The sequence below is a fragment of the Cricetulus griseus genome, chromosome 3 (genome assembly GCF_003668045.3).
Source record: "Cricetulus griseus strain 17A/GY chromosome 3, alternate assembly CriGri-PICRH-1.0, whole genome shotgun sequence".
NCBI lineage: Eukaryota > Metazoa > Chordata > Mammalia > Rodentia > Cricetidae > Cricetulus > Cricetulus griseus.
In genome coordinates this window covers 77339507-77483685 of record NC_048596.1, presented here as the reverse complement: position 1 = coordinate 77483685, position 144179 = coordinate 77339507, and the positions used below count along the sequence as shown (strand labels likewise).

General features: G+C 44.5%; 2 protein-coding genes across 17 annotated transcripts in view; one reads left to right on the top strand and one right to left on the bottom strand.

Moving 5' to 3' along the window:
- Nucleotides 1-41156, top strand: part of Slc5a11 (solute carrier family 5 member 11) — a 45624-nt gene extending 4468 nt beyond the window's left edge. The window contains exons 1-15 of one of the 5 annotated variants that reach the window (XM_035442237.1): nt 1-52; nt 2973-3044; nt 4208-4312; nt 5944-6003; nt 11444-11548; nt 12824-12929; nt 16583-16663; nt 23704-23909; nt 25928-26063; nt 30420-30527; nt 30815-30965; nt 35743-35911; nt 38129-38344; nt 38806-38956; nt 40954-41156. The exon at nt 1-52 is cut by the window's left edge and continues 83 nt beyond it. In XM_035442237.1, the coding sequence (XP_035298128.1) occupies nt 1-52; nt 2973-3044; nt 4208-4312; nt 5944-6003; nt 11444-11548; nt 12824-12929; nt 16583-16663; nt 23704-23909; nt 25928-26063; nt 30420-30527; nt 30815-30965; nt 35743-35911; nt 38129-38344; nt 38806-38956; nt 40954-41156 (1921 nt within the window). The remainder of the gene's footprint in view (nt 53-2972; nt 3045-4207; nt 4313-5943; nt 6004-11443; nt 11549-12823; nt 12930-16582; nt 16664-23703; nt 23910-25927; nt 26064-30419; nt 30528-30814; nt 30966-35742; nt 35912-38128; nt 38345-38805; nt 38957-40953) is intronic. The other 4 variants (XM_035442241.1, XM_035442239.1, XM_035442238.1 and 1 more) reach the window with 4 other exon arrangements.
- An 8497-nt stretch (nt 41157-49653) lies between these two features.
- Nucleotides 49654-134257, bottom strand: Arhgap17 (Rho GTPase activating protein 17). Of its 12 annotated transcripts, none has more exons than XM_027410294.2 (22): nt 134066-134255; nt 97160-97199; nt 93113-93217; nt 89273-89346; nt 87491-87602; nt 87156-87232; nt 85677-85788; nt 82275-82343; nt 82038-82119; nt 78921-79037; nt 76387-76514; nt 74884-74995; nt 74147-74228; nt 71734-71814; nt 69334-69447; nt 67367-67458; nt 65848-66004; nt 64118-64351; nt 61476-61645; nt 56591-57070; nt 55543-55566; nt 49654-50492 (listed from the first exon to the last, which is right to left on the bottom strand). In XM_027410294.2, exons 1-22 carry the CDS (start codon nt 134116-134118, stop codon nt 50362-50364), a joined length of 2646 nt encoding a protein of 881 aa, XP_027266095.1. In that variant the 5' UTR covers nt 134119-134255; the 3' UTR covers nt 49654-50361. The 12 variants fall into 12 exon arrangements, with proteins under 12 accessions (XP_027266095.1, XP_027266103.1, XP_027266099.1 ...); XM_027410300.2 differs by lacking the exon at nt 55543-55566 and adding an exon at nt 53969-54017 and having other exon boundaries at nt 50355-50492; XM_027410297.2 differs by having other exon boundaries at nt 50356-50492; nt 55519-55566.
- Between the last annotated feature and the right edge of the window lie 9922 nt (nt 134258-144179).

The window sequence follows — 144179 nt, the reverse complement described above, 5'->3', positions numbered from 1 at the left end:
CATTGCTGTTCTGGTTTTGTACTTCCTCTTTGTCCTGGCTGTTGGATTATGGGTAAGCCAGGAGATGAGGTGAGAGATGGGGTGAGGAGGGAATATTTGGTAAGCTCTATCCTTTGGTAAAACAAGACACCAAGAGAGGAAGAAATGAACTATAGCAGTTAGGACTTAAAATATGTGGAGGCAAGTGAGTTCCAGGCCAGCCTGGCCTACAAAGCAAGTTCTAGACCAGTCAGGGATTCACAGTGAAATCCTGTCTCAAAGAAAAAAAAATCCCCCCAAAATATGTGGAGTGTCTGGAGCACAAGTCAGTGGTAGAGCACTTGGCTAGAACAGTATGCCCTGTATTTTTTTTTTTTAATGCATTATATGTTGACTGTGTTGGGCAATAAGTTAATGTATGTTCACTTATGTTATTTCATATAATTTTCAAGGAAGCTAGTAGTTTTCTTGCTTTATTTTTGAGTGTGTGTGTGTGTGTGTGTGTGTGTGTGTGTGTGTGTAGATATGTGAGCATGTGTGTGTGTCCCCACAGAAGACAGAAGAGGCCAGAATAAGGTGTGGGGTCCCCTGAGCTGGAGTTACAGATGGTTGTGGGCCACTTGACATGTCCTCTGCAAGAACTGTATGCACTCTTTACCACTTAGCCATCTCTCCTGCCCCTCAAGGAAGATCTTATACCCATTTTACAGATAGAAGAATCCTAGGCCCAAATAATTTAGATTCTTTAATCTATTACTAAATTGTGAGGCTTGAAGCAAGAATCCCCATTTCCTTTACTTTGAAGCCTATGCTCTCATAAATATATGTTGTATATATCTATGTATCCATGTGTGTATGTAGATATGTATGTATATACATATATGTGCATTTTTATGGTAATATAGTTACATGATTCAAAACTAACAATAGCTTAATAAATATCATATAAAATCCCACTGTGACCATTCCCTTTGTAAGTGACCACTATTATTAACTTGTGAGCATTGAACATACTATTTATTAATGTATTCTTCCAGGTTGAAAAGCAAATCAGAACAAATTATATGTATTTTGGAGACAAGGTCTTGCAGTGTAGCCTAGTCTAGCTTCAAACTTGTTATCCTTCTGCCTCAGCCTCTTGAATGTTGGAATTACAGTCATGTTATACCATGCCCAGCCAGAGCAAAAATGTGTGTGTGTGTGTGTGTGTGTATGTATGTGTATATGTGCATTTATATGTGTGTATGTATGTGTGTGTGTGTGTGTGTGTTGCCCCCTTTGTTAAAGAGGAGATAACTGATGCTGTGCTGTTCTAACCTTGCTGTTTCTGCCCAGCCCTGTCCCTTAGACATCTTTTGAATTGGTATGTAGTTTCAGGGCATTCCTTCAGATGCTTCTAGTGTAATTTGTTTTATTTATTTATTTATTTATTTATTTATTTATTTATTTATTTATTTTGGTTTTTCGAGACAGGGTTTCTCTGTAGCTTTGGAGGCTGTCCTGGAACTAGCTCTTGTAGACCAGGTTGGTCTCGAACTCACAGAGATCTGCCTGCCTCTGCCTCCCAAGTGCTGGGATTAAAGGTGTGGCTACCACCTCCTGGCTCTAGTGTAATTTATGTAAGTGACACTGTGCTGAGGGTCATTTGGGCTTTTGTTCTCTCACCTCCTACCATAATGCTGTAACAGGCCAACTCTGCACACTCACCATTTTGGAGTGCTGCTAATGCAGGACACTTTTTCCTATAGTAGATTTGTCATGTTAGAAGATAACACACATTTACAATATGACAGCTGCCATCAGAATGTCTTCCTTGGGCTAGCTTTAGCCTGCACACACAACAGCAACGTATGCCAGTTTGTTCACCACTCTCTGTAACAATGTATTGTTTTCATTTTTTCCAACCTCACATGGGGAAGGGATATCTTAGGGCTTTGTTAATATTCACTTATAACGAATGAGACTGGACACCCTTCCATGGAGTATGTTTAAGAACTACTTATGGGGTAGCTGGGTGGCACACACCTTTAGTTCCAGCACTCAGGAGGCAGAGGCAGGCGGATCTCTGTGAGTTCAAAGTCAACCTGGTCTACAGAGCAAGTTCTAGGACAGCCAGGGCTGTTACATAGAGAAGGCTGCATCTAGAAGGACAGGCCTCTTCAGAGGTTGAGCTTGCTGGCACCTTGACCTGTGACCCCAGCTCTACAGAACTGTGAGAGGGACATTTTGATGTCTCAAACACCAAACAGCAAGGATTAAAAGAAGCTGCTGGGGGCTGGAGAGATGGCTCAGAGGTTAAGAGCACTGACTGCTCTTCCAGAGGTCTTGAGTTCAATTCCCAGAAACCACATGGTGGCTCACAACCATCCGTTATAAGATCTGGTGCCCTCTTCTGGTGTGCAGATATACATGGAAGCAGGATGTTGTATACATAATAAATAAATAAAAGAAGCTGCTGTCAGATGTGCATGGTGCATGCCTTTAATCACAGCACTCAGGAGGCAGAGGCAAGCAAACGTCCGAGTTATGCCTGCCTGTCTACATAGTGAGCTCCAGCCCAGCCAGTGCTGCACTGTGAACTCCCAAAATTTAAAATTAAAAATGTAATTAAAAGCTATAGCTTTTAATTACAGTTGTTCATTAATTAATTTATTGAAAATGTAATTATTTTAAATGTATCTGTGCTGTACTTATGAAATACCTCACAGAAGCAGGTTCTAGAACATTGCAAGCAATGAAATCCATTACGAGCTGTCATTGGCAAGCCACAGGTCTGCAGCCCAGATGTCTACCGGATCATGTAGGTTGTCACAAACATGTGAAGTGGGGACTGGCAGGGAGACACTGGCCAGAGATGACTTTGATAATCACATTAGAGTTTCAGTCACACAAAATGAATCTCAGTTCAAATGTGGCCTCCCAGCTTACAGCCTCGGCCCTCTTCCGATGCTTGAGCACTGGCATCTCCTTACCAGCCCTCTTCTTCCTTGCAGTCCACAGTGAGGACCAAGAGAGACACAGTGAAAGGCTACTTCCTGGCTGGAGGCAACATGGTGTGGTGGCCAGTAAGTGCTCTTGGGTTCAGTTCAGTTAATCACTTCTCAAGCGGGGTGGGGGTGGGAGGGAGTTCTGGGGTAGACGTTTGCCTCGTGTGTGCAAGGCTCTGGTTCCCCCTCCAGCACTGCAAAAAATTATGTTAAGTCATTTTCTCAAAGACTCTTCAAGCTCTGACATTGTTTTGCTCCATGTTGTCTTCAAGTTGGAGTGAAAACTAAAGAAAGCCTTGCTCCAATTTGAATTTATTTACATAAAAAAGAATCTGTCAGTTCACCTATAAGATGGTTGCAGAGGCCCAATTTATCAGTATTACTATGACCTGATAACCTAGTTTCTCAAAATATCCCTCCACCACCTATTGCTCTATCATCTACCTTCATCTGTCTATCAATACTCTGTTAAAAGTAGATTCAGTAATCTACTTTTTTGTTATTCGTGCTACCGTCCATCATGCATCTATTCATCCATCATCTGTTGACTTACCCGGCACTTATCTGCCTCAGCTCTTCTCCTTCTGAAAGATAGCCAAATGCTTTCAACTCCATGGCAACAAGAAGTAAAACACCACTCCAGACTGTTCATCCTCTCCAGGTCCAGGCTAGCATGGAAAGAGCATCTGCTCCCTGGAAAATGTTTTATCTCTGACTGCATCTCAAGCTCATCACTGTACCAGTCACCATGCCTATGGTAGATTGCTGCACTGCCTGAACTCATGCCTCATTGTCATGCTCAACACCTGCCCTGGGGAGTACATGCTGAGCTGTTAAAGTTTGAATGAAAATAAGGAACCAAGTGGACTGGATGTTGAAGGCACAGATAACAAATACAACAGTCCAATGAGCCTTTCCTTTTTAAGGTGATCTACAGACTCTCTCTCTCTCTCTCTCTCTCTCTCTCTCTCTCTCTCTCTCACACACACACACACACACACTTTGTTGAGTTGGAGAGCAGAGCTGGTTTGCATCATTTCCTGTAATCCTGTCCGCCCTGGATGTTACAGACAATTGTTCAAGCTGTGCACTGCACAAATATGGCGTGTAGGATAGAATGGTCCCACATTCTCTATTTCCCTACTTGTCTTGGTCCCTTTGAAGAGTGGTCGGAACTTGGAATAGGGACAATTCTCCAGGCAGGCCTAGCTCCAGGAACCTTCCCATTCATCTCCCCACAGGTGGGTGCATCATTGTTTGCCAGCAATGTTGGAAGCGGACACTTCATTGGCCTAGCAGGGTCCGGTGCTGCTGTGGGCATTTCTGTTGCATCCTATGAGCTTAACGTGAGTTTTGCCATGGTGTAGACACATGTAGACATGGTGTATACTTCTGTTCTGCAGTATATCCTGGGGGGAGGTGAAGGCTTGGCACTTTCAAAGTGAAATGCATTTTTAGTTAAGCAAACAGGCTTCCAAGGTGCTCCTAGACAACTAATTTATTTGGGTATCTGTGTAACTGCTTGGCAGGGACTCATAAGGCCATAACCCCAAACATCAAGAGGGTGGTGGCCCAGGAGGCTTCTTCGTATATGCAGAAAATGGCAGGAGGCAGGTGACAGAAGTCATAGCTGTGTATTTTAAGCATCAGTTGGCCATCACTGAAACAAAATGCTCAGTGGTATGTGTGCTTCATGTCCCTAGAGACACAGAGATGCATTCTTCTCCAAAGTAGGCATCGCAGAGTAGCTTCTCCCATGGGTGGTTGTGTCACCTATGTCACACACACTCCCACGTGATAGGAATTACCTACAGGCTAGAACTGGGTGGCCTCAGCTGTTGTGGGCATTTTCTTGTCCTACCAGGTCCCGCTGTTCTTCTCAGCCCCAAATAAACACACAGATGCTATATTAATTGTAAAACTATTAGCCAATGGCTAGGACTTCTTATCGGCTAGCTCCGTCTTTGTTATTAACCTATAACTATTAATCTATGTATTTATACATGGCCTTATCTTACCGGAGAACACCTGGCACATCCTATCCTCCCGGTCTCCACATGGCATGACTCTTTCTGGCACTTTTCTGCCTACCTTTCCCAGAATTCTCCTATCCCCACCTGTATATCAGCCAAACAGTGTTTTATTCATCAACCAATAAGAGAAACATATATGCAGAAGGACATCCCCCATCACTCAGCATTCATGCTTGCGAGCAGTATGATCTTGGTTAAGTTACTTGACTTTTCTGGAACTCCCATATACATTAGGGGGTGATCATGGTCCCTGCCATTAGCCTCAGTGTGTGAGGATTGATTTAACTCCTAATTGTGAAGGGTGAAGAGGTGAGGCTGGCATGGATTAAATGCTCATTCATTACTATTGGGCTGATTCTCCTCAAGCAATCTAGTGAGGTCCCCTTATGTCTAATTCATAAGGGAGGAAGATGGCTCTTGAGACCTGTGAGAACTCTCCCAGAATCCTCAGCTCCCTGTTGGTATAGCCCACCACTGCAGGGGAAGAGAAGGGGGTGCAGAACTGACCACTGCAGGGCAAGAGGGGTACAGAACTGACCAAAGAGGACAATGTGGCACTTAGGAGACAGAATTAGATGTCCCCAGGTCTTTTATTACCAGTTTCCTCTCTGCTATTTAATCCTCCTCCTCTCTCTGTCTCTCTCTCTCTTTATTTTGGGTTTTTTTGTTTTGTTATGTTTTTTGAGGGTCTCACTATGTTGCACAGACTGGTTTTAAACTCTGTGACTCCATCTCAGCCTCCAAGAAGCTGAACCTCAGGTGCTCTGTCCCACGCTGTTAGTCTCTTATCGTTTTAAACATGGAAGTAGAAAGGCCAGGGAAAGTGAACCACTCAGCAAGGAAGTGACTATTTCAGGGGTGGAGGGCAGGCTAGACTGACTCAAGGTGCAGGGGAATGGCTCCATCGCATGGGCAGACCAGCTCTGACTGTGGTTTTTTGGCAGGGCTTGTTTTCTGTGCTGATGCTAGCCTGGATCTTTCTTCCCATCTACATTGCTGGCCAGGTGAGTGTGAGGTGGGTGGGCACTATGGCATGGGAACACCCTTGGGAAGACCAGCCCACATCCCCTCCCATTTGTGGATCGCCATCAGACAGCCATGAAGTCTCTTAGCACTGGGGACAGATGCTGCACAGGTGAAAAAGAACAAAGGAACCCTATCCCACACAGATCTGACTGGTCCCTAATATATGTGGCACACACGGGGCACTCAGAGGCTGGCCTCAAAAACGTCTTTTCAATGTCAGAACACAAAGATAAGCCTTACAATCCTTTACGTGCATAATCAATAAGCCATAAATGTTGCTTTTAGCTAAAATGTGCATGCGCGCGCGCATACACACACACACACACACACACACACACACACACACACACACACACACACACACATATATATATATATACTCAAATCTACAATTGAACTATTTCTGACTGAGATGGAATGTCAACATAGTGTTGCCCAGACAAGGTATCTACATAAGTTTGTGTGTGTGTGTGTGTGTGTGTGTGTGTGTGTGTGTGTGTGTGTGTCTGCTGAAGATGGAATCCAGGACTGCTAACACCAAGCCACACCTAGCCTAGACTTGGTAGAAAGTGGTTTGCAAAGGCTTTCTAATGCCATTGTCAGCTGCTTGTCACTCATGCTCCTTAGGCCTTTGTCTGTGTCAGATCACATGCCATCATCACCACCCACTGAGCAACAATTGCTTTTAACTTTGTAATGTGTAAATTTAGAAATAGGCAAAGTAGGAGGAGTTTGGGTGTTAGAAATGATGTAAAGTTGAAAAGCAGTAGTGAGGGGACAAAGGGATCCTCTGGGGAGACTGCCAAGAGTCTAGAGGAGGCTTGGATGAGCAAGGGGCCTGGGTCTGCTCATGAACTCTTGCAAAATAGGAAAAATAGGATGCATACGTAAAATATCTCAGGTATCCCAACACAGGATGGGGAGTGATAAGGGTGTGTGTGTGTGTGTGTGTGTGTGTGTGTGTGTGTGATATCATCGATGGAGCTTGGCCTGCACAGGCCAGGGAGTCACTCTATCACTGTTACACCTAACCATTCACTTTAATTACTGGAGTTTCTCCATAAACAGATTTCAATCTTACCATAGTCCCATTATCACTTTTCATTTCAATGTCTTGTTTAAAAATGTCTTTTCCTAGTTAGGTGTGATGATTCATGCCTGTTATATTAGCATTCAGCAGGCTGAGGCAGGAGGATTGCCATGAGTTTGAGGCAAGCCTCAACTACATGAGTTCCAGGCTAGTTTGGTCTATAAAGTATATAAATCTTCTCTCATCTAATAACAACAACAAAAATCTTTACCTACTCCAAGCTCATAAAGATAACTTTTTCTAAATGCTATCTTCTAGAAACTTCCCATTTGCTGTTATCCACCGAGAATTTATTATTTATTTATATACATGCATGCACAAAGCCGTAGGCATTGTTTCTCAGGAGCCAACAGCAACTTATTTTTTAAGAGAAGAACTCTCACTAAGATCTGGGGCTGACCAATTCGACTAGGCTGACTGGCTGGGACCCTCCTGCCTCTGCCTCCTTAGTACTGGGACTACTAAATGTGCTGCACACCCAGTTTTTTACATGGGTTCTGAGAATCTACCTCTGGTCCTCACGCTAGCACAGTGAGACAGACTGCCTGAGACCTCCCCAGCCCTTCAATGCCACTGTATATTTACTGTGTTAGAGGACAGCATCAAATAATTCTGATCCTTAGAGACCAGCTTTGCTCATGAATATGGAGATTGAACTGTAGCCCTCAGGTGCCTACCAGGTAACAGCAGTGCTCTTGGGTCATTTCCTCAGTGCATTCATCCAGTGAAGAGCCATGCAATAAGCTTCATGCAGGTGTCATTGACTTCACAGGAGTAGTGAGGGGTTTCCATGGGCCTGGATGAGGGGCAGACTGGAGAGAGGACACAGTTTTTGGGATCCCCTCCAAAACTTCTACCATCAAGGGAGAGTATGTATACAATGCAGAGCCACTGTTGGCCAGAGCCCTGGGAGCTGGAGTGGTACTCTCTAGTGGGCTGTCTTTTGTTCAATTTATCTTGTTTTAGCTAGCTTTTGGGACGGTCTCATTATGAGGCCCAAGCTAACCTTGAATCTGTGATCTTCCTACCAGGATAATGGGTATGTGCCACCACATTTGGCTGCTGTATTTATTCCTTCTGCTCATTCAGCCGGCACCAACAAGAGGGATAGTCCCTATGCAGTCCCTTGGGCCTTCCTCACTGAAGCCAGCTGTGGTTTGAGTCTGTAGTCAAAGGAGTGGTCTAGTCTTTCTGACTCACTGGACTATTTCCTGAATGGCTTGGACTTTAGAATAAGGGCTACCTTTGAGATTGGAAAGCTCTTTGTGTAGTGTGCTAACGAAGCAAGATCTTCTTTGTTCTCTTCTTCCTCCTCCTCTTCTCCTGTCTTTTAATAACTAGAAACTTCCTGTAGCAGCTATCCTGGATTGACCCCAGGGTTAACTGATAGTTGAAGCCAGTAGCCAATGAGAGGAGTAGTCCAAGAACCAAGCCCAGATGGCCGTTGTCTTGTTGTTCACAGATTAGATAGTAGTTGCCCAGAGTGTCTTTTTTGGCACATTTATCTGAATAGACTGGAGCACCCATTGCACTCTCTGATTAGAGTCCCACAGCATACAACGCTTGCTACAACCCCTCCTTGCATTATTCCTGACGGTGTCAGAGCTCAGTATAAAATACTTCCAGAAACTTCCTGCTGAGCTTACCTTGCAGCAAATCAGAGGACTCAGGCAGGACATCCATGGGAATCAGAATCCCAACTTGCCTTTTGGGAAGAAGAGATGGAAATAGAAACTTTATTAACCCAATTAAAAATATCCATTATTATGTTTATTTTTGCCAATATTTTAATATGAAAAATTCAAGTGTGCATCAACATTTAACTCATCTTTCTTCTCTGAAACACTAGAATATTCAGTCAGATTCTATTAGCTTACTAGTTTAACTTTCTTGAGACAGGTTTTTCCCAGGTATCCCAGGCTGGCTTCAAACTGATAATCTTCCTGCCTCAGTCTCCCAAATGCTGGGATCACTGCAAGGATTTGCTATTCTTGAAGCAGGTTTGGCCACTGAGCCCATGTTAGTCATTTTTCATCACTGCGACATAATCCCTGAGATAAATAAGGGGAGGGGTTCTTTTCCCATTTCCAGAGATTTCAATCTCTTGTCAGCAGGCTCCCTTGCTTTTAGACCCATGGCTGGGCAGAAACATGATGGAGGGGAAAGATGGTGGGGAAGGTGGCTCACTTCATAGCACCCAAGAAGCAGAGAGACAGGATAGGCTGGAGACAAGATCTATTCTTCAAGGCAGGTTTTCAGTGACCTACCTCTCCAGCCAGGCCTTCTTCCTAGCTCCCCCCACCTCCCAAGAACGTCATCAAGTTATGAGTCCATCAACATAATCTATTGTTAGGTCAGAGACCCCAGGATCCAATCACTTCTCTGACTGGATCCATCAATTGGGACCAAGCCTTCCACGTGTGATTTTTGGAACATGCTGTGAGTTCAAACCACAACACAGCCTCTCCAACTGTAGAAATGTACTCCATGAGTATCACCACCCCACCCTTCCCCACCTGACACCTGGGGCCTTGTGGAAGATCACCTGCTGGTCGGAGGTCCCAGAGTGTTTGAAGGAGAACATTCCACATCCTTCAAAAACTGCAACCCAAATCATGGTTCTCAGCAGCATGGCCCAGTCTCTGGAGCATCCCACACAGCAGTGACAGTCTCTGCCTCAGACTCCCATCCCTGCATCCGGACACTGTCAGCATTCAGTGTCTCTGGGATAAAGATGCTCTGTACACTGTCTCTCCCTTCTGCACATTGTTCCCAATATCCCTTGCTTCTCTTCGGAGGATGGGCAGACGGGGATTCTTGCAGTGATTTCAGTACTGGGTATGGGTCCAATTATGCTGTACCATGGCATGAAACTCCTCTTTCCATTGCCTTTCAGGGCTCTGCTTTTTGTTTTTGTTTTTTGGCAACAGGTTCTTAGCACTTCAGCAATGTTCTCTATTGCTCCTCTCTTTTAAAATAAAACCACATTATTCTTTGACAATTTCACATTTCCTCCTCCAATTCACCACTCTGGATTGCCCCAATGTGTCCCCTCACAACTGCATGCTGCTGTTGTCCCCTCCTTCTCCCAATACCCTGCTGTGTCCAGTTAATGCTGCCCATCTATCTGCTCATGGATGGCTCGTCTCTGGCCCTATGAGCAGCTCTCAGCAACAGGAAGCTGCTAAAAGAGAACAGAGGATATACTTCATTGCTCTATTGTTCCTAGATTCACTTTTGGGGGGTTCTCTTTAAATTTGAGACTGATTGGGCCCGGCGTTGGTGGCAAACACCTTTAATCTCAGCACTCAGAAGGCAGAGGCAGGCGGATCTCTGTGAGTCTGAGGCCAACCTGGTCTATAGAGTGAGTTCCAGGACAGCCTCCAAAGCCACAGAGAAACACTGTCTCGAAAAAAACAAAAAAAAAATTGAGACTGATTTTCCACTTACAGTAGTAGTTTAAAGTTTGATTTTCAAGTGTTAGAGTTAGCTCAGGGGAAGAACACTTACTTAACATGCAAGAAGCCCAGAATTCAATTTCCAGAACTGCCTAAAAAAAAAAAAAAAGTATCACCTGGTGATGGTTGTGCGTGCCTTTAGTCCCAGCTCTCATGAGGAAAAGGCAGGTGGATCTCTGTGAGTTCGAGGTCAGCCTGATCTATAGAGTGAGTTCCAGGACAGTCTCTAAAGCTACATAGTGAAACCCTGTCTCGAAAAACAAAACAAAACAAAAAAAGTATCTTTTGGGGGGATAAAGTTATTTAAGTAAAAATGTAAGTTCACTTAAAAAGAAAATACTATGTTAAAGAAATCCAGCATACAGCAAAACTAGGATGGAGAACACTCGGCCTCATGTTTAGAAACACAGTAGTTGGGGTGGGGGGTGAAGCGGCTCAGCTGGGAAAGGTACTTGCTACCAAACCTAACAATCCAAGTTTGAGCCCCAGAGTCACATGGTGGAAGGAGAGTGTCAACTCCTGCAAGCTGTCCTATGACTTCTTCCACACTTGTGCTGTGGTATGCACTTATCACAAACACACACACACACACACACACACACACACACACACACACACACACACAAATAACTAAGCAAGCAAATCTGAAACTATAGTTGGGTGCATAGCCCTGTAGGGAACCCAAATGCCTTCACAGTCCACTCCCTCTTCAAGTCTCCTTTATCCTTGAGTCTCCTGTGGAGAAGCCCAAGATGATGCTCTGTGCTTCTGAGTTTGTGGGGATGGAGGAGGTGGGCAGGGCTGGTGGCCAGGCTGAGGAGACAAATGGCCAAAATCAGTTGGGTTCGATAAAGCTGCTTCATCCTGCAGGTAACCACGATGCCAGAATACCTAAGGAGACGCTTCGGAGGCAGGAGGATCTCCATCACCCTGGCTGTGCTCTATCTGTTCATCTATATCTTCACCAAGATCTCGGTAAGGGGGATACAAGGCCTGGTCACCCTCCCACAGCACAGCGAGAAGCTAACTGGAGTGCACTGGGAGGAGTTTCCTCACGTCTACTTTTCCCCTGGGGCAGGCTTGATGTTAGAGGGAAGTAGAGGAAGGAAGGTAGGATGGGCAGAAGAATGTAGGAAGGGCAGGCAGAGGCAAGGAATCCCTCCCTCTGCCTGCCAAAGCTGGTTTGGTGACATCTCAGCACGATGGTGGGGTCACTGCATAGAGATCCAAGACCACCCGCACTCCCTTGCTCTTGGGTAGGACTGTGACCTTCCTCCAGAAACAAGAGAGTGGTCAGGTATTAATGTTTTGAGGATGGTCTGGCTTGCCTCACCCTGACCTTTGGATGGGCAGGTTCCCAGGAAGGTGACCAAGAACAGATGCACTGTAACCTCCAGCAGGCTTGGCTCAGGGGGTGGCGATGATATTGTCCCACATGGGGCAGGGGTAGAAGAGATTTCATTTAGTACAAACAGCAGCAACTGGCTGTCCTAGCTGCAGACTCAAGGCCATCCTTCTAGGATGCTTACTCAGTCTGGTGGAGGTGAGTGTCATCTTAGGAGGAATCCACCAGTTGGAAATAGGGGCGTTGCCATTCCAGATGACTGGACCACCACCAGCCAAAGCTGGAAGATGCCTGAAAACATAATATGCTGGGAAAGGGACTGTTTCCGAAAGCCCAGAGCCCTAGAAATACAGAGTGAATAAAGAATATGGGGTTAACAGATTGCTAATGTTGAAGGGTCTGGTGAAAGCTCTCACCCAACTCCATTGTGGATGAGGTGAAAGCCACACAAGAGTTTTAATGGGGAGAAGGATGATGTCATCCTGGGAGGAGCATGAAGGTTGCAGTGTGGAGGAGAGAGGGTGGGAAGAGCCCCAGCAGAAGTGGGAAGGAGCGCAGGGTGGGGGTCTCAATCTTAGCTGCCCATGGGCCTTCATTTTGAGCCCCCAGTTTAGGATGAGATGGATGAGGAAATAAATGTGTGTAGCTCTTTTGTATTTGTCAGAGTCGGGGAGAGAGCCTGCTCCTGGGGAGTTGCTGTGAATGCCCGTCATCTATCCACTCCTTCTCAATCCACTCATCCGTTCTTTGGCCCATGCACCCACCCACTCCCTCCTCCTTCCATCAGACACCACTTCATGAGTCTACCTACTCACTCCCGGCTCCATCTGTCCACTCAGTCCCTTGCCCCATCCAGTCTCTAATCCATCCACCCATCCATTCACCCTTGACGTCTCACCCTACAGGTAGACATGTATGCAGGTGCCATCTTCATTCAGCAGTCCCTGCACCTGGATCTGTACCTGGCCATAGTGGGGCTGCTGGCCATCACAGCTCTGTACACTGTTGCAGGTATCATGGGACAAGGGTGATGCTCAGAGAGTTGGTAGGCGGGGCTGTGGGCCACCCACTTTATTCTGGCACACCTTCTGGTGTTCAGTGTGCCAAGGCCATTTATTCACTAGATCTCCTCCCACAACCCTGAAGGATGACATTTTTAAAGCTATTATCCAAAGGAAAGAGGACTACTTAATAAAAAAAGGGATTATTCAAATGCACCACAAATAAGCCAGATGAAGTGGTTCTTGCCCATTATCCCAACACTCAGGAGGCTGAGGCAGGAGGATTTTGTTTGAGACCAGCTTGGGCTATGTAGTGAGACCCTGTTTCAACAAACAAGCAAAGCATCCAGCAGCTACACAATATTTTTCTATTCTAGAAGGACTAGTTGAGAACCTAAGTGCTAAGCATGTGAGTCCACATGCATGATACAAAGCTGGGCAATGAACAGCTGATTCTGAAGCCTAAGTTTAGGCAGCTTTATCTTTTTTCCTCTTTGGTTTATGTCCAAGAAAGTACCTGGCACACAGCAGGCTTTCAAATAGCTGAGTTTTTTAATAGTCACCTGTTTACCCTAGCTTTGGCCTTCTCTGCCTCCTCTTGGTATAATTCATTCCACAAATGTACATTTATATACACATACTCACGTGTGTGGATCACTGACTATGTGCCAGGCACCATAGAAAATGGTAGGAAATTAATCAGAAGGACAAAGTCTATACTGGAAAGCTGGGGTGTTGGCTCATGCCTATAATCCCAGAACTTGGGGGCCTGAGGCAGGAGAATGTTGAGTTCAAGGCCAGTCTGGGCTATACAGAGAGACTCTGTTTCTTATGAATACACCCCCAACAAAAGAAAACCACCAAAACCAAATTGATTTAATCAAATTAATGTAATTTAACCAAATTAAACAAAATCCCAACTCGCATGCACACACACACAAACATAAACACGCCTGTGCACACATTCTAGTGGCTATGAGTAAACAAATGAATAAAGAAATTAATTGGTAACATCAGAATATATTCTTATGCTTAATAAATGTTATCAAGGATGACCACAGAGCTGGGGAACCAATGAAGGGAAGACTGGGCTCTCAAAGGCAATCTTTCAACCAAATTTAAATAAGAAGAGAAGTGTGGAGAGCCCCAAGCAGAGAAAAAGACAACTGTAGAGCCTATGAAATGAAAGTACACTGCCCCCAGCCATGGAATAGCAAGGAGGTCAGTGGTACTGACAATGTGCCTTGTGTCCACTGAACTCCAGGGGGTGCTACTAGAAGGGTTTCCTCAGAACCTAACTGCAGTGGCTCTAAAGAGGAACTAACTAGGAGGCAGGGAAGGGAACAGAGCTCTGGGGACAATAAAAGGAACCTGGAGTTTGCTCCAAGTGTCATGGAACACCACTGGAGGCTCTAATCAGGGAGGAGGCACAATCCCACATACACAGAGGCCCCTAATACAGAAAGCCTACTGGAAGCCTTGTGCTCAGAGCAGGAGGAGAGGAGTAAATTAATTGCCATGGCCAGTCCATCTTCTAGTTCATTGTTTCAAGGAATCTGTCTCCTCTGTGAGGCTGGAGGTTCTATGAGGGCAGGAACATGCCACCTGGTGGGCACACAGAGCCTGGTAGAATGCTTGCTGGATATTCAGTGACCAATTGAACGAAATGTTTAATTGTGCCACAGTGCCTGACAAGTGGGTATTGACAAGTAAGTATTGGTATAGAAATAAGATGGGCTCAGTGTACCAAATCATGGGTTTTTATGACTTCTGGCTCACTTGAGGGAACATTGGAGAACTAGGGTGGGTTGTAAACCAGGTCCCCTATCACTTAAGAGAGGGCTCCATTACTGATGCCCAGGAAGGGGATATTAAGGACATCACACCCTTCTACATGTCTTTTTTCCTTCCTTCCTTCCTTCCTTCCTTCCTTCCTTCCTTCCTTCCTTCCTTTCTTTCCTCCTTCCTTCCTTCCTTTTTTTTTTTTTTTTTTTTTTTTGAGACAGGGTTTCTCTGTATAACTGCCCTGACTGGTCACTTTGTAGACCAGGCTGTCCTGGAACTCACAGAGATCCCCCTGCCTCTGACTCCTGAGTGCTGGTACTAAAGGAGTGCACCACCATGCCCAGCTATACCACACCTGGCTACATGTTTTTCTTAATTGCACAGCAATTGCCCTCATGTAAACATGTTTGCATCAGGTAACAGGTCAATGCTTCTTTTCCCTTACAGAGGGAGACACTGGAGAGGGGCTGGGCCCAGTACTCTGTCCATGTTAATGGACTCGCAAATACCACAAAGGTTTTTTGGGGAGGGCAAATTCAAGGGAATTCTCTTAGGTGGCCATGATGGTGTTAAAGCTGCCTAGGTGGTGTTCTAGAACTCACATTCTTCTTCCAACTTTAAAAGTAAGGGTGTTAGGCCAGAAAGATGGCTCAGGGGGTAGAGGTGCTTGCCACCAAACCTGTCAGAGAGAGTCCAACCCCTGGACCCCACATGGTGGAAGAAGAGACTGAGTCCCTCAAGCTGTCTTCTGACCTCCACGTATGTGCTATGTCACAGGTGTACGGAACACATACAGATAAGTGTAATAAAATATTTTAAAATAAAGTTTAACTCTTGAAAATAATTTTCACAAATGTTGATGGTGTTCATGAAGGGAAAAGGAAAACCTGAAGTAAGGGAGAGGGCAACAGGGCACATGTAGCATGAAAGCAGAAATGAAACTGGCTAAAAGAGGGCCAGGGGGATGTGGGGGAAGAGGGAGAGGAGAGTTAAGAACCAATTCTGTTTGCATATTCCATAATGAAACCTAATATTTGCATGTTAATCTCATTTTTTTTAATAAAAAGGGAAAACAGCCAGAGATAGGCCTGTAGCCCAAGTACCACTTCCTGTATCAGTGAGGAACATCTGTGTAACAAGCAGCCCACGTGGCATGTAACAAGGCATCCACACAGTGAGGGGCTTAAACAATGGCTTGTTAATCCCCATATTCTGTGGGTTGCCTGGATGGATGATTTCATGGTCTCACCTGGCTTTTCGGAACTATAGTTCAGTGGCAGCTGGAACAGCAGCTGGCTGAAACAGATGGCCTCTCTCATGTGGTGGGTGGTGAGCTTAAGCTGTGGGGAGCAGCTTCCTTTCCATTGAGTTAAGTGGGGCTGGGGACTCAACCTAAGACTCGGCAAGTGCTCTACCTCTGGGTTTCTCCCAGCCACCTTAGACATGTTTTAAGACATGGTCTTATGTTTCTTAGTCTGGCTATGAGCAAGCACAGTACTGCCTCTCCTGCCTCCACTATCCACATTCTAGGATTCTAGGCATGTGATAGGTACCACAGTTCCTGTGGCCACTTAAAGCATGCTGTGCCAGAGCTCCTAGAGGGAGCCTCATGCAAGCATGTCCACCCTATTCTTTTGATCACAGCAAGTCACAGGGCCAGGCTCATACCATAGAAGTAGAGAAATCAATGTCAGCTCCCCATGAAGGTGTAGCAAAGCAGTGCTGTGAAATGTTCGTGGTACACAGGAACCAGCTGAGGTAGTCATCTGGGCAACTCCTCAATCCTAAAAGCTCTATGGGATCTCCATCTTCTAGGCTCCCTCCAACCCAGAGTAATCCTCCCATGTGACCTGACCCTAACCTGTGCTCTCCCTCTAGGTGGTCTGGCTGCTGTTATCTACACAGATGCTCTGCAGACTGCCATCATGCTCGTAGGGGCATTCGTCCTGATGGGCTACAGTAAGTGGGGACCTCGGTTTTCATCACTGTGATACAAAAACCCAGGGATCAGGAAACATGCTTAATTACTATCCGGTCCCTCCTATTCCTCTGTGTGTGTGTGTGTGTGTGTGTGTGTGTGTGTGTGTGTGTGTGAAGTGAAAGGGAGGGAAGAAGAGGGAGAGAGAGAGAGAGAGAGAGAGAGAGAGAGAGAGAGAGAGAGAGAGATCATCTGCATGTGCAACATCAGATTTCTTCTTTAGTTGCTCTCCACCTTAATGTTTTGAGACAAAGTGTGTCACTGAGCCTAGAGCTCACTGATTTGCCTACACTGGCTAGTGTGCTCTGGAGCTGCTTGTCTCCACCTCCTCCAAACTCTGGGGTTATAGTTATACCCACAGCCCTGGAATTTACTGATTTTCTTTTTTAAATTTAAATTATAATATAATTACATCACCTCCTCCTTCCCTTTCCTCTGTCCAAACCCTCCTATATGCTCCCCCACTCCTTGTAGACTTATGGTTCCTTTTTATTTGAGTGTTATTGTTACAAATATAAGTATATAAATACAATCTGCTAAGTCTGTTTTTGTTGCTTATGTGTATATGATTTCAGGGATGACCAATTTGTATTGGATAACCAGCGAATTTACTAATTTTCAAAGTGAAATTGATATTTTTTTTCTGACACCGGTATGGATAAATGATGTGTGAAAGGGAGGGTAATTTTAACAGTCAACTGTTATGATAAATCTTTCTGCCAAAAGCCGCCCAAGCCCCACCGCCACATGTGCACTTTATGCCAGCTGCCCGCCTGAGTTAGGCCCAAATTAATACACAGAAACTTGTATTAGGTATAATGCTGCTTGGCCAATGACTAGGATTCTCATCTGTAGCTCAGTCTTAATTATCATAAATCTATATATTTTATAAGACTTATCTTATCGGATGCCTTATTGGCGTCCCTCCTTGCCGGTGGCTCACATCCCACCGCTGGAGGAGGCATGGAGGGGGAAAAGGGGGAACTCCCTCATTCTCCTTGCTCAAATATGAGTCTCCTTGCTATGTCACTTCTGGCCTGGATCACCACTTCTCTACTACATTTCCCAGAATCCTCTTTGACTCCTAGTCCTGTCTAACTTGCTGTTTCATTGGCCAAACAGAACTTTATTTAACAATCAATAAGATAAACATACACAGAAGTACTTTCCCCATCAGTCAATGATGTTTTTGACCTTTTGAGATTGCTTAGACACAGAAGACTATAACAGTGGAACAGTGTTTTCATATACTTTATATCTAGTGTCACCACTGTCTTACCTGACATGTTAAAGCATATGACATTTAGACGCATATCCATGTAAAGCTCGGACAGTGGCATCAGGGATCTTTGGGGGTTTTTTTGGAAATTTTTTTATTTGAATTAGAAACAAGATTGTTTTTCATGTCAATCCCAGTTCCCTCTCCATCCCCTCCTCCCTACCATCCCCCTCCACTGAAACCCTACCTATCACATACCCTTTCTGCTCCCACTGGAGGGTGAGGCCTTCCATAGGGTGTTCATCAGAGTCTATCGTATCCTTTGGGATAGGGCTTAGGCCCACCCTCAGGGATCTTTGTTATTCTCCCTCTCTCTGTTTGTGCATATATATGTGCATATTTGCTTATGTGTAGGCATAATATATGGGGGTGTTTGTACTTGCATGTCGGGGTCCAAGGTTGATATTGGGTATCTTGTGTTTTCATCTCTCCACATGAACTCAGCAATTCTAATATGGCTAGTCAGCTTGCTATGGAGACTCAGTCTCTGCCTCTTCCATGCTGACATTACAAGTGGGTTGTCACATCAACTAGTTCATCCATGGGTTCTGGGCATCCAAGCTCTGGCCCTCATACTTGCATGACAAGTGCCTTAGCTACTGAGCCTTCTCCCTAACTTGTTACTCTTTTAGATTGTAAAACTCAAGGCAGTAACTGCTAAACTACATGGCTGGTAAAGTAAGATGGCAGCCAGCTGTGGTGATGCACACATGCAGCCCATGTACTTGAGAAACTGAAGATGGCTTGCATCAGGCATTCAGGGTCAGCCTGGGCAACACAAAGAGACATAATATTTTAAAACAAACAACAAGCTAGGATTCAAATCTAGGTAAGTGGTTTCATACTTCAAATCTCAACCATCTTGCCACTGGCAGTGAAACTGGTAACATCTGTAGAGATGCCTGGGAATAGGTGCCAAAGACACAGGAAGCATTTTGTTTTTTAACATTGCGCAGGGCACATGTCTGTGTTCTGGATATATGTCACTTTTGACTTTCAAATGAGATTTCAAAGAAATAACCACGGAGTAACTCATTTGTTTTGTGATTCTAACAACAGAAACCACTTGCTAGCTTTTAGCCAGCCTGTTCTGCACTCTTCTGAAGAAGGAAAATAAAATTCTTTGTTTCTGTTTTCTCTTCCTCTTGTAGTGAACTTTTGTCTGTCTGAAAACGTCCCTGTTTATCGGTTACTTTTGAAAACTGTCTTTACTGTATATAATAACCTTGGCTGTGATTTGATTTCCTAGTATGTTAGGAGCCTCTAGTACCTTCTGTATCACAGTGGGGAGGTCTTCGATCTCACTTTCATTGCTGTGTACTTTGAGTCCCACCCCCTACTTTGGTTCCCTCGAAGGAAACATTTCTCTGCCTTTTTAACTTTTTAACTTTTAACACCTTTTGCCTTTTTTTTCTCACAGTGTAGCTGAGGCTATCCCTGAACTTCTGACCCTCCTCCTTTCACACCCCTCTCCTGGTCCCCCTCACCCCCGCTCCACTGCCAGTACAGGGACTATAGGCCTGAGCCTCTGTTCCTCCTTCCTTTACCTTTCATTCCCAGCGTTTCTAATATAATAGATGCAAATGGGGGCTGTGTTTATCCTGAGTGACACCCCTGAGATTGGGGGGAATTGTTATTTAATGGCCATTTTGAGAATAATAATTTCTCACCTCTCCTCTTGTCTCCCTACCTCTCTTCTTCATCTCTACCTCCCATCAGTGTCTTTTACTCTTTTGTTTTGTTTGTTGGTTTTGTTTGTTTGTTTGTTTGTTTTTGAGACAAGGTCTCTCTATATAGTCCTGGCTGTCCTGGGTTTGCTATGTAGACCATGCTGGTTTCCATCTCACAGAGATCCTCCTGCCTCTGTTCCTGAGTGGTAGGATTAGAGGCATGCATCACTGCACCTGGCTAGTATCTTTTATTCTTGGAACTCCAGTGTCACCAAACCATGTATATCACGCCATCTCCAGGTCTCTTTTCTTTTGTATTGCAGTAGGAGTTATTTCTATTCAACCATTTTCCAGCTTGTTCATGGCTTCTTTTGCTGTGTTGTCTGTTGATGGGTTGACTGAGGAGAGATTTGTCATCTCTGTTACCATCTCCATTATATCTTGTTATCTTCTCCTTCCTCCTTCCCTCCCTCCCTCTTCTTCCTCCTCTTTCCTTTTCCAATTACCAGGGAGCAAAACTACCTTCTTATGCTTGCTAAGCACACTCTCTACCACTGCACTCTGCCCCCAGTCCCATTCAGCCCTTTCTCAAGTATCTCTTTGCTGAGACTACCCATCTAGTCATGAATATTTCCCACATTCCCACTACAGCCTATTACCTATTAATCAGTTATTTTTCATTTCCTGTCTGACAGTTGTAACATCTGGGTCACCTATCAGTTTGCCTTTATCACTTTATTTCATAACGGTAGATCATTTTTCTTTCTTTCTTGGGTACCTCATTATTTTCTTCAATGTTGGACATAATATATAAGATAGTAAAAATTGGGGTAAATTGAATTTATTTTTGGATACGAGCATAGTTCTTTGGCCAAGTTGCTAATGGAGGGGCCAGTCTGGTTAGGGGCTAAGCTGGAGTTTAGATTTTTCAGTGATTGCTCTGGTTGCCTTTTGTGCATCCTCAGCTTCTAATGCCTTAGGCACTACCTGCGCTATGATGGGGTCTGCTTTTCCAGAAGTTTTTCTTTTTTTTTTTCTTTAATGTCTGTATTAGCTTCCCTGTGGCTGTATTAGAATACCTGACATGAACAACTTAGAAAAAGGAAAGATTTGTCTCATGAATCTGGCTCACAGTTTCAGAGATGTCAGTCTGTTATTGTGGGAAGGGCCCTGTGGAACACAAGTTCACATCATTACAGCCAGGAAGCAGGCAGATGACAGGAAATAGCCAGGGTGAGAAACAGTCACCATACCTTGCTCATATACAGAGTGATATTCGATTTTGATTCAAGAGAAAGTAGGAAACATTAATAGTCAAATTACTAAAGGAGAAGCCAGAACACTTGACACTAGGAGCTGTCCTAGGAAAAGGAGTGCTTCATTACTTCAAGACATATGAAATATAAGATATATCTACTGAAATCAAAGAGATAAAGTTATTATTTACAGATACTGATATGATTGGCTGTTTAAAGACATAGAAAAATGACCTGGCAAGGAGTTGAATAGATTAAGACTAAAATTCAAAATTTTTATCCTTTATCAAAGTGGAATTTCGTTTGGTACCCTGATAGCGCCTCCACTGTTGCTACTCAGAGTATGGTCCATGGCCTAAAACCTTAGTGTCACCCTGGAGATCATAAAAGGAACCCCAACCCCTATCCAGATCTGCTGAATCAGGGTCCTCACTTCAACAATCAGATGGAATCCCAGGCCCCAACCTTTCATCTGGCTCATGATCTGTACCAAATGACTCATGTTAACGTTAGGAAGCTTGATCTGACTCTTGCTCCAATTCTAGACCAAGCTGTTCTATCTGCTTTGATTTATCTGTTCAAGTTCACTTGCTTCTTAAAAAATTTTAATTTCTTCTAAGTATTTGGGTGTTGTGCCTGTATGTATGCCTGCTCCTGTGTGTGTGTAGTACCTGCTGAGGCCAGAAGAGGGCATTGGATCCCCTGAGACTGGAGTTACAGATGATTGTGAGCCTCTACGTGGGTGCTAGGTATGGAACCCTGGACCCCTTGAAGATGAGCACGTGCTCTTAACTGCTAAGCCATCTCTCCAGTCCTTACTTGCTTTATATATGGCTGTCTTAAGTTACAGACAAAAAACACAGCCCCAACTACTACCACAAAATAGTTTTTCAAGCTGATAATGGTTAGCAATAATACATATTTCAAAATAACTAAGAGAAAGGCTATTGAATAATCCTCAATACAAAGAGATAGCAAATGGTTGCCATGATAGGCATGTTTAATTACCTTGACTTGATCATTATATACTGTGCACATATGTATCAAGATATCATTATTCATATATATATGAATTCATATTCATATATATATATCTCCACTCAGAAATAAAAGTAACTTTCCTTCAGGGTAGTGAAGATGGACAAAAATTTAACATCCAATAGCTAGGTTTTGTTTTTCTCAGTATTCTTTGTGCACCTGTCTTCAGAAATCTTGAAGCTGTGTGTCTTTCCTGTCCATGTGCTTACTTACATCAATGCCTTTTCTCCTATAGAAACTCAAAATGAAAACAAGCCCCCCTCCAAATTCCACCCTCCACAACCAACAGTATTGAATCTTTCCAATAATTGAAGAAGAACAAATGACCTGCAGCTACTAGTAGTTTATTTTTTGCAACAGCTCACTGTATGGCAGACTCAGTGCTAGATGAGGGTTACATCACTTTTCCTTGGCCTGGCCTCAGGAGGCTGCTGCACAGTTCCCATTCACAGCTGAGGAAGCTGCTAGCAAAGCCAGGAAGTGGCTTGCTTAAGGCCACCTCTTGTGATACTAGAAGTGATACCTTGTGATACCTGAGAAGTTCTGAGGCAAAAGGATGCTTTCTTAAGACAGTTTCCTAGCCTCAGGCTGGTGGACCATATCAGGGTGCCTGAGAACGTGGATGGGAAAAAAATAAAATAAAAAACACTTTATCTCTATTTTATCCATCTATTTAACATTTCCCAATTATAAAAGTAGGTCACAAATAACAGTGACATTTGCAGGACTTTGATAGCAAAAGATATCCCAAGTTTCTTTTAATTGCATTAAAGTTCTTTCTGGTGTGTGTGTGTGTGTGTTATGTGCACATGTCTATGGGTGTGCTTGTTCATGAACATGCATGTAGAGACCAGAAGTCGATGTTAGGTATCTTCCTCAATCTCTTTCTACCTTTTTTTTCTTTTGAGACAGGATTTCTCACTGAATGTGGAGCTCAACTATTGACTAGACTAGATGATCAGCAAGCCCTTCTTTTGCCAACCCAGTGGCATGCCTAGCCACCATGCCTAGCTTTTATGTGGGTGCTGGGATTCAAACTCAGGTCTTCATGTTTGTGAAGCAAGCACTTACCCTCTCAGCTATCTCCCCAGCCCACTGCTAACTGGATACCTTTGTATGTATGTTCACAGCTTCACAACCAAACCATTTTAAGATCTACTATTTTATTATTTATCATTAGACCAGTTATTTAATGGAGCAGATAAATTACTGTGTCACATTTTTGTAGCCCTGTGATTGCTTTCTACACACATATACACACATACATTTACATACATACACACAAACTTATACACACATACACACACACACACACTAATACACACACACACACACACACACACACACACACACACACACACACACACAATCCTCTGTGCTTTATATTATGCATTTAGAGTTTGTAGTCAGGCCAGTGAGATGATTCAGTAGGTAAAGACACTTGCTGCCAAGCCTGATGACCTGGACTTGACCCTGGACTTCACACTTACTCCCACAAGTTGCCCTGTGATCTAACTGTGACACACACTGTGGCATGTGCAGATGAATACACCCATACACCCAAGTCTCTGCTTGTAGATAAATAAATATCATAGAAAAATTATTCTGAGACACTATCTGCAGTAGCTATCAAAGACACAAGAGAAAAAGGACCGAGGTTAAGAACCCTTAAAGGGACACTGCTCCTCAATAGTTCTGCTCCAACTAGGCCATCATCTGTCCACCTTGCTGCAGGCCCCAATAGCTCCTAGCAACTTCAGGCTTCCTCTGCATCCTAGGTTTTGCAGCTGTTGGTGGCATGGAAGGCCTGAAGGACCAATACTTCTCAGCCCTGGCTAGTAACCGGAGTGAGAACAGCAGCTGTGGCCTGCCCCGAGAAGATGCCTTCCACATCTTCCGAGACCCAGTGACCTCTGACCTCCCTTGGCCTGGGATCCTGTTTGGAATGTCCATCCCATCTCTCTGGTACTGGTGCACAGATCAGGTAAGGAGCTGGCTAACTGACGCCCTGATGCTTCATTCCGGGGCCGGCAGACTTCAGCGGTGTGTGAATTTGCTGTTTCTCTGTTCCCCCATCTCCTCCATTCCTTCCAGCCTCTCTTCTACTCGGTCTGCTTTTGCTTCTTACTCTTGTAAATGCAAACGGTGAATCTGGACCTGTTAATTTTTTGCAAAAGGGGGTACTTAACATACCCTGCTTGTCTGGGGAGAGCCAGTCATAAGCTCAGTCATATGAAGGAGATGACAAATTTCATTTCATTTCATTTGCAATGCACATCATTTGTTCAGCAGATACCCCAGACATGCCTCTGGGCACTTGAGGAATCTGGAGCCAATATGGAGCTACCCTGCTACTGCCTGGGGGAGACAGAGAGATGACAAATAAGAATTTCCTAGGAGACATTAAAGGTGTCACTTTTAAAAAATAGAGTGAAGCAAAAGAAGTCTGAGAGGGAGGGGAATGCAATTTAAAATAGGGTTGCAAGAAAAAGTGTGGTTGAGGAGGGGCCTGAACAAAATGGCTTTCTGACCTACACACACACACACACACACACACACACACACACAATTAAAAACAAAAAGAAGCACTCAATTGCTACAATTCCGATCATTTTTTAGAATCTGATAGTCATAGACTGATAATGTCCAAGTCATGACCAGGAATTTTTTGAGTTCTGAATGGATGAATTCCTTGGCTCCCAACCCTTGTCCCCTGGCTCAATTTCTGTCACTATTTATGCAGTTTTATCTTTAGGAAGCATTTTGTACTTAACAGCATTCTTGACACTGTGAAACCTCTGGCTGTTGTCTGATGAGGTTCAGTCTCATAGCTTCTTCAGAGAAATAGGTCTCAAAGTGGCATCTCTTTTGCCTCATATTTGTGCACAGTGTACTGTGAAATCTAACAAAACTTAGGGGAATGGTACAGAGGGGATTGAACCCCACCTCTGGACATTCTTCTCTCTAAGGATGTTGATTGAGTGAGGACTCAAGTTAATAATGAAAATAATCATTTTAACACAAAAGGACAGTTTTTTAAAAAGCTTTCATCCCTGGAAAGCTAGAGAGAAATTATGGCAACTACTATCTATGAGAAATTACTATCATTAAATTACCCTATCCTGAGTATTCCAACTGCTCCTACTTCACTAAATTTCAAAACCAGCTGGTATTAGTCCCATTTGGTCAATGAGAATACTAAGGCTACAAGTAACACTGGGTGCTCAGGTTCACACAGCCAGGGAGCGAGGAGATAGAATTTGAACCCAGACTGGCTATCTCCACCTCTAAAGTTCATACTGTAGCCAGAGCTCAATGGAAGGACTCATTCCACACCATTGGAAGCCCTTTCTTTTTCTGAGATCACTTCATTCTCAGAGAGCCAGTCCATGTCACCTCCACAGTTAGCAATCCCACGGGAGGCTATCCTTGCAGCACACTGCTTTACTTTGCCCTTCTAAACATTTATTTGTTTTTATTTTATGCCTATGTTTGCCAGGATGTATGTCTCTGCACCATGTGTGTACCTGTGGGAGTGAGAAGAGGGTGTCAGATTCCCAGGGACCAGAGTTACAGATGGTTGTGAGCCACCATGTGAGTGACAGGAAGCAACCATGATTCCTCTAAAAAAGCAGTCAGCATTCTTAACTGCTAAGCCATCTCTCTAGTCCATATATATATATATATATATATATATATATATATATATATGTCATTCTACTGAGAAATCAAATGAGATCTCTTCAATACATGCTTTTACCTAACTCTGCAGCCAAAGAGGTGGATTAATTCTGGAGTGTACTGTAACTGACAGGGTCTGTATATAATGAGAGATAGGGTGGAGATAGTGATGTCCATCCTAGTTAGAGCAGGGGTAAAGATGAGGAGGAATGCTTTCTTACAAACAAGGCAGGCAGACCCAGACCTCAGGTCTACTGAAAAGCTCCACAGGGCCAGTGAGCAAACTGTCCTCAGCTTCCAACCACCTTCACTCTGCTCCAGGTGATTGTTCAGCGGAGTCTGGCAGCCAAGAACCTGTCTCATGCCAAAGGAGGTTCCCTGATGGCTGCATACCTGAAAGTGCTTCCTCTTTTCCTAATGGTCTTCCCTGGTATGGTCAGCAGAGTCCTCTTTCCAGGTGAGAAGGCTGAAGGGGGAAAGGTTATCTGTCTGTCTGCAAGTCTCAGGCTCTAGAACATGTTCTAAATGTGTCACTCACTGTCCCACAAGAACAGGACAGGAGTCCTGGTCTGGTAACTGGATGGAGGTCTTCCCATTCATCTATTGACTTCATGATGCTGTCCAACACTGATTCAGCAGACAAGACCCACTGGTGTCCCAAGATGAGGGAGTAGACGCTTACTGGGAGTCTTCCACTGTATTCTTCAAACCACAAACTAGTCTAAGGTTCTGTGGGTCCACATGGTTATTCATGAAAGACAAAGTCATGTGCCCATGCTTTAGAGTTCGAGTTCAGTGTTCTGGTAACTTTGGCCTGATGGAACCCCTCCTGTGACAATAAATACTGGGGGACATAAATAACTCTACAGGAACACACACACACACACACACACACACACACACACACACACACACACACACACACAGGATCTTATGCAGCCTAGGCTGGCCTTGAACTTATGATGCTCTCCAGTGCTGGGATTACAGGTGTGCACCAACATGTTTGGCTAGCTTGTTTTCTTTAAGTTCAGCCAAGAGGTTTCTGCATACATATAAACAATCCTTACCAGGATGATGTGACCAGGAGCTGGTGATTTACGCAGAACAAACCTGTTTCTCTGTAACAGTGAGCATTCCTCCGTAAGCACCAAGGCTGTTACTAAGGAGACCATAGAGTAGAAATCATCCTCCCCTGTTCCTCACCCCGACAAATGTTATATCAGTGGTTCTCAACCTGAGGGTCGAGACCCAGGGGTCGAATATTAGGTATTTACATTATAACAAACATACATCATAACATTAGCAAAGTTACAGTTATGAGGTAGAAATGAAATCATTTCATGGTTGGGGATCACCATAACATGAGGAACTGTATTATAAAGGGCCACAGAATTAAGAAGGTTGAGAACCACCCAGTTATAGATGCAAACAAAAAGGATGGCCAGGCAGTGGTGGCACACCTTTCTAGGCAGAGGCAGGCAGATTTCTGTGAGTTCAAGGCCAGTCTGGTCTGCAGAGCAAGTTCCAGGACAGCCAGGGCTACACAGAGAAACCCTGTCTTGGAAAACAAAACAAAACAAAACAAAAAGAATAGGATGAATGACCATTCATTAGCTGGTACAGCTAGGTCTAATCAGGCGGACTTAGGAGGACACCAACCATGGTGTTGAATTCTAGAAGCTTGCCTCTCCAGTTCAGATGGGATCACAGGTCATGCCTCCATGTAGGGGTCATACAGCTTGGGAAAAGCCATGAGTGGGGCCAGACCTGAAATCTTGGCTCCCTGGTGACTTGATGGAAAAGCATAGGGCTGTTGAGTAAAGCCTGACATATAAGAACAGACATGGTTTAAAGCGACCACATTGACTGTGTACCTTCGAAGGGCAACTTTACATGGATAGACAGCTGCTGATGTGTGTGTGTGAGGTCTATTCTACACTGCCTGGGCCTGAGTCTCAGCTCTGACACTCAGGAGCTATGTGGCCTTGGATACATCCCTTACCCTCTCTTTCCTTTGTTTTCTTGTCTGTAAGATGGCTGGGAATGAGGTCTATGTCAAGCAAGCTTATTATATACAAATAGTTGGTTAACAGGTAACAATGTTATTGAAGGGTATGTTAATTATCACAGGGCTGCTGGAGTCAATTAATTTCACCAAGGTGAACAATCTCTCTCTCTCTCTCTCTCTCTCTCTCTCTCTCTCTCTCTCTCTCTCTCTCCCCTCTCCCTTTCTCTCTCCCTCTCCCTCTCCCCCTGCATGTGTAGCAATGGTTGATCTCTAGCACTCTCTCTCTTACTGACCCTGGAGCTCACTGATTCAGCTGGACTAGGGAGGCATCGAGCCCTAGGGATCTTCACCTACTTGGCACTTTGATTACAGACCTGCATTGTGCTCAGCCTTACTTGGGTGCTGGGCACCCAAGCTCAGTCCTCACACTTGTGGAGCAAGCACTTTACCAACAGATCACTTCCCCGGCCCTGAGCATACTGTAGGAAGAACACTTCGTTCTTCACCGAACATCATTTGTAAACTTTGCTCCAGTCACGTGTCCCATGATTGAAGGTTGCATTCTTAGTAGGAAAAGCCCTTTATAGTTAATGATTAAATATCTGTAAGAGGACCCTGCTCCTTCTCAGATTTAGTGGAGAAGGCGAGCTTCCCAGAACAGAATGAGGCACCCAAGTTTGAACTTCAGTAATGGGAGGTTTCAGTGCTCCAGCAGTCAGAATGTTAAGTGTTTTCTTATTTGCTGGTTTCCTCAAAAGCCCTTGATTTTTCTGAGTGGTGGGGTGTGTATGTATGTGGCATATGGGTGCTTGTGGTTTTGAGTGTGTGCAGGCACACGTACATATGTGTGCATGGACATGTGGTGGCCAAAAGTTAATACTGAGTGTCTTCCTCAATTGCTATTTTATTTTTATTAAAGGCAGAGTTTCTCCGTGAACCTGGAGCTCACTGATTTGGCTAGGATGGCTGGCCAGTGAGCTCCAAGGATCCTCCTGTGTGCTTCCCAATCCCTCACTCCTATCCTGGCACCAAGCCAAGCTTTTCACATGAATGCTGGGAGCTCAACTCAGGTTCCCAGGCAGCCAATCTTAACCCCTCCTGAGGGACATCCACAGTGATCTTAGGACTTCCTACTAAGCTCCACCTCTTAAAGGGCCCACCACCTCCCAATATTGCCACACTAAGGACCCCAAACCCCACAACCCATGAACCTAAATAACACCCTTGCCACAGCAGAGGTGAACTGTGGAGACAAATTAGAGAACCAGGATGGGTAGGTGACTTTACACTGGAGAAATCAGAACAACTAGGGAGAGAAAAGAACTAAAAAAAGATGCAGAAAGAGGGAGCTGGAGAGGTGGCTACTAGTGAAGACCTTTTAATACACTTCCAGAGGACCTGAATTCAGTTCCCATCACCCAGTATGGGCAGCTCACAACTGCCTGTAACTCCAGCTCCAGGGGACCCAATGCCCCTTTCTGGCCTCTGTGGACACTGGCATTCATGAGCATAAGCCCACATACAGACACATGCATGGACATATAAGAAATAAAATATTTAAAAAATAAAATATTTTTAAAAGATGGGGAAAAAAGGAAAGACACTCAGGGTTTGAAGCTCACAGTGAGCCTGAATCTAAAATGAGCAGCAGCACCTGAACCCCATGAGCAGCTGAGGGAGGCAGAAGAGGAGGGGTTAAAAGTACTGACGGGGCTGGGGTGCCACTCAGTAGCAGTAGAGTGGGTGCCCAGTGTGTGCAAAGCCCTGAGTTCTAGATCCAACACCAAGAAGAAAAAAGTGAAGCATTTTTTACAAAGTATCATGGAGGGACTTCACTGCGGATGTGTATCACTGTCCCCCTGATGGCAGCTGAGAAGATGCAGTCTGAGGTAGGACGCTACTGGTTATTGGGTGTCACAGCTCTATTTGAGGCCCAATGACAGTGGTGATGTGTTCTTACTATGTCCTGTATGATAATACTTGAGTGTTGAAGTTTTCCTGTGCATTATCTCAGCCAATTGCTATGTTCCTTTTTCTCCATTGACCTATTTTTTAATCATTATTTTAGTCTGCGTATCTGTGTCTGTGCACACATATCCATGCAAGTGTGCCATGTCACCTGTGTGAGGTCAGAGGACAACTTGCAGGAATCAGTTCTCTCCTTCTATATTGTGGCACATTAGGATTGAACTAAGGTCATCAGGCTTGCTGGCCTTTCATTTACTTCTGAACTGTGTATGTGTTGGGGGGTAGAGTGGGAGTGTGTGTGTGTGTCTGTGTGTCAGTGCCTACCAAACTATCTTTCCAGCCTTGTTGTTCTTATCTTATGAAGCAGTTTCTTTTCTTTTCTTTTTTTTAAGATTTTATTTATTTATTTATTTATTTATTTATTTATTATGTATACAGTCTTGTGCCTGCATGCCAGCAGAGGGCACCAGATCTCATTTAAGGTGGCTGTGAGCCACCATGTAGTTGCTGGGAATTGAACTCAGGACCTCTGGAAGAACAGTCAGTGCTCTTAACTGCTGAGCCATCTCTCCAGCCCCATGAAGCAGTTTCTTAGCAGTGTAGTGTCAGACAACAGTCACACTAATGTTATGAGATAGTTATGGCATCCCCCCATTCTACAGACTGGCAGCAGGAGCTCAGGAAACTGAAGGGATATGGAGTTGAGGCTCTTTGCTATTTCTCTCAGCTATAAGCTCACAGACCCTTCTTGTGGTGCCAGTCTGGTTCTGGCACACTGTAGCCAGGTCTGGGCTTAGGGCCTGTCTGCCTCACTCTGAGCTTACATTTCCTCCATAGATCAAGTGGCCTGTGCTCATCCCGACATCTGCCAACAGGTCTGTAGCAATCCCTCTGGCTGTTCAGACATCGCATATCCCAAACTTGTGCTGGAACTTTTGCCCACAGGTAATGTCCCCTCACCCCTATCCTTAGTCCCCTGGACCACTTAGAAAGGAAGATACTGTCTAAGTGCTGATCTGAGGTAGGGACAAGACATAAGAGCTATGGGCACCCCAAAGGTCAGAATTTGGGAAACCCACAAAGTCTTGTCTGGCTACCCCACTACAGGGTCTACCTCAGAGATGAGCCATCAGGATCAGCTAGCTTTAGGCCTGGGGTGACAGGGTCACAAGAGAAGGCAGAAGCTGCCATCAGAAAGCCCAAGGCCTATAGACCTCCCTTCTGTCCCCCAGGACTCCGTGGGCTCATGATGGCTGTGATGGTGGCCGCTCTCATGTCCTCCCTCACCTCCATCTTTAATAGTGCCAGCACCATCTTCACCATGGACTTGTGGACCCACATCCGGCCACGGGCATCTGAAAGGGAGCTCATGATTGTGGGCAGGTAAGGCTGTACAGGGTAGGGACCCTGGGTAGTGAAAAGCTCAGATACCTAGCAAGGAGGGAGCTGAGCTCACAGACAGGCAAAGCCAATGTGCCCAAGCTTGCTCAGCCTCTGCTGCTGACAGTGAGGAGTAGGAACTCTGCATGACTTAAGTCACTGATTCAACAGATGTCCTGTGAACACCTGCTGTGTTCCAGTACTTAAAGCAGTACTTTAAAAATGTCCCAGTATTTGGAAACATTTCTCTGGTACTGAACACAGCACTAAAAGACGTATGTCTATTGGCATGTGGGGAAGAAGTCAAACAGATGGTTAAAGACTTGATGAGTGTTCTGACTGGGAATCACATGACCTAGACATTCAGATGGGAAGCACCAATCTGGGTTGGGATCTGGAGGATGGTAGGAGGTAGCTCATTAAGACAGGGTAGGGTGGAAGTAGAGGCAGTGATTTCTTTTCTTTTCTTTTCTTTTAACTTTTTAAATTTAAATTAGAAACAATCTCATTTTATTTTATTTATTTTTTTTAATTTTTGGTTTTTCGAGCCAGGGTTTCTCTGTGTAGCTTTAGAGCCTATCCTGGCACTAGCTCTGTAGACCAGGCTGGCCTCAAACTCACAGAAATCCACCTGTCTTTGCCCCCTGAGTGTTGGGATTAAAAACCAGCAACGCTCTTATTTTATATATATCAATCCCAGTTGCCTCTCCCTCCTATCCTCCTGTGTCCCCACTGACCCCCATCCCATCCCCTTTCTGTTCCATAGAAAGGGTGAGGCCTTCCATGGGGATCATTAAAGTCTGTCACATCATTTGGGGCAGGGCCTAGGCCCTCCCCCATGTGTCTAGGCTGACAGAGTATCCCTCTAAGTGGAATGGGCTCCCAAAGTCCATTCGTACACTAGGGTTAAATACTGATCCACTACCAGAGGCCCCTTAGACTGGGGCAGTGATTTCTAGTCCAAGACTCCTGCAAAGTCCTAGAGTCTAGTAGGGGAGCAGAAATGAGCGTCATGAAATGTGATGTAAAATTGACACAAATAAGCTGTTCCTTGGGGGCCCTGTCACTCAAAGATTCATGTAGAGGGATGGATGTCTTGGCCATAGTTTAGGGAAAGAGTGCGCAGACATGACCTTGAATGTTAACCCACTGAAGGAAAGTCAGATGCACTGCACTTGATCACTTGAAAAGACACCGTTAAAGAGAGATAAAGATAGCCGATTTGCAGGCCACATTATGTGCTTAAGAACATGTAATCTAAGCTGGGCGTTGGTGGTGCATGCCTTTAATCCCAGCACTCGGGAGGCCAGCCTGGTCTCCAGAGTGAGTGCCAGGATAGGCTCCAAAGATACACAGAGAAACCTTGTCTCGAAAAACCGAAAAAAAAAAAAAGAACATGTAATCTAGAAAATATGATGAACTCTTGGAATGTAGTATGACCGACCATGAAAATACTGAATAGACACTTTACCAATGAAGATGTAGAAATGGCTACCAGCCTGTGACAAGATACTCAACATCATTCATTACATGAGATACCACTCAGCCCACTGAATGCCAGTAGCAGCAGGAATAGTGGCGCAAGCCTGTCACCCCAGCACTTGAAAAGCTGATGCAGCAAGACCTTGAGTGTGCCACCAGTCTGAACCACATAGCAAGTTCTAGGCCGGTCTAAGTTACTTAGTGAGGCTCTGTTTTAAAAATAAAAGTTTCAAACTCAAATATGTGATGAATCCAAGGTGTTTCAGTGAGTGCTCACCTGTGCATGCAAATTTGATTTCATCTTTAGTAAGTAGTAAAAAAAAAAAAAAAAAAAGTGACACACTGGAAGCCAAATGTCACATAATTTCAATTTTATGTGTAACCTAGAAATGATGAACTTATGGGAACAGAGAGCAGAATTGTGGCTATTAGGTTTCCATGTGGGTCTTTTAACAATGGGGAAACGATTGGTTTAAGGATATAAAACTGCAGTTGGACAAGAGGCATGGACTCTCTGAAGTCTTGAGGTCTACTGAGAGCATGATAAATATGGTTGATAACAATATGCTATATTTTAAAAGTTGTGAGATAGTATACTTTAAGTGTTCTCAAAACAAAAATGATGAATATGTGTGATATAACATGTTAATTGGTTTAATTTAGCCATGCCATTGTGAACATACTGTATTCTGTATCATAAGTGTGCATGACTTTATTTATGAGCTAAATAAATGAAAAAAAAGAACGAAAAATAAAAAAATAAAAGTTTCAAACAAAAAAAGACAAGAAAGGGGAGAGACTAGAAGCCCTACACAGTACAGACAGGATAATGAACAATTCTATTTAAAAACAATACTATAGCTTCTCAAATGTTAAGCATGAACTTACTACAGGATTCAACAGTTTGCATTCCTAGAAATGAGAGCATGTCCACAGACCTGCATACAGGTGTTTATACAAGTAGTTTATAGTTGCAAAGAAGGGGGCAGGAATTCTGTCATTAACTGGTAAAAGACAAGCAATGGGAGGAAATGGTATGTTCATGATAGAATACTTTTCAGTCCCAAGAAGCAATTAAATGGTCCGGTGAGACGGCTCAGCAGGTGCTTACTGCCGAACTTGATGGCCTGAGTTTGATACCCAGGCACCACATGGTGGGAGAAGAGAACTAATTCCTGTAAGTTCTCTGACCTCCATGTGAGGGCTATCCACCCTGATGCCTACAAAGTAAGATTTTGTTGTTGTTATTGTTGTTGTTTTTCAAGACAGGGTTTCTCTGTGTAGCCCTGGCTGTCCTCGAACTCACTTTGTAGACAAGGCTGACCTCAAATGCACAGAGATTTCCCTGCCTCTGCCTCCTGAGTGCTGGGATTAAAGTCGTGTGCCACCACTTCCTGGCCCCAAATAAGAATTTTAAACATTTATTTACCGTGTGAGTATGCCTGCATGTATGTCTGTGCACCATTTATGTGCGTGGTGCCCTTGGATGCCAGAAGAGGGCATTGGATCTCCTGGAATTGCAACTACAGACAGTTATGAACTGCTAGGTGGGAGCTGGAACTTGAACCCAGGTCCTCTGGAAAAGCAGTCAGTGCTTTTAACCACTGAGTTATATTCCCGACCCCAATACCAACCCCCCAAGGAGATCAACTAGCATTTATTGAGCATCAACTGTATGCCAGGCTAATCCTTTACTGGTGCTACCTGTTTACAAATGAGATTCTGGTCTTTTGTTCTTGTTTTTGGTTTTTCAATCAGGGTTTCTCTGTAGCTTTGGAGGCTATACTGGAACTAGCTCTTGTAGACCAGGCTGGTCTCGAACTCACAGGGATCCATCTGCCTCAGCCTCTGCCTCCCGAGTACTGGGATTAAAGGCATGCACCACCACCATCCGCAGTTTATGTGTTTTGAAGTCCTGTGAGCTCTTGGGCAGGAAGGTGCCATGTCTGGTAGGGGCTGCGGCTGGCGGAAGTGAGTCCTGGCAAGTATGACCAAGTAGTAGGCAGCTCCGGAGAGGTTTAGTGGCTTGCCAAGGAACACGGTCTTCCAGTTCTGAGGCTGGCACGTGCAGGACAACATGTGCCCACACACCAAGTACCTCACCTGAGCACCGGGCCTGACTCCCAGGCAGCCTTCGGGGATAGCTGGTTGCAGCGACAGGCCTTGCGTGGTCAGACACCACCTTCCACCTTGGCCCAGTGGCTCCACCAGGAACTTGACCTCACGCTGGGGGAAGGGTTCAGGTGGAACACACACAGGAGCACTCCAACTACTCCAGGGGCCTCCAGTAGCAACCCCCCCCACACACACCCAGGAGAGCCTGGGCCATGTTCTCTGAAGGACAGAGGCAGGACTCAGAAACGTTACCATGAATGTCCTCAATCACACCTAAGCCAGAGATATCCTGGGGTCCACAGTCACCCAATGTCCAATTTGCTGTGGGCAGCCGGCGCCTGAACTGCACCTCAGCTGGAACCTCATCGGTAATGTTCTACTAACGTTCCAATCCAGGCGTAACTGCCCGTCTGTACAATACGCCTTGATGTCTCCCAGGGGAGGGCTGAACCTGACTGAGGTTCCATCTGGGTACAGTGGTGGCTTCTCAAAGTTGCAGCTGTCAGCTCTGTAGGAGATACCCAGCTGGCAAAGCAGGAGGATGGTGAAGATGGGCTGGCCGGTCTCCCTCAGCCCTATTAGGTCCATGAAGAGTTGGGAAGCCCCAGGAACTTCTGAACCGTTGAAGGGGCCCAGCCACCCTGTCTTTACCTCAGAACAAGCTGACACTGAGAAAGGAAAGCCCCAATAATTTTTTTTTTTTAATCAATGAAATACCCTGGTGAGTTAGTGCAGACATGTAATCCTTGGGAGGTTGAGGCAGAAAGCTACACAGAAAGTCCCTGTCTCAGGAGAGGGAGTGAGTATGAAATATGGATGTGTGTTACCCTTAAATGGACCCCAAAGACCACCATGCAGCTGAGTGAGCAGCTGAAGGTCGCATTCCATACAGCAGAGAACATTTGTAGGGTGCTCCAGGGAAGGTGAACAGAGGGAACAAGCACATTCGTGACTACTCAGGGGCTGCAGGAATAAACTGTAAGCAGGGAGCATTTTGGCTTGATGGGTGTGCTCAATGTTGATGGTCATTGGAGTTGCATGACTGCAGATTTAGTGAAGGATACGGGATCGTACACTTAGGAGGGATGGCTCTCACGTAGGTTACCAGTCAGTGAAGGTGTATAGTAAAGGGAGGAAAGCAGGTGTTCAGAGGAGACAGATGCATTGCCCTCTCTCCACACAGGGTGTTCGTATTTGTGCTGGTGCTCGTCTCCATCCTCTGGATCCCTGTGGTGCAGGCCAGCCAGGGAGGCCAACTTTTCATCTACATCCAGTCCATCAGCTCTTACCTGCAGCCACCCGTGGCTATAGTCTTCATTATGGGATGTTTCTGGAAGCGTACCAATGAAAAGGTAAATCTGGGGGCTGGAGAGATGGCTCAGCCGATGAGAACAGTGACTGTTCTTCCAGGGGACCTGGGTTCAATTTCCAGTACCCATGTGGCAGCTTAACTGTCTGTAACTCCAGTTAAAGGAGATCTAATACCTTCACACCAATGTACATAAAATAAAGTTAAATAAATTTTAAAAAATAAGAAAAGACAAATCTGGACAAATTATGGCAACATAATACCCAGGTACTGCTCATGAGCACTGGGAGAATTGGTGGGGAATGGTCTGGCAGGGGCCTGACTATGTGGGCTAGACTTGGGTGTTACCAGGGCAAGTGATTTCTGTGTGGGAAGAAACAGGAAGGGGCCATTAGGCCTTTGAAAAAATGAGATGGTGTTCTCAGATGTGTCTTCATGTGTTTCCATTTTCTTTCGTTCTTTTCTTTTTTCTCTTTCTTTCTTTCTTTCTTTTTTTTTTTGAGTCAGGGCCTTAGTATATAGCACATTTCTATTTCTGTATTAAAACATCCTGACAAAAAGCAACTTAGAGGAGAAAGAGTCTACATGTGCTCACAGTTCCAGGTCATGGTCCATTACTACAGTACAGTCAAGGTAGCAAGGACCTGAAGCAGGTAGTCACATCACATCCAGGCAAGAGTAGGGAGTTTCTGAGGATTTGTACTGCTGTCAAGAGACACCATGACCACAGCAACTCTTATAAAGGAAAGCATTTCATTGGGGCTGGCTTACAGTTTTAGAGGCTTAGTCCACAGTCATCATAGTGGGAAGCATGTCTGCACATAGACAGACATGGTGCTGGAGAGATAGCTAAGAGTTCTACATCAAGATCTGAAGGCAGCCAGGCGGTGGTGGTGCATGCCTTTAATCCCAGAACTTGAGAGATAGAGGCAGAGGCAGGCAGATTAATGTGAGTTCAAGGCCAGCCTGGTCTACAGAGCAAGTGCCGAGAAAGACTCCAAAGCTACATAGAGAAACCCTGTCTCAAAAAACAAATCTGAAGGCAGCAGGAAGAGACTGAGACATTGGACCTGGCTTGAGCATTTGAGACTCAAAGCCCACCCGCAGTGACACACTTCCTCCAATGCCACACTTATTCCAACAAGACCATACCTCCCAATAGTGCCAGTCCCCATGAGCCTATGGGGCCATTTTCATTCAAACCACCACAGGGAGGGTGATGCACACAGGCTGAGTGTTCAGGTAGCCCCCTGCTCTAATACAGCCCAGGGCCCTGGACCAGAGAATGGTGCTGCACTTTTAGACTGAGTTTTCCTACATCAAAGACAATCCTTCGACAGGCCCACAGAGAAACCTGGTCAAGACATTCCCTCACTGAGCCTCCCTCAGGTGATTCTAAGTTCCATCAAGTTGACAAAGCTAACCACACTCAGGCTGGCCTCCAGCTCACAATCTTCCTGCCTAGATATGGGTGTCACAAGTTTTAACCACCATACTTGGCTTCATGACACACTCTTGCCATTAACAGAGAAGCCAAATTAGAAGGGAATGAGTGTATCAGATGTAATCAACTCATTATAGTTGGACATCCGAATCTGTGAGCTCAGCCGGACTCACCCAATAGCAGAATGAAAATATTCGGAGGAAAAAAAGCTGTGACCCTACTGAGCACAGCTTTGTTTTTTTTCTGATGTTAACCTCTAAATCAATGGTTTTCAACCTATGGGAGTCCAATGACCCTTTCATGGGGTTTGTCTGAGACCATCAGAATACAAATATTTACATTAAGATTCATCATAATAGCAAAATTACAGTTATGAAGTAGAAATGAAAGTAATTTTATGGTGGGGGTTACCACAACATGAGGAACTGTATTAAAGGGTTGCAGCAGTAGGAAGGTTAAGAAACACTGCTCTAAATCATACAATACACTGACTACTTACATAATACTCACATTGCATTGAGTATTATATGTAATGTATAGGTAATTTAAAGTATGTAAGTGATATGTATAGGCCACATGCAAACACTATGCCATTCTATACAAGGGCCTTGAGCAGCTGTGGACTTTGTTATTATGGGTCCTGGAACTGCTCCTTCAGGATACCAAGGGCTGACTGTATTTGTAGAAGATGAACAGGTACATAGCTCCAAACCTTTGCAATGCAGTGAGGATCATGAGAAAGACAAGTTCTTGAAATGGCTTCTTGAAGTTTTGGTGCCCTTGACATCCCTAAGACGGCTTTGCTCTGGTTTGCAGGGTGCCTTCTCAGGTCTGATCTTGGGCCTGCTGCTAGGATTAGTCAGGCTGGTCCTGGACTTTATCTACGTGCAACCTCGGTGTGACCAGCCCGATGATCGGCCAGCTGTGGTGAAGGATGTCCACTATCTCTACTTCTCCATGATTCTGTCTTCTACCACCCTCATCACTGTGTTCACCGTGAGCTGGTTCACAGAGGCACCCTCCACAGAGATGGTACATTTTGGTTGACAGGCATAGCCTCTGAGAGTCATTAAAAGTGACAGGACAGGGATTCCAGGCTGAAGCAAGATAACTGAAGTCCAGAGTGGGGCCCAGGGGACATGTCTATGCCGTAAGCATTCCCGGTCCTGGTTCTTAGCAGTTTCCATCAGCTCAGGTACAACCTTGTCCTTGAACCAGAAGAAAGGCTGAGTTGAAGGGTCAATCTGTGGCTCACACAGTATCCTAGGGCTAGGACAGTTAGATAGCAGCAAGAGGAGGGCTATCAGAGGACAGAGGAGCAAGATAGAGGTACAGCCATTGGCTCTGAGGAGTGGAGGGAATTGAAGCTGCTTGGAAGAGAAGTCACACTATGAGCAATGTCTAACCTGAAGGCTGAGGTGGATGCTGTGTAGGGAGAAGGGAGGGAAAACAGCAGCTCCCATCTGTGTCTCATAGTTGCCTCTGTTTCTCAGGTCAGCCGCCTGACTTGGTTTACTCGTCACGATCCAGTGCCACTGGCAAGCCCCCTGCCTTCAACCCTCCCTCAGAATGGGACTACAGAGGCCACCAGCACCAGCATCCAGTTGGAGATAGTTCAAGAAAATAAGAACAAAGCCCATAGCCGTGAGTTGCCTCTGGTCTTGGTTATAGTGGAGCTTACGAAGCATTATTTGTTCAGGGGAGATTACGTCAGATCACAATCTGAAAAAGGGGAAGGCTTGGAATCTCAGCATCCCCTGGCTGTGATGGCCTTCCATGCCTACCAGAGGGAACTCACAGAGACACACGAACAGCAGACCCAGAGCCTACCAAGACTTCATGCAAACATACACCATAGGCTGGAACACCATGACAATCTTCACATCACTTATTTAAGTTTAGCTCACTTTATAAAATGTGAGTTATCATTTTAAAATTTGGAGATTTCACATGAGATTCTAAATTTCCATCTCTTGGACAATGGGGAAAATCTGGGTACACCATGCCTCATGTTGGCATGGCAAAGTTATCTCCATGGTATGAAGATTCAGGTTATATTATGTCAACTTAAGGTAAGAAACTCCACAGGCATTTTTTTTTTAACTTTTCTTTTTTTCTTCCAGTGCTAGGGATTGAACTGAGGGCCTTGTGTTTGCTCGGTTACTCAGCCTAGAGAGTGGGGAACTCCAGGTCATATGTTTTAAAACCTGGGGAGAGCATATTTCTTTGTAGAGGTGAAGACACCGTCATCATAGTCAATGTGTAAACTGGCTTCCCCACTCAGGTGGATTAGCTGTCTGGATTCCTGTAAACTGCTGGGCATGCAGCCTGAGCTCCACACACAGAAATAGCATTCTACAACAGTGCCCCAGTCCTTCATCCTACTGCAAGACACTGTGATATAGAGAGGGCACAGAGCTGGGACCTAAGCCCCATCTCACTTATCTTCTATGTGGCTTCACTAAAGTTAGTGTGTGAGCCTTGATTCTTTCATCTGAAGACACTGATAATCTTCCAGACTTAAGGTACTAGTGGACGCCGGGCGTTGGTGGCGCAGGCCTTTAATCCCAGCACTTGGGAGGCAAAGGGAGGTGGATCTCTGTGAGTTAGAGGCCAGCCTGGTCTCAAGAGTGAGTGCCAGGATAGGCTCCAAAGCTACACAGAGAAACCCTGTCTCAAAAAACAAAACAAAAAACAAAAAACAAAAAACAAAAAAAAAGGAGGTACTAGTGGACATACTTGTTCTCAGAGCCTGAGAGAAACTGATCCCAGGACCCACAGGGGTCCTAAATCTCTAGATGTTCTAGTCCCTTGTATAAAATGGCAAAGTAGGGGCTGGGAAGACAGTGGTCAGTAAAGTGCTTGCCTTGGAAGCATGAAGATCTGAATTTGGTCCCCAAAATTCATGGGTTTTTGTTTGTTTGTTTGTTTGTTTGTTTTGTTTTTAATCACTGAGTCTCATCCACTAGTCAGCCTGACCTACTCGGTGAGTTCTAGTCCAGTGAAAGATTGTCTCAAGGAAAAAAAAAAAGAAAGAAAGACAACTCAAGAGAATGACATGAGGTTGTCCTCTGGCTCACATGCAGTAATCCATGTGCACTCACACACATGTGCACCCACAAATGCCACCATATTCACATAGCCTATGGACATCCTGCATACTCGAACTACCTCTATATACCCCATACAATGTCAGCGCTGCTAAGTAGCTGTTATACGGCATTGTTTAGGGAAGAATGATGAGCAAGTCCGGTCTGAATATTCCTTTGGTTTTTTTTTGTTTTGTTTTTTGTTTTGTTTTGTTTTGTTTTTTGCTTTTTCAAGACAGGGTTTCTCTGTGGCTTTGGAGACTGTCCTGGAACTCACTCTTGTAGACCAGGCTAGTCTCGAACTCACAGAGATCCACCTGCCTCTGCCTCCCGAGTGCTGGGATTAAAGGCGTTCACCACCAACGCCGGGCTCCCCTCTGAATATTCCTGATTCATGTTGGGATAAATCTCCAAATATGGAAGGCTGGCTATGCCTTCCAGAAGAAGAACATCGATTCCATATCCCAGTTCATGAACACATGTTGTCAATCTCTTCCTCCTCTTGGGAACAGGCAGTTCCCTTGTGACCTTCCTTTGCTGGGTTCTTTCCAGATGAAATCTCCCCCAAACAGTCCAAGGTGCTGAAGGCTGTCCTGTGGCTCTGTGGGATGGAGAAGGACAAAGAGGAGCCTCCAAGCAAAGCAGAACCCATCATAGTGTCCTTGAAGGAAAATCCCTTGGTGAAAACCCTGCTAGACGTCAACTGTATTGTGTGCATCACCTGTAGCATCTTCCTCTGGGGCTACTTTGCTTAACACAGAGTGGCCCCAGGGATCCAAGCACTCTGTGTATTTTCCAGTGCCTTGTTATTTTTTTAACAATAGAAAACAAAATGATAATAAAGCTTGTGTTTGTTTACCATAAAGCTTCAGAGGTGTTGCTGAAGAGCATTTTCTTCTTGACAGCAATGGCTGGCCTTGGAGCTTTTCTCATTGAGACACTTGCTCCTCTTAGAGTTTGGGAAACATACCTGTATGTGGTGCCCTGAAACCTCACACACTAAAACTCAGGGGCTGCGTGGTGGCACATGCCTGTAATCTGGCCATTTCTGAATTAAGATTCCAAGTTTAAGGCCAGCTTGGGCTGTAGACAGACTTTTCTTTCCCACCCTCCAGTTCCCAAATAACTGACATGGAGACTTGATATTAATTACAAATGCTTGGTAGGTAGCTCAGGCTTATTACTAACTAGCTCTTACAATTTAAATTAACCTATTTCTATTAATCTACATTCTGCCACATGGTGTTACTTTTCTTTTAGCTTGCATCTCCTGTTTCCTCTGGCATCTTCTCTAACTTGGCCCTCCTTTTCCCTAGCATTCTCTCTGTCCCCCAAATCCTGCCTAGCCAAGCCAATAAGCCAATTTTTATTAACAATGAGAGCAATATATATTTACAGTCTTCAAGATTGTTCCACAGCATTGGGCTACATAGCAAGATTCTGTCTCGAAAAGCAGCAACAACAAAAAACCTAAGTAGTGGTATACATCTGTAATCCCAGCACCTGGAAGGTGGAAGCAGGGTCAAGGCCAGCCTGCCTGGGCTACATGAAGCCCTGCCTCAAAATATAAAAAGGAAAAAAATGAGGAAATGAGGTAACTGTGTGTACTTCTTAAATTCTAACTTAGTGTCGGAAGAGGCGGCTCAAAGCTAGGAGTCTTTTGCTGTTCTTGCAGAGGACCAGAGTTTGGTTCCCAGGATCTTGCAGTAACTCCAGCTCCAGGGACCCAACACTCTCTTGTATAGATAAATAAAAATACAATTTTTTTCTAAGATGTTCTGTCTTTGAAAACTTAGCTTCTTAATTCAACACAAAGAGCCTTTACATCAGACAGTTAGAAGGATCCATTTGCACAAAGCCTCTCGAGTGGTTTGGGCCAGTTCTGTCTGGGACCTTGTTCTGTGTGGAGCCCTTCTCTCACAGCTTCTCTCTTCTGGGCCCTGATGGAATGACTCAGATTGGCATTTGCTGTGTGGAGAGCTAAGAGCAATGCCACCTCTGAGGTATCCCAGAACACAAGCTGTGTAGACCTAATATAAGGGGGTAATGGGTGGAGCTACTTACTGGCCCCACCTCACTCTCCTGATACTCCAATTTCCAGGAATTTCAAAGGACAATAGGAGTCCCTTGGCCACCTTCTCATTCAGTGACCTGAGTTCCTAGGTGATAGCCATGGTGACAGGGACCAGCTGATTCAAGGGGAGTTGTTAGCCAGTGTGTACCTTTCCAACCCCAATCCAAACAACAGCTGTGGCCTGAACAAAAGGCACCCTAAGCCCACCCAGAAGAACAAACGTGGGGAGCTTGTTACATAATTCCTAACCAGACCCATGCAATTGGATCCTGACAAGAGTCCAAGATGACTTGGGAGGCAAAAGGGCTCAAGGATCAACTCCACAGAGCAAAGTTAGTCTTCTTCTCCTGGAGCTAGAGAGAATGGGGGATTACAAGGACTTCACAAGAGTCCTGTACTCATTGCAACCCTGACCCCAGAGACTTCTACTGCCTCTGGTTAGAATCAAAAGTAAGTTTCCTGGGGGGAGGGTGTTGTCACAGCTGTCACTCAAGTCACAGACATCTCTCTCCTGAATTGCTGTCACCAGCATTCTGACAGACCACCCCACCTCTCTTTTGTCCACTCTGCTGCCCCAGGCAGAGGTCAAATCTGTTTGACCAGGACTCCTTCCAATTTCAATTCTTATCACTCTCCCTTGGTTGCCGTAAGTCAAGCCACACCCACATTCTCCCCTCTGTATCTACTGTAGACGATGTAAGGGAGCCTCAGGAGAGTGGTCAAATATTGAGTAAACAGGCTTTTGCCCACATCCTTATCACAGCAGCCTCAACTATTCCTCCTTTCTCTTCTAACTAAATCCTACTCTAGGATTTAGACAAGTACAGACATTGCTTCTTCTAGAAAGCCTTCCTCAGTCAGCACCCTCCCAAGGCATGTGCATTCAAAATGTACCGAAGGCCTGGGAAGATATCTCAGTCAGCAAAGCACTTGTGTGCAAAACGTGAGAACCTGAGATCACACCCCCAGCATCTATAATCCAGTGCTAGAGAGGCAGACAGGAGCATTCATGGGGTTTGATGACCAACCAGTCTAGTCAAATTAGTGAGTTCCAGGTTCGGTGAGAGACCCTACCTCAAAACATAACAAGGAAAAGCAATTGAAGAAGACACCTGATACTGGCTTCTGGATGCACACCTACATACATGAATACATGAGCAGCCATACAACACACACACACACACACCTACATACATGAGCAATCATATAACACACACACACACACACACACACACCCCAAATGTTTAACTGCTCAAATGCAGTGAATATTGCATGAAGACAGAGGGTGCCACACTGATATCTGGAATAGTGTCTGGTGGGTGAATGGGTGACAACCTCAAGAACACACATGTAACCTGGCTCCATGCCTTCTAGCTACTACCCATCACCTTTTGCCAGCCCGTCTTCTCACTCTTGCCCAGGTCCCTTGTACCATGAAACACACATTATGCCTGCACCAGTTTAGCAACTTGTCAGAGCTCACAGAAGGGACCTTCCAAGTCCATTATAACTGGAGTGTTCTTACAGTCAGCTCTCAAGTCTGGGAAGGGCTCAGAATCAGCCAGACCATGCTACTTGTGCCTCCCAAGAAAAGTGGCCAAGTGTCCACCACCCACCACCCGAGCTGTCCTTAACTTGGGCCAATGTCAGCACCAGTTCTAAAGGTGTCTCCCTGATTCCAGTCTCACCTCTACCTAGGTCGTTTCTTCTACAACATAGGCTTGTAAAGATCTGAAATACAAATTTTCTCTCCCCAGCTCTTGACTTCACTCTCTTTGGGAAAGCTTATAAACCCAGGTATAGGCCCTACCATGTCCAGCTCCTCCTGACCTCATCAGGCTCCTTCCTTGCCTTTTGCTGCCTCCAGCTGCAGCCCCACCATTCTCTACCCCTTCTCCTTAGCATTTTGCTGTTGTTTTTGAGATGGGCTCTCACTATTTGGCTCTGACTCAACTGGAACTTGCTTTGTAGACCAGGCTGGCCTTGGACTCAGAGAGATTCACTTGCTTCTGCCTCTCAAGCCTAGCACTTTTTAAAGATTTATTTTTTATGTATGGATGTTTTGCCTCATGTATGTATTGTACCACCTGTGGAAACCAAGAGGGCCTCAGAACCACCTCCTCAACCACATACTGGAGTTACAGATGGTAGCCAGCTGTCATGTGAGCACTGGGAACCCAACCCTGGTCCTCTGCAAGAGCAGCAAATGCTCTTAATCTAGCCTCTCCTCCTGCTCTGGTTTTACCTCCTGATTCCATCTTCCTCAGGCCTCATCCTGAAAGGGGAAAATTAATAAAAGTCTAAAACCCAGACTCCAAAGCCCCAAAATAAAACTCTGAGTTCCCAAAAGGCAGCTCAGCAGACAAGGTTAAACAAAGGTCCATAGGACTCAAGCCCTTAGACCAGATATCACACCCTAAAATGGTGTCCACATTCCTCTGGTCCAAAGAGGATCAGATAGTTATCAATTGTATAAGTCCCCAGCCCAGGAGACAATTAACAAACTCATTTCCTCTGCAGCATCCTGCTTAATTGTACCTTGCCTGAAGCATACAATCTTTGTCCTGTCCTGTGTAACCACAGAAGTTTTGTAATCTTAGGGCTTCCGGCCCTACAATTTTCCCTTATAAAAGCACCCCACAGTCAAAAGTGGGTACTCCATTTGTTCCTGAATGGATGGGGTCCTTGCTGCAGCTCATATCCTCGAGTTAATAAAGAAACCTTTGTCCTTGCCTTCAGTGAGTCATCTCCTTGTTGGTGGGTTCTTTTGGGGTTCTGAAAACTGGGCACAACAATCCCTCATTGACTCAGTTTGCTGTCACCACCCCCATTGACTCCATCTCCATCACCCACTGTCTTCACTACCTCTCAGCGGTTCCTTCTCTGGTTGATTCTATCTTCCACTAACTCTAGCTCCACCTGTTACTCTAGCCTCATCTCTCCCCAGTTTCATCTCACAGCCAGTCCTTCTTCATGGGCCATCCACTTGAGCTCTTTTTTATTTTTATTTTTTGCTCTCTCAAGTACAATTTGTGCACAAAGAATGGACTTAGATCTGGATAGAAAGGATGGAAACAAGCTTGATGAAGCACTCCCCTTATCAAATACAGCCTCATGTGTCATTTGTGACCTTTAATGTACGGGTGGATGGAATTGGAGTTCAGTGGTTCTTTTCTGCCTATTCCCTTCCTTTGCATGTAAACCACAGGATGTGGAGATAGCTATAGTATGTCACTGTTGTGTCTTATGTGTAACGATTAGATTATACATGACTGTCTTGGGCTGAGGAGACAGCTTAGTTGGTATAGTGTTTGACCTGAGTTTGAGCCCCAGAACCTGAAGAAAAGGCCAGGCATGGGGCGGACACTTACAATCCTAGTTCTAGGGAGGTGAGACAAGTAGATCCCTGGGGCTCCCTGGCCAGCTAGCCTAGCCTATTCAGAGAGCTTCAGGTCAATGAGAGACCTTGTCTCCAATACATAAGGTGAACTGCTTCTGAGGAATGTCAGAGTTGTCCTCTGGTCTGCATGCCCACTCACCTGCACGCACACCTGCACACACATAAACACACACACACCTGCATACTCACCTGCACATACACCTGCACACTGCACACACACAAAACATTAAATAATGAAAAAACACTGCTGGGATGGAGAGATAGTCAAGCAGTTAAGAACACCTGTGCTTGTAGAAGGTCCAGTTTTGGTTCCCAGAACCCACACAGTGGCTCACATCTGTAACTATAGTTCCAGAGGATCCAAAACCCAATTCTGACCTCTGTGGGCATCAGGCACACATGAAAAATCATGCCGGCAAAACACAAAATACTCTTTAAATAAACTGAAAAAAAAATGAAGACAGTCTTGTTAGCTGGGTCACTATGAAGACTGCTTGGCTTGCCTGATAAAGCGGCCATAGGAACTGCCACCTCCAAATGATGGCCAGAAAGAAGCCAGGCCCTCAGACTTGCGGCCACAAACACAAAAACCTGCCTGGGGGGTGGGGAAATCTTCCTGGACCTTCAGCACAGCCTCCAGATGAAATCACAGCCCCTCCCTGACACTTCCCTGCAACCTTGTGAGACCCCAAGCAGAGGTTAGGTGTGCCTAACCTCTGACCTTCAGCAGCTATGCAATATGTGGTCATCTGTCAGAGAACCATCACTGACAGGCATGTGAAGGTGAAGGCTGGAGCTACAGGGAGTGGAAGGAAGTACACTTGCCAGATGGCTGCATGGGGTGGATGCTGATTAGAAGCAGTCAGCTTCTTCAGACTAGCGAGTAGGAGGCATCTGATTGGCAGCAATAGAAACAAACTCAGCAAACTTTATGCAAAACAGAAAAAAAGAAATAAAGCAATTTATTGTGAGGACATAGTACAATAAAACACAAACAGCCCCAAGGACATGTGGCGACTCTCAGAAACCCCTTCAGTGTTGGTATCTGCCTCCCAGTGCAATTATAGATTGCTTCCCTCACAGGCATGCATGGTTAACTACTGACTGTTACCAACTGATCCTAAGCACTGTGCCAGAGAGACAGTCCTGCCTTCTGGCTAAGAGGCTCATGAATGTCCACAGTTGTGCAAATCCACACTGGCCAGGAGGTACAGTTCTTACTGTTTGGCTGCACCAGGGCCAGTGACTGCCCTGCCACCTCGTTTTTCCTTCTTCCTAGCTCCACCAATGTTACGAAATAAAAGTGGAAGCTGGTGGTCTAGAAGATCTGCTATCGAAGACAGAGTCTGAGAGCCCATGTGGACTCATGGGTAAATGGATAGAGCAGCAGGATCTGGGACAGGGTGGAGGATCTACGGTATGGAAGGAAGGCTGAAAGCAGACCACAGACAAGCAACCAGACACTTTGTCTTAAGACCTTCACATGAGCTCACATTGGGAGGTGGGGCCCCAAGAGGAGGGATCCATTCCCACCCGGGAGCCAGTTCTAGGGAGATCACTAAACACCTCTAACTCTTGAGTGGCTACAAAGTACAACCACGTCTGACATTTGGTGGCCTTCACTGAGCGGGATCAAGAGCAGGTTCCTTCCAGAAGGCCAAGTGGGCACAGGGGAGTGAGAAGAGGAATGGGTTCATGACCATGATGTTATTATGTGTGGCTACAGAGCACTCTCAGCACACAGCCTGAGCTCTTGAGAAACTGTGGAAAAGGGAGAGGAACCGTCTGGAAGGCAGATTCCAGAAGCATCTTTCTGGAGACCACCATTTTTCTAGATGGCCAGAGATGCCACCATGCATCAAGATGAGGCTTCTTCTGGACAGACAGGGGTAAAACACTCTGCCACCTGTAGTATCATGAAGGGGCACAAGCAACTCCCTCTACAGGAGACACCCAAGTCCTTATAATGAAGACAGAAAGAAAACCAGGTGCCATGCTTGGTCCTGCAGCCACAGAGCCTGGCGTGTGACTGCAGCCTGAGTGCTGAGCCACTGGGTGCCTGGCCCTCAGTGAGGATGGATGGTAGCTTTGGTTTGTTTGTTGGTTTTTGACATATGTGGAATCCAATTTTCATTTTTTTTTCTTCTGAGGACTGGGAAGCCAAGATTTAAGACAGGGTACCACAAGCAAATAATGGGTTTGGTATGTTGTAGAACCACGGACAGCAGACATGAGCCACCGGCAGGAGTGACAGCTGCAGCATTACAGTGTGGTTATTGTTGGTATGCTGCAGGCACTGCCGGTGCAGAGCGCTCAACAGAAGAGGGTGCAGTACTAAGCATAGCCTGCAGAGAAATTCCCACAGGCATGGTTGGTTCTGTAGCCAAGTGAAAAACAAGAGGACAGGGAGCCTTCAGCAGACATAAACTTAAAGACTTTTTTTTTACAAGACTTATTTTTATCTTATGTGTGTTTTGTCTGTATTTATGTATGTGCACCACATGTGTGCTTGGTATCCATGGAGGTCAGAAGAGGGCATTGGATTCCCTGGAACTGGAGGTACAGATAGATGGTTGTGAACCCTCGTGTGGGTACTGGGAATTGAACCTGTGTCCTCTGCAAAAGGAACAGTGCTCTTAACTGCTGGGCCATCTCTCTAGCCCCCAGACATAAATTTAAAAGGTGAGGAAAATGTTTCTAAGTGTGTATTTTCAGTGTAATTAACAAATGAAGTACTTTGGAGGTGGAGGGAACTTGGAGGGAAGAGAAATATTTGTTCTTGCTTAGGGGTGTGTGTGTGTGTGTGTGTGTGTGTGTGTGTGTGTGTGTGTGTGTGTGTGTGATGACACTACATACACATATGGGTATATTTTTTGGTTTAAGTTGTGGGATGGTTGGAGCTCAGACTAGCCTGAACTCAGGATGCTCTGGCTTCAGCCTCCTAAGTGCTGGGATTCCAAGCAGGCAGACATTGTGCCCAGTCACAGTGTCTTCTAAGTCAGAGGTCGTCACAGGTATCACAATTAATATGCAGTTCCAGGCATCTGACTTTGGCAGTGCCTGTCCTTCTGTGTTATCAAGAAAGCCACCCTATGTGGGCCATGGGGAGGGGCCACAATAAGAAAAGCTGTCTACACTGTCGGCCCTAGATTCTTCTCTTCCCAGGGTCTTACTCTTAGACAGGGCAGGAGCACACCCAGGTTACTGGAAAAGAGAATTCTCATGGAAGTCAGTCCCTGATGCACACACACAGCCCTGAAACTTACTGGGATTCAGTTTCCCTGAGACCAGTCTGTCTGGACAGACCAGAAAGACACATCAAGACTGTGTGACGACAAAGCAGTCTTAACCATGGAAAAGTTGCTAAGGGACAACCAGGTAGCCAGTGTCACACTTGGCAGTCTTTCCCCCCAATGTGACTGTTGTCTCTATCCTTTCACCTTTTTGAGACTGGGTCTTAGGTAGTACACATTGGCCTACAACTCATTCTGTAGTTGTGCACCTGATCTTGAACACCTGATCTTCTACTCGTATCTCCTGGATGCTGGGATAACAAGGCATGTACCACCATACCTGGTTCCCCACCCTGCCATCCCCAGTCTTGCTATGTAACCCAGGCTGGCCTCAAACTCATAACCCTCCCCTCCCTAGTGTCGAAACTATCATGCTAGTGTCTCTCTATTCTTTTAAATTCCTACAGACACACAGAAGCAACATACACACACAAACACACACATATGTATGCCAGAGTTTGCCTCCAAGAATTAGCAAGTTTTCATATAAACCACAGAATATATTTAATTCAAATTAAACACGAAACTAGAATAACATTCCACCTTTATCAAGTAGCAATTATATTGTTTTGTTTTTTTAAAAAAAGAACAGTATATTTTTCTCCATGTCTGGCAATCTACAAGGCACGACTCACATCCAGTTTGATGAGGCGACAGAGCCAGCAGTCGCCATCAATGCTTGAGGTTCTGGGGGTTGGAGGAGACACAGACTGTATTTAATACAAAATGATTCTGCAGCAAGTCTGAAGGAACAGAAGCTCCCTCTGGTGCAAGACAACCAAAGTCCAAGTAGCAGGAAGTAGGCAACTTGCATAATTAATGTGTTTTATTAAATAGATAGGTGAGTCTCTTAGTCACTCCAAGTTGCTGTCTGTGTTAACAGCATGGGCAAAGACTTCCCACACTTTTTTCAGCAGTAATACTTTTTCCACCGTAGGTGTTTCCTTGTTCTATCATTTTTGGCATGATTTTCGTCCTAGATAAAGCAAGCCAACTTCTTCACGACACAGGTCATTCGGCTTTGAGGACTGGCCCTTTCCCTTCTCTGTGGGCCGTGGGAGTCTAGTCCTGCGTGGTCAGACCTTCCTTCTCCCACTGAAAGCTTCTCACTGTGTGGTCTGCAGGGACAGAGGCTTGCCTGACCCAGTTCTGCTCACCAGGATGGAGGGCCAAAGGCTGGCAAGTGACTTTCTTCACAATGCGGTACTTTCTGTGTCATTGTCTATGTCCAGCAGAATGTGGCCAGGCACTTCTTTGCTTGCCAAGTCTGAATGCATTTCAGGAAAGATGTTGCGAAGTGATTCTGAAACCCTAGAATTGGTGTCTGAACAAAAAACATGAGAAAAAATGGTATCAGTGAGGGTAAGGTCCAAGATGCCACCAAGGGCACTGAGAAGAGAGGCTGGAAGGTCAGCCCATGCTCAAATACAGCCCCTTTCTAGAGGGTTCAGTAGCCACGAGAAGTCAAGCCCTTGAGACCCTTGAGTTGGTTGCCTGCTACAGCCCACTGGTAGTCCTGAGAGCCTGGGCAGCCCACAGAGATGCAACCCTTGAAATATGTCTCTTTGAGTAAAGGAAATCCACTCTCACCCAGACCTTTAATGCACTAACTGCGGGCTCCTGACAACATCTATGTTGCAGGGGAAGAGTGTCCTTGTAAGAACTCACTTCTGTGGCTGCTATAAAACTCATTCCTGGCGATAAAACTGCAACCTCAACCTCTACTGAGTCAAAGCTTGGACTGAGCCATTCTGAGCTGCAGGACTATCCTGTGCACCATAGGATGCTGAGAAGAATCCCTGGCCTTTACACACCAGATGCTGGTGGCATTCAGACTAGTGACCTCCAGAGTGACAACTTGAAATGTCTTCAGGTACCGTTAAGTGTCCCCTATGGGGCACACTCACCCCTGTTGACAACTTAAGTAGACCACCAAATCTCTAAATACTATTTCTTCTAATACTAACACACTGAAATATGTTTAGTCTCCTTATGTTGAATGAGAATTCCTTCAGGACGATGACCAATATCCAGTCCTTAAGCCACTGCCCCTCTCCTTCCATGCTCACAAGGCCCTTTCATTCACCACAGCTCTTTTCCAGACAACCACATGCCAGGTCTGGCTCTGCCTGCTGAGGATATAATAATGAATGAGACAGACATGGCCTTGATGAAACCCATATATAGGTAAGCCAGGAGACTGGTTTCTGCCCCTTCCCTGAAAGCCCCTCCTAGCCTCTGTCCCTATAGTTTTGAGCTATGGTCTACTTTCTCCTGGGGGTATATCCCTTTTCTCTCAATGACTCCTGGATCAAGAGACTTGTGCTCGTACCATAACTGGGGGGGGGGGTCTTCCTAGATTATGGAGGTGGCAAGGAGTTAAAAGGTCCAGGTACTCAGTGCCATTTCAGACAGTTCAGGTTTTATAGTAACTAGAAAAGCAACTGAATAGGTCTGAATCTCACTGTTCAGAGATACATCAAAAGCAGTCTGTGTACAAAGAATTAAGGATGTCACAGACTTGTGGCTCACTCAGAGCAAGGGCATGCCTGTCTTGTTCAGTACTTTACAGTCATGACTGGCACAAAACAGACACTATAAACCTTGTAGCTGGGTAGTTGATGGGCAGATAAACAGTGGGCTAGTGCAAACTTCTTTCTAAACTTCCCTTTCACAGCCTTAGGCAGAGAGGTAGGTAGCCATGACTCAAAGGCAGCAGCAAACAAGAAAATCATCAAATTCAATCTCTCCCCCCATTATCCTTCCATAGATGGCACTGCCAGTCCAGAGTTCACAAAGCCTAAGGGACAGACAAGCTGGTGGAGCATGCAGAATGCAAAGCCATACTAACCAGATTTTTGCTTGTCAGTATCTCTACTCATGTGCCAGCTATTAACCCTTTCTAGAGGACAAACTGACTCTTCTTTTTCTCATCCATCAGATAGAGGGAGGTGCCCAGGGGCACCACTTTATCAAAGTAACAAGCCAGCATGAATCAGACATGAAGCAAAAGCAGCATATCTGGGCTCTCTGGACATTACATTTCTCTACTTCCCCAAGGACTGTGTGACTCCTCCAAGAGGGTCCTGAAGGAGAGAACATTATCTGAGGAGATAATGGTTGAAGTCTTGAACACCCAGTTCATTGCAGCAAAGAAAAGGGTCACTTTAGAAGACACCCACAGCCTTCTCTCCCCCTCTTTTACTGCTTCTACAAATCTCTAGGTATGAATATATGTATGTATGTATGTATGTATGTATGTATGTATGTATGTATGTATTCATTCATTCCAAGAAGGGTTGGTCTACAAGTTTGTTGCTTGGAGCTAAGTTCATATTACAGATAATTTAAAAAATAACTGTAAGAAATCCAGAAGAGAGAGAGCATTAAGTAACAGGCCTTGGTCCCAAGGCTCAGAGAAGACAGCATAATGGACTTGGGGCCCTGAAAAATGGAACCTTTTCTTTGTTGAATGGGTATCTTTATTTGGGAGACAGGCCATTCAAGGGGCAGGACTGGCACTCTACAGTTTATAGTATGGATCTTGAAGAATTCTCATTCCAATAATTTTGATTTGTGCTGTAGGGCATAACTCTTCAAAACTGCTATTTTGATAACGACTCATACAAGTATCACCCCGGAAAAGCAATACAAAAAAGTGAAGCCTCAAACACCAATGCCACTGCCCAGTCTCTCTTTGTTCTCAGATCTGACAGCCCGGAGCCATCTATCCCTTAGCAAGCTCTGGTCTGTGAACAAGAGTTAGCTTCTTGTTACTCCAGCCCAGTGGTTCTCAGCCTTCCTAATGCTGCCACCCTTCAATACCATTCCCATGTTGTAATGACCTCCATGCATAAAATTACTTAGTTGATACTCCATAATTGCAATTTTGCTACTGTCATGGGCTGCAATGTAAAGCTCTGTTTTCTGATGGTTGTTTGGGGGTCACGACTCACAAGTTGAGAACCACTGTTCTAGTCAAAGGGGAGATTATACTGAATCTCACTGAATATCTGACTTCCTGTGAATATGCCATCTACATCTTAAACTGCAACTAGAAGTAGAAGCCCAGCAAATGTTCAGCTACAAGTAAAGACAACATACGTAGTTGAGTACTATGTTACTATGTGGGCAATGGCATGGGATGTAAAGGAAAACCATATTGCTGGAACGAAATCCATATAGGGCAAATGAGATCATAGACCACACACTGCCTTCAGAAGACAAAATGAGACATCCTTTAAAGGCAGGCTATATGCAGAATTTCACAACTGTAATAAATAGAGATCCGAAAACCTCCCAACCTCTGTCTCTCTGGGTCCTAGAAGGCCTAGTCTGGCATGTGACATGACGATAGATAACTATCATTTGCTCACTCACTGCCTATTATGGGCTGGCTTTTAGAGTCTTTCTTATTCCACCGACTTTAATCCCTTTACCACTTGTGCACATTGTTGGCATTTGACACATCAAGCAGGTTGTGCCTTTCCAAGAATGTCTCCAACTCTACAGCACATGCTCTGTCTACTACATCTCAAGCCTGTTGGACAGAGGAAAGAACGCAAGTGAAGGATTAACGAGGCCAGCCCCGTGACTACCTGTTACAAGTCTATGAACACATTTAGTACTTAGAACAATGGACAGCAAGCATGGATAAGGCCAGCCCTCCTTAGTTCATGCACTATTAGTAGGGATGCAGGCAGGCAGGGTTAGGGTGACTGGTTAGTGACAGCCATTAGTGCACAAATATGATCATAAAGTAGCAAAAATGCTTTGGCCAATCAGTTGCCTTTTCCTTACCATTAAACATTCCAATTTCAGTTCTTACTGAATATGGCAGGTCATACATCTAAATTATTTAATAAAATGTTTAAATTAGAATACTCTTTGCTAAAATCCTCCTGCTTTGCAGAATTACAATGAGAGTTTGACATCTGGAATGACTCAGAATCCTTTCCTTCTCCAGAGCTCTGATACCGAACTTTGGAGAGGGGAGTGGACTACCAAGTCAGCTTGGCAGCATGTTCTGCCCACAAGCATTCACCTTAATCCCTTCAGCCTTACTCCAGCTCTTTACAATTAAATAACCCAAATGGGTGAGATATTTTCAGGAATCTTCCCAAAGTTCTCTAAGCTAAAGCATGTCAAAATAAAGACTGTGCTGCTCTTCCTTTTCCTTGAAAACCACAGGCTATATTCAGGAAGAGTCATTAAGCGCATGATCAATGCTAGGGGCTTCCTAAATTCCAAATGCTGGCCTTCTGCACATTTCCAAGGGTAGGAAATAACAGGGACCTTGTAAGTCTTGTGCTAAGAAAATTTATAGTGAAGTTTAAAAAATAGGTAACACCTTAGATCATTTTTAAAGGTAAAATTTCACCTATATTACTATAAAGTATAGTAAATAATAAATCAATTAAAACAATCTTTTGGCATAAACCACCACAGGTGACCATGGTATTACAGAACAGACATATCTGCAAAACATACGTGGTTTGCAGTTTCCTTTCTAGTCCAGATAAAAGGATAGGATTGAGTAGAATTTTGGTGTCATAAGTGTTGCAGTGTTAAAAGGCTCAGCCTTAACTAAAGTTGTCATTCAACTGCTAGAAAGCAGATGGATACATATGCCCTCCTCCATCATTTCAACGTGAACTAAGCTGTGAACACTCACAGTACATAGCCTACAAAAGGCTCGGATTAAAGCAACTGTACCATGGGGGGCCTTCTGCTGGCCTAATATGTGCCCAAAGGTATGTTCAGATGAACCTCATTGTTTTAAATGCCCATATAGCTTAGGAAAGCAAAATGTAAGCACGCTGGAATGCAACGGGGCTTAAAGGTAGTTCAGGGAAGGATTATTTGGGGATGTTTGGAGGGGGCTGAGAATTTTAGATATCAATTAAGAAGCTCCATGCAGTTACCTTGCATTTAAGATACAAAATTAAAAATTAAAGCACGAAACACAGGGATGCACAATTTTCTGTGCTGATGGTATTCTGGTCCTCTTTGTTGGATGCCAGTGACAGATGAAATGGTACTAAGAAGAGCAGAACACTGGGAGAGGCTTACCCAAACAAAAAATGAAACAATATAGCATCTACCGAGGGCTTCAAACTGAGATCTCAGCCTAGGGACAGCCAACTCTTAGACCTGGGGCAAACCCAAAGCTCAAGGTGCTTTTGATGGGACAAAAGGCATAATGACACGCTACAGAATGGATGGCTGACTGATGGCCATGGCATGGGGTCAAATGGCCACCCCGAGCACAAAGTCAAAAAGCACATACACAGAACATGGCTAAGCGGGAGCGTTTGCAGCTGCAGTTGAAGCTGCTGAGGGTTACAGACCTTAGTTCTGGAAACCTTCCCCACCTGTGAGGGCACTGGGAAGGGCATCTAGTGGGAAACAAACAGCAAACAAACCAATGTGGCTTTGTGCTAATCAAATAAACATCCTGCTGTCATAGGAACAGTTATTAACAACTGATGACATATGTTAAACTATGTATTATACTCCTGGAAAAAGATCTTTCTGTAGTTAGTTAACTATTATTTTGGGTACAGTGTTAGGTCATCTTCTGTCAAGAAGACACTTGCGAGGACTGAGGTACAGTTCACAGTGGCTTCTCCTAGTATGCTTCCATATGGGACAACCCACAGCTAGGCTGCTGTAATTAAAGAAATGATGCACAGCCCAAATGACCTTTAAAAACACTAAAAAACCCATTCCCTTTAAAACTAAATAGCAAAGTCCAGTACCCAGAGTAGAAATATTCTTGATATAATTAAATAAAATGATCATGTTTTATAGAATATCTATAAAAACATCCTACGTGGTAGTACTACAATCTACAATCAACCCCATGCCTAGGGCAGATCCAAGGGAGTGGAAAAATCTCCACTCACCCCTGCCAAGTCATTTGGGGCTAGCACAGTGATGTGATCTGCTTCGGAGATCTGCCTTCCCGGAGCATCCGATTTAGCATATATATGACACTTTATACTATACCCGTTTCTGAAATTCTGCACTTAGCATGTGCATCTTTAACTTTTAGAATAGTAAGTCCAGGAGGGCCTGGAACTTGCTTTGTAGATGAGGCTCCCAATCCTCCTGTCTCCCAAGTATGGGCCACTAAGAAGGAATTCATTGTGCTCATGTCCTACAATACCTTCTACCTTGACTTAAAACGCACTAGACTTTCCAGTATGTGAAAGCAGATAATCTTACACCCAGAAGTAAACTGTAGGCTTTATGATCCGTGCCTCAGGTATTCATCTCTGCTGTGTTGGCATAAAAGTAGCTGCAAACAGCTTGAAGGAGCAGGTATGACTGCATTCCCAGCATGTATGACCTGCACCTGGCTTAGGGATGACTCCCCTCAAGGGAAGGCTGAAGGAACACTGGACCCTTACTACTCACCAGTGACGATTCTGGAGGCTGTGGGCGCTGCCGGTGCAAGGCTGTTATCCCCTGCGTGGGCGCCAGGCGGATGCGGGGGTGGCGGCACGCTAGGTCGGTTGCGGGGCTTGGGCACCGGCCGCGGCCTTGGGAGGGTTCCATGCTGCTGTGTGTTCTCGCTTTGCGAGGGATTCTGCTTGGCCAAGGGTGGGGTGCTGGGTGGTGTGGGTGTTTGAGGTGGCGTGGGGCCAGGCTCTGGCCCCTGCTCACCCAGCCGGGGCTGTGTGGGGGGCTGCGGTGGCGGGTGGCTGGGCGCCTGGATGGGGGGCAGGCTGCTGGAGCTGCGGCGCGTGCCCGGGGCCTGTTGCGGGGGTGGCGAAGGGCTGCGTGTGTTTGGCTTTGGGGATGTGCCTGTGCCCGTGCCTGGAGAGCTCTGACCCCCTGGGTGGCCAGGAGGTAGGTTTCCTGGTTTTGGGGGTGCCGGGGCAGGTTTCTTCACAGCTGCACAGAAGAGTGAAAACAGGATCAGTAAGGCAGGGTGCAGCTCAGCAGGACCTCATGCCTCCAGCCTCATGATAAGCCCTAGATTCACATTCACCCCCAAGAACACCTGACAAACAGCTAAGGAACCAAGAAGCCAAGAGAACTCTTGTGCCAAGAAGTCTCTTGGGTGGGAACTGTAATAGAAGATGGCCACTATGAACAAATAGAAAACCTGAACCCAGCATGTAATTAATGACCACTGTCATTGGTTTCTCAATTGTTACAAATGCAAAGTGATACCAGACAGTAATAATGGGGGTAACAGGGCCAAGTGTAAGTGGAAACAAAACTTCTCTGTAAACTTAAACTAGTCCAACATAAGGAATTTATATAAATAGTCAAATGCATGATATACATATAGACCTTTAGTGACCTGTCATTTTACAAGTTCAAAGGAAGAAAACTGAAAGCTTAGCTTAACAGAGGCCACACACTCATATAAAACACCAAACGTGGGCCCCTTAGTTGCCCTTTCTCCAGAATCCCCTTGTGATTTCAGTGTGGGAACAAACCCAGGAGAACAGAACAGAGAGGTGGCCCACCCCACACAGAACTCTGCCCAAGGATCTTCTACAGGGGCCAATGGAGGTGTGGGGAGGGTGGCCACTGAGGACTGAACCCAGGGCCTCCATGCCAGGACATCATTCTACCACTGGGCTACAGCCTCAGTCCCTGACTGTAGTTTTTACTCATGGAAAGTCTACCAATTCCAGACATATTCTAGATGGAATTCATTATAAATAAGCCCACACCTATTTCCCTAACATGAGCGGAGTCAAATCCCTACTCTGAGGCCAGCTGAGATCTGAACAGAATCTGGCGGAAGGACAGGATGTAGGGGCAGAAAAGGGAACCCTGACCATGGCAGGGAGAAGGAATCAGAAGAGAGCAGGTGCCACACATCTGCACACTGGGCCTTTCACACGCATCCCATGTCCACCTCAGTAGCTCACTGTGGGACTGGCCCAGCGTGGAGAATGGAAGCCCAGAGCAAGCTGATTATTTTTAAGCAATCACATGCCTAGTAATGGTGGAACAAATTCAAACCTGTCATGCAGCCTCCTTGGTTTCTTTTTCCTCTTCTTTCCCACACTGCTTCTCTTCCTATTTACAGGACTTGGAATCTAAGTGGTGCCCGCTCTGCTGAACTGGCCTAGAACTCTGAGCCCAGCCACTCAGAAGGCCCTTTACCCATGGAAACAACCAGTTTTCTTACAAAGGGAAGGCTGAGATATCAACCACACTCTGGCTGATGTAAGCATGAGAAGGAGGGAAAAAGTCCTGCTCTAAGCAGTACTAACTGTAAACTCACACTGAAGAAAAGCTCATGCCTGACATTTACAGTGCAGGAGACTCAGGAGAAGAAGCCTGAGAACAGTGCACAAAGTAGGAGGGCCAATGCAGGGCTGGAGTAAAAAGGGTCTTGTCTGGGACCACTGTGGAGGTGCTGGGATGCTGAGGCGCAGGTGTCCTGTGGGGAGGCCTGGGTGCTGTGGAGCCAACTCTCTGAAAGCAGAGCTACAGCTGAGCTGTAGGTAGGACAGAAGGAAAGGACGGCAGTAAGGACAGGGTAGCAGTAAGGATGAAGTGGGGAGCCGTAACAACACCAGCAATACCTCAAAGATGCATTAATGTATATTCACATTTGTGGTGTGCTTTAGAACAAGTATAGAAAGATACACAATGCCACAGGGGAGGAGAGTGGCACAAATCTGTAATCCCAATACTCAGGAGGCTGAGGCTGGAGCACTTTGAGTGTATGAGGCTAGCCTGGGTTACACAGTGAGACCCCGTCTCAATACTTGTAACACTCCTCCACTTTTGACCCTCTTATGTCTTCCCACTCCCATATTTTCATTTTTCCTATATACATGCAGGATACACTAGGAAAGGTCAAGCTAGCCTCCTGTAACCAGTGTGTATCTTTAGGCTAAAGCCAGAACACATATTTTGGAGTCCAGAGCCTTTTTCCTCGTCTACAATGGCCTTGCATTAAGGGTGACAACAAAGACACAGGCCAGACCTCCTGCATTCCTCTCCTATGGCCACTGCCAGCTTCCATGGGTCACTGTAATGGTCTAGCTGGCCTTTCTGATGGATGACACTGCCTGTGAACTTTCTGTCATTTCCCCACCTCACTCCAAGCAGTTCTTCTGTTTAGCTACCCTGCTTCAGAGTTCAACTGGCTTTGTGGTGAAAACATTCTGACCCTTCCCAACCTGTTCTCCTTACTTCTTATCAGAGTCTGGATGCCTCTTACAAGCAGTCAGTCCTGCGTCCCTTGTGATCCCCATTACAGCACGGTGCCAGAGACATGTGCTTACCCTTGCATGTGTGAGTCAAATGACAAGAGCATGGCCAGAAGGAAAGCAAGCAGAGTGGCCTGCCTGCTGTTCCGGGAGCCCCTGCAGCCCACATGCTTGAATGTGAGCATCTCTCATGCTGAACACACACTTAAGTCATCAACTGAAGAACTGAGATCTAGTAAGAGAAGAGGCTCTCACAGTTGTCATGTATTGCTCTAAAGGCCTGCTCCCAGACAAAGTGCTGCAACTTCCTGGAAGCATGGTGTTTCTTCTCTTCTCCTAACCTGCCTTTCCCGGGGGCAATATTGGCAATATGCACACTCCCATGAGCACTTGTGCAAGAAGTCCAGGCAATATTATCACATGCCTAATGCTATGATTTCAATTCCCTGCATACCCACCCCCCCCATCTGTGTTGGGATTTTAACTCTCGGTGGCAATGTTAGGAGGCAAGGCCTAGTGGGAGGCTTGAGGAGGAGCCTCATGAATGGGTTCTTGCCTTTCTGGAAGGAATAGGTGCACTAAGGCAGGAGTCTGGCTCCCTGGCACTCTTCTGCAGCATTCTTTCCTTCTACTTTGCACAAGGCCCTCACTATAAGCTGAGCAGAGACTGGCACCACATCACTTTTGGATTTCTCAGCCTCCAGGACTATAAACTCAAAGAAACCTCTTCTCTTTGTCAGACAGTCTTTGTCCCATCACCCAGTTATCCTGGTGGCCCCTGGGTATGACTTTCCTGCTGTATTATGTCTACACCTTCCTTATCCCTCCTACCTGAAGCTTTTCCAATGGGAAAGGACTGTCTTTCCCTAGTCCTAATTTCAGAGAGATGTAAAAAAAAAAACTCACAAACTCAAAAACATATGCTTCACACTTGTTCCTTGGTATGATAAACTCACTGTTTCTTGGTAACCAGAATTACAAGACACAGAGAAGTAAGCATCTTTCATACTCTGGTAAACATTGTAGGGAACACAGGGAAACCTGGTAAACATGGAATTTAACTAGATTGACCTGGAGTAAGAGGTGTGGTTTCCTAGTGCATGCATGTCTATTGGAATGTGACCCTCTCTAAACTATGGTTTTTCCACTTCAGCACTACTAACAGATGGGCTGCAAATTACTTCAGAATCATGCACACTACAACTGCTTAGTAGCATCCCTAGCCTTTGTCCTCAAAATGGTTGTCACCTCTCTCCAAAATGAAAAACAGCTCAAGACACCAACAAAGGTTCAGAGTCAGGGACTGTGGTTTTTTGAATCAGAAAGGTCCCCACAGGCTCGTATGTCTGACAGCTGAATCATCAGTGGAACTGTTTGAAGGACTGGGAGGTGTGTCATTGGGGGTGGGTTTTGAAGTTTCAAAAGCCCACCCCAGGCCAGTGTCTGTCTCTGTCTCTGTGTCTGTCTCATCTGTAGATCAGGATGCAAAGCTCTCAGCTACTGCTCCAGCACCATGGCCCATCTGCTTTCTGCCATGATGATCATGGACTAACCCTTTGAAACTTAAGCAAGCCCTCAATTTAATGCTTTCTCCTGTAAGAATTGCCTTGATCATGGTGTCTCCTCACAGCAATGATATGTGCATGTGGTAGAGATGGGATTTGGTGACATGGCTTCTTTGTGTTTGAAAGCAATGGCCCTGGCTGCTGGGTTGAGGAGGTTAAAGGAGACAGGTGGGAACTGCTTATATTATGTTATTCCAAAACCAGAAAACCCTGAGCCATGAAGCTCCGGCTCACAAAGTAGCAAAGTAGCATAGAGGCTTCAGTGGTTCCCAAACACAGCAAGGCTTGAAGCACCAAATCCCTAGAAACCCAGGAGTGACTCTGCAGAGCTCTTTCTGCTGTTAAGTTTTATAGCTCCAGCATTTGTTTTCTCTTTTTTTTTCCCCCAGTTTCTTCCAATGTTTTTTCCTCTTTAATGACAGATTTCCCTGCTTATTATTTGGTAACAGTCATGAAAAAGATTACTCAGAGCTTTCACAATGGACTCTTTGCAGTTAACTATAGAAGTTCTTCCACCCTCCCCAAGCACAAGGAGTGCAGGTCACTTACCTCGACGCAGAGTATGAGGGCTGGGACCAGCTGCACTGTGAGGTGTGCCCACCGAGAGCTGATGGGAGCTACCACCTGATGGGGCCTGGCTTGGGCCTGTGGTCACCTGGTTGTTGTTTCTTCCTGGTGCAGGGACAGCTGCACACACAGAATCTTTGGGTTTTGGAGGACTGAGAGGGGTAAAGATGAAGTTAGATGTCAGGCATTCCCTGGTATAAAAGCTAAGCACTCCATAAAATACAACTGTTACTTGGGATGGGATTTGGGGGTGGGAAGTTCCAGGACTTCTTATAGATACCGAAAGTCAAGGATGCTCAAGCCCTGTATGTAAAATGGCATTAAAACCTAACTGTCAACACAGCACCTTTCTGTGTTCCTTCAGTTAACTCTCACAACAACCAATACAGTAGAAGAGCTAAGGGAATGCTGGATAGGCTGTACTGTCTGGAGAATGGCAAACAAAAAGTGTTCCATACAGTGGTTTTTGTTTTTAAGATGTGTGTGTGTGTGTGTGTGTGTGTGTGTGTGCGCGCGCGCGCGCGTGTGTGCGTGTTGCCAAACATGTGCAGGTGCTCAGAGAAGCTAGAAGACTAGAGTTGCAGGTGGTTGCAAGCCTGTGGGTGCTGGGAACTGAACTCTGGTCCTTTGGAAGAGCAACACTAAGCCTTCTTTCCAGACCTATAGAAATAGTTTTTAAAAATTATCTGAACCACAGATAGCTGAATCTGTGGATACCAGAACCCAGGGAGAGAAAGGTTATTTGAAATTTTAAATAGCTTGCATTGGGCTAGTAAGCTGAAATTTACTCAGAGACTAGACATTGAGATTCCCTGCAATAGACTAAGTTTCAGATACTCTGCCAGAGAAATTAAGGCCAGTCATTTCAGAGCATCTCCAGGAAACCTCAAGTTCTGTTTTGCATGTACTTAAACTGGGTGTTATTTTATGAAAATAAGGTTTGGGGATTTTTGCTAGCTATTGTACAAAATGAACATTGCAAAGTAACACTCAATCTAGATAACTCAGTTATCTAGATTGAGAGGAGAGAAATTCTGAGCAGCTGCTTGATGACTCAGTCTAAAGCTGACAGCAGCAGGGGAGGTGCATTGCAATTCAGGTTTCCTACTTCCTTGTTCACAACTTTCTATACCAAATATTACAATCATTTTGTCAAGGCCACCAAAGGGCAGATGTGAAATGTGCACAAAAGTATCTCAAGCACAAAAACCAAAGGGAGACATTCTAAAAGGTTGACATTCCATTCCTCTGTCTGCAGTGAAGGATACTTTCTTAAATATTTAGCTTTGGTTAAGCAAACTGAATGTCATGAGGAAATGAAAATGTGTGCATACTCTCTTTCTGACATAAACAAACAAACAAAAAATATCCACCCTAAAACCAAGCCACATATGGAAGAGTGGTCACTAACAAGCCAGGACAGTACCTATAGCACATGCATAAAGGCTGGCCCTGGCCAAAGGCAAAGCTTGAGATTTCTTGACTGAAGGTGAACTTCCCTAGATTATGGGAATCGAGGAGGGCTCAGGAATGCACTGAAGCACCGAGTCCAGCTATGGTAACAGAATAAGAGTCCTACCTGATATGTCTTCTGCCATCATAGTTAGTGTTCTACCATGAGCTATATCCTAGCCCCGTGTTTTAGTTTTTACTTTGAGACAAGATCTCAATGTTACCCAGACTGGACTTGAACTTGTGATTCTCCCAAGTAACTGGGATTATGGGGTGCACCATCATATTTCTATCTTATCAACAGCTTCACTTCCCTCAACCAAAAAGATACAATGAGAGTTCTCCAAGAAAAATTCATCTGAGTGTGATAAACTATGCCTGGATAAATAGGTTTTGTTTTGTGCACATTTACTTTACCTCATATATGATCATGTGGCACTGTGTGGATGGCCAAAGATGAGGACTAAAATAATGACAATTAAAACTTTAGCACTCTCTGGATGGCTCATCTTCTACAGAGCCATGGGTTCTAAACCAGAAAAAACTATGGCCTCTGCCTGACCAGCATAGAGAACTGGATGACACCAAGAGAATAAAAATCTCCAGTCAGAAGGCATCTCCTCCTAAAGATGACCTATTGTGAAGCCCAACTCCCAGCGGCATGTCAAAAGTTCAAGTGACTGACCCATGTGTCAGCTCCCTGTAAAACTGAAAGCCCTGAGTGGTGGAGGGATCCTTGTCACCATTGCGCTGTTGGCCTGTACAACAGCAGCTACTTGGTGACTCTGGGCCACTGAATGTAGAGCGAATGGATGACAAATGCCAAGAATACTGTGACTCAAATAGCTCAGTGCTTTCAAATGCGTTCTAGCTAGCACACTGAATGACAACACTGACAGTTACACACCGAAAAGGCTGAGCACACCGTTAAGACACCTGTTAGTCTTTACTTCCCAGCATCAAAGCACACAAACAAGTGTTGCTTTCTCCTGAAAACAGAAAAGCAAACAAGCAATTTGTAGTCTTTTCTCCCCACTAACCAAGGCATGAAAGCAAATCTGATTCACTCTCTGCCACTACATTCTTTGGGCATGGCTACCATGCCAAAGACTGCCACTTGGAAGAAGGCAGGGGTGTCTAGCCTTGAATGCCAGCAGAAGTGGGCTCCTTACCTGCTGTCACCCGGGCTCAGCCCCTGCTCCAATATGCCTGCAGAAGAGGGGATAGGCCCACCCCCTGAGCTGCTGTCAGCCCTAGAGCTCTGAGAAGGCAGCTCTGGGCCTGCTGGAGCCAAGGCGTTGCCATCTGTGGGCGGGAGTGGCGGCTGGAAAGCAGGGGATATGTGCTTTCTATTTAGAGTGCCACCCCGCCGGTGGGCCTGGAAGTCCATAAGCTTCACACCAAAGCTACACAGAGAGAAGAAATAGTCAACACACCACACAAGCCAACCAAAGAGACGGAAGCCCGCTGGTTCTCATAGGTTAAAACCACAGCCCACGTGGCCCAGCATGCAGTTAAATGGCAAGGCTGTGTCAGTGGTTGTCCCAGAAACCAAAGTGAGTATTTGGATCTGGCTTTAAACCTTAGCAAAGCCAACACCTCACACTGATCAGGTTGGTGTATGCAGCTGAAAGCAAACAAGCAAGCCTCATGTTAAGCGACATGGTGTTCTGTGTTGGTTTCCCATTACCTGATTCCCATCTCAAACCTGTGTGTGGGGAGGAGAGGGAAGCCAAGCCCAGAAGCACACCAGTGCTGGCATGGGATACAGAAACATTCATGTGTGTACATGAGGATACAGCTGAAAGCTACGTAGGGCTGGAAAAAACAGTTGCTTTTGGGAGGGTGGCATCTGGAGGATGGGGCAGAAGGAAGAAACTCTTCATTCAGACCATTTGTGCACGGACTTCAAAACATTTTTTTTTTTTAAAGTTTGGATAATTAAGATACTGGGCTCCATTAACTGATATTTATTGGAGAACATACAAAGCAGACAGCTGAGAATGGTGTGTCATGGGCTAGTGAGACTTGTAACACCACAAGCTGTAACTTAAATTCAGGGGACTAACTGTTCTAATAGGCCACCAGGGAATAATGGTAAGGACCTGCATGATGCTCAGGTATCAGAACTCAATGATAAAGGATGATGGTGAATTTCAGAGTGAGAGATTAGGGAAATAAAGCTGTCTTGAACAAGAGAAGCCCACTATGAAACTTAGCCTGCCAACCTTGTCACATGTATGAAGACAGTGTGTTGCTTAACACAGCGCTTAGATGTGGAGCTACTATAAGTTGCTAGCATTTTCCTCACACAGGGATAAATTGCCCTCTAAATGCAAGAATCATACATGGTCTAAATTAGCAATGAGTATCTCATAAATTGCCCATACACAATAGGGTGGAAACATGCCTCTAAATTTAAAACATACATTTCCCTTCTCCAGAACTGTCAAATTCTGGGGCTTCTCCAGTAAATCTGGACTCAGCAGTCAGCAAATGTAGCAAGGCCAAAAATATGTTTCTTCACAGCTCACTGGGAAACATGGTTGTCCTTATATGATCCTCAGCCAAAATCCTCATGTGTTAATGATGTTTCGTTTCTTGTTTCCTAACACTCAAATACATTTAGGTGGGTTAGTACATGTGACACCATTCCACTGTGGGACACATAATGGCATCAAGTAAAGCCTGATGCACAAGGCACAGATGTTAACAGACAATCTAACCCCTGCCCATCTTTGTGGTCAGATTAATGTCTGTACAGACTGACAGTGTGGTTTCTGAATTAGCTAGACTCTGTAAGGCAGGGTTACACAGGGGGCCATTAAGCCAGATCCATGGGTCAAATATCCTCCTTCATGATACCTACTAGTCCTGAGGAAGTGACCAACTCTACACGTACCTCTCCTTTTTCACCAAATCCCCTTCCATCACCGCCATGCTGACAGGTCGCTTCCTCTCCAGGGTCCCCGAGTCAGAGTCATTTCCAGTGTGGGATGTGTGATTAGAATTTGGGGTAGCAAGAGGAACAAATGCTTCTGATACATTGAATTCTATCTCTGTCATAAGAGAAATAAATAAATAAATGTGAGACCTGGCACACACACGGGGTGCTCTCCAATACCCCAGTGGAATGAGCACCTCCATAATCCACAAGGGCAGCTCAAGTACTTGCATCTGAAGAATGGACCCTGACCCCAGTGGAGGCAAGCCAAGAAAGGTCAGCTGAGCACACAGCTCTACTGCTCTTAAAAGAAATCTAAGAATTCAGAAAGGGACAAGGAGCATAGAGAACTTACTGAATAATTAAAAAGGTGACAGGAATCAATATTTACATAAAATAGAAATGAAAGGCATCATTAAAGATTCACTGTCTATAGCATTTTTTCCCCCAAGAATCGCTTTCTTGAAGGAATCACAGGTAGTATGTCAATCTTCATTCTCCTACCCACCTTCGCTAAGCATCAGCAATGAATGATTCTCAAGGACAAGAAGACAGAAGAGAAGAACTGAGCCCAACCCTGGCATCGGGAGCTTACACTGCAGTGGACTGGGCAGCTGGGCTGCACTAAGAAAAGCAGGGCTGGGACGTGTGGACTCAACACATATGCAACCAGTTCCTGAAGAGGAAGCTGTGGGAACCTCTGTGGGTCCCAGGATTGCAACAAGAGAAACTGGAAAACACCAGCTACAGAATTAAAACGTAATTCTCTGACTTCGAAAACCAGCTCTAACCAGCCCTAGCCTTGTCTGCTTTATTTGTACCTTTGCACAAAGCAAACAACTATGCAGAGTCAGGAAGAAACCCTGTTATAAGGGATGGCCTCTGTGCAGTCAGCGTCACTCCTGAAAACAGATCCTGGCTCCATTTTCCCAGCACCGAGTTCATCAAACCTTTCTCTCTCCAACATCCTAATTTGCTACAGGTGTTAAGTTTATTTTATCTGTTTATGTGGCTGCCTGCTCAGGGAACACACGTTCTTTCAGAGAAGATATGCAATCATAGCAACTAGTGAGCATTTATTTAATATATACTGTCTGGATATTTTGTTTGTTTGGTTTTGGTTTTTTGAGACAGGGTTTCTCTGTAGCTTTGGAGCCTGTCCTTGAACTCGCTCTGTAGACCAGGCTGGTTTCGAACTCACAGAGATCTGTCTGCCTCTGCCTCCAGAGAGCTGGGATTAAAGGCGTGTGCCACTACTGTCCAGCCCTGAAAATGTTTTAATGACGCTAAGGGAAATGGAAAATAATATTAATTATCATTATATCAAAATATAAATGCACACAAATGAAATCTAAAGTGAAGTTTGAGAAAGCGGAAACCAATTACATAATCATCAACATGTTTTCTTCTTTTAAAAAAATGTGATATATTACTATCGCATAGCTTTAGCAATTGGTGAGCCAGGAACCAGGATTACCTCCAGGGAAGAACCAATCTGCATGCTGGATGATAGGTTCAATCACCGCAACCACGTGGACAGATGTGGCAGCTGCTATTTCAGCCAGTGTTCTGCAAGGAAGTTCACACAATTAAAATGCTCCACCTTGGCAGTCACACATTTTTGCAAGCTGCCAGGGCATCCCAAAGATTACTGATGGATAAAATATTTACATACAGATACAAAAATTAAACCCACGGGCCCTATCCTGTGAGTTTTCCTGTAATGGCCCAAGGGGAAAAATTATCCAACTATCAAACCTTCCCCAGCAGAATGGTAACCACCACCATGTCCATGCATGGGCACCAGGGCAGTGACACAAGGGTTTTAAGCTGATTGAAATAGGGCTTGCATTTCCACACTCAACACCTGGTAGGCAGACCCCAAATCACCCCAAACTACTGATGCCTATGATGCCACCAAGAGCGAGTATTTAAGTGTCCTCAAAGCCCCTGCCTTCTCATGGCAGGCAACATACATATATAAGCTCTGATTCCACGATGACAGTCCAGATGCTGAAAGGGTTTGCTAAAAGGGCTCAAGAAAAACAACAACAAAAACCAATCATTATCACTGCCATCAAACTCACCCTTGAGTCCGACACCGCCAAAGCAAGCAGCTTGCGATGTGCCTGATGGTTACTATGCATCCACAAAGCTTTAGGTTCTCAACAGACCTAAACTGTCCCCAAGTGGAGGATGTTCATATGGAGGCGAACCAGAAGGCAGGAACCAGAGGTCAAGCATCACTTTCAAAGGCAACCCCTAGAGACCTGCCTCCACCAGTTAGGCCCCACTTCTCAATAGCTCTACAACCCCACAAAAAAGTGCCATGAGCTGGGAAACAGATGTTTAAAACATGAGTCCACGAGGGACATTTCAGATTAAAAACACAACAGGAACCTCGACAATCCCCACAGGATCCAGGAAAGCAAGTTCTAAACAAGCCAGCAGCATACACTAGGCCCTTTATATCCCACCTTTGATCTGAGGCATTTTCCAGTTATCCAGACCATGCACACTGTTCTCAAAAGGCAAACACCAAGCTCTGACCGCCTGTGGTGCTTTCTATGGTCTCAGTATCAGGGGCAGGAAAGTATTCCTTCACTAAGGTGAACAAGTGCTGCTCCCTGATGAGAGTGCTTGCCAGTCTCCCCAGTTTGTCACCATCCTCTGATCTACACTGCCAGCATTGAGAGGGTAGAACAGTATACCCCAATGTGTGCCCCTGTGGTATAATGCTATTCTGAGGTGAAAACAGCAGATGCCAGAGGGAGCTCTGGCTGTCTTTTTCCTTCCTGAGGGCCAGAGATAACCTAGTGAAAGACACCTTCCCACAATTCAGAAAAGAAACATTCTTGCCATCCATGACAGGGTGACAGGGTCAATCTGTACAAATAAACTGTTGGACCAATTCTCATTGCCCTAGTGTGTCTCTATACTCAACTGTCCAGCCTAAGTCCATCTTGCCACATGTTCACAAAATACTACACTGCCCAGCTAGAGCAGCATTTCCTATGTACATGCAAAAACCTGTAGGTTTTTCTCCTGTCAATTTGTTTTGTCAGTTAAACTGTCAGGCACAGCTATAGACACTTACAGGCTTGAAGCATGGGTTTGTCTCCCTTGTGCTGCACACACACACACACACACACACACACACACACCCCTAGCTTTTTACCATACAGGGGTTGCTAAGCTGTCTGACTGCTCAGGAGTGGAGGTTCTCTTAGGACAGGGACAATGTCTCCTCTGTCACTTTGTCTTCTGCACCAAGATAACACTGAGTCCACAGCTGTGTCCTCAAAGTATCAGCTGGATGGAAAGGCAACTTCAGAACACCCTGAAGTCACCTGCACACTCACCGTGTCTGTTGAACTCCATTGCGACCCATGCTGATCGGCAGCAAGGAGAAGCTTAAGCATGAGGTGGAGAAGAATCACTTACCCTTCTTGTTTGGCCCACAACAGGTTAGGGCCCAGCACAATGGCAATGTTGCTAGGAGTCATTTTATTAATGTCACTGGTCTGGGCAAGCTTTGCAAGGAACTTGATTAAATACCTAGATACAAAACAGAAGGGTAGGAGCATCACTGAGAGTGTCCCTGCCCTGCCTTGTGCTTGGCACAGTGGCTCAGGCACTCACTATAGGCCATCGCCGAACTGGGAACCAGCTCACAGAGAGGGCTGCTCACACTTCTCATGCACTTTATTCAAAACAGATTATTGAGGGCTTAGAAGGAGAAAACAGGTCCAATATCATCACACCAATTTAACCAATTTCTAATTTACTTTTCCTTTATAATCTATTTCCTTTACCTCTACATTAATTACATGGTGATTAATAGTAAGATTAATATGTGTTTAATAAAGTAGTTTTTAAAAAATGAAACTGTATTTGAGAACTCCCATTTTAATTATGAAAATAATTTACTGCATATGCTGCTATATGTTAGGTCGTATAAAAGTGAAACATTATGAACAACCAAGCTACTTATAAACAAGGAACAGGTTGATCTATAGTAGAATACTATAAAAACCACATAAAATCACGTAGTGATACTGAAAAATCTCCAAGATGTATTCAGCAAAGATATGGAGTAAAGCAGGCAAAGGAGAGATGACGAACACAATGTACACTATCATCCACGCTAAAAATAAAAAGTGGGTTCAAGTGACGATGGAGGTGGGAATGAGGTAGGTATAACCACAATTCATTGTATACATATATGAAATTCTCAAATATGAAAATGTTATTTTTAAAAAGCGTGCAACGGGAGAGAAATATGTATCATGAATGTACTTGAACATGGGCACACACATACATAGCACACACACACACATGCACACACAGAGGCTCTTGCAGAGTTTACAGATACTGAAGAAAACTAGATTTTTATCTCAGAAGAACTAGGTGTCTAGGGACAAGAGAATTTTCAATGTATAGCTTTTGAACTTGGGACCACTGGAATTTCTGTCCTTCATTATTTAAAAAAGAAAATTACTAAAGGTTACAGAGAAAAAGAAGCAAACCAAAAGGTCAAATCCCAACACACTAAGGATTGTAACTGAGTTCCCACATCACACCGAATAGACTTCCATTATCTGCCATTCTGAGCCAGGTGTGTTACACATTATCAAGGAGAAATGTTATAGATCCTAGAAGCTCACAAGGCAAAGCCAATCTTTCAGATGTGGAGATGGAGTATCGGACATAGCTGAGACAAAGACCAAAACCAAGCTTAAGTCAGGTAATGTTTCACAAATAACCTGTAAAGTGGATTTCAAACAAATCTCTTAAGAAAAACAAATATCTGATTTAAAGGTTTATTTTTAAATTTTAATTACATTTATTCCTCTGTGTGTATATATTACAGAGAAAGATAAGTGGGGAGAGAGAGGGAGACAATAGAAGGACACAACTTGCAGGAGCCAATTCTCTCTTTCTTGTGGGTCCCAGGAACTCAACTCAGCTTGTCAGGCTCAGCAGCAAGGGCCTTTGCCCACTGAGCCATCTTGCTGGACCCTTAACTGACAATTCCCTGGGGCTACTTTTCCTCTACACATCTTCCAGGTTACAGGTTTTCCAAAGGAAAAACAACAGTCCCAGAAGGTTGTCCCATGGGAAGTTTTCTTAGAGACATTATTTAATAACATAATGAAATATAATCTCCACACTATTTTATATGAAAGGATACAGAAAGTGTAATTACGGATTAACTGTCCATTTATATAAGGGGCAGCCCAGTCTCCAAACACAACATACAGTCACCAAAGCTTCTCACAGCAAGGTCTTTGCTAACAGCTGCACTGTGCAAATGATCAGATCATCTATATATATCAACATCACCTACAGACTAGTGTACAGTAGTGCATGCACACCCGCCCCATCCCAGCAGCTCCATATTATTCTGCAGGCATACTGGAGGTGGGGTCATCTCGGAAGAAACATATCCACTCCAGGATCACTGCAGCTTCTGTTATACAATCATATACACTCTGATGGCTAATTTGATGTCAACTTGACAAACGGGGAAGAAGTAACAACTGAGGAAAAGCATCTATCGGACTAGCATGTGGGCATAACTGTAGTGCTTTTTCTTGATTAATAACTGATGCAGGAGGGACCAGCCTACTGCCATCCTTGGGTAGGTTAGCCCAGGCTGTGTGACAGCTAAGCAATAAGGCTGGGAGTAAGCATAAAACAGTCTCTCCTTCAGTCTGTGCCTCCAGGTTCCTGCCCTGAGTCTCTCCCTCTATGATGGACCATAACCTTAAAGACAAACCCCAAGGAGCTTTTGATTATGATGTTTATCACAGCAACAGAAATGCAAATGCAAACACATACCTAAAGTTAACAAAATTTTGTGGTGGCAACTTCTGACATGTTGTCCATAAATATTGAAGTTTTTTGTCTTGATCCTGCACACTAGGAAAGAAATATATACAAGAATTTATAAAAGCACACATTGTTAAAACCCATATTAATGTGCTTATATAGCACCCGTTTGTCAGAGGCACCTGTGCTAAAGTCTTGATTGACAGTCTGTGGTGCTAATAGGAGATGCTGGAACCTTCCTGAGGCAGGGTGCAGTTGGAAGACTCGGTTCCTAGAGGGAGGTGTTAGGACCCCAGTTCCTACCTGTGTTCTACTTGCCAGCATGAGGCAAATATGCTTCTACCACCATGATGTACCATAATGTATGGCATAGCCACAAGTCTGAAGCATCAGGAAATGAACTTCTGAATCGAATAACCACAATAAACCTGCCCTCCTTTAAGCCGATTATGTCACATATTTCATATAGCAGAAATCTAATGCATGTTCTTTTCCAAGTGAAGCTTGTCTATTTTCAAAACTGCAAGAGAGCACTGATTTGGAAAATAAACAGATATGGAGTCAAATCCCAATTCTACACTATCTGACTGCAAGCAGGTACTTCATCTCATCAAGCTTTGCAGGACAGGGGAAGAATGTCGATTCTGTTGAATGATCTTAAAGCTAGAGGCAGAATCCTGTGAAACCACCATGCCCCAACCTTGGCAAAAGCAGACACTATTGAAAATTCTGTCTAGGAATGTGTATATTAATTAGCAGCATTATAAAGCCTAGCTTTTCTTAACATAAAGGCAGGCTGGTCACAGATCTACTGCCAAACTCCCAGGAGCCCAGACCTCAGGTCTCTCTTGCTGTCAATTCTGCTCCAAAGCTCCAGTCTGGCGCTAATTCCCGTGTGGAACAGTTACAAGAGCTCTGGTTCTACACAGCTTTGATTTACAAACTTCCATAAACACAAGATAGGAAGAAAAGAACCCACAGAGCAACAACTCTGTCCTCTACAAAGAGTGTAGTGGGTACCCATGATGCTGATGAGTTGCAGAACAGAGGGTCATCTGATTACACTTTAGAGGCCAGCCACCAAGTTAACAGAATGGCTTTTTTCAACATTTCTCAACTACAGTATCTATCTGCCAGCAGACAGATGCCTTCTCCTTCAGGAAGAATTTTAGTCTAGGAGCCTAGAGGAGAGTTGAGGTGAGGAGACTAATGATACAAGAAACCCCAATGATGCCAACTGTTGTCAATTCATTTAACTCAGTCCCAAGACAGACTGAGAACTTGTTTTTGAACTTAAAACCTCACCACCTACCAGGGAGAAAGTCCACAGTGACTGCAGATCCCCGAGAAGCAACACAGTGATCACCACAAATATCTCTAGCTAATTGTGGTCAGCTCAGTAGGAGAGTGACAGAGTAAGCTCATGGGGGAGGGGCAGGAGTAAAGGTGAGACTAGTTCTTCCTCAGGACTGAAGAATTCGGCAATTAAGGGTGAAGTGAAAGGTAACAAGGAGATCACCTTTGCTGGCCAAGGACAAGCTAATAACATTTGAAATACACTGTCCTGTTACTAGACAGAGTGAAGCTGAGGGTGAAGGACAAGATCAAAGAATGGGCGGAGCCTTTGGGGCAGATAGGTCTCCATGTGGATGCCAGTTCTGACAATTCCTTGGCCCAACTCCTTCCCAAGCCCCAGTTCCTGTATCTGTACAATGAAGATAACATGAACACAAGCCTATTCTGGATGCTCAATGCTTATTAAGAATGGCAAGAGGCAAAACAAACAAACAAACAAAAGCCCACCAAAACCAACAACAACAAATAAACAACAACAAAACAGTGCCAGGTGATGGTGGTGGACACTATTAATCCCAGCATGCAGGAGGCAGAGGCAGGAGGATCTCTGTAAGTTCGAGGCCAGCCTGTCTACAGAGCAAGTTCTAGGAAAGCCAGGGCTGTTAGATAAATCTTGTCTCAGAAAACAAAACAAAACAAAAAAGCATATCAGGAGAGAGTGGGGCAAAGCTTAGCACACAGTGGACACTGAGAAAACACCCAATCCTGCAAATAAGACTCCTCCTAGTCTATTTCTGAATGGCTGAGCCTACAAGCAGCCAGCAGCACAGTTACCCTACAATGCATGCCCCCAGCTGCAGAACTGTTTTCACTATAAAGGGGTTTGAGACCAGCCAATTCATTAATGTGGGTGAAGCCATAGCAGTTCTAACAAAAGCACAATCCGTGAGCATTTTTTATTCTAGCAATACTGAGCATGTTCACTTTGGATGCAGGTAGAACAGGGGTATCCTCATGCATAATATGTCAGTGTCCCATGATTCCTGAGAGTGCAAGGACTCACAAATGTGCCATAGTACTTCATCACTGCTTTGAACTTTTCAAACTCTAAACACTTTAAACTTACCTTGCAACTTGTGTCCATTCTTCATACAGACTGAAAGTCATCAAGGGCTCAGGCAATTCCCGCAAATAAGACTTCAAAGCACCTGAAACCATGAACACATCCTGAGTATGCACTGGGGGCCAAAGGTGCATCGTTCTGCAAATGAAAGTATCTCATGCAGTCTGCCAAGTGCACAAAACAAACCACAGTTTGGCAGCAATGCTTAGATGATGAAACCTTATAAAAGAAATTCAGTTTCTTGCAGAAATACACCATATACATCAAGAGAACAATGGAAAATAAAATTTGCTTTAAGGTAATTCTATTAACGTAACAAAATTTCTCCAGGCAAACGCAGGTCATGGGTGTGACAGGAAGGAAGAAATACACCCTCAGAATAAATACAAGCTACATCTGAGCACACTGTCTTCACTGAAAAGAAACTTACTCTAGCCATGCAATGCAGTGCTGGCCTTGTGGGTAGAGGACAAGAAAGGAGGACAATCCTTGGTATTCCAAACAGGGTGCCATGTTTGTCACCTTTGCTTAAAAACAGGGCAGGAGGGGAGAAGAAAACCCAGAAAGAAGAGAAAGATGTACACTATGTGCACACACATAGTGCATGCTAGGAGATCTGACCAGGGGGCCTCTCATTTGACCACTCACCCCCTAAATGACAACTGCTCTTTCAGCTGGTTATCTGAGAAGGACTTGCCAGCCACTGAGAACAGCTAGGCTTGCAAGTCCTTGGACCTCACCTGCTACAGCATGGGGGTCTGAATAGAATTCATCCAGATGAGATGTGGAGCAATCTAAAGCAGCTTTCAACTTCTTTAATTTGGAGGCTCCAGCCCCAATCCGAAAAAGGCCCTAAAGACAATAAAAAGCCAGTAGCATCAAGTCAGAGCTGAGTCTCAGCCTGGGGATCTTCGGCTTGCTTATGAGAGCAGTCACACTGCCCATCTTACACCATTCCAAGGACTGAAGAGTGCTGTGTGTGTCTAGCACATGTGACAGGAAGAACACAGACCTTAATGCTAGTAGTTCTTAATCTATGGAAAAGCCTTTTTATTTCATAGCACTGACTATTGACTTCTATATTATCTTACAAATTAATTTTTTTAAAAATGACATTTCAGTGAAAACAGACCAGACTTCATGTCACTTTCACTGACCTAAATGTGGCTGGTTTTTGTTTTTTGTTTGTTTTTTTTTAAGGAAAACACATAGGGACTCAACCAATAAAGGCAGGTTTTATAAAAGACAGTGGACCAGGATTTAGGAGACTTGGGCTTAAGTAATAAATCAGCAAGCTTCTCAACACTTTATACACCCAGTGATTCTTCACTGGGAATGAGTGGGTAGTATTGATGACAATCAAGTATTGCTGCTCTCCTGGAGAGCAAAAGCAGGTCAAATTGAGAAGCATGGATAGGGGCTTTTAAAAGTTGAGGTTAGGTACCAGGAGCCATGAGAGCTTCCATGATGCTCTTGATTTGGGCTGGATTAGACGACAAAGTCGTATCTGTGAAAACTCACTGTGTTGTTCACCTACAGAGCCTCTGTTCTTCTGTATGCATGTGAAACAAAAGATTCTTTTTTTTTTTTCAAGACAGGGTTTCTCTATGTACCCCTGGCTGTCTGGAAGACCAGGCTGGCCTCGAATGAACAGAGATCTGTCTGCCTCTGCCTTCTGAGTGCTAGGATTAAAGGCGTGTGCCATACCACCTGCCTAACAAAATATTCTTTAAAGGACAGAGAACCATGCATTTTGAATGTAGCTCTGCCCTGGCATGAACTCATTGTGTGTTTACCTCTATGTAAGAGGACAAATAGGAGCTGCCTTGCTTGGTTCATGCAGATATTTTTGGTCTGGATCATATAAAATACAATATATACATGTACCTTTTAAAAACCACTGCACAACACACACAAATGTAAGACTATCATAAACAAGAGCTCATGGACGTTCTCAGCTACCAGAGCATTGTCCCAAATCATAAACAGATTGAAAGAGACAGGATGGTGAAATGTCAGAGTGCACTGCAAGCAGAACAAGTGCACACTGTTCTGGAGGTCCACTTTATTTACTAAATAAAGGTCCATGGACTCATTGGAAAATATGGATCATGGGGACAAAGGTCTGAAAGCCAATGGTCTATACCTCCACAGTGGCTGTAGAATAAAAGTGTATGGGGGGGGTCATCTGGACAGAGGAAGGGTCAAATGATTTGGCAGGTGGGAACTGGGGTGCCCCTCACCTCCTCCTTCATGCCAGTCTCCAGCAACAACATGACGCAGGCCTCAATGGGGAGAGCAATCTCACGCCCACTCCTCTTCAGGTGTTCCTCCAAGGGTGTACCAAAGGCTGGTTTCTCTGCCCACTTATCTAGAGCATGAAATAGTTGGTAAGACTGTTGGCCATGAATCCCTGGGAATTTTCTTTCCATAGCACCAAAGGGCTCCCTTACAGACTGGTAGCTGGGGCTTGGGTAGAGGAGAAACACCCAGACATTTGGTAAGCTTTTGTCATTTACCAACTACAGGAGCACAGACCATGCATCAGGCCAGAACTGGGGGACAGAGGATCCTAGCATGCCCAATGGCATGACTTGCCTAGGGGAGATACTGATAGTGGGTGGCCCTGGACCTGCACCACATACCATCAACACATGTGGAGCCAGAGGCCTTGCATTAAAATTCAGGCTACATCAGGGCACACTGTCTTTACTGAAAAGAAATTTACTCTAGCTATGGAAAGTAGTGCTGGTCTCTTGGGTAGAGGACAAGAAAGAAACTCCACGTAAAAGGACAATCCTCAGCATTCTAAATGGGTGCCATGTTTATCACAGACCAAAAAAGGTCAAGGTGAACTCAAAGTAGCTAACACACTGCAACATGCAATACTATTCACCAATCTATATCCAAATTAAAAACCTCTGAGGAGAAAAGCTTTGGTGTATGCAGTTCCCAAGTGTTTTATGACTTTTGGGTCACAGGCCCTATTTCATACACCACAGATCTGAGGCAGCTCAGCAGACACGTGCACAATGAAGCAGTTTAGAAGAATTGGGAACATGGACATACTGAATTAGAGTATGAGGTGCCTGGTTGGTCTGGCTTCCTGTGGGCACCACAGAGATCTAGTGCTGCTTGGAAAGCACACAGAAACCAAAGAAGGAACCAGCACATGATCCTGTGCAGCCAAGGAAGAGAGTACATCCTCCCAGCCTCTGATGGATGCCCTCCCACCACCATCCCGCTATTGGAGGGCTGGATTTGGGCTGTCCCTCGCCTCCATGTGGGGGATGAGGCCCCTCCACCCACCCATACAGAGAGGAAGGGAGAAAAACAAAATGCTACAGATACACAGGCCTAAAATGATTAAAAGTTTAAAATGACAGCAGGGGGAAATGAGGAAAGATGAGAGAAAGTGGTGGAGACAGAACACAGTGGATAAAAACACAGACCAAGGTATATGCCACTCTCAGCTCCTCCCTTCTGCCCAGGTCCTAGCACCGGCCTAGGGAACTTTCTAATAGAAAAAGTATCTGGAAAGCCTGTCCTGTCCCACAAGACAGAGGTCTGTGATAGATCTCTAGAAGCATATATCTTACCTAGACTATTTTGTCCCTTTTACCTAAAGCAATGATGGTCAACCAGGCTCAAAATGGTCATGTGACCATTCTCTTAGTGGATATATAAGAGGCACTTGGGAGTTTTGTATATGACACCTGTAATTGCCTCTATAACATGTCCAACCCTGGATGTTGATGTCAAACAGAAGATAAACATAAGCTGGGAGGAAGGAGCCCAACACCCTGCCCAAGTCCTGTTTCCTATCTGTATAGTCTATTGTAAAACCATGGTCCTGGCTCTCACACTAAAAATCTCTATTTTTAAAATAACAAACTGTCTTAACTGGCAGTCATGAGTTCAATCATGGGCGCTGAACAATCTCAGAAGGAATTAGGTACAACGTAGCCAAGAGAACCGCAGCAGCATCTTGGTGGCTGTGTCTCCCGTCAGTCAGAATGCCCTGTGATGAAGTGTCTTTGAGGCTGCACATGGGCCCTTACTGCATGTAGAGCACTAGAAGGAGGACATTTTCCTATACACATGTACCTCTGCCCCATTGTGAACTTGTCTAGAGGATCACACAATGAACCCTAAAAGAGAGATCCAATCCACCATGATTTGGGATGAGAGAGGGCAACCTTAGCCCACACACATGCCATCTACCTTATAAACATTTATAAAAATTTTGAAACCAATGACATGGGGCCCACTGTGTTGCTTCCTGCCTTTGGGGCAGCCCACTACAATCTCTCTTTGGAGTGCTTGTTCTGCCAAATAAACTTCTGCTTAAGCTTTTCATGTCTCTCCACTTTCCTTTGAGAAGACAAGAACTGACTGAGATTCCCCCCTACCCCCCATAACACTGAAAGATGACCATACTCCAGTCCTCTCTTGGAATGTTGTAGTAAACACTGAGCAGAGTATGGCTTACCACCCACTTTGGAGTGTTAGCAGCAGAGGGAACAAATGAGAACTTCTGACCTAGACACAATTCCAAAAGCAAGTTCCAGTTCAAGAGCTGGCCTTCAAACAACAGGCCTACTGTGTGTCAAGTACTGCAGCAGGCACACGAAATTCGTAAGGACTCCCCACTTTCACAGTGAGAGCAACTAGACTGTGAAGGACACATAAGACAGACACATAAACATGTAACAGCCATTAGACAGGACATATTGCTAAGATGTGGAGATCAATGGTATAGACGAGGGTCGCAAACCACAATTGTTGGGTTGTTGGGTAGAACAGGTCTGTGGGCCAGGGTGGAGAGTCTGGCTGCAGTCACTCTGAGAGCAGGTTGGAGGTTTCCACAGGGGAAAATATGCTATGCTGAGACCTTTAAAATATCCAAGAGAAGCCAGAGGTCAGGACTGTTAAAAAGTGTCTGGTTTTTCAATGGTGGCAACTGTTTTTTTGTTTTTGGGTTTTTTTTGTTTTTTTTCGAGACAGGGTTTCTCTGTGGCTTTGGAGACTGTCCTGGAACTAGCTCTTGTAGACTAGGCAGATCTCGAACTCACAGAGATCGGCCTGCCTCTGCCTCCCGAGTGCTGGGATTAAAGGTGTTCGCCACCAACGCCCGGGGCAACTGACTTCTAACATAAAGTTGAATGAGCGATGGCTGTTTGCGACTCCTAGTATAGACCATCAATGTGTCAGCAATGCAGAGACAACCTGGCACTCCGTGCTGGCTGCAGTAGTTACAGAAGGCTCCTCAGAGGAAGTGAGTGAGGCAGGGACTGACAGGCATCAAGAAGCAGACAAGCACACATGAGGGGTTGGCTGGGAATAGCACTGAGACACATGGAAATGAGAGTGCTAGGGGCTGGTGGGACAGAAGGAAGGTGGAGCGCAGTGCCAACTACCCAGATCCCAGTCAAGGTATGCAAGGGGACAGAGTGATGGCTCCTGGGTTTCACAGTCGCAGAGTCTGAAAAGGGGCAGTAATGGAAGGTAGGAAGGGAAAGACAGCTGGAGTAAGAAGTCTCGGGGACTCTCTAAGATGTGTCCAACGTAAGGAAGCCCAGATTCAAGGGAACTACCTGATACTTATAGTGCAGAGGGTGGGGCTTCAAGATGAAGGAATTCTAGAGAAAAAGGATGACAGAGGGAGGAAGAGAGGGACAGAAGAATGAGAACAGACTCAGAAAAGGCTGCTGGGTGGGAACAGAATCAAAGACACGTGGAATCCTTACCATGAAGGAAGAGTGAAATCAGAAAGGTGTTTGCAGACAGTGCTGACCTGGGCTGTGTCAAGCACCAAGATCTAGGGAAAAGGTCACTGCTCCCTGGGGAACTGTAATTTCCTTTAATGGTGAAGTGGGCACAGAAGCCAAACTGCAAATAGTTATGGGTAGGATGGCATGGTGGATATTGGAATCCTCCAGGCATGGAGACAGGGGGATCCACTGTATGATTTTTTTTTTCCTAGATATGCTGAGTCGTTCTGAGAGAAAGCTACTGAAGAAAAGACAGAGCTAAAAGAAAGGAAGGTACAAAGACAGGTGGAGGTGAGGGGGATGGATTGCAGCCCGTGAGGGAGTGACCTGAGAAAGACAGAGCACACCTCTTCACAGCGGTGCTCATCACACTCCAGCTTTCCCTCTTCTATCCTGAGCTCTTCTCTGCTCTCCTGACTTTCTGCATATTTCTCTGAAGAAGAACCCTGAATGGGGATGAGCAAGAAATCCAACCTTCTTGCTCATGTTAATATTCAACTCTTCCCAACAGAGTTCTCACCATTCAAAGGCTAGAATGACTCCACATCTTGTCCCATGTATGGCCCAACCAGCAGAGACATCTCACAAACACGCGTTCTAAATGCTCTGAACTTGACAGCAGTCTGTCCTTTGGAAAGATGAGCATTTGCTGCCGAGACTCAGTATATTGTGCAGGAACTGGGAAACTGAGTGATTTGGGAAAAAGGGCAGCCTGTCCTGAAAAGAACGGCCAGGTAATGAGACATGCTGCCCTGCACCTGGGATTGCTGAAGACTCAGTCAGGCTAGAGGAGCTCTAACTCCACAGGGCAAAACATCCAGAACACAGAATAACTCAACAGGGCTTCCTGAAACTTAGGCAAAGACATGGCATTCTCTAGGGGACCAGCCGCCCACACATTCGTGAGCACTACACGTTTGCCCACCTTGCCCAGTCACATGTTTGCCACACTCAGCACCTGTCCAGATCCCTTTGCAATTCAAGCTCAATGGCTCCACAGGGGATGTATGGTCCAAATGTCAGCTCTATGTACCAAACAAAACTAGACTCAGTTCTCCATAACTGTGAGCTAAAGGAGCCAACAACTGCAGACCAAAAGTATTTGGAAAGGTTGTAGGCATAGATCATTTGCCTCATACATACATAACCTTTTTTTTGCATCGCAGTACTAGAAGGGAAAAAGAGAGAAAAGAAAGAAAGAAAGGGACACTGGAAAAGGCTGATCTGTACTGAGTATGTAGACACCTTCATTTCCTTGTCATTATTTCTCAAACAGTGCAGAAGAACAACTATTTTTATGTAGCACTGCATTATTATAATAGACATTGTTATCTAGAGATTTAAAAACATGGGATGTGTGTGGAGGGTGTTTGCCAACACTATGCTGCTTTACAAAGGGACTTGGAAGTCTGGAACTTTTGTTCTGGAGAGCGAATCACCTCATGTACACCAAGCGACAAACACAGTACAACCCAAAGATGGCAGAATAACTTCTTCCTGAATCTGCTGATAACCATTCTAACGGTAAATCATCGAGAAGCAACAGCAAGAGCTGCAGTTGGGGGAGGCTTTACACATCCAACTTAAAACTGACAACCAGGAGAGCGTTCAGCACACTGGTGGACAGAGTGGCTACATGCTTCAGCAGAGCAGACAAATATCAGAGCTGGTAAGAAAGAGAGAGGTGGAAGAAAGGTTAGAAAGAGGCAGCCATGACCTTGTGATTTGATCACAGTGACTGATGTGGCATCAAGGGCTGACTTGCCAAATTATTCCTTTATAAGTCTGGAATAATTTTTCTAAAACAGATGGATGCTCCCTATGGAACAGAAAACTGACTGGAAAAGAATAACTACATGGCAGAGGTCCTCAAACCTGTACAAGAAGCAGAGAGGCTGTCTGTCTTCAGTGGAAGGTGTTGGAAGTACAATGCTCTGTTAGTGTGTTAATTTGGGTTTGGAAGAAGTTAGAGAATGCAGCAAGAATGAAATTATGCTGGGAAATGCTAGGCAGAGGCTTCATCTCAAGAAAAGGCATGCAAATGCAAGGTGAAGAAGAGGAGAGGCAGAGAGAGGGGGCAGAGCGAGAGGGGGCATCAGCAGACACGTAGGTTACATTACCTTGATGGGCGCGCATTTCGGGAAGGGCCTTTTCTAAGACTGCTAATGCTTTTCTATGGTAATCTGCTTGGGCTTCTAATAACTGAGAACAGACCCACATTCAAAAACAAAAGTAACGTTAGCATTGGATGGACACAGACACAATGGTTGAGCAAAACTGAAAATGAACTCTTTCCAAAAGCTTAAATGATTCAATTTCTCTAATGTGTTAGCATTCAGTCAAGGGAAAGTACTTACCGTCACAAAGAATTTGCCGTACTCCCCTTCTTTGGCCATGAAGTTGTACATGTCTGCGGCGAGTTGATCCTGGGTAGAAGATGCATCACTAACATCAGTAAAGAAACTGGCACTTCACAACCTCTGGGATTTCTTAGATCAAAAGGATGTAAACACCCACCCCTGAAGGACTATGTTAATCAGGTTGAGGTGGGAAGACCCACCCTAAAAGTAGGCAGTACCATGTTTGGAGTTTGGGTCCTAGACTGTATAAAATGCTAGCTCACATTCATCATTCCCTGCTTCCTAACTGTGGAGGTGATGGAATCAGTGGCACTTGATGCCATGAGAGACTCCACCTTGAAGTGTGAGCCAGAATAAGCCCTTTCTCCTTAAGTTGCTTTTGTCAGAGGATTATATTTGCTGGTATACCTTTTAGAAAGCCAAAGCAGTGAGCATGATTTGGCATTTATTACCATTTGGGCTCTGGGTAACAAAAAGGAGGGAAAAGGTTATACTTCTATTGTCATATAAATATAAAAATATGTATGGCAAAAAAACCAAATGACTAGAAACAGTAGTTTTCTGTTAGCTGGGCAATCAGAAAGAGAAATGGTGGGGGTGACACTTTTTAATATATGAACTAATGTAAGTTAACCACTTAGGTAAAAATTGCTGTTATTCTTTTTATCTTGCAGCACTGGATTGACTCTCAGGCCTTGTACATTCTAGGTAAGCTCTCTATCAATAAGCCTGATTTCTACTTTTTATTTTGAGACAGAGTGTTACAAAAATTCTAGCTGGCCCTGAGTACTTTCTGTAGCACAGGCTGGCCCAGAACTTGTAATCTTTTTGTCGTAGTGTCTCAAGTAGCTGGGATTACAGGCTTATACCATCAGGACAGAAATTTAAGGACAGATTTGGCATTTGAATATGCATTCCTAATGTTTCTAAATATGTATCTATTGACATTTTACATACATATTGGAAACACATATATTAGAAAACTATACATATAGCTTGAGTAAGCTTTTTAATGTACTATCTTCTATTTTTTCCTGTTAAGGTGCACAAAGTAATATGAAGGCTTTCTTACTTGGAAAGGCACATTAAGAGCAACAAATATTCCTTTAGAATAAATAAGAAAGCAAGAAAGTAGATTTCCTGAGACCTCACCCTAACCCCCTCTTTCCTAGCCAGAAAGAGGAGGAAAGAAAAACAATGAACAGAACAGTCAAATGCTAAACACAAACTAAAGCTGGGGATAACCTCTGCTGCCCAACATGCTGGAATGTAACAGTCCTGTAAGCTCAAGGGTCAGAAAATCGTTAAGCATGGAGCCTAGTGAGTTAAGGAAGAACGATATATCTGTCATGTGTAATGACATGCATGTATATCTTATATATATATGTATATCATGTATATCTTTTCTTTTTTGAAACAAGGTCTCATTATGTAGCTTAGCTGTCCTGGAACTCATTAAATAGACCAGGCTAGCCTCAAACTCAAATATCTACCTACCTCTGCTTCTGTCTCCAGAGTGCTGGAATTAAAGGCATGTGCCACCAGTATTTCTAAAGAATTATATCCCAACAAAAGGGAAGATTACAGTAAGTTCTCTCAACAGCACATGGAGAGAACTGAGCAGTGTCTATGGACCAGGCTGAGTCCAGGAAAGAACAATGCCTATGTGACACTCACTCCCAGTTCCCAGGACCCTGGAGACAATGCCTTTCTCCACTGGTTAAGCAGTGTCACTTGAATATGATTTATTTTTTCATATTCTTTTTTTGTTTCTTTCTCTCTGAGTTAGAGTTCGTGTAACCCATGCTAGTCTCAAGCTTGTAGTCATGGATGACCTTGAACATCTGATCCTCCCACTTTGTGTGATTCTGAGACTGAACCCAGAGCTCTGTGCATGCCAGGCCAACATTCTACCTACTAAGCTAAATATGATCCTTTATAAACACAAAAACTATGGTGCAATTCTGTGAGGTATGTTTCATTTTTACCTACTACATTCAGTATTTAACAGTTTAGAGATCAGTAACTGTTCTCTCTCTCTCTCTCTCTCTCTCTCTCTCTCTCTCTCTCTCTCTCTCTCTCTCTCTCTCTCTCTCTGTTTTTCAAGACAGGGTAAACAGTCCTGTCTGTCCTGGAACTTACTCTGTAGACCAGGCTGGCCTTGAACTCACAAAGATCTACCTCTCTCTGTTTCCCAAGCGCTGGTATTAAAGACTACACCACCACTGCCCAGTAACAACTGCTATCTTAAGGGAGGGCCTGAACAGACCAAAATATAAGAGTCCCAACACAGTTTAGGAGGAAATGATCATTTTTGGAAAATTATGAACAACAGCAGGAAAAAAAGAAAACAAAGATCCCAGGAGTCACCAAAGATGAATTTCTTTAGTGCCTCTAAAAGCATTTGAATAAGTATCTATTTACACAGTTAGACCTGAGGAGAAAAATAACACTTAATAATCTAATCAGTATGGAATTTCTAAGAGTATTTTTGGAATTAATTTTTTTATAAAGAAATCTATTATTCTCCCAAATTATAAACCAATTGTTGTAGGAAACATTAAACAAAATCCTTCCTGCCTGGAATGGTGGCCCATGCCTTTAATCCTAGCATTTGGGAGTTGAAGCCAGTCTGATCTACATAGTGAGTTTTAGAACAGCCAGAGCTATATAGGGAGACCATCTCAAAACAAACAAATGAACAACAAGATCCTTCCTTTACTAAATATGAGCAATTTACCATAATAGATGTCATGTCTGTATCAGAAAACATATACCATTATACTAGTATACTATTATATGGCTGTTTTCATACTGTCATCTGTCATTTTAATTGTACTTCATATCATATTTAGTTTCTTTCCCTCTCTCAACTCATTATTTTAAATAAGCCCAGTCAAGTTTTTCTTGCATCTTAAAGATTTATTTTAGTTATACTTAGGTTATATAGGTGGATGTGCCGTGTATGGGTACGAACATTTGAGTGAAGGGCCTGCAGAGGCCAGAAGAGTGTACTGGATTCCGTAGAGAGTGGGTGGCAGGTGGAATATGAACCATCCAATGTGGGTCCTAGGAACTGAATTCAGGTCCTCTGCAGGAGCATATGCACTCTTTAACCACTGAGCATCTCTCCAAACCCCACTTGCATTTGTAAAAATGTATTTTTTGTTATAAAGTAATGTACAGTATTAGGAAATAAAAAAAACTAAACTGTGGTTGAGATGTAATGTTTGAGACAAGAACAAATAAAATAATAACAAAATAAAACTACCCTTCAAAATCATTCATAGTATTCTATATGAAGTAGGTAAAACACTGAAGAATTTAAACATTTTTACCCATTATTTACAGAAAACAACACAAAGCTGAAGGTCTACCCCAACAAGGGAATTCCCATACCTTGCACTGTTCAACTTTATTCCCAGCTTCGTCCATCTCTTCCTTTAGAGTGTCTATTTTGGATGGAAGCCCCTGAAAGTTGGTTCCTGAGGACTTGTGTGCTTGGTTCCACCTGCAAGACAGGAAGAGCCAGACTGAGAAGGAACTGCAAATCCAACGAGGAGAGAGGTCCTGGAGATACTCTTCCCCCAGCCTGACTTCCCTGAGATGGAAGCTGGCTCCAGAAGGCTTTTTTCTTTCTTATGTCTGGCCTCCAGAACAGAAGCAAACAGGTACTTGCTTCTCCACAGGGTGTGGCATAACCAAGCACACCCTGTGTCACACAGCACCCTGTCTCAAAACATCAAAAACAAAACAAGGAGCAGGCAATAGGCACGAGCATGTACCACAGATGCTCACTGCATTAGATTCCATTTTCCTTCAGGGAGAGCAGAGGCACAGGAACAAGTAAAGGCAAACAAGGAATACTCATCCACTGCAGTTTCTCCAATATGCACTTGAGTTAACTAAGTGAGTATGAATGTGGACGTAAGAATCAGTGTTGATATCCTCGGGCATATGTGCTTGAGATGTTGATTCCCTGACAGATAAACCTCAATGGTTTGCTTAGCCAAGCATAGTGACGGACACACACAACCTCACTTAATTAAGTAGCAGACATTCTTGCTCCTGAGCAAAAATGTATGGAGGGGGCAAGTTCCCTGGTGTCTCTGTCATGCCCGGGTTCTAGATACACATGTATGCATGACAAGGACACAGCAGAACTCTCCTTCAGAGTACTAGACCTGCCACCTGCTATCTCTAGGGCATGGAGTAAATCATACAGACAGCATGTGCTAGTCCCAGTCTGTCTGTGAAACAGTCCACTTTACAGAAACAGAGGGTGTTTGTACCAGTCCCATCCTGGCCTTTCCAGCTAGTTACAAGGGGCCTCTGCACTAAGTGGGAAGCAAGCAGTATCTGCTGAAAATAGAGAGGAGGAAATAGAGCAGGGAATCAAATCAGGAACATGTAGACTGATACCTGGCATGTGGTGAGTGACAGTCTAACTTGACAACTACACCTCCTATTATTTCTTAGACCAGAAACACTGAATCCCTGATTGATGACATTTTTTCTCCTTCACCCACACCCCCTTAGTGGGTCCTGACTTGTAGATGCCTCGGAGATGTCTAAGAAACAAAGAAAAGCAGCACAGCCAAGACCCCAGAGCAGGAGCTGCTCCCCAAGGCACTGCTGGCACTGCTGGGAGCTGTGTTCTTGGAAGTGTCAGCTCCCAACCCTCTTCCTATTAATACACTTAGCTGAGGATGCTCTAACAACATCCCCACTGCCTTGCTTGGAAGAGGCTTAAAGGAGTATGTGCAGGCTGTGATCTGGCCAGTGACTGAGGTGTCTGTCTGACTCTGATAGGCTTGACTGCTGATCACAGGACAGAACTCTGCTACATTCATTCCTAATCTCACAGTGTCACCTTACCTCGCTCTGACTGAATCCCAGTCCAACACCAGTTTAGCAAGCTGTTTCCTTTGCTTTTGGATGTTGGGAATCTCAACCTGGAAGAAAGAACAGACCACAAAGATACACCTGGAAATTTTAGCTCAGTTCTTCAAAGAGCAATAACCTCTTTACAAAGGTTTTTTTTTTTTTTTTTTTGGGGGGGGGAGACAAAAAAAACAAAAAACAAAAAACCACAAACTTCCCTTACCTCCCCCAAAGAGTTCTACATTAATGCTGCTGACTATTTAAATTTTAGGCCCACACTAACCATTTACTATCTGATCCCTGCCAAGCCAGGCAGCACAAGAACCCACCTCTGCTATGCCGTAGAGAGGGTCCACTATCTCCTTCTCGACTAAGGCTTCGTACTGTGAGAGCTCAAGGGCCAGTTGATTCTCAGCATCCCCACAGGTCTCCAGCATCTTCCTTTAGGGACAAGATACCAAAAAAAATAAGCACTCAGTAAACCAGGTACCAAGCTGTTATGTGGCTGCACTCAAACACAGCACAGCACTACCCAGCAAAGTCTGTAGTATGTATGCATGTGGACTATCACCTAATACAAGTCCAGATTTGTGCTTTAGAATAAAATGAACTGAGACTTAAGGGTAGCTCACTGATGTGGTCCTTGTCTAGAGTATATGAGGTCCTAGATTCCAACCTGAGAACAGGAGGCTGAAGGGAGAGAGGGAAGGACTATCTCTGCCATGTACTTAATGTGTAGGGAGATAAAGTATGAACAGTGAAGTCACACCTCAAAGAAGAACTAGGTTCTCAACTCAGGTGAAACAAGTGTCCTCAAAATACCCTGAAAAGATTTTAGCACGTGTAAAAGGTCACTCACTGCATGTGGTTCTATGTCTGTTATTGAGTCTAGCCTTAGCAATGCTTCCTCTAGAGTTAACACCAAAAGTGGATCTCCAGCTTACCAAGTATAGATGTGTGGGTTCCACCCTAACATCACACAAAAACAAGGTTCTCAACTACAGAAGTGGCTGACTAACATGGGCCAAGAACATGGTGCTACTCCAACACCACACTTCCTTTTTGTTTGCCTTACATACACAGCTGAGATAACCCCCAATACATGTACAAATGTGTAATTCCACTGGCTCAGGCTTCCCTCTGGCCCTTCTTCTGCACCATGCCCCTACATCTCTCTGTGGAGCTCTTTTGGCAACAGAAAGGGTGTGGTGTGGTGAGAGGTGGCTGTGGTAACACAGCCAAGCTGAAGAGTTTGAATACAGGCTTTGTACTCTGCAGCTGTGTGGTCTCAGGCAGTCTCCCTATCCTTTCTCTTGCCAGAGTCCCTCATCTGTAAAATGGAAGCATTAGTAGTGCCTACTTTCTAGGCTGTTTTGAAGGCTAAGTGAACTAACGTCTGAAGAGAATTCAACACTGGGCTTGAACACAGCATTACTGCTATGAGGAAAATGACATTAGTACAAGGAAGCAAAGATAGAAACCTGTACAGGTTTTAATTTCAAAAGACTTTCGAAGACTTAAACTGTTCTAAACATACACACGCGCACGCACACACACGTGATGATAAGCAATCCAATCAGATATAATCATTATCCATCATGCCACCACAGACCCATAAATATTACAATTATATATGTGTCAATTAAAAATAAAAACATATTTAAAAAGAAAATAAATTAAGCATAACATTTTGAAGCTCAAACAACCACCACAGAAGCCACATAATTCAGGAAATGAATTCTTTTGAGACCACTACCTTTTGTCATGGTCATACTTAAAAGTAAGCGACTCTGAAGGACTGAGAAGGATGTGTCAGTGCTAACTCTGAGCCTACACTGGCATGTGCAAGTGCACAAGTTCAAGTGCAAGCATGGGGGAAGACACTGACTCCTTGTGTGTGGCTCCTTTTCCACCCAATTCCACCTAAGCTCCTAATAGAGAAAGACACCCCCAGCACCCAGCCCTGGGTTCTATCCCCAAGGTCTAAGCTGCTCCCCCAATGGAAAAGCCCCCTCTGTTGTGTGCACAATTCCTATGGGGCTGCCAGACACAACAGCTGCCAACCTCCCCCAGGCTCTGGGCCAAGGGCTCTCCAGAAGCACCACTCTTACCCCAGGAGAGACTCTTCTAGCTGGGCTGAAGCCTCCTGCATGTTCTGGGCAAGTGCTGTCAGAGGAAGCTTTTTCTGGAAGGCAAAGACAAGGTGGGTTTTTATCTGTTGTTTCACAGCCAGTCTCACTGGTCTTCTTCAGGTCACTCAGAGTAGCCCTGCCCACCAGGAAACCTGTCAGAGCTATCCCTGTCGATCAGCCTGCGGTTGCCCTTGAACTAAATTAATTCAGGTGCCTGGAATACAGGGTGTGTTCAGCACATGGAGTGTGCCTCCCACATGGGGCATGTCCAGCACCTGGGGTGTGCTCAGTACAAGGGGGGTGCCCCCACATGGGGTGTGCTCACCAGGGGCTCAGCAGCTGCTACTGTTGCTGATGCTAATACTAATTAATCGGGTACATAGAGACTGAGTATCACTTACCTGAAATCTTGGGCCCACATGTGTTTTGAGTTTTAGACTTTGGAATATGGGCACTGCCTTTACTGGTTGAACATTCCTAACTTGAAGATCTAAAATGTGAAATGGTCCAAAGTCTGTACTCAAAAAGATTTTGATTTCAGAGCATTTTGGACTTCAGATTTTTTTTTAAATTAAAATTACTAAAAAAAAAAAAATAAATTCATTTTGTGGGAAGGTACCCCTGCACTAATGTCAATGTGGAAGTCAGAGGACAAGTGTGGGAGTCAGTTCTCTCCTTCTACCCTGTAGGCTTCTGGAATTGAACCCAGGTCATCAAGCATGACAGCAAGCACCTTTACCAGCTGAGCCATCTTGTCAGCTCTTATTTGTTTTTGAGACAGGGTCTGTTGCATCCTGAGCTGGCCTTGAACTCACTATATAGCCATGGATGACTCTGAACTTTTTTTTTTAAAGATTTTATTTATTTATTATGTATACATCATTCTGCTTCCATGTATATCTGCACACCAGAAGAGGGCACCAGATCTCCTAACGGATGGTAGGAACCGCTGGGAATTGAACTCAGGACCTCTAGAAGAGCAGTCGGTGCTCTTAACCTCTGAGCCATCTCTCCAGCCCAACTTTGAACTTTTGATCTCTCTGTCTCCACATTCCAGAGTGCTAGAATTACAGGCAAGTACTGCCATACTCAGTCTATGTGGTGCTGGGGACTGAAACCAGGGCTTCGTGGATGCCAGGCCAACACTCTACCAGCTGAGGTAGGCCTCAGCCCCTAGATTCCAGAGTTTCAGATTGTGCTCTATGAATAGACCTTGCTCTCTAAATATCATCACAAGTAAATGTAATAAATGCTCAACTGCAAAACTTAGGCTAGAACATTCTTAATCTGGGTCTTCATTTGGCTATAATCCTAAAGTCCAGCTTTAAATATTTAAAAATATCTGAACAACTTTTGTGGTGTTTCTAAGCATAGAACCAATCATTTTCCTATCAGAGATCTGTTCTTTATCAGCAACAGGATCATCTGACCAGGGAACTCAGACCCAGAGGTGAAGTGGCTAGCCTGGAGCTCACAGAGGGTGGATGTGCAGAGACCCAGTTAGTGTTTATATGCCACTGGCTAGCACTATCTTGGAGTACATATAGAAGAGGCCTGGAAAGTAACAGAGAGGCTGCTTCTAACAACATGGGGCTTGCAACATGATGCTCTCATTCTGCAAAGCCATGTCATTCTGTCTTTCCTGTGAAAAGGACACTTATGCCAGACACTGTCTGTTGCCTGCTTTCCTGAACACACTGGCTTGTGCCATTTGGGAGTACTTCTAGACAGCTACCCATAAAAGTATCTATAGTGGTGGCTTTGGAGGAGGGAGACGGGTGCAGGGGAGCAGGACTGAAACAAACTTCACTCATGTTCTTTTGTGCATTCTGAACTGAAGTTTATCTGTGTAGTTGGAGAGATGTCTCAGCAGTTAAAAGCACTGGCTGTTCTTCTGGAGGACTTGGGTTTGATTCCTAGCAACCACAAAGAGACCACTACTGGCTGCCATGCTCTCAGAACAGAAAGATCTAAGCATAACTGAGGATAATTCATGGTTTGGGTGAGTTCCTTTCAAAAAGAGATGAAATGTAAGATAAGTGTAGTAATCAAAAGAGGCAGACTTGTACAATTCTAGAACTCCATGGTCTGTGGAGGGGGAAAAAAAAAAATCACAAAGAACTTATAAAATAAGTGTCATTCATGATCCCAACTCTACAGCCATAATCCTGTTTCCTAGAATACATCAACAAGGACATTCGTCTTATTAATCAAAGTATCTATCCACAATGAAACTCCACAGAGCAGATCAGGTTTCCTAGGGGTAAACAGTTCTTCTGTCATCAGAGAGGAACTGAGAAGCTCTCCACTGGTGACGTATGTGCCAACTACACAGAAAGGCTCCCTTTAGCAGCTCTGCTATGTCCATGGAGGTTCCCAGAGCTGTGAAAGCTGCTCTCCACTTTCTCTTCCCAAGTGGTGGAGCTATTGTTGCACCCTTGGGAACTCTGTTTCCTGGAGCCCCTCTCCATGGCATATGCTCTCCCGAGGACTCCTATTTTTTTCTCACCACTGTCATGGCAACTCTTCTTGACTCTCCTCGGAGCCTTTTCTTTGGCACATTTGCTTGCAGTTGTAAATAAAACAAAACAAAACAAAAAAACCTGAGGTATCAGACATCTCAGAAATTAGGATGAAGCTCCTTGCTCCTACTGCTGGCATGTTCCTACCACCACCAATAACTCTCCTCTCTACAGCCCAGGTACCTAGCCCTCCAAGAAGCCCACCTAACTACTTCTTTTGTTATCTGTTCTCAGCCTTCCCATAGCATCCTACGTACATTTTATTCACTCTGTTGTTTTACAATTACTCAGTGGTGGCACCCATTACCCAACTGGGCCATGAGTACATTTATCCATTTTGTATTTCTAGCACTCAAACACAGTAGGTATTTGGTAAAAATTCAGTTTGCTTTTAATGAATAGGTGTGATGGTTGGGCAGACAACAGAAAAAGATAGGGCGTGGCTGTGTAAAGGACATTGTTTTATGTAGGGACTGATAGGTATTAAGTGGCTGGACTGCAATGAGAATGAGAGGAAGCAAGGCACAAAGGAGCTGCTGAGGCAAAATGGGATTAGAATACAAAGTGCTTAAGTCATGCCAAATAGTGTGGACTGTATTCTTGGCAATGGTAACCAGCAGAGCCCCTTACGAGGTCCCACTAGATTTTTGGGCACCTCCTTGTGTCCAAGTATGCTACCAGCACCACAGAATACTCACCATCTTCCCACCTTGGCAACTAACTCTGATAGACTGACTAGAAAGGATGAAAACTGGAGGCAGGAAAGATGGTTCAGAAGGGAACCGGGATGACAGCCCACACAGGTCAGGTATTCACGATAACCAGGTCTCACCTTAAGGAGCAGGAAGGGATGAGGCAGGGATGAGGAATTTTAAAGATATCCACAACGAGAATCACAGGGTTGACTAGCAAGGCAGCTACAGGAGGGCGGAGATAAGGATGGAAGGTCAGCGGAGCAGAAGCCAGGCTAGAAGAGGAGCAGTGGGAACAGAACCAATGACTCAGTCTGTCTCTGAGAGGAAGACCAAAGCAAGCATCCAGGACCCATAGACGTATGCAAATGTCCACTCGATTTACACAACTGCAGAATCCTAACTATTGCGCAAGGTGGGGGAAACCTTGTGGTCAGGTGCCCTGGAAGTAACTGTGGGAAACAAAATTAGGGTGACACAGATATTTGCAGACCAGCTCTTCCTTCTGTGATGTCTGGTGATTCACAAAACAGTAAACAGCTAGCTTCCTGGTGTACCACTGAAGTGTCATTTTAATGTGGCTCTGAGATGCATCTAATACTCACATGTCTCCTCTCAACATCGGTGCCATGCTGACCCTGGAAGCATGCTATCAAGCGCTTATGCGAATGGTGGCACATTGACCGCACAGTGTCCAGACGCCGTTCAATCTGTCAAAGAAGAGACAAAAGAGCCATTTAAATGTCTTAAGGAGAATTCAGCTTCTTCCATGTATAGTGTGTACATGGAGGTAGAAAAAGCAAGCTGCAGTGAAACTTCAGAGCTCTTGGGTGTTGACAGACAGCTCCTATTCACTCATACCATGGTTTTTGCTACTGACATTTGATAGTCCTGGGTTGCAGGAGGCTGTTGTGTACACTGCAGTGTGTTCAGCAGCATCTCTGGCCTCTACTTAATAGATGCAAGGAGCACTCCACTTCTCAAGATGTCAATATCTCCAGGAAAGCACAGAGCTGGCTTCCTTGTGCTGAAATGTTCTAGACCCCTCCAAAGCTGAATCTGTTCAGGCTAAGGGACAATTATGACTATGTCTATGAGGCCAAGCAGTGACAGTCTATGGGCTAGAAGACCATCAAAGCTCTGGTTCAATCAAACAAACTCCTACCTACAGCCACGTGGGAAAAGTCAACAGGGACATCAGAAGCACAGGCAATGGGGTCTTCTCCACAGGGCAGCAGACACAAAATCCAAGTAGCACAACCGAAACAAGATCAGTATCAAAAACCTTCCATATTAGGTTTCAGGTAGGTTTTGGTTTCTGTTTTAAAAAGGCCCCCACAGCAGAATGGACACCCAGCAGTGGGAAATACTGACCCAGGGACCCACACATCTTGAATAAACTCCCCAAATCAGACTGCTGGGATATTGCTGTTTATGGCAAAGAGGGCTGCTTGTTACAGGAAGGAATGCCAAAAATGTGTGTTCTGATGACTCATGAAGAGTGAGAGCAAGCCTCAGGGACACTTTCTATTCTAATGAAAAGTCAGCAAATTCAAAGCAGAATAAATACATTTTGACCCCTAGTTGCTTTGTGCCTGTTTCTCAAAGGTACCTGGATACAAGCATCTCCTCAGATCCAAGCCCCAGTCATCAAGATAAGCTGACATTCAGGAGCATGTGCCACAGCAACTCCCCATCTACAGTGGCCACAGTTCAGAGCATCAGGAAACTACTAGACTCCATTTGCCACAAGAGCAAATGAACAATTGGAATCCTGAAACTTTTTACCAACATTCCAACTCCATGAGGACAGTAACCCTGTCTGTTTTGTTCACTATCTCCCCCAAGTGCCTGGTCCAGTAGCTGCCAGAGGATCAGAAGGTCTCTACTTTTGACTATGGTGGACAAGTACCTAGTACTCTCCTGTGCCTGGTATTAAAAAAGCAACAAGGAATACAAACCGGTCTTTGCCCACTGGGATGCACAGCCTCCTGGGGCAACAGCATGCTACTAAAATAAAAGGCAGCTCTGGCAGAAAGAGATGGGGAAGAAGGCAGTGTTATCTCAGAGGCAGGCTAGCAACACATACCTGGTGGCCTGGAGTAGCGAACAGAGAAAAATCAAATCCCTCTCTCAGGCTCCACTGTCAGGACTCCCCACCATTTGGTTCACTATCTCATTAGTCCTCCCACTGGGGGACTAACTCAACCCTCCACAGTTTGTGGCAGACCCGGTGGTAGAGTTAGCACTGAGAACCATTGTTTTTTTCTCCTTCAAGTTAAAAACAGCAGAAAAGAGAGAGGCAAAACATCTGGAGCAGTTATGATAAACAGCAAAGAAGAGTCTGTTATCAAATCAGGGTGTCCCAGAGGGGGAAAAGCTTTCACACCCCAGAGACAATAATGGACAGCTACCCTGAGTGCCATCAGGCCTTGGCTTTCCTCCAACTACAAGGGCCTGATCTCAGAACTTCAAGGATTAAATGAGATAGTATATTACTGGGGCAGGATGGCATGAAAACCTAGCTAAAACTTGGCTGACACAAACAGTACTCCAAGAAGTCAGAAAATGAATTTAAAATACATGCTCCAAACTAAGAAATGTCAAGAATGTAATTTATCAATTCTTTTTTTGTTTATTGACAAGGTCTGACTATATAGCAGAGGCTGGTCTTGAACTTAGAATCTCCCTGCCTTTAGAAAAAAAAAGAGAGAGAGAGAGAGAGCTTTTAAAATGTATCAAGCTAGAGCACCAGGCTGAGACTGCTCTAGGTTCAATCCCCAGCACCAAAACCCACATCAAGTGGCCCTCCACATTTAAGGATTTTAATATCCATACTTAGCCAACCACAGATCAAAAAAATTCAAAGAAAAACTTTTAAGATCATGTGTGCACTTTTCTTTGCTGTTCTCTAAACAACACAGCACAAGAACTATGCACACTGTTGAGTAACCGAGAAGGGATTTAAAGTACAGATGGGGCTCAATGGCACAGCATCTGCCTACTACAAGTGAATACATAAAAAAGGATGCTACAAAGAATGTGTACAAGCTAAATTCAAACACTGCATTGTTCTGCATGAAGACATCTAGAATTAATCTGTCCATGGAAACCAAAATGAGTATATTCTACCTGCAGGTGGCTGACACAATTTGAGATGCTTGGCGGACTGTGACGGAAACCCTTCTCTGACTTATACCAGCTTCTTTTCTCTACAGGAGGGAATAGATGGTCCCTCGAGGCCAGACTTGGTCTTTAGAGTCTCACATGAGTAGACAGACTGCTGTGTAAGCTAAGGAAGCACAAGGCAAGTAGGCAGGACAAGTAGCTTAACAAAGACTCCATGCAGCCAAGGCTCTCCCTCCCTGAGCCTTCTGTCGTGGGTGGAGCTGTGAGCAGAGATGAAACACAGAAAGCCCCAGTGTCTTCTCCAAGACCAAAGTCAGGGAATAGAGTGGCCCTGGCCAGTCTCCTGGCAGGAAAAGGAGGGCAGGTCTGAGCTGACAACACAAAGAGTCCCAGACCTCTAGCTGGTTATGCTGGATCTGGCCATATCAATATAAGACTAAGCTCCCCCATTCCACATAGAGGAATACTCCCTGAGCGAAGACAAATGGGGGTGGGCCTAGGCCCTATCCCAAAGGATGCAATAGACTCTGATGAGACCTTATGGAAGGACTTCCAGGGGGAGCAAAAAGGATATGTGATAGGTAGGGTTTTAGTTGGGGGGTAGTGGTAGGGGAGGAGGGGAGGGAGAGGGAACTGGGATTGTCATGTAAAACAATCTTGCTTCTAATTCAAATTAAAAAAATAAAAAAAAAAAAAAAAAAAAAGACTAAGCTCCCAAGACCTAAGCAGCCCAGAGATGAGGAGAAACAGCATTAGCAGGAAAGGGATGTCAAAGCTCTAGATTGGAGCCACTGGGGTCTCTAGCAGTGGGCAGAACCTGTCCCATCAGGGGTTACATCACAGCAGTGGATCAGAGTGCCAGCCTGCCTAAAGCCTGTGGCCAGGCCTCTGTGCCAGGGGACTGACCAGGCCCTGCCCCATGCCAACACCTGGCACTCAGGAGCAGGGCTAGTCCCATCCGAACTCCACAACATGACAGAAGGTTTCAGATCCCCTTCCTCTCACCATCCTGTCCCATGCTTCTCTGTTCCACTCAAACCCATGCTAATTCAGTTATTCTGTTCCACCTAGAAAAAAGGAAGTGAAAGGCCTCACAAGCACCAAGTCTTACCATGTCTATGTCACTTCCAGTCCCCAAGCCCTCCCCTATAACTATGTCCATTGTTGGGTTTGAGCCAGGGCTTGTGCACGCTAGGGAAGTGCTTTACCAGAGTCACACTGTCAGTCTTAGATTTCCATTATCTGTTTTCATTTCATGTCTTTAAAGAGATTGTTTTAAGACAACTTTGACAGGCCTGGAGGTGTAGACCTTATGGGAGTCTAAGGCAGGAGGACTGTGAGTTCAAGTCCTGGAAGGGCTACAGAGTAAATTCGAGGCCAGCCTGAGCAAAGCAGTGAGACCCTGTCTCAAAAAAGAAAATAGCTAGTGGTGTATCTCTGTACTAAAACACTGCCCAGCATTTATGCATGTATGTGGCCTGGGATGTGATCCCTAGTCAGGAGAAAAAAACGTATTTTGTTACCTGTAGAAGATCTTCACTGAGGACTTCTGTTTTCTCAGCTCTATGGGAAAAACGAAATTCAGAATTAGAAGAGCAGGAAAAGTAATCTGTGAAACTTAAAAATGGGTAACTGGGGATTTCCAACCAAACAGGCAGGAAGAAATTTACACTGGAGGGCAACTTAAGAAAAACAAGCAGAGAGACTGAACAGCAATCCAACACAAGAGCCCATGGCGTGGGACAGTGGCCCTCAGCCTGCTGTGGAGAGTCACTCACAGCCTTTCTCCGGGACTGGTCACACAGCATTCTAGACTGACTCCATGTCTGGAATACCATACTGCATTGTGGAAGGTCCACACAGGCTATGCTTTGAGAACGATCTTATGAAGGCTCAACTTCAGGCACTAAAAAGATCCACCTAAGTTTTCACAGCCAGCCCTACTAAGAAAAGTTTGTCCTACATCTCCAAAGCTTGGGTCTCACACATCACAGTAGCAAATTTTCCCTTTAATTTCACAGGGAAAGAAAGCTACAGTGTCCTCTTTGCAGTGCTCACAACAACTGCTAGATTGGCTGAACTTCACAGCTATCAAAAAAAAGGCATGTCTAGGCCTCTGGAGTCTAAAGCTGAAGAAAATTCCCCAAAGACCCAATTGCTCAAGACCAGCTGCCATTAGTAGGAAGGTAATTTTAATAGATCCGGCCTAGCTATTAGGTCATTGGGCACGCCCTTGGGTAAGAGTTGGTCATCCCAGCCCTTTCCTGTCTCTCATGGTTGTTTTGACACCATGCAGTGATCAGGCCTTGCTTATATTCCTATGATATTCTGTGCCACCACAGGCCCAAAGCAAAAGAGCCAGGCAACAATGGACCAAACCTATGAAGCCATGAGCCAAAATAAACCTTTCTTCCTTATCTGTTTCACATGGGTACATGTGCGTGTGTATACATGTTCCCAAGTGTGTGGCAGCATAGATGCACACGCATTTGTGTAGGTACGAATATGAAAGACAAATGTTGATGTCTGGTGTCTTCCTCAATTGTTTTCCACCTTTTATAATGAAGCAGTGTCTCCCACTTGAACCCAGAGCTTACAGAGCCAGCTAACCTAGCAAGCAATCTTGTCCTGAGGATACCATATCAGCCTATCACACCCACCAGCTTTTTTACCTGATGGTTGGGGACCTGAAGTCTGGTCCTCACAAACTCACGGCCACCTTTCCTCAAGTGGCAAGTACTTTGTCACAGCAGAGAATGCTTATCTCGGCAGTCCTTAGGGCTGCTTACTGACATAAAACCCGAAAGTCCTGGAGTCCAAAGTATTATTGTGGAATTGTGGTTCAATTTGTGATTTGAAAAATTGTTTGCAATACTTACCAAATTTCTGTTAAAAATGAACAAGGGCAGTTTCAAGGAAAAAAAAAATTCTGAATAGTTAGGGTAGTTGAGAAGAAGCCCAAATGAACTAGAAATCTGAGACCCTCCCTGACTTTCAAGACAGGGTCTCAATATGTAACACTGGCCTAGAAACCACTCTGCAGACCAGGCTGGCCTCAAATTTAGAGACCCACCTGCCTCTGCCCCCCAAGTGCTGGGGCTAAAGGTGTACACCACCCTCTTGCAGAAATGACTTTTTAACAAACTATGACAGAATGTAGGGCTGCATAATCTTAGCCTTGACCCAATAGAAAAGAGGGAGAAGCTGTTTGTCCAAAAAGTGAGGGAGTCTCTCAAAATGACCTGAAAACACAGCTAAGAGGAGCCCCATGTATAAGCAAGGGAGAGAAACATCAGTGCCCCTCCAGCCTACGCTTGGGGACAGTGGCATGTTTATCACAGTGGGCATTGCTACAGAAGATTCCAGGACCAGGTGTGATACAGTGTCCCAGTTAACCTAAAGGTGCCTAGAGGAGTGGCTCACCAGATTCTGCAGGTCACCAGAATGCTGCCCTGATTCAAATGCCTCCCCAGACCAGAGGAGCTAAGGCTGGAAAGAGAGCCTAAGCCCCAGTGAGTGGAAGTGGAACTCTGAACTCCATGAAGGAGTTCCACAGCAGCAGCTAACACTCTTAGCCTTGGCTTGAGTGGCATGGGCATTGAAGGATCTTATGTAGCCCAAGTTGGCCTTATTATGCAGTTAAGTATGATCTTGAATTTCTGGTTCTCCTGCCTCTACCTCCCAAGTGTTGGGATTATGGAGGCATATTATCATACTGGCCTTTTTCTTTAAATTTTGGAGATCTAGGTTTTTAAGACTTGTGAATTTGTAAGAAGTGATATAATAACCACAAATAAAATTAAGCAAATATAAACACAAAACAGGCAATAACTTAAAAAAACCTAAAAACCAAAGGTCCATTAGGAAGACAGTCACAATACTGAGCTGCAAATAATTAGTCCTAATAATTTAAGTATCAAATAGTAATATAGCCAAAAATTATAGCAAGGCTGTATTGGAAGGCTCTACAAGAGTCCTCTAATCAAACAATAGCAGTTTATACATATTGTTTATAAACACAGATGTCGGTAACTGTCATAATAAATGGCTTTAATTCCTTACTTGCTGCTTCTGGGGATGGAGACTCTAGAAAAGTAAAGGGAGAACCAACTGTATTTGGTGACAAGCCTTTCTTACAATTACACACATATATAGTCTGTCTGTCTGTCTCTGTCTCTCTGTCTCTCTGTTGCTCTCTCTCTCTCTCTCTCTCTCTCTCTCTCTCTCTCTCTCTCTCGTTGGAGATCAGGTTGGGGTGCTGCAATTTGCAACAATTTTTATTTTCAATAAAATATCAATAAACTATAACCCTCACATAAAGGAAAAGGCAGAGGTAGAGGTAAGGTGTCTTCGTTGACCTCCACCTTACTTTTTTGGATCAGCCTCTCCAATTCTGCCAGGCTGCTCAGCAATCTCTACCTCAGCACTGGTGTGAGCCACCACATTTGGCCTTTTCTGTATGGCTGCTGGGGAAATCAAACGCAGATTCTCATGCTTGCACAGCAAGTGCTTTCAAGACCAAGCCATCTCTACGGCACACCCACCTGACATTTTGAAAACTGTGCTACTGGTATTTTTACATGGTGAGCTTTATATGGTTAGAATTACTTGTTACTTATGACAATGGGGGCAACTATCAATATCTACAAAAACTAACAGAGCAGCAAAATACCCAAACCCTCAAAGTACCTAAAATAGAAAGGAAATCTACAGTATTAGTATCCTTTTCCCAAATTAACTGGATCATATTTGCTTTACATTTAAAGATGGGATGGCAGAGATGGCTCAGAGGTTAAGAACAATGGTTGTTCTTCTGGGCGGCCTGAGTTCAATTTCCAGCACCCATGTAACTGTCTATGACTCCAGTTCCAAGGATCCAATGCTCTCTTCTGGTTTCCTCAGATACCAAGCAAGCACACAGTATACAGATATATATATATATATATATATATATATATATATATATATATATGCAAAACACATACATAAAATAAAGCAATTTTAAAATAAAAGACTGAATTTAAAGACACTTGATCTGTAAAGGTATTGGAAGCCAAGAAATACAATGTACATATTATGTTGAAGTGTTAACAACATACTGTTTAACAATGAATCTGCCTGCTTTTGTGGATACAAAATTACTTTTAGAAAATGAACCAATCTGGATCTTAATCAGATACTAGGGTTCACTGAAAATATTAAAAAAACAGTCTAGGAATTAGGAAACATTGTTTTAAATTGCCAAATCCTGATTGTGGAGTGTAACTGGCAAATGGGCGGGGCTCTCTCCACATACAGATTATCTGCTGGCCTGTGCTATCTCTACTGAAGCTCCTCACCACCAGTGATTCAGTCTGCCCTCTTCAATGTGACAGTCCAAGGCTCTATGCTCAACTGTATTCATTAGTGTATGTTAGTGACACTGTCTAATATATGTATGAAATACTTAAATTTTACTTATACCACCCCAATGTATATTCTCCTACCCTTCTTGATGGTCCCTTCCTATTTCCTAAATAATCTCCGTTTTGTTTTTAGTAACAATTTTGAAGGTATTCATCTTTACCAGAGATATAAAATTCTTACCTGGGGAAAGGCCAGCAATTATTCAGAATACTGGCCAAAGTGTACACTCAGTAAGGAAGTAAACCAGCTGTAAAAATTTGCAGGATTTCCTAAGATGTACTAAATTTATTGACTATAGTGCTTTCTCATAAAGTAAATGATAATTGTGTTAACTCTGACTGGTTGTCATCATTTTTAATTTGTTAGAACAAAGATTGGGAACAATGGATTGAACTAAGATATCTAAAGGTGGGAATAAAACAAGCCAATTGAACAAGAGGTTTGCTAGGCAAGAGTTTTGAGCCAGACATCTCACTACAGACTTCAACTCTGTACTGTCAGAGCTTCTTTGTGTTCAATGTTCTGTGCTTGAAAACACACTCCAAGTTTCCTGTCTGTAACTGGAAACAATAACACTCAGGAAGGAACTTCCCACTCGCCATGCTACTCTGGGGCTTGTTTTTTCCTATGCAGGCCACCCTGCCACCTCACAAGGCATTCATATACAGCTTACTCCACACAGAATATTCTTTCTTTCCTTTTTTAATATTTGTGTGGGTGTTATATGCATGTGTGCATACATGTGTGTATAGGGAGGCCAGAAAAGGACATCAGGTGTCTTCTATCACTCTCTTGAGACACAGTCTCTTACTGAACCTGGAGATCACAGTTTTGGTTGGGTGGCAATTAAGCTCCAGGAGTCTGTTGGTCTCTGTGCCCCCTTACAGGAGTCACAGACTTTTATGTGGGTGCTAGGGATTCAAACTAAGGTCATGTTAGTTCAGCAAGTGCTCTGATCTGCCAAACCACCCCTCCCCACTCTAAACTACGAACTCCCTAGGCTGGATTTTTCCTGTAGTTTTTCTAAAGCCCTAAGATTTCTCCCTAGAATTCTCAAGGTCTCAGAATATCAAATGCCACTGTTGTAAACTTCCATCTTGTCTCTTGTGTGCACACCACTACACAAACACTTGTCTAGAACATCTGTTATGGGAACCATGGGCTTTCTAGTCCTGGCTGGAGACCCAGAAGTCCATACCATCAAAGTAACCTGTGAGCTCCCAACCACCGAGCACTGCTGACCAGACTGTGGCATACCATTGTCTGAGAGTAGCCATCATTCCTCCCATGCACTTAATACAAAATTTACCTGCCACACAGCAGGGGCTGAAGAACCCTCACTGGATGATGGATGGGTGCTGCCAAGAACAAACTTTTACTTCAAAAGAGGCAACAAAAAAGTTCCAAAGGAACTAGGCAGAAAAGCAGAGTACAGGGCTGCCTTCCCCAGTAAAACCCACGACGATAAAATCCCAACTAGGGCATTATTTTTTCAAAGTAAATCTGTTCAAAAATTAGGAGGAAAGAAATGAGCATGGCAGTAAAGGCCTGAATCCAGGTTCACAAAGGTGAGGCAAGAGGTCAGGAGTTCAAGGTCATCCTCAGCTAATAGCAAGTTTAATGCTAGCCCCAGCTGTATTAAGATTATAGCTCTCCTTCCCTGTGTTGCTCTAAATTTAAACTAGTGATTCCCAACCAGAAGTGACTATTCCCTTGCTGCTACCCTAACACTCTGAGGGCATCTAGTTTGAGCTTGTGATGGGAGGTTGCAACTGGTGTCTGGAGAGTGGACAATGTATCCACCAATCATCCCAGCAAGCTGCTTTTTGCTAATCGGTGCAGAGAACCAGGGACAGCGTCATCAGCTTGCATTAGTACCCCACAGCTGCTGGAACAGACTGCCACAAACTGAGTGACTTAAACAATACACATGTATTATCTTGCAATTCAGGAGGTCAAAAGTTCAAAGCAGGTCTCACTGGGCGGAAATCCAGGTGTCAGCACTGCCAGGCTCTTTTCTGGACACTCAGAGGAGAATCCACTTCCTTCCCTTTCCAGCTCCTGGAAGCCACCCACATTCGTTGGCCCTTTTCCTGAACTGTTCAGGCCAGCAACACGCAATGTGCACTCTGTGCTTTTCTTCCCAGTCACAGCCTCCTACACAGAACTATCAGTGACCTCCTCCTTCCATGGTTATGGACTCTCATGATAACAACAGGTCCACCTGAAAACTCAGTGTAACTGCCCCTTCCCCATGTATGTATGTACAGCCTTGGCTCCTTTCAATACACATGCACAAGTTCTGGAGATGACCATGTGGACACCTGTAGAGATAGCAAGCATCCTTTTGCCCACCACAGATCCTACATATGGACAGTGCCAAAGCTGAAGAACCTGGTTTCAATGACACATTCACACAAATATGGAATTGTGCATCTGTGACACCCACCCACATAGGTCCCAACTGGCAAACACACCTGAGGAGCATTCTCACGGGTCAGAACCCTCAGCCTTACCTAACTGTTTTCATGGGCCTAGTGTGTAAATGTCTATATGTGCCACTGCCTGCTTAGATGCAATGATGGTCACCAAATGAAATTAAGGCAGTGTTTCCCAAGCCCTCTACCTTTCTGTAGAATCTACTTGACTGTGACTTAAGACAGGTCTAGAGTGTTAACCTCCATATCACAAGAGTTCTACAATGGCTGTAGGATAACTCCAAGTGCCCTACTGGTAGCTGAGACATCACAGCTAAGCTTGCTAGGTGTATCTTAGGCCCAGGCGAACTGCCCCACCTCTGGTGTCTCATTCAATTCTTGCAACAACTCTATGAGGTAGGAGCTCATACTACCTCCATTTCCAGATGAGCAAAGTGAGGCACTGGAAGTAACTTGCCTATGGCCAGACCCTGCACACCTCATCCTCAAGCCTTAGATAGTCGCCTGTTTATTCCAGGGTTCAGCAAGCTACATCTGCATGCCAAAGCCAGTCAGAAAAGCTAAGAGAATTTGTATTATTAAATAGTTAAAAAAGAAAAGAGAAGCTGGGAGTTGGTGGAGCATGCCTTTAATACCAGTACTTGGGAGGCAGAGGCAGGCAGACATCTGTGAATTCCAAGTCAGCCTGGTCTACAGAGCAAGTTCAGGACAGGCTCCAAAGCAATACAGAGAAACCCTGTCTAGAAAAACAAAAACAAAATGTTTTACAGCACTTGAAATTCAAATGTTGCATGCATGATTGTGTGTGTGCCTGTTGCATGCAGGATTGTGTGACAGCGTTAAACTTCAACTTGCCACAACTTGAAATCACCTGAGGAAGCCTCAGTTGAGGAATTGTCTAGATTAGGCTGGCTTGTGAGCATGTCTGTGGGTGATTGTTTGGATTGTTGGTTGACACAGAAGGACCCAGCCCATTGTGAGTAGCACCATTCCCTAGGCAGGGGATCCTGAACAATGTAAGGGGGAAAACAAGCCTAGAGCAAAAGCAGCAGCAATAAGCAGACAACATGGGGGCATCTGTCTCTCTCTGCCCTTGACTGTGGATGTGATATGGTCATCTGCTTGATGTCTCCTCAAGGGTGGACTAGAACCTGGGATTACAAACCAAATAAACCCTTTCCTCCATCAAGCTGCTTTTGGTCAGGGTGTCTTTATCACAGCAACAGAAATGAAGCTAGGATAAATAAACACAGTCTATAAATAAAGTCTATTGGAGCACTGCCAGACCTCACAGCTAAGTTAGTGTGTCATCAGAGCTTCAGGTACTCACTATCAGGGCATTTAGGAAAGTGCATGCCAACCTGGTCCAAAGCAGCAACTCTGACTGGGCCTGGCAGAGATCTTGAAAGCTAGCTTTTTAGCATTACTCTGTGGACTGGTATATGGGGCTAGTCTGCGCTATACTTGCTTTCTCAATATTCTGATTTATATTCAAGATGTACTTACTAACTACGGTGAATGGTGGTGGCTGAACTTCTAATACAGCCCCAAAGCAGAGGCACAGCTCAGGGTTGGAGACAGTGGTGACAAAACAAAATAAGGATGTATGTCTCTCCTCATCCCTTCCCCTATCCTTCGGGTACAGGGACAGTACACTATTTTCTCTCTGTTCATTAACAAACTTCAGGACAGAACTGAAATAAGAACAGCTCTCTATACAAAGAAGGGCTCAGCTGATTTTTCTTCTGAAAGACCAAGAAAAAAATGGTCCAGGCTTGTAGACCACACTGTGTTACAGTTACTCAGCTCTGCCAAAAGTAACCATAGATAACATATGAGTGAATATGACTACCCCAATACTTCACCAAATTGATTCTTTTCAGTGTAGAGACAATGTATTTCCCGCCCTGATGTGCTAACAGGGGTATGCAAGTATACAGATGGAGTACCAATACTGATACCAAACACCAATGCCATCCCATTGTCTCTGAGACTGCACAGCTGCCTTGGGTTTATATACTCATATGTAAGATGGCAGTCCTGTCCACACATCCACTTTGATATGTAATGACCAAAGACCAGCACAGAATATTGAAATAATTTTAATAAACTGATTTTAATACTAGTTACCTGGAAACAGATAAGTGCATCTGTGAAGAACAAGGGAAGCTAAGCTGATCAAGAACAGCTGGACACTGCACATATCATGACTGACAGTGAAGTCAGAGGCCCGCCTTGCAGATAAGAAGTGCATTTCATTCCCTAGAAATTCAAGTTTGTACAACGCTGTCATCTCCTGTCACAAATGCTTCCAAAACCCAGAGAGCTGCAGGTAATGGGTAAGTTCTTACTGTTTTCTCTCACCAGCCCTGCTGTCTTCTTGAGCTGCTAAAAAGGAATCTGAAATCTTCTTAACTGAATTTTTAAAAAATAAAAGCCCCTCTTACACTTTATACATCAAACAATTTGTTACACATTGCATTAAGTAGTTTAAAAGTCCTGAGGTCACAGAACTCTAGAGGGGTCACAAGGGGGGCGGAGCTCCCATGCATGACACGTAAAGGGAAAGGTGTTCTCCTGGGAAAGATCATACAAAAAGTATGTAAGTGATGGCACAGGCAAAGACAGCTAACAGTTCTACACTCTGAATTCCAAAGCATAGGGTTTATTCAACTTCTTTAAAACTATTTACTTTTTACTTTAAAAGACACACAAGCCTTATTGATCTTAACTTTATCTTTTCAAACTATTATTTGAATCCCAGTCAATGACTAAGCCCAACAGTGACATTTTATCTTCTCTCACATATGTGAGCATGTCCACAGCTTTTTGTTTGCTCACTGGCCTTTTCCCCTCTGGCACACGAAATGGAATCTATTTGCTAGTCCTATTCTAACCACGTGGTCTAAGTCTCAAAGCTTCACTAAAACTTCTTGCCTATGGCAAGGTCCAAGGAATGTTCTCTGCCACCAGCACACTGCACTTCTCTTGGTGGTGCCCTAGAGGAATCCCCAAGTGCCTCATTCCCTAGCCCACTTCAGTGGTTTGTGTCACCTGCCTAGACCTGGAGGAAAGTTTCAGATTGCAACTTTTCTTCTAGCAGTCAGAAACAGGTAAGAAACAAGATAATGCAAAGCAGACAGAGCATGGAGCATCATGGTCTATGGGAGAAGTTACAAGAAGGGGAATCTATTTATTGCTATGTAAGGCAACAAGAGGCCTGGAGGAAATAAAAACCACATAGTTCAGTGGCTAAGCAATTACCTAGTACAGAAGAGATGTGAGAGGCTCTAGGATCTACACACACACACACACACACACACACACACACACACACACACACACACACAATGCCAAAAGACCACAAATTAAAGTGCTCAGCTATCTACCCCTAAGCTACCCAGTGCTGGAACTTCTTGACTTTGGAAAGTGAATTTCCACAGAAATCAAGTTATAGATGACTGAGTTCCCAATTCAGCTCACAAAGCTTTGGCACACAGCTGATGTAAAAGGTAGCCCTAGGAAGATCCTACTGTTTTTAGTGAGCCACTCCAGACCCAGAGACTAGTGATGAAAAAAATAAAGAGAAACACAATGGCTCCTAACCTGAGTTGTTACCACTCCTGGCACTTTGAAAATGGCCAGAAAAGGACACTGACAGAGCAGCAAGTGGATGAACAGTTGGCTGGGTAGAATGGTTTCAGGTTTCACTCTAAAAGGGCATGAGGGATCTTACTTGGAGTGATGGAAAATTTACTAGTATTCACTGAGTTGGACATGTGTAACAAGATGACTGTTACAATCCATATCCAACCATGTGTCTCCTAATGGCACTGAGATCACTGATGGACCAATCTCATGCATAGGGAAGCAGTTCCTGAAGATGCAGCTAAAAGCTCCATCACTGAGGGACAGTACACTGCCCTTTTCTCACATATTTGTAGAGATGACGCTGCAATCACACCCTTGCTGCCCACCATAGGAAAACAGCACAGGCAATTATGTCCAGGGCATAATACTTGATAAAGATAAAAGAGGACGGTTACCACCTTATGTATTTACTGTTGTTCTAGTTTCATTTCTGTGCCTGTGATAAATACCCTGACAAGAAGCAACTCCTATAGGTTTACATCAGCTTATAGTTCTGGGTTACAGTCCATCACTGATGGGAATTCAAGGCAGCTAATCACATTAACATACACACAGTCAAGAGCAGAAAGAAATGGATGCACACATGCTCACTTCTTGCCTGCACTCAGCTCTACTTCTCCATTCTCATACAGACGGGGATCCCAAACCAAAGGAATGGTGCTGCCCTCACTGGGCTGGGTCTTCCCACACCACTCTACAGACATGCCCACAGCCAACCCAACACAGACTAACCCTCATTGAGATTCTGTTCCTAGGTGATTCTAGCTTATGCCAAGTTGATAATTAAAGCTAATCATCACAACTGCATTTTCATTGTTATTTTAGAATACTTCTTAAGCCAGGCACGGAGGTGCACACCTTTAATCCTAGCACTCAGAGGCAGAGGCAGGTGGGTCTCTGAGTTCGGGGTCAGCCTGGTCTATAAAGTGAGTTCTATAATAGCCAGGGCTACAAAACAGAAAGAGACTCTGTCCTAAAAAAAAGAAAGGAAGGAAGGAAGGAAGGAAGGAAGGAAGGAAGGAAGGAAGGAAGAAAGAAAGAACTTCTTCATTTACTATGGTAGCAGCCTCCTGCATCTCAAGTTTACCGACTCTCTTGCTCTGATTATTTTCTCTTGGGATTGATTTAATCTCATACTATATGTTGTACAACAAAAGAACAGGCCATAATGATTTCATAAAGATGAAACCACATTACACTTCTGAGATGTGAACCTGTCCTTAAGGGAAACATGACTCAATATCCCCATGCCTGAACGCAACACAGAACCACTGGGAATTAGCAGCAGATCCTACCTGCCTCTCCCGTTTGAATTTTATGGTTTGTATGCATGTGCATATGTACACACATACACTTGTGTACAGCACTTTGAGCACATGTGGAGGCCAGAGGTCAATGTCAGGCGTCTTCTCCACATCCCTCTGCCTCCCCTGTTCCTTCCCTTTAAAGAAAAAGCTCTGTAGCTGATCCTCAAGCACAGCTGGCATAGGGAGACACTGCAGTGGAAGTCTCAAGAGAGAGCAGAGTCACAAGGACAGAGCAGTGAGACCTTGCAGTGAAAAGCTGCAGGTACAGAGCCAGCCTAAAGCTTCTCATACACTAGGCAGAAAGCATATTCTTCCAGCTCAGTGCTGCCTGGAGTACATCTCAAGAGTGTGACTCATGGCTGGAACTACTCTTGCCTTCTTTTCTTCCAGGAAGTCACCCAGTGATAATAATCTGGCTATGCCAGAGTCTGAGTTTCATTTCAGGGAAGGAGAAGGATTCAGTATGTTACAGGAACCAGGAACTAGGTCTGTGGAGCCAGATACCCTTTGACTTTGTGTGAGTGTCCATTCTACTGTTAAAATGGTAGTCATCATGACTCCAAGATGGAAACAAAATATCATAACACAGGTTACTTAGAAACACAATCTTTCTCTTTCTTATATGTATTTATTTTTATTTTATGTGTATGGGTGTTTCCCTGCATGTATAATATATGTGCAGAATGTGTGTGTGTGTGTGGTGCCTACAGAGCCATTAGCAGGCACTGGATCTAGATCTCCTGGAACTGGAGTTAAGGATGGTTGTAAGCCACCATGTGAATGCTGGGGATTGAACTTGGGATCTATGGGAAAGCAGCTGGTGCTCTTAACTGCTGAGCCATCTCTCCAAGCCCAACACCATCTTTCTGATTACTTATTTCATTTACAATGGTACCTGGCACTGTCATAGAACTGTCAGCAATTTAAGAGAGGTACAACAAATTCGAACACCCAACAGATAAAAACCATATGTTACTCAAATGACCGTTCCCAAGTTACCAAGCCATTCTAGTTTCTCTCCAGAAGAAGGTACTGTGAAAACAGATCTCTTAGTAACAAAAGACAACCTCTAACTAAGGGCAGGGGCAGAATAGCTTTCCATGGAAACAAAGGGATGGTTGTGATGACACCTGCAGAATGGAAGCCACCAGAGAGAACCACTGGTACACTATAAACAGGACATGGAGAGGCAGGATTCGGGATGCAGTGCAGGCTTCCATTAAAGGCTCAACATCTTAAGCTGCTGAGCAACACTGGCTGGAGGAGGTGACAGTTCCCAGGTGAGTGTTGACAGGGCCAGAGCCAGCCTCTTCCTGGAAGCACCAGGCCCAGAATGAACCTGCCCTAAGGCATTCAGATTTTAGATTGCTATTCATTCATCCAGTATTTATGGAGTAGAGTAAACGTCAAGAACTGGGGGTTGAGGGGGGATAAGAGACAAAGGTGAGTCAGTGTCCACCCTTTAAAAGTTCATGAAAGACAGAAATGTAATAAACAGCCTCATTCAAAGAGAGTAATGGTCTGTGTGGCAGGACAGGCTGACAAAGCAATCCATGCAGACTTCAGACAGGGCTAGGAAAGGGCTTGGGCAAAACCTTGTGGAAGGGTCGGACTCAGCAGGCCAGAGCCCTAAGAGATCTGGCTACAAAAGCTTTTGTCTTCTAAGGAACCAGGGTTTGAGCCTTCGAATAAAAATGAAAATTCTGACTGTAGCATACAAGTACGGAGGTAGGAGGCTGACTCAGGCCTCTGCAGCTATAAAGGCAAGATTTAAGAACACAGACTCAGAGCCAACTAAGCAGCTATTTCAACAGGCTACTTAGTACAGCAAAATCACCGGCTACAAACTACTCACCAGAGAAACCCTTCAGAAAGACAGGGGTGAGGGTGGGGAGACTATAAACTAAAAGGCCTGGGAACTGGGATTCCTGGGATTCAGCTAGCTCTGCTGAATTCAGCTACATTATAATTTGTAACAGTAACAAAATTAGTTACGAAGTAACAACAAAACTAATTTTATAGTCGGAGGTCACCAGAACATGAACTGTATCAAAGGGTCCCAGTATTGGGAAGGTTGAGAAACACTGCTCTAAGCACTACACAAAGCAGGATGTGGGAGGAATAGGTGGGAAAATCAGAAGTTCAAGACCAGCCTGAGATATGAGCCTCTCTGTCTCAACAATAAAAAGCCACACCCACCAAAACCAAGAATTCCTATCAACAGAGCTCCCCATTTAATACCAGATCAGAAAGATCTCAGGAGCCAGCTGTGGCTCAGTGGTAGAACACTTGGTTAGCACATACAAGGTCCTCATATCTACCCCAGCACCACAAAAATAAGTTTAAAAACTAGACTCATACCACCCACTAGACTCATACCACGTGACAGCCTTTGAACCTCAGAAAGAAGGGAACCTCTGCATCATACAAAGTTGACTTCCTCTTCTATTTTCATGACAGATTATGCTGGTGACTCCACAACAAACTGAGCATATGATCTAAAAATACATCCCTTTACCTTCTAGCCCCTCATTTTATTTATATTTGCATGATCATTCCCACACAACCTTTAAGAGGTTACAATTAAAGAGCCAAAAAGAGAATATCCAAACATGCTTTGAAAATGCAGGCCCATCTCTACAAACATTTTCAAATGTCAGCCGTACTGAGAACCTGAATAACCGAGCTCATCTAGGTTTCTACAATGACCACAAATCACAGAATTGCCCAGAAGGTCCAAGATGAACATGCTCACAAAATGAAAGGAAAACATATTCACTTGGAAAATCGGGGTGAGGCTGCTCTGGAGGGATGATGGGGAAATTCTGGGTGTGGAATACTATAAATCTTGACTTGGTTTTTTCTAAAATTCAGGGAGCACTTGGTGGATGAAGAATGCTGTAGACAAAACAGAAAACTCATTTCAAGCACTTTTTTTTCCCCTCAAAAGAATCCACAGAATAACTTAATGGAAACTGAGTGGGGCTGTGCAGCAGCACTGAATTCAACCACAGCTGCTATCATGCACACTCACCACAACCCTCTCATGATTCAGTCATTGAATAAATATTGGTTTAGTCCCTTCCATGAGCCATCATGAGTAAGAGATATGGCCCCTGTCCTAACAGAGAACCAGACTGTCGAGGAAAAAGAACAATTTTCCTCTAGGCCATGAGTACTCCATTAGGGAAGTTCACAGCACCCTGGATTCTCTCTGCCATCACAGCTATTGACTGGGCTTATTATTGTGGGCTCCATGTGACGTAGGTGCTCTGCTGGAAATAATTCCACTAAGCTCAAAATAACTCTGTGGGGTAGGTATATTATTATCCCCACTCTATAGGTAAGGAAACTGAGGGACAGAGAGGTGACTTGCCCAGGTTTCACCAGTGGACTCTGAATCTGGAAGCCATCACAGCAGAGTGGTGCTCTCAACCATCTAATACACTCACCTTTTATGACTCAGGATAGCCTTGAGAGTGGTACTATTACTATACCCAGTTCACAGATGAGACATCTAGGCACAGACAAGTTAATTAACCTGCAGAACAGAGGGTGTCGCAGAGTACTTGCCTAACATGCATAAGGCCCTAGGCTCAATTCTCTGTTGATAGAAACAAAAAATCAAAACCACTTGCAAAAAAAATTAGAAAATAGGAGGAACCTTGAACACAGATCCTGGATATCAAAAAGGTTTTCTGAAAGAAGTGACTTCTGAGATGTAATCTAATGGGAGAGTTGGGAATGTGAACAATGGATAGCACAAGTGACATGGCTGGTAAGCTGAGGTGTATGGGGCTCTGACCTTGTCCTGTACAGAGGTAGCTGCAACAGATTGCCGGGGGGTGGGGGGTGGGGGGGTGTTGGGCTGGTAGCCTTAACAAACATCAGTTCGTTCATGAGGCCAACTCAGGCAAAGGAATGCAGAGCCTGCTGAAGAACAGTGGGAAACCTGAGAGAAACACAGTGGGGCTCTGGACCTTAAATTAAGTGTCAGGCAACCGTCCTCTACTGCAGAAGGGCAAGAGGGCTAAGAGAGCTCTTAGTGCATGGACACAAGGCCTGCTAAGTTCTGAGGTAAGGCATCAGAGCAAAGATACACAAGACCTGCTCAAAGGAGACTATGCAAAGCAACAACAAAGCAAGACCCAAACAACTGCAAGCTAAATTAAGACACTAACAGCCTAGAAGGGGCTTGCCATTCTCACTTTCCATACACAGTTGGAATTTGGTCACAAACAACTACAGGGGGAAAAAAACTCCAGAAAGCATTGTGACAGTCAATAAAACTGGACTCAGAGACAACAAAGGTATTAGTTGAAGTTACCATGCAGGACTTTAAAATAATATGATAAATACATAAAAGGGGTTAGTAAAAAGATGACCAAAAACACATGAGCAGATGAGGACCCGGAAATGTACAGGGATTCTGCCAACAAAAACAGAGGGGAAAAAAATAGAATGAAGTGCCTAGGATCTACAGAACAAAATCAAGTCTATCACCCATGTTATTGGTCCTAGTAGGGAAATGAGGACATAGGGACAGAAGAAACATGTGTAGAGTCAACACCTAAGAATTTTCTAAAAAAAGCTACGGAGAGGTGGAGAGATGGCACAACGTTTACGAGCATCTGTGGCACAATCGTGAGGAATGGAGTTCAGATGCCAGCACCCACATTACAAGCTGGGTATCCCACTTAGACTTGTAACCCCAACTCTGAGTGGGAGCCAGGAAGGATTGCTGGGGCTTGCTGACTTCCAGTCTAGCAAAGAAAACACAAGGCCAGGTTCAGGGAGAGACCTGCTTCAGATGGATAGGTGAAGAGGGACAAAGGGCATCTGGTACCCACTTCTGACACTCCCCACCCATCCAAACACAGTCACAAGACAGACAAGCACAAGTAGACAAATCTTTTAAAATAAATGAAGGATATTAACCTAAAGATCCAACAAGACCAGAGAACAAGCTTGGGGGCTGGATAAATATGAAGAAAAAAATGTCAGTATTATAAAAAACTTGTCAAAATTAAAGACTTGGAGTAAATCTTCAAAGTAAACAGAAGGGGGAGAACACACAGGAAACAAGGAAAAGAATGATGACTGACTTGCAGAAACACCAAGACCAAGGGACAACAGAACAACATCCTGAAAAACTGGAGAAAAATACCATAAAGAGACAAAGGGCAAAAGGCCACCTCCAGGATCCCTCATTCACCCCTGGAGTGAGGAGAGAAGGTCAGGGGAAGAGAAGCCAAGAAGAGCACACTGACACTGATAGGGACCTGCTCTGGGTAAGAAAGGCTCTTAGGGAGGATGGCAAAGAGCTCTTAAAGCACAGCCAACTCCAAAGAGACTGCCTGTGACTGCCTGACAGAAAGCTAGGAGGGGGCGGGGGAAAGAAGCTCATTCTAAAGTGGATATTTCTGCTCCAGACTGTCGCTCTTGCTATCACACTTTCAGACTCAATATGCAAGCAGATATTCAAGGAGCAATGAATCAGTTTAAAGATTTTTATCTACTTTCCAGAAGAGTTTCAGCATGGTACAGCTTTTGAAAGATTACCAATTTTCAACTCTCAAGACTTGAAATTCTCTGGTCTCTGAGGTCTTGGGAGATAGAGAAGTGTGGGCTGCTAGCCAGCTAGGCTCTTTAGAATTTTAGTGTTTCTCAGACCTGACACGCTGACATTTTGATCTAGGTAATTCCTTCCTGTGGGGGCTGACCTGAGCACTGTGGAATATTTCATAGCATCCTGGCCTCTACCCACAGAGAAATGCGTGACAATGTGTTCTATTCTCTCCATCCCCCACAGTGGTCACATAAAGAATGTCTGTAGATATTCCCAAACATCCCTGGGAGGAAAGGGGGCCAAAACTGCCCTCAGCATGACAGTATTCAGAAAGAAGGTATATGCCTGTGAGTCAAGGTAACTGAAGTGGCCTGGCTGTTGGGGTTGTGCAAATGTGGGAGCCTGGATCCTGGGAAAGGAGGGGACAATCTGTCTACACCCGATTTCCTCTTCTGAACAGGTAACAATGGGTTTAAAGGTTTTAGTTTGTTTGGGGTTTTTTTGTTTGTTTGTTTTTTTGAGACAGGGTTTCTCTATAGCTTTGGAGGCTGTCCTGGAATTCGCTCTATAGACCAGGCTGGCCCTCCTGCCTCTGTCTCCCAAGCGCTGGGATTAAAGGCATGAACTACCACCGAGAGGCCACATGGATAGTTTTCAATTTGCATTGTTTAGCTGCTCACTTTTTGTTAAAGGCTGGGTACAATGGCAGTTCTGAAGTATGTCTAATGTCATACTGTCCTGATCTGGACAAAGCATGAATGAACAAACTGTACTGGACTTCCTTGTCCAGTAACCCACTTCTTAATAGGCACACCTGGGACTTTTGCTAAATGGCTTCCACTCTTTTTTTTCATACAACTTAAAAAAAAAATGTCTTTTATAACATTCAATGCATTTTAACAGAGAGCAAAATAAACATGTTCAGACAATCATCTTAAACTAGCACAGTAGTTCTCAACCAGTAAGTCACAACCCTTTTGGTGGCAAAAGGACTCTTTCATAGTGGTCGTCTAGACCACCAGAAAACACAGATATTTTCATTACAATTCATAACAGCAGTAAAATTACAGTTAAGAAATAGCAACAAAGATAATTTTATGGTTGGGGGTAACCACAACATGAGGAACTATTAAAGGGTGGAAGCATAGGAAGGTTGAGAACCATTGAACTAACATGTTCCCCAATGCTCTACATACCTCTCCTCACTGGGTTTCAGAGATGTACTGACAAAGCTAGCACATCAATATACTGTGCAGCTGCAACATGCTATTGTGGTCATTATATGCCTAAGACTGTCAAAAATCAATTTATAGCTGGGAGTGGTGGTGCACAGCTTTAATTCCAACTCTTGGGAGGCAGAGACAGGTGGATGTCTGTGACTTCGAGGCTAGCATGATCTACACAGTGAGTCCCAGGCCAGCCAAGGCTACATAGAGACCCTGTCTCAAAAACAAAAAAAACAAAAATCAACTCGTGAAGTCAATTAATGAACTGGGGGATTGCGGCAGGAGATAGAGTGCTTGACCTCCAGGATTACTGGGGAAATGTAGCATTCCAGAATGAGTTATCTGGATTTTGTACAAATGGGATATTAGTTTTCTCTTGCAATCATGAGAACATCTTCAAATGTTCTGGTGCAGTGCTGGTCCTTGATCATTTAGCTCTCTTTCCCACCAGCCCCTGAACTGTTACATTTCCTTCAGAAATGTTAAGATGAAACCTAAAACACCCATAAGTGCATTTGGAGCTCCACCAGGAATGTACTGGCTCTTTAGGGTTGGGGAATACATCTAAGAGTTAAGCCTGGAGTCAAGTCCAACCATCACCAAACACATGAGCAACTAGGAGCAAATTACTTGGTATCTGTGCCTGTGCTTACTAGAAAATGAAGCTAGGAAGACTATCTTACAGGATTGAAAGATTCAAGTAGATACATAGGCAAACTGCCTACTTCCTAGAAAATGCAACAACAACAAACTGTTTCTGTTTCATTACAACATAAAGTAATTAAGGCTCTAAACTCTGGAACAGATGTACCAGGTCTGTGACCTGTGCTCCTGCCTTACCAATAAAAAGGGATAGCAGCAATCATTTCCCAGGATTTGTTGGGTCTAAAACAAGCTGGTACATGACTAATATTTGGAACACTGCTGACATGTACCAAAAAAGTATTAGCTATCATTACTGTAGTTGTTTTTCCAGAAAGTTCTTCCAGGCAACTGTGTAGAAGATGTGAGTGGGGAATCACATATTGGAGGCTGTGCCGGGCAGTTTAATGTCAACTTGACAAATCTAGAGTCATCTGAGAGGAAGAACCTCAACTGAGAAAATGCCTCCAAAAGAAAGACTACAGAGCTAGGTGTAGTAGTACACACCTTTAATCCTAGCACCTGGGAGGCAGAGGCAGGTAAATCTTTGTGAATTCTAGGCCAGCCTGGTCTATATAAAGATTCCAACACACCCAGAGCTACATACCAAGACCCCCGTCTCCAAAAGAAAAAAATTAATCAGACTGCAGGCAAGCCTGTAGAGCATTTTCTTAGTGATTGGTGTGGGAGGGCCCAGTTCCTTGTGGGTGGAGCCACTCGGAGCAGGTGATCTGAGTTCTGTAAGAGAGCAAGCTGAGCAAGCCATGTAAGCAGCACTCTTCCATGGCCTCTGCATCAGCTTCTGCCTCCAGATTTCTGCCCTGTTTAAGAGTTCCTGTCCTGACTTCCTCTGATGATAAACTGTGATGTGGAAGCACAAGCTGAATAAACCACATTGCTTTGGTTATGGTGTTTCATCACAGCAATAGTAATCCTGTCTAAGGCAGAGGCTAAGGAAGAAAATACCAAAGACCATAAGAAGATGGGACTCAAGTGAGAAGAGAATGACCCACACAAATAGGCAGGCATTCTACAGAGCGGACAGAACCTGTTCCAACTACGGATTGTGCAGTGCAGGAACTATCCCAATGGTGATAAGCAGGCCTTTGTGAGTGGAAAGCAGGAGCCTCACACAATCACCAAGAGCATCTACTGAAGGCCTGCTGGATACTAGACTTCATTCTAAGGAAGTTTCTGAAAGATCTGAGGTTGAATGACATCAGCTCTGGAAATGCTGAGCTCCAGGGACCTGCAGACAGTCCAGGGAGCTCGTCCAAGGTGTGTACTTCGGGAGCTTGCTATGACAGAAGCCTCATGCATGCAAGGAGGATCCACAGCAGGGAACAGAGAAAGAATCCCCACAGGAGGAAGGGAAGATGCCAGGGAAGAGATGTTTAGAAAGCAAGAATGAGTGAGAGGTGGCAGAAGAGTTGAGGACAAGAATGTATGTGGGTGTGAAACTGAGATGAATGGATACTGCACAGGAAAGAGAGAAGCACTTTGACCCCTCAAGACTCAATTTCAGCTACTTCTTCTAATATTGGTCCAAAAATGAATATTGCTATCACTCCCTTCCTGGTTTCTAGAAAAACTAATCTAAATATTTCTTGGGGGCTGAAGAGATGGCTCAGAAGTTAAAAGCATTGAGTGCTCTTCTAGAGGACCTGGGTTCAGTTCCCATAGGGCATCTCACAACTATAACTCTATGGGATCTAATGCCCTCTTCTGGCCTCCATGAGCAACAGGCAATCATATGGTACACGGACACACATGCAAGTAAGACGCCCACACATATACACAAAAAAAAAAAAAAAAGCCAGGCAATGGTGGCACATGCCTTTAATCCCAGCACTCAGTAGGCAGAGGCAGGAGGATCTCTGAGTTTGAGGCCAGCTTGGTCTATAGAGTGAGTTCCAGGACAAAGAAAAAAACCAAAGGTGATTCAGAGGCACCTGGGCCAGAGATTAAATAAATTAATCAAAAAGATATTTTTTAGTTCCAATCTGTTTGGGACTTATTCATTAAAATAGTATTCGCTGGGTCCTTGGGTACAAAAATAAGCCAAATGGGTATCAGAGGTCAAGATGTAGGCCATTGACAAGAAGTCAGTAGCAAGAAGAGAGGGGGAAACTGTTGCCACCTGAAAAGACATAGTCAGTAGAGAAAGGGGGGCTGAGAAGGCAGAGCAGAAGATCGAGTCAGCAGAGGACCTCAGGAGGTAGGATAAAGACATACCTGCCCAAATGACAGAACAGAATCTGGTCAACTAGACTCTGGGACCAGTAGCAGTACCTCCAGTTTTCTCTGGAAATTGGGAAGTTAATCCAAGGGGAGCGGGTGTGCCTGAGGATGGGTGGAGCAGCTGTGAGAAAAGTGAAAGTTTGGCAAAGGCACTCGGGAAAATGGACTGGGAATGAAGCCAAGGATGGGAAGGCAGCACTACAGCCCAGTGGAGCTGGAGGCGATGATGTTTTGTCAGTCTCCCCAACCTGTTCAACGGGACTGTCTTTCTGGGCTACACTCCACATACCAGATACAGGAGAGAAGCCAAAAGCAGGCACTTTGCAGAATAGGTAAAAGAGAAAGGCCAGCTGCACTGAGTCTTGAAAGTGATGTTCAAGAGGAAATGGCGTGACTGACTCAGGACACACAAGAAGCTCAGGGGGAACTGCCTCAGAAACAAACTCTGAGAAGGGACAGACTGTGGTCAGAGCAGACAAAGATCTGAGTGGAGCTTCTCAAAGTGGTATAAATTACTTTGACATTACCACCAGTAGTGTATGGCTCAGCCTCTCGCCCTCCCATGACAGTAGCATACCACTATCTTGAACTTGGCCAATTTTACAGGTGAAATTGAGTTAAAGCTCTGCATTTCTGAAAAGTCACAGCAGGCACTGTGGCCACAACTTTAATCCTAGCACTTTCGAGACAGGAGGTGGACAGAGCTCTGTGAATTTGAGGCCAGCCCAGACACCCAGCCACACGTCAGGCCACCTAGAGCAAGGCCCCATTTCAATGAAAGAAACAGAAAGGAGAGAGAGAGAGAAAAGAGTCTCATCCATTCCTAGTCATCTGTATGCAGCTATGAATGTTCTGTTTATTTGCTCATTAGGCCAGTGTTCTTTAAATTGAGAGCTTCATGCACTAGGGCATTAGCCATAGATTGTGGCTACTGTTTTTTTTTTTTCTCCAAACAGTGTTCAACATTGCATTAATTATGATACCACCACAGACAAAGCTACTCATTTTGTGGTACTTAGGACCAAACCTAAGACTTGTGTTCTGTGCAAATTTAATTGCTTAAATCTGCAGTTATCTATTGTTTTTTCTCTGCACTTTTATGCCAAACCACAAAGTGCTTTACTTTCTATGATAAACTGTATTTATTTCTATTAATTTTTTAATGATGTTTTTCCCTTATCCTGGGCATTGAACTGGGGCTTCAAGCATGCTAGGCAAACGCTCAACACTGAACTGCTCCCAGCCACTGTATAAAACTTTTGATCTGTTGGATTTACTTTAGCATACGATGGTAAGGTGAACTCTAACCTAACTGTTATCTCATGCCATTTCCTCACTGTCTTGTGATATACCTCTTTATCATACGCCAATGTCTTAAACATAACAGGGCTCGTTTCACTGTGAGGAGCCCTCAGGGCACAGCACGCAGGCGGACTAGGCCAAGGTGAGAAGGAGAAAGGGAGCAGCCAGGCAGGGAAAGAGAGGGGGGAGAAGAAAAGGGAATGGAGGGAAAGAGAGGGAGGGAGGAAAAGAGAGAAGAGATGAAGAGGGATGATGAGGGAAGAAGGGAGGAGAGAGACAGCACAAGAGAGAGTGTGTGCTGGCAAGCTAGGGATCATCAGCCTCAGCTCCTTGGGCTCAAGTTCTGGGCTGTCATTACACACCACAGCTCGATCTTTAAAACACCTCAGTCAACTCACTGCAAAGAAAGCTGATTCTGATGGGAAATAACCTAATGACTAGAAATTCTCATCCCCCCCCCCCCAGAGAACTATTCTGCTTTGGGGAAGCTCACAATTAACACAAGAGCACGTGTTCTAGAAACTAGTGAAAGAGCAGACACCCAAATGGAAGTGAACACTGCTAAGACATCACTCCAGAGAGCAGCCACAGCATGGAGCTCTGGCTGAGCTTTGAGAACTGTTGCATTTGCTGAGCTGCCTGCCAGACTGGAAGGAGGGTTTCCTCACCTTGCTGCTCTTGGTCTATGGCCTTGATACCTCTGGAGCCTGTGAAATTACATACAGATCCTCTTGGAGAGTGGGAGGAGTTCTGGCCCGAGAACTGTTACAGCCTCCACCTAAAATCTTCAGCAAAGCCTCTATTCTTAAAGAATGCCTGAGGAGTCAGAGCCTACAATTAAGTCTATTGCCTTGTGACTTGCTAACCACTTCCTTAAAAGCAACACGAACACACTACCACCAATAATCCATTTCAAGTCCTTTGCCATTGATCATCTTCTTCCAGTTCCTTGTCTGAACTGCATTTGTTTTCTCCATACAGTCAGACTAGTTAAAAACTCAGCATCCTTCCAGACAGCCACACAGAACAGTGGGCCCACGTAAATGGACTTGGCTCATGGGACTCTTAGAAGAAATGCATAGTTCACAGCTAACTACCATGGGGCATGGCTGCCATTCAAACACGTGGAAAGCCGAAGCAGAAGGGCTGCCATGAATTCCAGGCTAGGCCAGCCTGGGTTACATAGTCAATCCCAACCCAGCCTGGGCTATACAGTGAGACCTTGCCTCCTACCCCCCACCTCCCTCACACACACATTCCTACTAAAAACACATATTCCAAGCTGCCATCAAGGGATAGTTCCTGAAGACAGCTGGATGTGGATCACCTGGGATGTCAGAGAATAAGTTCAAAAAGCAAAAAACGTCAAAAAGTGAGATACAAACCTGTCAGCCCAGCAGTGGCCTCCTTAGCAGGTCCTGTTACCATTTCCACTCTTCTGAGGACTGGGATCCAGTCATCTTCATGAAGGATGCTCTCTCTCTCCTAGTTTACAAACCTCACCTTCACCTGCCTCAGCACCAGACTGCAATGGCCCCTCTCTTCGGTCCCTCCTCAACCTCTCCAAACACAGGCGACATTTGAGAAGCATATCTGCTATGTTCATTCTCAGCCTGTACCCACAAGAACCCCTCATTCCAGTATGAGCTGACTTGTCAACTTCCCCCTCCCCCAAATGGCTCTGAAAGTACCATTAAAGGACAAGTTTGCTTTCTTCTGCAAAAATACTCACCCATCAGTCTTATAGTAAAGACTCAAACAGGGAGACACAGTACATGTTGTGTTTTTGAATACAGTGGAATGAGTAACACAGATTATAAGACTTGCATTTCAGTAGGAGTTGGGCTGGATAATTTCATGTCAACTTGATACAAGCTAAAGTCATCTGAGAGGAGAAAACATCGATTAAGAAAATGCCTCTATAAGATTGGGCTGTAGGGAAGTCTATAAGGCATTTTATTAGTGATTGACAGGGGAGGGTCCAACCCACTGTGAGTGGTGCCATCCCTGGGTCCTGGAATCTATAAGAAAACAGACTGAGCAAGCCATGAAGAACAAGCCAATAATCAGCACCCCTCCATGGCCTCTGCATCACCTCCTGCCTCCAAGATACTGCCCTTTTTAAGTTCCTGCCGTGGCTTCTATCAATGATGAACTTACAACATGAAGTATATGTCAAATAAACCTTTTCCTCTCCAACTTGCTTTTCAGTCATGGTGTTTGACTGCAGCGATAAAAGCCCTAAGTAAAACAGGATTCAAGTGTTCCTTAGGTTTCTGCAAAGCCAAAAGGATTAGACTCACAGACCTTCCACACAACAATAAAGATACATCAACACATATCTTGGAGTCTAAACAAATAAAGGATGGAAAAGAAATCATTCAAAGAAATAATAGGAAAAAGCCAGTCCACAATGGTATGTTCTATGGTCTCAACTACTCTGAAAGATAAGGCATGGGGATCACACAGGGACAGGAGCAGCAACTCTGTTCCCAAAAGGAGGGGAGGAGAGAAGACAGGAAAGGATGGAGGAAAATGAAAGAAAAAGAAAAAATAGAAACAACAGATGACATATATACTAGTAAAACAAAGATATAGTGAAGTTATCGGTTGTAACTAGTCAAATATACATATTTAATTAATATCACCCATGTTAACCAATAAAAGTAGTTAGGTCTTCAAGAATCAGAAAACACCTGTGGTGCTGGCACACGCCTTTAATCCCAGCACTCAGGAGGCAGAAGCAAGTGGATCTCTGTGAGTTCGAGACCAGCCTGGTCTACAGAGCGAGTTCCAGGACAGCCAGGGTGGTTATACAGAGAAACCCTGTCTCAAAAACAACACAAAACAAAAAGAGAAAACACCTGGAAAGCACATAAAAGTCTGTATACAAAAAAAGATGTGCCATACCCAATCTCCGTATGGCCCCAGGTAGATCTTCTGCCTCTACTAAGTTTCCCTGAGGCTCAGCCCACAGATTACTAAACCATACACTTCTGGTAAATAAACTAATTTATTTTTGTATCAGTAGGGCCTAGCACAGAGTAGATACCCAATAAATATTACTACTGGCTTACTTATTTTATTTTTCAGACAAGTTGTCACTAGCTCAGGCTGCCTGGAATTCATCATCCTCCTGTCTCTGCCTCCCATGTCCTGGGATTCTGGCATGTACCACTATCATACCCAATTAGTATTTTAATGAATGAATCTCCAAACAATCAGAATTTTAAATTCCCTAGAGGCTAGAAAAGAAGCAACATCAGCATACTTTTTAAACAAAAATAGGGGGAGGGGCTGAAAATGATCCTATGAGAAGGACTGGCTAAACCCAGGTTGAAAATTAATGTACTAGATTGTGACCACCAGTTACTGAGACAGTGCAGAACTGGCACTCACACATTTGCAGATCCTGTATCGGTGGGACCAAGGAAGGCCAACAGAAGACCCAGAAGACCCAAAGACTACAAAAGAAAGAGGAGTATTAGACACGCAACACAGAGATGCAGAGTCATCATGTGGCCTATTTCAACAAGGAGCAGCCACCAACTATGGCTCATTGTCCTCCACTCTCTGTCCTTCTGAAGTTTGAACACTGTAGTACTGTTTTCCCCATCAGTCTGAGGTGTCATCACCTCAGGTCTGCTTGTCCTCACTGCTCAGCCTAGTGCCACAGCCTCCTAGCCACTCTCCTACACATCCTACCCACATCTGCTCCCACACTTCGAGCCCAAAAGTATCATTTTCACTTTCTTAGCTGCTACACAGAAGGGCCCCCAAATCTGACTGCTGTCATCTGCAAACCATGATCTCTTCAAGTTGGAAAAGGAAATTAATGACAGGCTACAAAGAGGCACAAGCCACCAACACTGCCTATCTCCAGGAGCTGCTGGTGGTAGAAGACTGTATTTTCACCTTGACATCTGGGTGTTCAGGGGGTGTTACTGGCACGTTATTAACTGTTAACATCCCAAATTGCAAACAGAATGAGGGTATTACAATTGTCTAAAGAGAGGTATAAACCTGCTAGAAACTGGACCAATCACCATCATGCATGGCAGAGGAATTTGTGAGGCCCTACTCACCACTGAAGTACTTGTGGGCAGTTAATGGCTGCTAGTGGAGGGGGCATCATTCTTTTTAACCTATTTCTGATCATGCATATGATCATAATTAAATTCAGTAGGTCACATAAAAAAGTTATGCAAGTAGGGGTGGAGGCTTGTTGAAAAGAGGGTGGTTCATTGGGAAGGGGAGGAAGAGGAAGGGTAATGGGAGTAAAAAAGACCTAAAATCCACTATATATATGTATGAAATTATCAAAGATCTTTTTTAAAAGAACAAGTATAAAAAATTTTAAAAGTGCACTGTGATAAATACAATAATAACACAACAGAATTTCAATGAACAACCAAATTTCTCTTTGGAGGAAAGATGTAATCAGTTAATACAAGGTTTAAAATAAGGGGGACACAGCAATTCTAACATTTCTGAAAGTTACACTCTATACTGGCTTTCATTCCATGCCAACAGCCATCCTCTACCAGAGCGACCTGAAAACAAAAGTGCTAAGACGCAGACATAGCTGTCTTTCTGATTTATAAACAGAAGATATTAAAGGACAGAATATACAGTGTCAGGTTCCCTAACATTATTTCTGACCTGTTGCAATTCTGTTGTCACCTATCTCCATCAGCCTGTCATCATGATGTCTAGGTATTCTGTATCCAAAGAAGCCCTAACTGAACACACGCCTCCGCCCCCAGGCACATGTCAGAGACCCCTGGGCTACACCCAACATCTTCAATCTTAGCACCCCCATATGCAGTGAGTGAAATACTCTGGTGTATTCCCCCAGGTATGGCTGGGTTTGGTTTCAATCAGCCACTCCAGCCCATACATCTGCAAGTATCCAATGACTGTGTGAAATCCAAGCTGGTGGGATTCTTAATGTTTACGCTGACAGGTGACAGGTAGCTGGAAGAATCTCCGTGCATTTCTCAACATTTGTTGATATAAATTTTTGTGTTCACCTGAGTCCCTCTTGATTTGTTCCATGACTTATGATTTAAAGCATTTATGAAGCATACATCTGACTGACTCATGTGAAAGAATATGAGAAACTAGAGAAGGAATGCTAATGAAACATTAAAGGAGAGATCAAATGGACGACTAGACCAAAAGGTATCTCCGATAAGGCAGACACCTAAAAGGAAAACTATGGGAAGGGAGTGGAAGAGAGAAGCTTCTTAGGACAGTCATTACCCAATAACAATACAGCCAAAAACCTGCCATCAATGAAGGGGTGTGACCCAAGATCAACAGCCCTTACAACTGACTGAAAGAGACTGGACACTGTTTTCACGGCAAAATTCTCTCATTTCATTTGCAGCAATTTGGATCTACCTACTCAACACAGTTTCTGATCTGACACAGTTTTCCACAGATCTGTTCTATCTTCTGGAATTTGTCTAAGACTCAATTAGTACAGAACACATTATTACTCGACACAATTCACTGCTGTGTTCCTTAAGCCAGCAAAACTAGACAATCTTCAGTCAGGTGAAAAATGAGAGGCTGACTAAGGTGACAGGAAGGATGCCCATCAGGAACAGAAACCATGTGAAAAGATAAGAACAGGAGGAAGTTCCGCAGGGGCTGGGTGAGTGGTGGGTGGTAGGTGGCACATGCCTTTAATCCCAGCACTCAGGAGGGAGAAGCAGGCAGATCTGAGTTGCAGGGTAGCCTGGTCTATAGAGCAAGATCCAGGACAGCCAGGGCTATACAGAGAAACCCTGTCTCAAAAATTCCAAAACCAACCCCCCCAAAAGAAAGAGAGAAAGAAAGAAAGAAAGAAAGAAAGAAAGAAAGAAAGAAAGAAAGAGAGAGAGAGAGAGAGAAAGCTCAAGACAGTAACAACATGTAAAATGTAGGGGGAAAACAGGACTTGCAGAATGGCTGGGGGTTGTGGTGGAATTCACGTCATTGGGGAAGGAAGAAAAAAATTTTGTTCTGTTTTATGGTCATTGGGGACAGAACTCTGGGCCTCACAAATGCCACATAAGCACTCCACTGGTGAGCTGCATCCCCAGCCCAGCAAACTCACTGTAAATTCTCTGGGTTCCATGGGCCACCCAGGTTACCTTTCTAATTACTCAACCCTGCTACTGTAGAGTGTGACTGCTAGTTGCAAAAAGCCTTCTTTGACAAAACGGTATGGATTGAATTTAGCCGGTAGGCCAACCTGGTGATCCCTGGTGTAGGGAAGAAGGAAATGAGGACTTAAGGAGGAAGGCCACAATTGAGTTCAATTTTTGCAGCACACTTAGCCAGACATGTTCAAGACTAAGATGGTAGTATCACCTGGGAGGGGAGTAATGCCTGGACCAGAGCGTAAAACTGCAAACCATCAACCAAGAGGTGAGAGTTACGAGGCTGAGGTCAACCAGGGAATGGTTTGGGACGAGATGAGACCAACAGTGCTTCCTGGTGCCAATACAGTTGGCCTTCCTCTTTATTCCCATGTGGGGATTCAACCAACCTGGGTAAGAAATATTTTGGGGAAAACTGCTTTTGTCCTAAACAACTTTTCCTTTAGCATTATTCCCTAAAATATACACCATAACATTTATTTATATAGTATTTACAATGTACTAATTATACTAAGTACCTAGAGATGATTTAAAGTATGTAGAATAGCAAAGGCAATAAGCAAACACTATGACATTTAAATGAGACCTGAGCATCTGAGAATTTTAGCATCTATAAGGTTCCTAAACCAATCCTAAAGGTACCCAGTGACAAATATACAAGGAGTATGCAGTGTTACATAGGACCATTTAGGTCTTGGAAAGGTAGGAATAGCATAACACAACCTTTCTTAACTCGTTTTTTAAAAGGGCTCGCTCTCTCTCTCTCTCTCTCTCTCTCTCTCTCTCTCTCTCTCTGTTGTTCGAGACAGGGTTTCTCTGTGGTTTTGGAGGCTGTCCTGGAACTAGCTCTTGTAGACCAGGCTGGTTTCAAACTCACAGAGATCCACTTGCCTCTGCCTCCCGAGTGCTGGATTAGGGCTTCTCATTTTTAAAGATTTATTTATTTTTATTTTATGTTTATGAATGCTTTGCCTGTATGTATGTATGTATGTATGTATGTATGTATGTATGTATGTATGTATGTATGTCAGTCAGTCAGTATGTATGTGTGTGCAGTGCCCAGAGGCAGAAGAGGGCACTTGATCCCCTGGAGCTAGAGTTACAGACAGCTGTGAGCAGACATTTTGGTGCTAGGAACCCAGTCCTCTAAAAGAGCAGCAAGTACTCTTAAGGTCTGAGCCATCTCTCCACTTCCAAGGGCTCCTCTTTTTAAACTAAGGCTTTCATTCCCTTTTCTAAGGTAAATAACTTTAAGTTCAACTGGTAGATTAAAAGGAAAATATCCAAACTGGCTAGAAAGTAAGGCAGTTCTAAAATAAAATACCTACCAGCTTTTTTGTTTTCTTATTATAAGGTATTTTATATAAGAACAACCACATATGTAAAAAATAATAATGACTAACAAATTAGCAGTCTACATCTTGAGAAGTAGCTCACTGCCACCACCACTGACAACTTTTCACATATATAAGGTCAAAGCAGACGGCTTAAGGCCAGATAAAAGTCTGCAGGTATGGTTTTTTTTTTCCCCCTTACATGCATAGATTTTTTTTTCTTTTTAGTTGCTAACACTTAAGTATCATAAAACTTTACAGAAAAATCAGCATTCTGGTGCATCATTAAAAATGAAAGATGCAAGGGGGCTGGAGAGACAGCTCAGGAAGTAAAAGAACACTTGCTGATCTTTAGAGGACCTGGGGTCAGTTCCCAGAATCCACATGGCTCTTAGCCATCTATAACTCCAGTTCCAGGAGATCTGATGCCTTTTCTGATCTCTGAAGGCCCCTGCATACACGTGGTGCATGAGCACAGGCCCGCACACTTACAAAATATATGTTTGTCCCTCTTTTTTAAAAAGGGAGATGTGTCTAAACTGTATGTACATTCACCAAGGCAACAAGTGGCTGGAGCTAAAATGTAACCACCTCTTTAAATGGCCAAGTGTTCAACAGTCCCCACCATTCCCTGTTCTCACACCCATCTCTCACTTCATTTCTTTATCTGGCCTGGCACTTGAGTTTGTAATCTCTGCTCATACAATAATAATTGCAGCTTCTGATTTCTTGGAGTATGGAAGACATTATTTGAAATAAAAGACTTACAGACATTTATATAAATGCATTACTACAAATAAAATAGATCCACAATCCTTTTCATTGGGGGTGGGTGCAAAAATAAAAATAAATTTGAAACTTACCAGACATACTTGAAACCCACTGACTATAAACTTGACCTGTGATGCCAAGAAGCTACCATCAACAGCTACATTTTTACACATCCTTTGGGGTAGTTATATGCATACATTTTGCTACAGAAACATGCTGGTTTTGAAGCTGTTACCCCAGACTCAGCTGGAAGTTACCTGTAACACCAGCATATATGCACACTACTTCTCCAGAGCCTGAAAAGTTCTGATTTCTGAAATCTGTCTGAAGCTGACATGGAGGCATGCCTGTCATCACAGCACTTAGAATGCTAAGGCTGAAAGATCAAGAGTTCAAGGCCATGTTGGCCTATACAGCAACACCCCTTTGTCAAAACAAAAACAAAGGCCTCAAGGTTTCACATCTGGAACCATGCATGGGTCCTTAGGCCTTCAGGAAATTACATGCAGAGTAGACAGAATGTATTAACTTGTTTCAATGGATTTTTACTTGGTTACCATGGTATCCACCTACGTTTGAGAAACAGAATGATGCATACAAAGTATTCCATAGTCTGGCATGGTGCACCCTTCATTGCAATTGTAAACCATGGAGGGTTTTGCCCAGCACCAGGAACTTCTGTCATGGGGGTGATTCATAACAGAGTTCCATGTTGCCGTCATAAATAAAGTTGATGCTAGGTGACCACAGCCTTCTGTGGCTGTTTTTTGTCTGCCCCCCTCACCCCATGAGGGGTGTGGATTTTCATACACCTATAAATAAGCTGTTTAACATTCTAGAATTCTGAAACCTGCAACACTCCCAAGGCAGCCCTCAGATGATCCTACTAAGATGATGCCCGGATGTGGATTTTTTTCCCCACTCCTGCTGTATCTGAGGGAGGATGGTACCACTGGGCTTGGTACCTAGCTTTCCTCAGGTACCCTGTTCAGAGATCTCTGGGGGAGAGGTAGAGGTGAAACCCAAGGGGAAGGAAGAAGCCATTAAGTCAGTGAGGAATAGAGTGTTGTGGCAGGCAAAGCAAGGAGCTGGTATGTGACATGCACGTACAAGAAGTACTACCTGACAGAGACGTTTTTATGCAACATGGCAGCAGGGAACCATTGTGAGATCAGCAGGTAGCCATGCACTTTGGCTAAAGTGAATTCCTGCTGCAGTAACAACTGCTCTTAGAGAGGTCCTTAAACCTCAATGATCAGGAAGAGGAAGGGGTCAGCAAGGATTATAAACAGGTAAAGGCCACCAGCTATGGGCTATGCAGACAGGGAGCCAATGCCCACCCCAATGTGAAAGCTGTGGCTTGCTCCAGGACCTGTACTAGACAGGGATATTTGATACTGACAGAATTCCCAAGATCCTTCTAGAAGCATGAGATCCACATTTTTTCAGATGAAAAGTACTAATTTTTAAAGTTGACAATAAATGAATAAGCACTGATTAAAGCAAACAAAATACATCTATGACCTGCAAACTGATAGTATACCATCTTTGGCTGCGACCATTCATATAGCCAGAACACTAAAGAGGACTAGGTCAGGTTTCTAAACCGAAACACGAATGCAGCTGTACTGCACAATTCCTTGTTGTTGACACTGTTCAGGAGGACTCATGTCTTAACCTACTAGATGGCAGCAAAAGATGCCAGCAGCAACACCAGCCCCATCTACCCAAGTTGTGACTATCAAGAAAGCTGAAATATGGCTCAGTGGTAGAGCACTTCCCCTCAGCAAAGCCTCTAAAAGCCTCCAGAGATGGCCCGGTGTCCCCTGAGGAAACACAGCCTCGGGCTTAGAGCCACTGAATTACAGCAACATCCTACTCACAGCTTCCAAGATTTGATGGAGGCAGCACCATGTATGTCTGCTTTAACATCAGAGATCTAGTTTGGATCCACAACTCCACCATGTACCAACTCCATGACCTCATTGATCTCTGGCTTCCTTATTGTTAAATCAGTAATAAACATTGCTCCAGAGGTGCTGGGAGAATGTGGTGAAGTTCCTTATGAGAAGTGCATTGGCTTAGTGGTCATGCACGATGTTTAAGATGTTTGTTCATAGGGCTGGAGAGATGGCTCAGCGGTTAAGAGAACTGCCTGCTCTTCCAAAGGTCCTGAGTTCAATTCCCAGCAACCACATGGTGGCTCACAACCATCTGTAATGAGATTTGGTGCCGAACACTGTACACATAAGAAATAAATAAATCTTTGAAAAAAAAAAGATGTTTGTTCATAAACATGACATCTTTCCTGGTGAAAGGGCAGTCTGAGTTCTGTGGTCAGAAGTACACGGGCTGCAGGGGCAGAAGGCCCACACCATGTCCTGTGTGGGTCACGTAGTAGCTGTGCCAAACTGGCGAGTCATTTGTCCTCCTTCATAAAATATAAATGGTAGGCGCCATGGGTGAGAACCAGGCCAAGTGGCGAGGCACAGCCCTTGGTTAGCCACACTGTAGAAAGGTAAATTTACTGTGACCCCTATTAAAGATCTCAGCAAATGAAAATAAGCTCTCCAATAGAGCCAGAAAACCAACAATGCCAAGGTATCAGGTAAAGAAGGAACCAGGAAGTGGTAACCTCCAGGTCCTCTGAGATAAACAGCTGCCAACACAGAGCCACAGACCACATCTGGCCTCAAAAAATTTTGTGTAATGTAATGAAAATACTACAGTAAAATGCCATCTAATGTTCACCAAAATTTAATTTTGGTGAACTCCAGAGGCTGGGACCCACATTCCCATAGACCCCCCTTAGCAGAACATGGCCCTTCAGGTTCTCCGAAGTCCTTCCCTGGCCCTTGAGACACCTGAGTTTGTAATCTTGATTTACCAAATGAAAGCACTTGGACTAACTCCCACAGGGCAAACTGCCAGGGATGTACTGCTAGCTACATGCCCCCCAACCCGTTTCCTCTCTTGACAAAGGCGTTTCCTAACTTCATACTTCTGGTCCTCATGTACAGCCTCCTCAGACTCCAGGTAATATTCTCCGACCACCACTACCATCCTGATCCCTGGTGTACCATCTGACTCCTCTAGGTTATCTGAAGCTAAGAGTTTTCCTGAGAGAATGACTCTCCATTGCCACAGCAAAACTGAAAAAGCCCTATGGGGTTTTTCTTGCTTGCCTAATCAGTGTCTGTCCATTCTCCTTCTGCTCGTAAGAGCACCCCAGTTTACCTTGGGGAAGCAGCACTCCTACACTCTCTGCTTGGGTGGGGTTGACTCCATTCCACTTCCCAGGAAAGGCATGTGACCCAGAAACAGAGCCAATCCTGGGACTTTGGCCACAGTCACAAAGCAGTCTTTTCCTCTGAGACTTGCCCTGGGGATAATAGAAGTCTGGGAACCCAGCCTGTCTAAAGAGTAAACCCTCCTGGATGCCCCCAAATCCAGCCCTGGGATGACTAGGACAGGAGGCCTGGGAATTCTGGGCTATACAGTGAGACTGTCTCAACAAAAGCTGTGCTGTCTGGACTACTACTCCCAAGTCAATGAGTTCCCTTCTGCTCAGGCACCTTGAACTGTGTTTCCTCATCACCAGAAGAGACCTAACCCTGGCAAGAAAATTTGAAAGAAGATGGAACTAAAACAAAAGGCTCTGCTCATATCTCCTGTCAGGTGCTTTTGTGACCTCCTCCATCCAGTGGCAGACAGGTTCTCCTCTGTGTACCTGCCATCCTCCTGAATGTGCTTATCTTATGTTTACAATTATTTGAGGCTTGCCTACATGTCTACTGAGCAGCTCCAGGGCAGAAATCTCATATTTATCTGATTCTTTAATAACACTCAGTGGTGTGGCAGTGTGGCCTCAGTGTTCACTGAATACCTGACTCACTAAACATCAGGTGGGCAAAAACAACTACTCTTCTTTAGGGCACCTACATCATAAGACCACTTAGTAAGCCTTGCCCACACCACCAATAGACTCATCCATCCTCTGTACACAAACTGCATCATAACAGCTCATTCTTTCTAGGCACTGCTAATCCTCCACTTACTGGTGCTATGAAACTTCATGGTGGAGTTACTCACGAGCCATTCCATCCTACAGGAATACCTCACCAGAAGGTACCATCTACAACTCTATACACTGATAAACAAACAGTGGGCATTCACATATATAAATTCCTTCTCTATACAGATCACAGCTGGGAGAAATCTGTGCTAGAAAAGATCTTTACTCAAATACACCCGTATTTGCTTCTGGTGCCTATCAATCATCTGGCTCCATTCAATAATAATTCTCAGGTTTGTCATCTATTTTTCTTTCTACCCCTTAGGGTTACTTAAATAGGAACACACACACACACACACACACACACACACACACACACACACACACACACAGGAGGAGGGAGGGAGGGAGGGAGGGAGGGAGGGAGGGAGGGAGGGAGATATCGAGATCTAGGAAATCAACAGCTAGAGAGCAACAGGTTTTCTCCCCAATAAAAACAGATGTTCTGACTTGAGTCTCATAGCTGCCACACCCTTAGAGCTCTGCAATAGCTGCAGCTTCCACTGGCATCTAGCAATAAAGATTTTCAAAGAGTCAAAGGTCAGGGCCGGAATTACTGTCCCAGTATGAATCACCACCACTCTATCCTGTTCACATTTTCCCAAACTTAATACCACAGCACCAGGCAATGTAGTAAGAGCTAGACTCCTGAAGTTAACAATTTCAACAGGCTATCTGTCATGAGATAGGAGTCACAAATCGTGGGAACCAAAGACACATAGGAAAGACACTCAAGAGTGCTTAGTCAAACAACCAACACACACAGGTAAAGAGGGAGTTTGAGTCTAGAAAGCAGGCAGCGTATGGTATTATGCCCCAAGGACCTTCATAGGGCACAGAGACTATCACTGAGAGACCTGAAGAATGAGAAAGAGGTAGCTATCAGCTAGATGTGGTGAAAAAGGCTTCCGGGATGTCCAGGAAGAGAATAATACAGAAGAAACACAGGCCTCCCATGGAAACTGAAAGTGGGTAGGTATGGCTGGAATGTAAAAGTAGGAAGGGAAGCTAAGGGGAAGCAGGAGCCCACAGAACCCTACAGAGCTTTCAGCAACTGTCCCTTGTACCACACAATACAAAGCAGTCTAATAAGTAAATAAACAGCAACCTAACAAATATATCTTGGTATTCACTAAGTTTTGATTCTGCCATGCATGGCTGAGAAAGGGGTGCACAACTCAGAAGAAATTATTTCTCATAATGTTTTTCATTTGAGCCATTGGGATTGTTTGTCTTGATCTTCCTCTTTCTTTAATTCTACAAGCAGCAGTAAAGTAGGCATGTCTGGGTTTAAGGGGCAGGGACTGATTCTAGATAAAGGATAATGCATACCAAAATTACATGAGTTATTTTTGTTGTTGTTGTTTGAAACTCAGTAACAAAACCTAGCAAAAAGTTGAGGGAAATGAAACATTCTAAAAAGCAAATTTAGAAAACTCAAGAGGAAGTAAAAGTATTTTCCTACATATACAAAAAAAGAAGTGTCTCACGTGCTTCAACCAAACCAAACTCCCCTTAACTGCCAGGGGAGGAGAGAAAGCGTTAGAGCTGTGAAAAATTCATCTATCTCCGTGCAGAATAAACAGCAAAGTGGTTCAGCACAGCTATCTGCCCTGCAAGACCTTGAAATATTTGTTACAGTTAGCACAGTACATGACAACAGCCTCCTGAAGCTCTTAAAAACCGCAAATCGCTCCTGTTCCACAGCCTACTCATCTACAGTCTCTCCTGTATCTTTTCATGTAAAAAAAAAAAAAAAGAAAGAAAAAACAATGTTTCCTATCAAGCACTCAAGCAGTATCAAAGAAACAAAATATCTGTTTCCGCATCCAAGAGGAGAAAAGACATCCTTTTCCCTTTCCAAACTTGTAAACGTCAAGAACTCGCAACAAGTTCCCAATAGCCTGGATTTTGAGATTGCACGTCTCTATTCCTTCACTGGGAGACTGAACTTCATTGGCATTAACACCCCTCCAGTTCCCTGTGACCAGCAAGCTCTTCTGGAGGAAGGCTGCAACAGCGGGTCGACTGGGAGAGCCTGGGAACGCTGCCCCCAAAGCGGCGCGCCTGGCACTGCGTTAGGAACACAAGTTTGCGGAGTTTTCGCAGCAGGCGCCAAGCTCGGGCTGGCGGGGACAGAGAGGAGTAAGGGCTCGCGTGGGTCCCCCGAGGGCGATGGTCCTTAGGGCAGGACAATGGGCAGCGCTTAAGCCGCAGCTTGGCGCAGACCCCCGCCCCGCTGGCCCAGGCCCGGCCGCGCCCGGCTCTCCCCGTTCTTCGGCTCCTCGCGCGCAGGACCGCCCTCGCGCACTCGCCTGCCGACAGTCTGGTTAGCCAGCTGCTTCATGCGGTTGAATTGCTTCTTCATGGCGGCGGCTGCGGCGGCGACAGGCCGCGGAGCTCGGGCCGGGGAGAGCTGGGGACCGTCTGGCGGCTCCTACATCGTTTCCCGGCCCGAGAGGCGGCGACCGAGGCTACAACTCGGGCCCGCCCTCGCCGCGTCACTTCCAGGGCTGTCGCCCGCCCCTCCTGCTCGACCGAGTGGGGCCGAGCGGAGCCGAACAAGGCCGAAACCAGAGAGGTGGAGTCAAGAAGGTGCGATGGGTGGAGTTAAGCCGATCAGGGCGGGAACCAGCGAGGTGGGTGGGGCCGAGCCGAACCCGGGCGAAACGAGATAGGTGGAGCTGAGCTGGACCCGGCCGGGCAGAAACCAGAGAAGTCTTGCGGAGCAAGACCACCAAAGCTAGGCGAACTTTGGGGTGGAGCCGAACTAATCGTCGAGTGGAGAGGGGTGGAGTTGAGCCAATAAGGGATGGACGAGCGTGGCTCCCCCAAGAAGGGCGGAGCCAAACCTAGCGGGGCACCTGGATCCCCGCGGTTCTTAGCGTGAGCCCTGCTGGAAGCAGCGAGCTGAGCCCAACCTGGGTTCTTACTCTAGTGGGGCCAGCTGGAACGCGGGTGAGCCTTAGTAAATCCCGGCTCGGTTGCTCAGGGTGGAACACAGACAGATGGTGCCTCGCCCAGCCGGACCCCAGAGCCGAGCCAGTCTGGAGAGGGAGTAGCCGGACCAAGCCAAGCCGAATAGAAAGGGTGTTCCTACTGGAGTGAGGCCAAGTCAAGGGAGTGCGAGCAGAACCTAAATCTGGTTAAAGCTAAGCCGAGTTGGTGGGTCAGACCAGAGTATATCCTAGCAGAGCAGGAGTGAGCCGAGCCAGATCAAGCGGGGTGAACCAACCCTTCGAGGAGCTCCAGGCCCTCAACACCCGCACACCTTGCCCTCTGTCCTGCACAAAGGGCAAAGTGTCAGGAGAGAGTGTGTCATGAAGGCTCTTTTCAGGAGCTGCTTACTGGTCCATGGGAAAAGCTAAAAGACTAGGATCAATCAGATGAAGGCCACCTACAGAGTATACACATAGGCCCACAGCCAAAGGAAACTGGTCCTTACCAGCCCCTGCACTGATGGGTCTGAGTCCCTGCTGCCTTAAATGACCATAGGGTTCTGATTCCTAGCCCTCGCAGACACAGTGGAGAGGGGAAACTTGGTGGGATCATTTCACATTGCTCTAACTGAACCAGGCAAATTTTATGACCTGCAGCCCTGGCTCTGTGTAGACAATATTCCCTGCATCCGGTGGACTATGGCTTCCTTCACAAGCTATGTGATGGTTTAAAGTGTCAACTTGACAGGATCTAGAGACACCTTAGAAACAAATCTCCGCGCATGTCTGTCAAGAATTATCTACATTAGGTTAATTGAGATGGGAACACCCACTCTAAATGTGGGCCACAGTGTTGCATCATCTGTGACCCCAGGCTGTATAAAAAGGAGAAAGCTGGCTGAACCAGGAGCATGCAAAGCCTTCTGCTTTCTGACTGTGGAGGCGAGTGGCCTACAAGCAGGATCACATTCTTACAGCGGTGCCTTCCTCATCATGGTGGACATCCCTCCAACCGGAAGCCAGACTAAACCCTTCCCCCCTAACATTGCATCTTGTCTAGCAATTGCTTACAACAGAGAGCAAAGTAACTATAATACAGGGGACATCTTGAGATCAAAGAACAAGAAACTTAAAACTCTGCAGTAATCACAATTCAAGCATGGAGCCTTGGGTCAGGCAGGAAACTGCAATCATCAACATTAGTAACAACAGAGAGATTTGAAATAAGGCTTTGTTTTTTGAGAAGGAATCTCATACAGCTGACGATGGCCTTAAATTTTTGATCCTCCTGCCTCTACCTGCCAAATACTAGAATTACAGGCTTGTGTCACCCCACCCAACAGGGCATATTAAAGCAAGACAGATGGGGCTTCTAGATCATTTGCCAAACGAGTCAGCCATTGAGTCACTATATTCAGATGTTACCATGAAACTAGACTGTGGTAACTAACACAGGCCTGGAATCTCAGCTACTCCGGAAGCTGAGACAGGAGGATCACAAATTCCAGGTCAGCCTGTTGTAAAACCTCAACGAGAAACATGAAGTCAATATATCACAAACCACTGTACAGTCTTCATTCAGTTGTGGTGACGTGTTTAATTATTCTTTCTCTTAAAAAAAAAGACTCAGAGTCAGATATGGGATAAGAAATTGATTGTTCTGAGAAATGGCAGAAAGTGACCAGTGACCTCCTCTCTCTCTCCTTCCTCAATCTAAAAGGGCCAAAAATCTTTCTAAACCTCTCCCTACTCCTTGCTGTGTCTCTCTATATGTCTTCATTCCTCCAAAATCTCTATTGCTATTTTTGGTCAGCTAGTAGCTCTGCCCTCTGATTCAAAGTAAAGTTTATTAGCAGTTTTGGGAGTGTCAGAGTACAATCAAAATATCCCACAACATTGTGATACCAATCATGTATTAGCTTTACAAATGGATTTTAATGTCAGTTTGATCACAATATTGACAGATGAAGTTGGATTTCTTTGTTTGCTTGGCTGGTTGGCTGGCTTTGGTCTTTCAAGACAGTTTCTCGATATATCCCAGGCTATCCTGGTACTCACTATGTAGACAAGGCTGGCCTTGAACCCAGAGGTCCACCTGCCTCTGCATCCATAGTGCTGTAATTAAAGGCATGTACCACCACCTCCTGGCATGTCAGACAACTTCAAGATATGAGTCTGAAGCTGCCCCTTAAGGTGTGTTGCTCAGACTCCCAGTGTAGAAGGAAGAGCTAGTAGGTGAAAACAAATTGCCAACAACAAAAAAACATCAAAGGAATGTAAACAAAACAGAAGCCAGGGTATTGTCAATCATCAAATTTAATCATCAACCACAGGCATCCAGAAAACCTCAGTACTGTGAACCAAAGAGAGAAGAGTTAGAAATCATTTTTCAGCCATGTGGCTCAGGAATTGAAGTCACTGATCTCTAGACCTCAGACTGTGCTAAACACTGTCTGGAGCAGGAGAGATACTTGCTGTGAAACCTCACAAACTGAATTCCATCCCTGGAACCCACATTGTAGAAACAGAGAACTGAATTGCAAGTATATACTGTGGTACATTTGTACCCACTCACATCACACACACACACACACACACACACACAGAGTTAAAATTTTTAACTGGCCTACCTACAAATGAAGAGTCAAGCCCCAAAAATGAAGAACTTGAAGACACAGTTAAAGACTTAAATAAACTATTATGCCCTATAGAAAACAACAGATAAGGTCTGACACAAGAATAACTCATCTCTGTGCAAAAGAAACAAAGTCTTAAATATAGATCTTTGAAAGTACACCCTTACTTGATAGGGGAAAATGATACAATGGAAGAAAAGGGGAAAGCTGAAAAGCCTAAGGGAATTTCAGAGCTTCCAAAGGAATTCCATAAATACTCCTAAGAAAACAAAATTTAGAGCAAAGCATAGGAGAAAAGTATGCCTTGCAGTCACACACACACAAAAAAAACCCCAACTACCTGAAAAAAGTGGAAAACCTCAGGAAACAAGTGAAGTGTCCTTTTGTCTAAACCTAAAATGCTAGATTCTGTCACAGAACTACAAGCAGTGATGTGTCAATCAAATGTTAGAAAGTGCACTCAAGGAGGGAGCAAATATCAGTAAAAATTACTGAATATAAAAAGCAGTGTAAAATGGGGGGGGGTTGAGAGGTGGGGGCAGTGCAAGATGCACTTGCTCCAATCTTTGAAGAGAAGGCTATTAGTTTAAAAACCAACATGTGAATAACTGTCTCTCCTATACCCAGCTCTTTTTGTTTGTTTTTTATTTAAATTAGAAACAAGTTTGTTTTATATGTCAATCCCAGTTCCCTCTCCCTCCTCTCCTCCTCTGCCCCCTATACCCAGTTCTTTTCAGGGAAAATTCAAGGAGCACAGCTAGGACTGTAGCCCATGTATACAATGCTAAGGATGGAACCCAGAGGCCTTTGGGTCCTTAGCACTGTATATATTAGCTATGGCAATATTGGCCTGTAATTCGTCTAAGGCTCCTAAGTCAGCTTGAATAAGATGACCTGACTAATTGCCTGCTTGGGGATTTAAAGGTGAAGGGTCTTCATTAGTTCGTGTGCTCATACCAGGGCTCGGCTCTGGGTAGGGTATGAGTTTAGAGAGACATGAGGAACCTTTAGAGCAGGACTCCTAGAACTTTTTCTGCTTGCCTCACCTGAGGAATTTTTAAAAAATAATTTATTTAGTTTTATTTTATGTGCATGGGTGTGAGGGTGTCAGATTCCCTGGGATTTGGGTTATAGACAATTGTGAGCTTCCATGTGAGTGCTGGGAGTTGAACCAAAGTCCTTTGGAAGAGCTCCTGACTGTTGAGCCATCTCTCCAGCCCCCACCTGAGGAATTTTTATGCCACCCCATGTATAAAGTAGGTATGCAAATTAAACATTTGCTTATCATATGTGTATCATAAAGAATATATTTTAAAACACTTCTTACCACTTATTAAAGATGGAAACAAATTATACTGTAATGATTACAAATTAACTCCATTTCAAACTGAATTTTAAACTAAGTTACTGTGTATAAAAGAAAAACCTAGGAGTCAGCAGGGACCTTATTCTTAACCTAAGGATTGTTAACCACCAGATGTCTAGACCACGACCCTAAGGTCAGCCCTGTCAGCAGTTGAGTCTTGACGGCAATCTAAAGAGGATGTTGATCTCAGAGCCACCTGGCTCATTTCACAAAAAAGTTACCCATTCCCTTTATTGTATAGTTGTTATCCTAAAATACTAACCAGAAGCTCATTCTGCTTCTGTAATCTTGTTTAACCACTACTTGCTCAGAAAAATAAAATACACAAAACAAAAAACATAAAGCCTCATAGAGCAGAAAATCCCCAGAGTTGAGATCATTATGGTTTGTGCCTTAAAAACTCCAGCCCCCATCTTCTCCTTTTGCAGCAGCTATCATATTGTCAAAGGAGGCTGTTGTTGCAAATTTGCTATAAAAATAAACTTACCTTTTATTTTTTAAGTTGAAAGAAGTTTTGTCTGGTGGGGGTCTTTCCCAGGTGGTCTCAAACTCCACAGCATTTTTTGGAGAACCCAGCAAGATTTCAGGGTGAGGCCCCAAGATTTAGGAGTCTTGGAAACCAGAGATCATGGCTCCCACAAGTCAGAGGTCACTAACCTGGGATAGGCCCCCAAGTGGGAGCAAATCCAAAGTAGACTTGGTAGACCCTAGGCAGGAGTACAGTCTGTGACCATCACAAATTTCCAAATTGAAAACAAAATAAAAGCAAGGATTGCTGGCCAATGTGCGTCTGAAACTGGGGCTGGTTGTGCTGTTTTGTTCTGTACTGGAATCGGGCAATCTAGGGAGATTGGCTGTTGTTAACTCAGCTTCTGGGCAGGAGAGATGTCTCTTATCTCCTTTTTTAGGAACTGTTGGGCGTATGAATGAAGGTTGCCACCACATGTCTGTTTTTGTCTGTTTTCCTCTGACTGCGTGAATGTTCTGTCTTTTTAAGTTATTGTTTGATGAATCTGTGTTTTCTGGTGTGCCCATAAGTTTTGTTGCAGACACAGGAAACATACTGAGCAAGCAAGAGAGAGATGGAGGGGTAAGCACAGCTGCACCAACTGTGCTCCTCCCTGGTACATTTCTCAGCTGCCTCCTGCAGGGTCCTCTGTCTCTAGCCAAGGCTAATTTGTCTTTCCTCATCTCCCCCTAGGAGCACCCTGCTCTGTCTTGTGGCAGCTCTGGATGCTGCTGTCCCCTGCACTGACAATTCTTCAGATGAAGCTCCCTACTTAGGTGATTTTAATTTGTGATAAAAAACAAAACAAAACAAAACAAAGCAAAAAAATCCAACACAGTTACTTACCTGCTGACAAATGATGGTAGGAAAATATTAAAGTCAGTATTGGATTTTAACCTCAAGAATAATATAATAATGGAGCAGTTCACAACGCTAAGCTTTGATGCTGTTGGAGCCTTCTAGGGAGCAGGAGAATTAACCAGCAGTTACAACCAGGTAAGAGAAAACTACAGAGTGAGATGGACTAACTAATGTGATCTGGGCTTTCAGATATCTCCCTTTTGGTCTATGCAGATAATCAAGGGAGCTGTGCGGCATTGTTGTAGAGACTCTGTGTGCCCAACAGGCATAACTGGTAGCTGTGAAGTGAAGGGTGGGAAGGTTTGGAAATGAGAGTCATGTACAACACCGTAGGAGTTTTGGAGTATAACACCTCTTGTCCATAAGTGGAAATTTCAGTGAATGCTTGTTTTGTATTATGTCCCACCCCACAGGATGTGAACCTGGGGCAAGAGAGTCAGGGATAGGGACGCAGAAAGAATGACCACGAGACAGGATTCTGATCAAGTGGCAAACTTTATTTTTTCTCAGGCTAGCTGATACAGTCAGCAGAGCAGGATATGGGGAGGGGTAGAATGGGTTGTTTGTGAGCCAGGTGTTAGTGTAGGCAGGATATTAGGAAGCCACAAAGAGGATGTTTGGCAGGGTTAAGATTTTATGAGTAAGAGGTCCAGGAAGGGTTGCCTAGGTGACTGAGCCTGTGGGTGGAGGACTGGTTAAGTTGTTTCTTTTCTTGAGCTGAGATTCTAAGGAGCTCCTAAGTAAAGGTTAATATACAACTATGTGGCCAGCCAAGAATGGCTTAGGATCTCATGTCCAGCCCTGAGATTTGGCTCCCAACAGTATTATAGATTTTTTGTTTGTTTGATGGTGTTTATTTGTTCTGAGACAAGGTCTTTCTCCATAGCTCCGGCTAACCTTATATATGTCAGGTTAACTTCAAATTTATGGTCCTCCCTCCTCAGCCTCCCAAGTGCCACCATGCAAAACAAGCTCCCTGATCATGATCAGTGATGTATGGGACTCGGAAGAGAATGAATGGGAAGCCTCTGGCAATGCCTTGTGTTTTGTTATGGCCTTAGAGGATGCAGAGGCATCTGTTATCACGGCTTATATTTTAGGTATCTATTAGGCAAGAAATGATCTGAGGTCTTCACCCACAAGGGGATAACTCTTAGGCAAACTCTTGACACATGAGTCTCTGAAAAATATTCAGATGTAGCCACTTGTTGTCTGGGGCATCGCCATGGTTTCAATGTTTGTGTTTCTCTCAAACCCAAATTCAATATTGGGATCCTAAGCCTTAAGGTAGTAATGTTCAGAGACGGAGATGTGAGGATATGATTAGGTAATTTGGACAAAAAAAAAAAGTCCTCATGATGGGATTAGGACTTTTGTTGAAAAAAAAAGAAAGCCCAGGAGACCCCTGATCCTTTTTCCAAGTGAGCACACAGTAAGACAGTATAATCTGTGAGCTAGAAAGTTGTTCAACAGACACCAAATGTGGTCATGAACTTCCCAATCTCTAAAACTGTGAGAAACAAACTTGTGTATAAACCACCAAATTTATGGTTGTTTGTTAGAGCAGACCAAATGGACTGAGATGACCCACAGTCAGCACTCAGATGACTACCAGGAGTTTAGTCAATTGTGCCCACTTTTGGTCCTGTTTTTAATTTTTATAAACTTTATTATTAAAAAATTGAAAATAAAAACATCATGCACCAAGATTAACTAGACCCCAAGTTTACAACTTGATGAACTTTTATACAGTCAGACTTGGCATTCCAAACAAAATCTGTGAAACTTCATCCTAAATTTTACACTTTCAGTGCCTCATTTTTACTGAGGATATGCTAGCTAAAAACAACACTTCAATGAGCTTTATCAACTATGATGGTGGCAGCAAACATCATAAAGCAAAACACGTCTCTCTCTCTCTCTCTCTCTCTCTCTCTCTCTCTCTCTCTCTCTCCTCTCCTCTCCTCTCTCCTCTCCTCTCCTCCTCTCCTGATTTTTAAGACAGGGTTTCTCAGTGTACACCTGGCTGTCCTGCAACTCACTCTGTAGACCAAACTGCCCTCAAACTCACAGAGATCTTCCTCCTGAGTGCTGGGATTAATGGTGTGGGCCACCATCTCCTGGCTGCACAGACACTCCTATGGAAGTGCACTCTGTTGATTCCCCAAGTTAGACAGGGATCTAAAGGAGGGGTGATTCACTAGTACCACCTCAACTTGGCAGAATCTAGCAAGGGGCTGAAAACAGGAAGTCTGCCCATAGCATTGCTAGAGAGCCCCAGTCTGTAGGAAGGATGTTCTTCTTGATGTTTAGCTGTTGCTGCTGTTTCTGTGGCCCAAGGAATGTGTACCTTGTATAGGGTTACAAGCTTAGAGCCTGTAAGAGCCTCCACTGTCAGAAGAGCCCAGACCGTGGCCAGAATGTATGCCACTCTAATGGCAGTAGTACAGTGGCCAAGAAAGTGATTTGCATTAGAAGCCCATAGACAATTTATATGGGCCACCCTCTAGAGAGTCCAGGAAAACGTAAGTGGATATCACTAAGGTCACTGAAGGAGTCTCTGATGATAACAGCAGGAGTGCCTGTTGATTTTATTTTAGAGAACTCCTAGAGCTTTTGGTTGGAGGGTCCTATACAAGACAGGCTAAAGTGTTAGTAAAAGCATAGGTATGCTTAAATTAAATTTGTAAACAAGAATATATTCTCAAGATAATCCAAAAAGGACTCGAAGATCGTGATTTATTAAGTGTTTCACTGGAGGATGTCATAATGTAATGCCATCCCCTACTCTTGGAGAAAGGAAGATGTATTAGGGTCATCCTAACAAAGACTGTAGAATGGCAGGGTTGTTCAGGTACCCTGGGGTATCATGTCCCTTTCAAGGTGAAAGCAAATTGTGATAAAGGGTCATTCAAAGGGGCAGAACATATTAACCAAATCTAGACATTATGGGGCCAATATCCCAGAAAACTTGCTGTTGACCTATTTCTTACCTACTGATACCACAGGTGATATACACTGCCAAGCTGGGACACTAAGCCTGTGAAGTGCTTTGCAGGGGGCCACTTCAGGAAAAGATGTGGTTGTTCCCTGTGATGGTTAAGTGTTAAATGTCAACTTGGCAGAATCTAGAATTTCTTGTGAGATGAGCTTCTGCAAATGTCTGTAGATTCCCGAGATGATATTATTTGAAGGAGAAAGAACCACCCCCTATGGGCAGTACTGTTCTTTGGCTGGACCCTGGGTTATATAAACGGAGAAAGGGAGCTGAGCCACAGAAAGCATCTACAGCTCTCTGCTTACTGATTCTGGATTCAGTGTGACCGGTAAGCCTCCTGGTCCTGCCAACATGCCTTCATTGTCTACTTCCATGTCTTCCCTGCCATTGATCCCTCTGGAATTGTGTGATAGTTTGAGTAAGAATGACCCCCTGGGCAGAGCTGTAGTGATGAATGCTTTTAATCCTAGCACTCAGGAGGCAGAGGCAGAGGCAGACAGATCTCTTTGAGTTCAAGGCCAGCCTAGTCTCCAGATCAAGTTCAAGGACAGCCAGGGCTATTACACAGCCCTGTAAATCTTATGTAGGACCCACACCAAAAAAGAATGACCCCCATAGACTCATATATTTGATCCTTCAGTTCCTAATTGGTGGAACTGTTTTGGGAAGGATTAGAGAGTGAGAAGCAAGGCCTTATTACTGGAGGCATTGTTACTGGAGGTGAGCTTTGAGGCTTCAAAAGCCCACACAGCATGCCCAGTCTCTCTCTCAGCCACTCACTCTGTTTTCCCCCTTCTTTTCTCTCTCCTCCCCTTCACTCTCTGTTTCTCTCTGCCTCCAACTTTCAGATAAAACGTAAGCTCTCAGCTATTGCCCCCAGTATCATGCCTGCCTACATGCTGCCTTGCTCACCACTATGACAGCCATGAGCTCACCCCCTGAAAATGTGAGTAAGCCCCTGATTAAATGTTTTCTTTTATGAGCTTCCTTGGTCATGGTGTCTCTTCATGGCAATAGAACAGTGACTAAAACAAACTGAAAGAAACAATAAAGTATTTGTCCCTTAAGTTGTTTTTGTCAGGGCATTTTATCATAACACTTCAGGGTTATCCCCCCCAACA

Excerpts from the sequence above, each read along its gene's own strand:
- Arhgap17 (XM_027410294.2), bottom strand. The coding sequence starts at position 134,118 with ATGAAGAAGCAATTCAACCGCATGAAGCAGCTGGCTAACCAGACTGTC. Across the intron at positions 85,789-87,155 it reads TGGGATTCAGTCAGAGCGAG|GTGGAACCAAGCACACAAGT; the intron begins GTAAGGTGACAC and ends CCTGTCTTGCAG. Across the intron at positions 67,459-69,333 it reads TTGTGGGCCAAACAAGAAGG|AACACTGGCTGAAATAGCAG; the intron begins GTAAGTGATTCT and ends ACTTCCTTGCAG.